Source organism: Oncorhynchus kisutch, linkage group LG3 (genome assembly GCF_002021735.2).
Source record: "Oncorhynchus kisutch isolate 150728-3 linkage group LG3, Okis_V2, whole genome shotgun sequence".
Lineage (NCBI taxonomy): Eukaryota > Metazoa > Chordata > Actinopteri > Salmoniformes > Salmonidae > Oncorhynchus > Oncorhynchus kisutch.
Genome location: NC_034176.2, coordinates 26,076,429 through 26,220,607, shown reverse-complemented (window position 1 = coordinate 26,220,607; position 144,179 = coordinate 26,076,429). Strand labels below are relative to the sequence as shown.

The 144,179-nt window shown below is 40.9% G+C and overlaps 1 protein-coding gene and 1 long non-coding RNA gene across 12 annotated transcripts; one reads left to right on the top strand and one right to left on the bottom strand.

Moving 5' to 3' along the window:
• The first annotated feature begins 49,253 nt into the window (after positions 1-49,253).
• pbx3b (pre-B-cell leukemia homeobox 3b) lies at positions 49,254-137,498 on the top strand. 11 transcript variants are annotated; one of them, XM_020471127.2, is made up of 11 exons: positions 49,254-50,251; positions 50,956-51,035; positions 114,938-115,179; positions 118,483-118,673; positions 119,937-120,072; positions 121,107-121,136; positions 126,897-127,062; positions 127,667-127,744; positions 128,193-128,305; positions 129,778-129,867; positions 135,302-137,498. In XM_020471127.2, the coding sequence occupies exons 1-11, from the start codon at positions 50,058-50,060 to the stop codon at positions 135,392-135,394; spliced, it is 1,413 nt and encodes a 470-aa protein (XP_020326716.1). In that variant the 5' UTR covers positions 49,254-50,057; the 3' UTR covers positions 135,395-137,498. The 11 variants fall into 11 exon arrangements, with proteins under 11 accessions (XP_020326716.1, XP_020326728.1, XP_020326756.1 ...); XM_020471134.2 differs by having other exon boundaries at positions 49,257-50,251; positions 50,962-51,035; XM_020471139.2 differs by lacking the exon at positions 121,107-121,136 and having other exon boundaries at positions 49,255-50,251.
• LOC109879008 (uncharacterized) lies at positions 130,066-133,382 on the bottom strand. Its single transcript, XR_002253460.2, has 3 exons — positions 133,248-133,382; positions 130,759-130,830; positions 130,066-130,324 (listed from the first exon to the last, which is right to left on the bottom strand). It is a non-coding gene; the product is annotated as an uncharacterized LOC109879008 (long non-coding RNA).
• Positions 137,499-144,179: the final 6,681 nt, after the last annotated feature.

Genomic DNA, 144,179 nt, shown 5'->3' with positions numbered 1-144,179 from the left:
CAACGCAACGTTAACTATTCATGAAAATCGCAAATGAAATGAAATAAATATATTGGCTCTCAAGCTTAGCCTTTTGTTAACAACACTGTCATCTCGGAATTTCAAAATATGCTTTTCAACCATAGCTAAACAAGCATTTGTGTAAGAGTATTGATAGCTAGCATAGCATTAAGCCTAGCATTCAGCAGGCAACATTTTCACAAAAACAAGAAAAGCATTCAAATAAAATAATTTACCTTTGAAGAACTTCAGATGTTTTCAATAAGGAGACTCTCAGTTAGATAGCAAATGTTCAGTTTTTCCAAAATATAATTTTATCGACAGAAACATGGCAAACGTTGTTTAGAATCAATCCTCAAGGTGTTTTTCACATATCTATTCGATGATATATCATTCGTGGAAGTTTGGTTTCTCCTCTGAACCACATGGAAAAATGCATGCAGCTGGAGATTACGCAATAATTTCGACGGGGGACACCAAGCGGACACCTGGTAAATGTAGTCTCTTATGGTCAATCTTCCAATGATATGCCTACAAATACGTCACAATGCTGCAGACACCTTGGGGAAACGACAGAAAGTGTAGGCTCATTCCTTGCGCATTCACAGCCATATAAGGAGACATTGGAACAAAGCGCATTCAAAATCTGGGGCATTTCCTGTTTGAAATTTCATCTTGGTTTCGCCTGTAGCATCAGTTCTGTGACACTCACAGATAATATCTTTGCAGATTTGGAAACGTCAGAGTGTTTTCTTTCCAAAGCTGTCAATTATATGCATAGTCGAGCATCTTTTCGTGACAAAATATATTTTTAAAAACGGGAACGTTTTTCATCCAAAAATGTTAATAGCGCCCCCTAATGCATAATTGGTTCGGTCCGGTCCGCAAATAGAATAGTTTTAAAACAGCCCGCGATATGCTTTTTTGAATGTAAAATGCCAGTATTATGGGTCATATCTTTTGAATGGCAATCTCTCCAAGCAGTTCTCTCGGAGGAATAAGAGAGACTTGGCTACAGAACCTGACTATGAAATGCAGTGGGGAACGTGGGAGGGTTGAGTGAGACTACAAATACAAGACAGGCTACTTTTCTATAAGGAAGAGAAAAATATAGCTAGACTGTTGCTTTACTATTAAACTCAATGCTGCTATTGCCTTTAATTTAGTAAAGCAACTTGTGTTTCATAACCAGGCAAAGGGTAGCTAACTAGAAGGCTGGTGGTGACTGGTTGGCTACAGGAAAGCAAGAGAGTCGCCTGCGCGATGTGTATAATCGCAGACGTAGCCTGTCTGCCCACACTCATGCTTGCACCCCCGCAGCTCACAGGCTGATGCAGAGTGTGGCACATCCTTTCCATAGCTGAACAGAACTGCCTTGCGTATCTGTGCAGCTAATATTATTTGTGTTTATCACTGAAAAGCTCTAAATCGCTCCAAAAACGATTGTCCAGTTCACTTAGTCAGATTTTAGTCAAAAATATAAACTGAAATGAAGAAAAAAAATAGTATATTTAGTCAGTTACTACTGAAAAATAGGTCTGACAAATGTTTGTAACTACTTTTATTGATAGAATTAACACTGCCTAGTTGATTATTGTAAGTAATCTTGCCCTTACTGTATCTTTGAGTTCATAATGGTGTAATTGGTTGCTTAACATTTTACACACATACTGTACCTTAAGTTGTAAAAGCTTCAATACCCTCCAACTGTTCGGTCTGCTGTATAGTAGTTTACTCAAGACATGGTGAGTCTGCTAGTACACTATCTGTTGCTAGTGCACGGTGTCTCCTACATCAGTGTCATTCATAAGTCTTGTAAGTTTGGGCTTTCGTTTTGATTTCCTCTGAGATACTTCTAATTTTGGTGAGCACCCTCCCTCAGAGTATTTTCTATTTCTTCCCCATTCCCCTCTTCCAACAGTCTATCCGATTGTTTTCAGCAACACAACAGCATCTCCAAGCAACACTCAACTAAAGTAACAAACAAGAGAGAAAACTAACACAAGACCCCCCCCCCCCCCCCCCCCCCCCCCCCCCCCCCCCATCCCCCCCCCCTCTCAAGCCTCTTTCTCATATAACTTTGCCAGTCCTTGGAACTTGCCAAATCCAGTCATGCCTGCTTAGCTTGCTGGACTGATTGTGCCAGAAAATAAAATAAGACACAGATGTATACAAAGTCTTGGTGGTGCCAGTGTAGAGACAGCTAATGGCTTCATCTCGACCCTCCCATTGCAGCTGGGCACAGGTGGGGATAATTAGAGATCTCTCCCCGCTCAAAGTCAATTCTTTACCAGTTGTGACAACCGAAAGGATGCTTGCATGCTGTGCCCACCCCCTCCAGAACCCCAACCCATCAACCCTCCAGAAAACAACCATGTGAGCCCATTCCCACTTGATACCACTGGGTACTGCTTACCATCCTAGGTGGGTAACAATTTGTGTTGGCAACGACGGTAGCAATGCAAAGTTTCCCAAACAGACACTCCCCTCACATACGTCCTGCTGAAAACATAGTCCCAAACCAGACCTTCCACTGTCGGGCCAGGCTGCCTTGACTAGTTGGAAGAGAGCAGCCAAAGCATGAGGCAGAGAGATTGGGAGGTTATTACAAAATATGGCAGATCATACCAGTCAGGTTGGATCACAGCAGGCAATACTGGCAGATAATGCTCACAAAGAGAATACAAAACATATACTGTAGTGTATTTCACAGCAAGGCAGTTGTGGGTTGCATTAAAATCAGAGCTGATGCACCATAACCACAAAGATAACAAAGGAAACAACTGTAATTGAAAGGGCTCGTAGGTGAGAATTTCACGGTAAAGTTTGCGCCTTTTCTATTTGGTGTATGTGAGAAATAAAATTGGATTTGAAGTACATGAAAAATACCAAGTTCTGCATTATGTTTTACCTCCGTATCTCCCCGGTGAAACCAAAAGTTGTCAGAAACAAATATATCGTAAATCACAATATTTCAGTCTCATAATTCTGTTTCATTTATTTATTTTGTCTTGTGGAACTGCATTTAGCAGATTCTCTTATCCAGAGCAACTTGCGTGCATACCTTTTCACACATTTTCATACTTTCTTGAATGAGCTCCAAAGAGAGAACTGTGACCCCAGCCCTCATTCTAGAAACATGAAATAATCCTGCAGGACCAATTCCTAATGTATAGTGCATTACTATCATAAAAGGAGAGTGCCTTACAAGACTTGAAAGCCTTTTCAAGCCTTTTTTCCCCCTTTGTGTTAGCCTGAGTGACAGCAGAAAGACATGTGTCTTCATATGAGAAGAGGCAAGTCTCATTACAGCGTATTTGGTTAAAACTGAGTGATTCAAGTGCTTCTGGATAATTCAGACACACAGATATAAAACACGTCTTTCACAGCACTTTACCTGACACTGTTCATCTACACATATCTATTATCCCTGATGGTCCTGTTTTTGTCACTATTTAAAGTCTCAAATTAAATCAAGTTTCTGGGGAGGATGTGGGAGGTATTACAAAACCCTGAAGACACCCAGAACCTTTCCAAAAAGGATACAAATTCAGAATGTAGAATTTGAAAAGAATCAAACAGCCTATTAATTTAATTTTCACAGACTTAAATAATAATATTTGTAAAGTTATCAACACCTTATTTTACAGTCCTTTCAGCTGATATTTGCCTGGTATTTACTGAGAAACTATGTGGTGACAATGGATACTTTCCAAATCTTGAACTCTGAAGAATTTAAGAATTAAACTTGTTCCATGTAATGGGGGTAGTTATTAACCACACCATAATCTTTCTGCAATGGATACTCATTAGACAGGAGGACCAGGGGAAGACTGGGACATATGGTCATACACAGAGGTCTACCATGGCTAAGCACAGAAACAAAGTGACACACTGAGTTGACCTGATAGAGCCTTTAGAAATGGAACGGAGTGGGTCCATCTGTGACAATGGAAGCTTGCTGGCATAACATGAATAACAATGGGGGGAAACTCTTCCCACCTACACTACAATAATGTCTCCAACTTAGTAGTAAACACAAAAAGAGATTACATGCAATGATGTAAGAGGAAATTAAAGAGGAAAATGTGTAAGCACATATTTGAAGCCAGCAAACAGTTAACATAACTTTCGACAAGGAACGTTCAACCTAAAACGTCTTAGTGCATGTACAAGTATGTTCATGCAGCTAGCATACAGTAAATAGTTGTTCAGTAATTCAAAAGAAGATACCCAGGTGGGCAACTTACATTCATTACCAGACTGAAAGAAAAGGGTTTCTCCAGAGCCAAAGCCAAATTGATACACAGGAGTCCATAGTCAGAAAGATTTTTAGTTCGTCTTGACTTTCTCTTCTCCAGCACCAGGGCAGTTGTCCCCATTCCTGCTGCAAAGGCAAAGAGAAACATGTGAATGAAGGAACAGGGAGTAGGGAGAGGGCAGGTGGGTAGGAGGGGAGAGGGCAGGTGGGTAGAGAGCATGCCAAGCCCAGTGGTCAGTGGGTATCAGGGAGAGGTCGGCTGTCACCTCCCGCTGACTGAGCTAAGACAAATCAGGCAATCAGCACCTCAAGGACTGGTCAGCGCCAGAGCAGAGCACAACCTGGATTCATCACCACTGCCTCACATATGGCAGACTGATACTGTATGTCAACATACCTATTGGACCTTTAACTTCCACTCAGTGTCTAATTAGTTGAAATATATTACATTATTTCATTATCATTACAAAACAACTTGTTTTTATGACATTCAGTGATCTATATCAGATCTATTATTATATGATTTTGACACTAGCTTTTCATCTACTGTATATATGATCTTTCAAATGTATGTGTACATGTAAAACTGCTTGGAGCAATGTACTGCTTATCAAATTAACTTGAGTGTGTTTTAACCAAGGTCCTATTTTTTTTTTACATCCCATCAGAAGAAAGTGTAAGAGAGAGAGAGAGAGAGAGAGAGAGAGAGAGAGAGAGAGAGAGAGAGAGAGAGAGAGAGAGAGAGAGAGAGAGAGAGAGAGTGTGTGAGTGTGTGAGTGTGCTTGTCAAATTTCTCCTTAGCTCCCTCTCCTCTGAAACCAGGGGATATATGGTGAACCCCAGTCCTGCCTCCCAACCTCTCTCCTAATTGCATTGCTTTTTAGCACAGTAAATCTAGCTGTGTCACAAGCTGCACTCAATGACATGACGTACAGCCTCGATGACAGCCTGCCTGGCTGCCTGTTCCCAAACTTGCTGGCTTTGGTTTGAACTGTAATGGTGTGATTAATGGTTAAATTAATTAATTGCTGAATGTATGCTAATTGTTTAATTGGTCGCTTGATCTACATAAGATCATTTATAAATTAAATGAGTTGATTTACAAAGTTTATTGATTGAAGGTGACAATGAGTTATTTGGCTGACTACCTGATTTGCAATTCCCCCAATTAATTCACAAAGCTCTTTAAAGAGTGGTTTTGCAAAGTGCGCCCTATCCAGGTGATCTATACCAGACCTGACACAACTGCACTTATTTATGAAACCAGACAGGTGATAATGATGCATTAATATTAATGCCAACTGTAAATTCTCATAAGGCCTGGCTTCATGGAAACGCAGAGCATTTGTCATTGTAAATCCATTTAAATTTCACATTTCAAGTGCAGATTAATGTGGAGGTCTTTGGTAAGGTCAAGTATCTGATGAGAATAAAGTTTGTCTGTCTTCGAGCCACAGGTAAGGTCTTCCTTTCTATAAAATGAGAAGCTTCATGTCTAGGCAAGTGCATTTTGCATGAATACTTCTAATTGTTAAGGTCCTCTTCCATAAACCCCTACAATTTCTTAAGATACAGCAGTCCTTTTTAAATGAGGAAAATGCTGCTTTTTATTGCTCACTCTCCAGAATGACCAAAGAGACAAAAAGCTCAGCAAAAAGAATGACAAACTGTTCCAAAACCATTTAAAGGCTTATAACTCGGTATGCATTAAGGCATATTTCAATATTTGTTTACAAGGCTCTAAGCCGATAAATCTAACAAGATTTTATTCCGTTGCACTTTCCCTGGCACTGATTTACTGCAGGGTTTTAAGACGCTGTGCGGATAAGCACTGAAAGCAGTTGGCCCCTCGCAGAAAAATAACCCATGATGGAACAGAAGGTGGGAAATAGGGCCCAGAAGGCCCCTTCCATACACTGTACTAACATGGCAAAGTCCCAGCACAAACCAGCAGCACCTATGTCCAGCCCTGGCACCACACATCTGCCCCCTGCCTGGGAGACACAGGCTGCCATTTCCGTCATGCCCTCCCCGCAGGCATCCCTCACCAGCCAAAGACCGGCCTGGATCAGTCAGCAGTGCAATAATGTTGGCAAAGTAAGGCACCATTGCCCCCATACAACTCCTCCCCAGAGAGAGCTCACCAAGTGCCGGTGCCAGGGAGAGTGTGGAGCTATGATGAAGTGTAGGGACTAATGACTAGCTGTGTCTGGGCTCAAGGCTTCCCAGCACTTTGATCACAGACAGGTCCTGTGTGTGTTCTGAACTGCTGATCCGTTTCACTATGGTGTCGCTCCTCTAAACTCAGAATGTCTTCCCGGAAATTAAACTATTTCAACAGTATCAAATGCGTGCATCTCCACACCTCACTTAATTGAGATACAATGATACTGGAGAATGGAGACATTCCTCTCGCTGATAAGGATATTAAGAGTGGACCTCGTCACTCCCTTCTAACGTAATGGGTGAGAACTCCGTTTTTTATCACCAGGACAGAAGCTGTGAGGAGCGCCATTGTTCACTGCATGTACCTGCCTTGTCTTCATGACAGTACACAAAAGCAGATGTTTGAGGATAAAGAAAAAGAGACAGGATCTCACAGGAACACCATAGGCCTACAGTATTTTCAATATGGCTGAGTGATTGGATAATATGTATAGTGTAGTTATGCTGTATTACAGCTATACCAGTAAGGGGAGAACCTTATGTATGCTGTCATACCTATCATAAAGTCTTTTTCAGTCTTTCAGTGAATAGATTATGAATCCCAGATTTAGTCCGAATTCTGAACTGCCAAGAATTCTACCGTCGGACACATTCATCTTCTTCTTTGTCTTGTCTCCCGCCGTCTGTTTATTCTGGCATTCATCAGCGCCATTACTGCCATGGCTGTCAGCTCTATTTGGCGAAAATTACAAACAGCAGTCATTTTAGGTGCAGGTTAAAGTTTGCTAATTTGTAGTGAGACCCATACATCCCCCCTGCAGAGGTGTCCCAGGGATCCCAAGACATCATCACACTGCTAGGCACTTCTGGTTGGTCCTGCCTCAACATCAATCCACCAGGCTTGTGTTTGTCTTATTGTTGATCTAGCTGGGTTTCCAAAATAAATCTAAGACTTGATATGTCACAGTTGAGTGAAGTACTGGTCTCTAAATCCTTCTCACAGCAATCTAAAAAAGGTATTCTGTGATTTGGGAAGACACATGGCAAAGGATTGAGACAGGCTTATCTGCCACTATGGTAGAGTAGCAAATAAATGGAATGCTAGGCTGGCAGAGAAATGCACTCAGTGTGGTGGTAGTGATGTTAGGGGTCACAGAGGTGGAGGTGCGGTTTTGGCTTGGCTATTTGTGTTTGTGTGAGGTAATGAATGGCGATGGGTAGTGCCAGTAGCTTATTCTGTGCTGCCAAGCATGATTTATGACAAGGGGGTACTCTCTGACTTCACCATTTGCCATTGGGCCTCCCACTCCTGTCGATAGTGTCTAAGAAGGGTTGGGGGGCATCTAATTGACAAAGTAACTGCACACATCTGACTAGATGTAGATCTACATACAGTAGTCTGCCATCTGAATCCCTCTCTGGTCATTAAGAGTACTACATGGAGGAGGTCAGAGACTTGGCAGTGTGGAGCCATGACAACAACCTCTCCCTCAACGTCAGTAAGACCAAGGAGCTGACCGTGGACTACAGGAGAATGAGTGAAGCTAAAGACCACCACCAAATCGATGAGGCTGTAACAGAGCAGGTTGAGAGCTTCAAGTTTCTTGGTGGTCCACACACACCCACACAGTCGTGAAGCGGGTACAACACCCCTCAGGAGGCTGAAGAGACTGCATGGGCCTTCAGATCCTCAAAAAGTTCTACAGCTGCACCATCGAGAGCATATCGACTGGCTGCATTACTGCTCCGTATGGCAAATACACCACCCTCGACTACAACGCTATACAGAGGGTGTTGCGGACAGCCCATTGCATCACTGCGGCCGCGCCACCCGGAGATCAATCAGGTACCGTCAGAGAAAGACCCAAAAAATGTACAAAGACTCCAGCCACCCAAGCCATTGACCGTTCACTCTGCTACTGTCCAGTAAACGGTACCGGAGTTTCTACTCTCGGACGAACAGGGTCCGAGACAGCTTCTACCCCCAAGACATAACAGTGCTAAATAGCCATAAGACTGCTACTCTGTTCTTTATTTTATTCGTATTATTATATATCCTGGTGCCTAGTCACTTTACTTTGCCTTTATATACAGTGCATTCGGAAAGTATTCAGACCCATTGACCTTTCCCCCCCAAAAGATTTACATTACAGCCTTATTCTAAAATATATGTTTTTCTATTATCCTCAGCAATCTACACACAATATCCCATAACGACAAAGCAAAAACAGGTTTCTAGAAATTTTTGCAAAAAAATTAATACCTTATTTACACAAATATTCAGACCCTTTGCTATGAGACTCAAAATTGTGCTCAAGTGCATCCTGTTTCTATTGATCATCCATGATATGTTTCTACAACTTGATTGGAGTCCACCTGGCTATAAAAAGACAAACACCTGGCTATATAATGTCCCACAGTTGACAGCGAATGTCAGAGCAAAAACGTGTCGCCACTTGGGTGTCAGAAGGAAGAGAAGTAGAAAAGTTGTTGAGTGTCATCCGCATAACAATGATAGACCATGTGAGTAAATGACGGAGCCAAGTTATTTGGTCTATTGAGAGAAGAGGGCCTAGAACCAAGCCCTGGGGCACACCAGTAGTGAGAGTACATGGTGCAGACACAGATCCTCTCCACTATCATCTGGTGAGACCCACCTGCCAGGTAGGATGCAATCCAAGAGTGTGCACAGCCTGAAATGCCCAGCCCTGAGAGGGAGGAGAGGAGGATCTGAGGGTTCACAGTGTAGAAGGAGGATGAGAACAGAGGAGAGAGAGTCAGCTTTGGCAGTGCGCAGAGCCTCCGTGACACAGAGAAGAGCAGTCTAGGTTGAGTGACCCATCTGGTTAGGGTCAAGAAGATTGTTCTGAGAGAGATAACAAGAAAGTTGATCAGAGACAGCACGCTCAAGTGTTTTGGAAAGAAAAGAAAGAAGGGATAGAGGTCTATAGTTTTTGATGTCAGATTAGTTGAGTGTTGGTTTCTTGAGGAGGGGAGCAACTCGGGCCATTTTGAAGCCAGAGGGGGTGCAGCCAGTGGTCAGAGATGAGGGAATTGAGGAATGGGAGAAGGTCTCCAGAGATGGTCTGGAGAAGGGAGGACGGGATGGGGTCGGGCGGGCGGACCTCACTAGCCGCAGGATATAATCTGGAGAGAAAGGGGAGAAAGAGGTCAAGGGTAGCATAGGGTAGTGACAGTGACAGCATGGAATTCAAATGAGGAGGTGGAAGGTGAGAGAGGGAGAAAAGTGAAAATATCCATTTAGGAGAAATGAGTAGCCCTGTGCTACCATTGCGACGACCCAATGCTCTCAGACTATGAGAGAAAACATAGTCAGATGAAGAAAGAGCAGCTGGAGTAGCAGTGTTCGCTGGGGTGATCCATGTCTCCGTCAGGGCCAAAATGTCAAGGGACTTAAGAGCAACATAGGCTGAGGTGAACTCAGCGTTATTGACTTCAGTTGGGCAGTTCCAAACGCTGCCAGAGACTCAGAATTCTACATGGGTTGTGCGTGCAGGGTACACTAAATTAGAAGGGTTGCAGCCAAGGGGTGGGGAGCATCTGTAAAGCCTACAGGGAGAGGTGTGAACAGGTATTGAAAACACACACATAGTTGACAAAGCTACAAAAGTGATAAATTAGATAATCTGTAAACAACTAGGTAAAATACTCAAGTGAGAGAGTGGTGTGGAGTCTTCCTCTCTTTCCTGTCTCGAACAACTCCGCAGAACTTTGTTTCGGCGACGGGCTTAGTTATGCCACAAAACCACCACTGACACAACCACTGCTTAAAGCTGCTGCTGAGAAACCAGGGGAGACTGAAGAACTACATTAATTGCCTAGCAGAGGTGGAGAGCACACCTCCCTGTAGTATTTGCTGACCATTGGTTGATTGAGCCTGTTGTCTGGGAAGCTAGGTGAAACCACTCCTCCTTCAATACAGCCTCTGATTACGAAAACAAGTCACAAATTGCCCTACCCCTTGATCGTTGTTGATTTGTCAACAACTACATGTGTCTGCAAATTATGAGCAGTCAGCAGTTCACACACCAAGTAGGTCACTTGGAAGATAGGCAACACTTAAAGTAGATGGCCCTAGCTAGCAAAAAGACAGTACTAGACCAAAACAAAAAATATATACTTATCACTCCTGGAGATATCAGGAGTCCTCTAGTTATAGAATGAATCACACTGAGATGGAGCTTGAGAAGCTGGTTATATACACTCAGAAAATAGATGAAACCACTCCCCCTCCAATACAGCCACTGATTACCAAAACAAGTCACAAATTGCCCCACCCCTTGATCCTGGTTGATGTGTCCACAACTATCTGTAAATTATGAGCAGTCCACACACCAAGTAGGCCACTGGGAAGACAGGCAGCACTTAAAGTAGATGGCCCTAGCTAGCAAAAAGACAGTACTAGACCACAACAGATAATGACACAAAAATATACCATTCACTCCTGGAGATATCAGGAGTACTCTAGCTATAGAATGTATTATTTTTTAACTCTGCATCGTTGGGAAGGGCTCGTAAGCAAGCATTCACGGTTAAGTCTACACTTGTGTTCGGCGCATGTGACAAAATGTTTGATTTACTGGGAAGTGGCTTGTGAGAGTCCTTAAAATAATTCTAGAACACGCTTGCAGATATTTTTGCCTAAAATAACCTTTCTCTAATGTCTAAAACTAAATCTAAGAATTAGTTAATTCATTTTTTTAGTTGAGAAGCGATATTTTATTTGAATGAGATCCCCCTCACAATCCGTTCTTCATACCAGATTGGCTTTACAATACTGTATGCTTCATAGATGAAAACTCATGAAATGTCTAGCAAAAATAAATGACCCTGCCAGTATTAATTGGCAATATTGACACTCATCGACTTGTTTGTTGGAAATGTAATTTTGTCTGGATAAACAGCCAAGTCTGGGTAGCTAGCCGGTTAGCTAAAGATAGCTATTGCTTACTGCCCAATGATGTACAGTTGAAGTTGGAAGTTTACATACACTTAGGTTGGAGTCATTAAAACTCATTTTTCAACCACTCCACAAATGTCTTATTAACAAACTATAGTTGTGGCAAGTCGGTTAGGACATCTACTTTGTGCATAACACAAGTCATTTTTCCAACAATTAATTACCGACAGATTATTTCACTTATAATTCACTGTATCACAATTCCAGTGGTTCAGAAGAATACATACTCTATGTTGATTGTGCCTTTAAACAGTTTAGAAAATTCCAGAAAATGATGGCTTTAGAAGCTTCTGATAGGTTAATTGACATAATTTGAGTCAATTGAAGGTATACCTTTGGATTTAATTCAAGGCCCACCTTCAAAAAAAGCCAGACTACGTTTGCAACTGCACATGGGGGCAAAAATCATACTTTTTGGAGAAATGTCCTCTGGTCTGATGAAACAAAAATAGAACTGTTTGGCCATAATGACCATCGTTATGTTTGGAGGAAAAAGGGGGAGGCTTGCGAGCCAGAGAGCACCATCCCAACCGTGAAGCACGGGGGTGGCAGCATCATGTTGTGGGGGTGCTTTGCTGCAGGAAGGACTGGTGCACTTCACAAAATAGATTGCATCATAAGGCAGGAAAATTATGTGGATATATTGAAGCAACATCTCAAGACATCAGTCAGGAAGTTAAGGCTTGGTCGCAAATGGGTCTTCCAAATGGACAATGACCCCAAGCACACTTCCAAAGTTGTGGCAAAATGGCTTAAGGACAACAAAGTCAAGGAATTGGAGTGGCCATCACAAAGCCCTGACCTCAATCCAATAGAAAATTTGTGGACAGAACTGAACAAGTGTGTGAAAGCAAGGAGGCCTACAAACCTGACTCAGTTACACCAGCTCTGTCAGGAGGAATGGGTCGAAATGTACCCAATTTATTGTGGGAAGCTTGTGGAAGGCTACCTGAAACGTTTGACCCAAGTTAAACAATTTAATCTCTCTGGGATAGAGGGCAGTATTCTCACATCCGGATGAAAGCGTCCCCAAAGTAAACTGTCTGTTACTCAAGCCCAGAAACTAGGATATGCATATAATATATAGTAGATGACAGAAAACTGATAGAATAATGTCTGTAAGTATAACAGAACTGATTTGGCAGGCGAAACCCCGAGCACAATCCCACTAGGGAAAACATTTTTTGAGGTCATTGTGTTTTCCAATCGTTTTCTATGTGAGACCTGATTTATTAGGGCACAGATTGCAGTTCCTATGGCTTCCACTAGATGTCAACAGTCTTTAGAAATTGTTCAACGTTCTTTTGAGAAATGAAGAAGTAGGGCTGTTTTTTGTAGGTGTCACTCTGAAGAGCTTTAGTCTTTTGTTGCGCGTGAACTGGAGTGCACTTCACATAGTTTTTTATCAGGTATTAGAAACAGTTTATTCCGTCTTAAATTGTATAATTTATTTACATTTTAGGATACTTGAGGTTGGATTAGGAACGTTGTTTGAAATGTTTGGACCAAGTTTACAGGTCATTTATTAGATACTTTGTAGTCATGTTGGAACCGGTGTATTTCTGAATCAAAAGCGGCAAATATAATGGACATTTTGTGAATATAAAGAAGGAATTTATTGATCAAAACGACCATTCATTGTGTCACTGAGACATTTGAGATTGCAAAAAGAAGAGCTTCAAAGATTAGGCATTTATTATATGGCTATTTCTGACTTTTGTGTCGCACCTGCCTGGTTGAAAAATTATTTTCATGTGTTTGTATGCGGGGCGCTGTCCTCAGATAATCGCATGGTCTGCTTTCTCCGCAAAGCCTTTTTGAAATGTGACACAGCGGCTGGATTAACAAGAAGCGAAGCTTTATTTTGATGTATTACACTTATATTTTCGTGAATGTTGAATGTTGATATTTCTGTAGTTTGCATTTGGCGTGCTGAAATTTCACTGGATGTTGTCAAATCAATCCCGCTAACGGGATTCGAGCGGGATTCACGATTAAGGGATCCCTAAGAGGTTTTAAAGGCAATGCTACCAAATACTACTTGAGTGTACGTAAACTTCTGACCCGCTGGGAATGTGATGGATGAAATAAAAGCTTAAATAAATAATTCGCTCTGCTATTATTCTGACACTACACATTCTTAAAATAAAGTGGTGATCCTAACTGACCTAAGACGGTGAATATTTTCTAGGATTAAATGTCAGGAATTGTGAGCTTAAATGTATTTGGCTTCGGTGCATGTAAACTTCTGACTTCAACTGTATATAATTCATTACTACTACCACTCACACTTCTCTCCATGGTCGAAGTTGTCTTTTCCATGTATGCAAAAACATTGCTGGACAGCAACAGATACAGGTTTTGGACTTGTCATTGCTTTATAGACATTTCTTTTTGCTGAAGGTTTGTTGCTAATTGTCTTGTGGGGTTATATCCTTCCTATTTGGCCCTGTCCGGGGGTGTCATCGGATGGGGCCACAGTGTCTCCTGACCCCTCCTGTCTCAGCCTCCAGTATTAATGCTGCAGTAGTTTATGTGTCTGTGGCTAGGGTCAGTTTGTTATATCTGGAGTACTTCTCCTGTCCTATCCGGTGTCCTGTGTGAATTTAAGTATGCTCTCTCTAATTCTCTCTTTCTCTCTTTCTTTCTCTCTCTCGGAGGACCTGAGCCCTAGGACCATGCCTCAGGACTACCTGACATGATGACTCCTTGCTGTCCCCAGTCCACCTGGCCGTGCTGCTGCTCCAGTTTCAACTGTTCTGCCTGTGATTATTATTATTTGACCATGCTGGTCATTTATGAACATTTGAACATCTTGGCCATGTTCTGTTATAATCTCCACCCGGCACAGCCAGAAGAGGATTGGCCACCCCACATAGCCTGGTTCCTCTCTAGGTTTCTTCCTAGGTTTTGGCTTTTCTAGGGAGTTTTTCCTGGCCACCGTGCTTCTACACCTGCATTGCTTGCTGTTTGGGGTTTTAGGCTGGGTTTCTGTACAGCACTTTGAGATATCAGCTGATGTACGAAGGGCTATATAAATACATTTGATTTGATTTGATCTTAGCATGGCTAATTTAGCCACATAGCTAATTTAGCCAAACAGCACAAACCATGTTCATCTGTAAACAAAAAAGGGTACAGTTGACTGTATTTGTTTTGTTACTCTCAGAGTCAATGATGGGGCATTGAGATGAAAAGTTTGAGGCGGGCTTGACTTGTAGACGGTGCTGTAGTAAAGTGGAGCTGTTTTGTTGAAAGTAAATTTGGTTCTATGCCGAATTGTAGTAATGAAGAGAGTTTAGAACATCTTTCATTGAACTGCTACAGAACAAAAAAATATGACAATCTTTCACAATGTTTTTGATACTCACATGGATGACAAGATCTATGGTAGACAATAATATGCATTGTGAACAATAAGATTTGGAAACAAATATGTATTACAATGTAAAACAACTTGTCCCCTCAAACACTATTTTTCATCAAAACGAAAGAATACGAAGATAAAAGCCGGACTCCAAAAAACAAGTTGACCTGCTAAAACTTCCATAGACAATATTAAATATGTAAATAATGTTAAGTTGCCTAATATTAAACTCATGTGAAAACAGATTTGAATTTATATTAATGAATCTATTATGTTGTAAAATGTGAAATGTGAAAAAGAAAACATTAAAGATAGATTAGATTATTAAAATAAAAATGAAAATGATTTATCAAAGGTGACTTACACTAGCTCCTGGTGCTGAACTTGATGTTGATGCAGCTGCAGATGTTGATGGGATAGAACACATAGAACAGTCACATAAGCCTCTGTGGTAGTTAGTTAGCAAGCTAGCTAATGGTTAGATATGGTCCGGTCCGGTAGGCTGTAGCTTAAGTAACTTAACGTAGCAGTTGGCTAATAACATTGATTTGTTTTGGAATGTCTAGCTAGCGTATTATGAAACTTAACTAGCTTGATTTTGGTTTACATATACAAATATACAGTGGGGAGAAAAAGTAATTGATACACTGCGGATTTTGCAGGTTTTCCAACTTACAAAGCATGTAGAGGTCTGTAATTTTTATCATAGGTACACTTCAACTGTGAGAGACGGAATCTAAAACAAAAATCCAGAAAATCACATTGTATGATTTTTAAGTAATTTGCATTTTATTGCATGACATAAGTATTTGATACATCAGAAAAGCAGAACTTAATATTTGGTACAGAAACTTTGTTTGCAATTACAGAGATCATACGTTTCCTGTAGTTCTTGACCAGGTTTGCACACACTGCAGCAGGGATTTTGGCCCACTCCTCCATACAGACCTTCTCCAGATCCTTCAGGTTTCAGGGCTGTCTCTGGGCAATACGGACTTTCAGCTCCCTCCAAAGATTTTCTATTGGGTTCAGGTCTGGAGACTGGCTAGGCCACTCCAGGACCTTGAGATGCTTCTTACGGAGCCACTCCTTAGTTGCCCTGGCTGTGTGTTTCGGGTCGTTGTCATGCTGGAAGACCCAGCCACGACCCATCTTCAATGCTCATACTGAGGGAAGGAGGTTGTTGGCCAAGATCTCGTGATACATGGCCCCATGCATCCTCCCCTCAATACGGTGCAGTTGTCCTGTCCCCTTTGCAGAAAAGCATCCCCAAAGAATTATGTTTCCACCTCCATGCTTCACGGTTGGGATGGTGTTCTTGGGGTTGTACTCATCCTTCTTCTTCCTCCAAACATGGCGAGTGGAGTTTAGACCAAAAAGCTCTATTTTTGTCTCATCAGACCATATGACATTCTCCCATTCCTCCTATGGATCATCCAGATGATCATTGGCAAACTTCAGACGGGCCTGGACATGCGCTGGCTTGAGCAGGGGGACCTTGCGTGCACTGCAGGATTTTAATCAATGACGGCGTAATGAGTTACTAATGGCTTTCTTTGAGACTGTGGTCCCAGCTCTCTTCAGGTCATTGACCAGGTCCTGCCATGTAGTTCTGGGCTGATCCCTCACCTTCCTCATGATCATTGATGCCCCACAAGGTGAGATCTTGCATGGAGCCCCAGACCGAGGGTGATTGACCATCATCTTGAACTTCTTCCATTTTCTAATAATTGCGCCAACAGTTGTTGCCTTCTCACCAAGCTGCTTGCCTATTGTCCTGTAGCCCATCCCAGCCTTGTGTAGGTCTACAATTTTATCCCTGATGTTACAGACCTCTACATGCTTTGTAAGTAGGAAAACCTGCAAAATCAGCAGTGTATGAAATACTTGTTCTCCCCAATGTAGTTTGCTAGAAAATTAGCTAAGTTAGTTACGTTACCTCTGCTCGGCTTCTTTTCTTCTGAACTGTTGGCTGATCAGATGCTTTTGTCTTTGAAGGGGAAAATCGATGGAATAGCTTCACTTTTCAAATTTTGCTGACCTGGCAACCCCTCATTTAAGACTTCAGGTCCGTTTCGATATCCTCTGGCATGAAAGTGTTGGCTACAAACAGGGACATTTGGACAATTCTCCATGGGAGTATTCACATCAAAGGCAGCGTTCTATATTGTCGCCAACCACTGTTGGCTGAGGAATATATCCATTAGGCAACAAATGAAATGTTACCCCAGATGGAGATGACAGGACGGGGAGAGCGGTGAAACCAATAGACAGCGTGAACATCATTGTGGATTCTATCTTGGCTAGAAGTGTGCTTGGTAGTTTGCAAAATTGTATAGGTCTCTGCAACTTAAAATGAATGGTTCTGCTCCCCCGCGTCTACATGCGCAGGCGTTGGATGGCATCAACCAATACGTCTCGGAAATCTCAGACCTAGAGCAACAGCACAACAGAATCATGTGAGATTTTATTGACCAATTCATGGAGGGTGCTTTTTAGACAAACAATTCTCCCAACAAATCACGAGTTTGGGTAGTCAGGGCATAAAAAAATCCACTTGGAAACATGAAAGAGGTGGACACAGATAACTACGCTAATTTTAGCCACACAGTCAGTGAACATACGCGTAATGTCAAGGCCCATGCAAACTACTTACCTGCGAAATACATTAATTGAAAATATCCTCCGCAAGCTCTATCTAGCTAGCTACTGCAAATGTTTATGGTAGAGCTCTGGACGGATTTCCCTGCGCCCAACTCCACCCTTTCCTCTCTTCCAAATCGAGGTGGTTTAAGGCACACAACCATTGTTTGATGTAATGCAATGCCTGCTCATCTCTGGGCAGGAACTAAACCTTTGATCCAGACAGAGGGAAACACACTCAAAGAATCCCTGTCAGTTATATTTATTATTTGTATAGCTAATACCATCAGTAGCAAGCCAGAATTGCTGGCTATTATTATTATTTTTATGGGGAATAACAGCTGACCGTGAACAGTGTTTGTATGGTCATGAAAATCCTGGAAAAGTCATGATATTGTAATGTTGTGTTTTCCAGGGCTGGAAAAGTTTTGGAAAACACGATTGCCTGGACTTGAGAAGTCACATAATTAGTTAGATTGCACACAGGTGGACTTTATTTAAGTGTCACATGATCTCTCGCATGATCTCAGTATATACACCTGTTCTGTAAGGCCCCAGAGTCTGCAACACCATTAAGCAAGGCGCACTAACAAGCAAGCAGCACCATGAAGAGCAAGGAGCTCTCCAAACAGGTCAGGGACAAAGTTGTGGAGTACAGATCAGAGTTGAGTTATAAAAAAATATCAGAAGCTTTAAACATCCCACAGAGCACCATTAAATCCATTATTAAAAAATGGAAATAATAAGGCACCACAACAAACCTGCCAAGAGAGGGCCGCCCACCAAAACTCACGGACCAGGCAAGGAGGGCATTAATCAGAGAGGCATCAAAGAGACCAAACATAATCCTGAAGGAGCTGCAAAGCTCCACAGCGGAGATTGGAGTATCTGTCCATAGGACCACTTTAAGCCATAAACTTCACACAGCTGAACTTTATGGAAGAGTGGCCAGAACAAAAGCCATTGCTTACATTTTTTTTTAAAGCAAACATGTTTGGTGTTTGCCAAAGGGCATGAGGGAGACTCCCCAAATATATGGAGCTTTTTGGTCATCAAGGAAAACACTATGTCTGGCACAAACTCAACACCTCTCATGACCCCGAGAATAACATCTCCACAGTGAAGCATGGTGGTGGCAGCATCATGCTGTGGGGATATTTTTCATCGGCAGGGACTGGGAACCTGGTAAGAATTGAAGGAAGGATGGATGGCGCTAAATACAGTGAAATCCTTGAGGGAAACCTGTTTCAGTCTTCCTGAGATTTGAGAATGGGACGGAGGTTCACCTTCCAGCATGACAATGACCCTAAGCATACTGCTAAATCAACACTCGAGTGGTTTAAGGGAAAGATTCAGATGTCTTGGAATGGCCTAGTCAAAGCCCAGACCTCAATCCAATTGAGAATCTGTGGTATGACTTAAAGATTACTGTACACCAGCGGAACCCATCCATTTTGAAGGAGCTGGAGCAGTTTTGCCTTGAAGAATGGGAAAAAAATCCCAATGGCTAGATGTGCCAAGCTTATAGAGACAAGATACTTGCAGCTGTAATTGCAGCAAAAGGGTGGCTCTACAAAGTATTGACTTTGGGGAGGTGAATAGTTATGGCCACTCAAGTTTTCTTGTTCGTGTCACCCCCAAAAAAATTTTGAATCTTCAAAGTGGTAGGCATGTTATGTAAATCAAATGATACACCCCCCCCCCCTCGATTTTAATTCCAGGTTGTAAGGCAACAAAATAGGAAAAATGCCAAGGGGCGTGAAAACTTTTTGCAAGCCTCTAAGCAAATTGCTTATTTTGGGCATAAACTAAAATGAAGTGAACAATTATACATTGTTCGCCTAATTTCAGTTTGTCATACAATAAGCAATGCATAGTATAGAGAATCTTTTTACCATCTAAATCGCTCTGAAATATCTTTACATTGACGAAAACATATTGTATTTTCTGTTTGAAGCTGCTGAACAAAACCTGAAAGTAAAATACTTTAAAAAGCCCAATTTAAGGAGTTTGCGAGGCTTTTAAGCTAAGTGTTGTTGCAATTTGCCTAGTTTCCACAAAGGGTTTTTGTTTTACATGTAGCTCATTTAAAGCTGGAATCCTTAATTGGTGGAACTGCCATGTCGGTTTGGGATATTACAACAACAATGAAGAACTGCAAACAATGATCACAGTTTTTTTCCCCTCGGGGATCACATTGTACACGCGAAAAAACTGCAGAATAGGTACTGATTTTACAATGCTTACCACGCTGCTCTCCTTTTGTTTCTCTTCCGTTACAACAAAACAAAAGCAATAACAAAGGCGCATGGGTGAACATTTTTACGAAATATCCAATTTTGACTTGGCTATATAGTGGAAACCACAAGTTGGGTAGCTCACTGACTTCCACTTGTTGCCATCTTGAAGTGCTGTGCATCCAGTGCAAATTATTTGGATTATATTATTGGGGTGTGCAATGTGTGATCAGGTACTTAGCCAAAAAGATAAGGTTGAGAGTTTGCAAGATAAGTTTGCAGTGTTGTTGCTAGCTTCCAGCGGCTACCACTATCGTTTATATGTGTCCTGTGCATGCTACTCCGTATTGCCTTTGCTATAGACCTAAGTAGGTTAAGCGCAATCATCCGCAGTGTATTTATATTGCTCACCCGCTAGCACAGCGATGTATAGGCTAGTGTTCCATGTTACTACTGTATTTGTAGGCTGCCATTGTATACATTCTGTTTCTAGAGGTTTCCAGTAGAAGCCAGTTTGTTCTTGTAGCTACCTCAGATCTAAACTCAGCAAAAAAAGAAACGTTCTCTCGCTGTCAACTGCGTTTATTTTCAGCAAACTTAACATGTGTAAATATTTGTATGAACAAAACAAGATTCAACAACTGAGACATAAACTGAACAAGCTCCACAGACATGTGACTAACAGAAATGGAATAATGTGTCCCTGAACAAAGGGGGGGTCAAAATCAAAAGTAACAGTCAGTATCTGATGTGGCATTAAGTACTGCAGTGCATCTCCTCCTCATGGACTGCACCAGATGTGACAGTTCTTGCTGTGAGATGTTACCCCACTCTTCCACCAAGGCACCTGCAAGTTCCCGGACATTTCTGTTGGGAATTGCTCTAGCCCTCACCCCCTGATCCAACAGGTCCCAGACGTGCTCAATGGGACTGAGATGCGGGCTCTTCGCTGGCCATGTCAGGAAATCACGCACAGAATGAGCAGTATGGCTGGTGGCATTGTCATGCTGGAGGGTCATGTCAGGATGAGCCTGCAGGAAGGGTACCACATGAGGGAGGAGGATGTCTTCCCTGTAATGCACAGTGTTGAGATTGCCTACAATGACAACAAGCTCAGCCTGATGATGCTGTGACACACCGCCCCAGACCATGACGGACCCTCCACCTCCAAATCGATCCCACTCCAGAGTACAGGCCTCGGTGTAACGTTCATTCCTTCTACGATAAACGCAAATCCAACCATCACCCCTGGTGAGACAAAATCGCGACTCGTCAGTGAAGAGCACTTTTTGCCAGTCCTGTCTGGTCCAGCGATGGTGGGTTTGTGCCAATAGAAGACATTGTTGCCGGTGATGTCTGGTGAGGACCTGCCTTACAACCATCCTACAAGCCCTCAGTCCAGCCTCTCTCAGCCTATTGCAGGCAGTCTGAGCACTGATGGAGGGATTGTGTGTTCCTGGTGTAGCTTGGGCAGTTGTTGTTGCCATCGTGTACCTGTCCCGCAGGTGTGATGTTCAGATGTACCGATCCTGTGCAGGTGCTGTTACACGTGGTCTGCCACTGCGAGGACGATCAGCTGTTCGTCCTGTCTCCCTGTAGCGCTGTCTTACGCGTCACACAGTATGGACATTGCAATTTATTGCCCTGGCCACATCTGCAGTCCTCATACCTCCTTGCAGCATGCCTAAGCCACGTTCATGCAGATGAGCAGGGACCCTGGGCATCTTTCTTTTGGTGTTTTTCAGAGTCAGTAGAAAGGCATCTTTAGTGTCCTAAGTTTTCATAACTGTAACCTTAATTGCCAACCATCTGTAAGCTGTTAGTGTCTAAACAACCGTTCCACAGGTGCATGTTCATTAATTGTTTATGGTTCATTGAACAAGCATAGGAAACAGTGTCTAAACCCTTTATAATGAAGATCTGTAAAGTTATTTGGATTTTTACGAATTATCTTTGAAAGACAGGGTCCTGAAAAAGGGACGTTTCTTTTTTTTGCTGAGTTTAGTTCTTGCCAAGCCAGGAAGGGGCCAGATCAATCCCATATCTTCTCTCTCTCTCTGGTGATGTTGTTGTTTTTACTATATGTGAATGTGATGTGATTGCATCCACTAATGTGTCCACTAATCCCTGGATTTAGAAATGTAATGTCATTGCAATGCATTCATTAGCATGTTTATGTGTTTACACATCTATTGAGGTGACATTCTCAAGTATTTTACCAACCAGTGTTTTAGTACATGCTTTATAACATAATGCAAGTCATGTACATAGGGGGTCTAAAGGGTTAACTCTTTATGCTAGCCATTGACATAAGACTTTGAGTGAATTATTAGTGACTTTGCAGCATCATATTCAAAATTAAAGAATGAAACTCTAAATGCTAAGTTGTACTTGTCACAAGTGATCAACTTGACAAGACATGGCTTAATGGCCTACATGTCAAGTTTAGTACTGTTTGAATTATCTGATGCTGAATTGTAAAACCTTCTACTGTTGTCAGATCAATCGTTTCCTCTGCAACATTTTCTCTAATTAAGCTCAAAATATTATTTTAGGGATTAACAAAACATTACTTCTGTGGTAATTATCAAGTTGCTGCTGTCAGAGAAGTTGATTATCTCTCCCTCTTTCAGAAAACATGACCCAAAGCTCAAAAGGCCAGTCATACTTATGATGTCCCCACAGGCTGTCATAATAGACTCACCTTCAAACTGCTACAGAGCTAAGCATTTCCATGTGTTTCTAATTTAAATGTTTTAATCTGCGTTTTTAAAATGTTCAATATTGGCAGCATGTGTCTGAACTTGCTAATTGATTTAATGGTCCCATTTATTGTAACCTTTAGGTAATACTAATGGCCACAAATAATTTGTTATTCAGTACTGATAAACCCAAGTGGGTCTTGATCTGTGATAACTTTAAGTGAACATTTCTTATCCGTACCCAATGTTCTGACCCTTCTGGAGAAAAAAGTGGACACAATCCAAGCAGACAAATTGTAGCTCGGAGTAAGCAGTTGCTGTCTGTGCGAACTCTGACAGATAAGATGTTGTTTCCCTAATGAAGGAGAGTTGTTAATTAAGAGCACCATACAGGGTTGTGGCATTGATGGCTGGCAGACACATCTGTGTCAGGACAGACTTGGCAGGAAGCAGCTGTACACAGGCAGCCTAAATAACAAACCAAATAAACAAACCAAGAAGGCTCTCAGATTGAAGTCAAAAGTGTGTATTTCATTTTACTGAAGACATCACATGTCCTGTTGGTACCCATAGGTTAATCTGCTTTATATGCTGAGATTGAGTGCACTGTATGTGCCAGCTATGTGCCCTTTGACCCCTGGCACATTCAAACAGGAGTGACAAATGTACTATAGTTTGTTTTTCAATCACCCATGAAGTACAGGCATCAAGAGACCATTGAGTTCATAAATAATTCACTCTGCAAGGTGATCTATATTGTTAATGCCAAATTCTATACTAATGATACAACATAAATGCCACTTGATTTCAGTTGAGCATTTTTATATTTCAGATGCACTTTTAAGGACCTCTGTCTCCTTAAATCATATTTGTATAATAAAATAAATGCAGTTAAAATGTTCCAGAAGGATTTCAACACCGTAAGGATAAATTACACATATGGAAACTCTATTAATTTCAGCGGTACATGGCGTCATATTTAGATTTAATACAACGTTTTTAATGAAGCAGATTGGAAAAGGGATCCTCTCCTCCATTATCGGATGATGGATAACTGGGAAAGGTTAGCAGCCACTCATTAACACTCTTAAATTACAAAAGTACTTGCAGCCTTAAATAAGATAAAATAATATTGCGGGGAGGGGCGTTGAATCTAGTCCAGGCATAATTAAATACACTGATGTTAAAGTGTTCTCTGGCAAGGCTGGTTGGAAATGAATCAAAATCAGGTGGCACACTTATCTATCAAACCATGTCAAAATCATGGAAGCTCAAAACTATTGGTGAATCTGTTGTAGTTAGTACAGGTGGCTGGCTAGCTGTTCAAGAGATTCAAATTCCAGTGTAATTTTTGTTGTTGTTATGAACAGCATTAAAGCTTACCCTGTTTTTTCCCTTTTCATACTTATTTAATATTTAATTAGAACAAAGCAATCCGAACATTACAAAATGGTTGGAATTTGACCATATCTCTCAAAATGTGTGTTTGTCTAGGAAGATTGAAAATGTCACAATGCCCTTTCCAAGTCAGCCATGCTAATCATCATACTAGGATGAAGTAATGCACACGGTATGTATACAAAAATATAGTAAATTTGTGGCTGGCCTTGTGTGTATATTTTTTCATTAATTATAGCCTGACAGCTACATACTGTACTTGCAAAGGGGTTAAGAACTTGAAAAAGAAAAGGGAGACAGGTAACAGAGCATCTGATAAAAATAGAGGTCATGGTAAGGTATTCTTCATTTTGCTGAGTGCTACAGAAATGGGCCCACTTGGGATGTTGCTATATAGGACATTCGCTGCTAAAACACTGGCGTACAACCCAATGATTACTACTTGATCCGTCCTCAGTTGAAGGATCATGCTTGTGGCAATCAACTTCCCTGAAGCTTACAGTGCTCAACCCTAGGCTTAAAAGGTAATGGCCTAAAATATAGATAGAGAGGAGACAGATGTTTACGTAGTGAGCCGGCATTAAGACAACATGGTGCCCCCCTCCACTGCAGAGGAGCCCGATTAGTAACGTTGGGAGGAACGAGGGTGAAATAAGAGGGCCTCTGGCTGTGTCTGCGAATAGATCATTAGCACACCTCTTTAGCTTCCCCGTGTGACGCTTTATTGCTCTCCTCTCCTGTCAGAGAATCATTAGGCCTGATCATTAGTGACATCGGCACATGCACATCACTCAAAGCGGTGCAATATTGGCAGATGAACTGCCCCTGGACCACAAATCTGAAGGAATGTTCATGTGGCATCACAATGACAGAGGAGTGATGCTGCCTGCCTCAGACCAGACGGACAGACTGTAGCTCTTATTTGACATGGTTGGGGTGTGCTGCTCCCCTCACTCAGCCAAAGGACATGTGGATTTATATCTTCTCAGAGTTTAGGTTGAATTAAATGTAAAGTAGGGAGATACATCTATGGAGAAACCGTTCATCACATTAGTAGTTAACACCTAGGCAAATTGTTTGTTCTATGACCAGGAAGTGGAAGACAAAATTGCTGCCCTACTGTACAGTCAGATCAAGCAGGTGAACTGTAGAACTTTGACCTCAATTGTTAGGCCAATGACTTGTGGTTGTTTACATATGTACCTCAAAACGGAATACAGAATTGAATCATTATGCGTGCCATATTAAGTAAAATCAAGTACAAATTCAAATGGAAAATTATTAACCAAAATACATCAAATTCCTTTGACTATCTTGCATTACATATATTGTTGGAGTTTTGAGTACTATCTGTAAATATATTTTCATTCTTTAGTGACTGGGAACAATTGTTGCCCCTTTTCTGTGATCCATAAACAATGATAATTCAATTGTCTCATGTGACTGGAACACCAAATAATGCAATTTTATCAATTACATTTTGTCTTAATTGTTGACTTCACTTAGCAGAAGTACCAACACAGCAGAGCACCATGCCATTTTTCAATTAAAAGGTCCAGATGTTTTTGGAGGCTTCAGTAGACACAAGCAGTTATGAGAAATGTGGTATCTGCATTGTAATAATCACTACAACATCAGCTCCAGGCTGCATTTACATACTCATGTTTTATTCCAGCCCTTTTTCTAATGTACCGTTTAATTATACTGAGCGCAACACAATGCCAGACTCCCATAGCCCAAAATGGATTATTTTACAGTTGTGTGGAGAGGCTACAATCAAGTCTGCTACTGAATCCACATGACAACATACACTACCACATACATTCGATACTGTATGCATATACATGCATCCTATACAGTACATCATATATACCATGCATGACATATACATGTATCCTATACAGTATTTCACATATACTATGCATGACTATTGTAATAGTGGCAGACAACTATGTGTTTTGCAACTAGCTACTATCTGATATTATAGTGGCAACACATGTTAAAAGTTAAAAGGAGACTGCCATTCTGAGTGCACAATGAATACATGGAAAAAACATTTGTCATACAAATAAGCAGACATCTATCATGTAAAGGTCACAAGTTCCGTTACGATGAGAAGGTGAGGAGTGAATACTGTGCAAAGCAAACAACCGGAACCAATTCAGTGTGCATTCTATTTCCCCCTCTGAAACAGCCAAGCATGAAAGGACCACTCCAATTCAGATGGAGGGTCTGTGAGAGGTATATAGAGATACAGTGTGGCACGCGTTGAGGTCTAATCCAAACACACTCCTCTACAGAAGGCAATCAAATCTGGCGTTCATGTGTAAAGACACTTATCTGCTTGGGGAGTATTTCAACATCATATTTTCCAAGGGAAGTAAGTATCAGTACTGACAGCAGTTTGCCACTGTGAATCATTCAGAGCATCTCAATAGGAATGCCACCTAGGAAAGAAGAAATAACAGTGACAATCCTGCAATCACAAAGACAACTAACATATTTGCTTCTTAGTATTTCATTTATCCATTTATTGAAGTCACGGTGGATGAGATCATAGGGAGATAATGATACAGATTTTAATCAGAAAATCTCATTTCGCTAACATGCTTTACCCTACTTTCCATGTTTGCTGCAGGCATGTTTTTGTCATTTGTTTGAAAACAATTTTGCTCTATCATCGCCACGCAGGTAATATATGGCACATTATACTGCTCGAAGGAAGGGAGACTTAATGCGTTTCTAAATTCAAAAACAAATAGCTCACTTTTGATATTGTTGTTCAGATGGTGTATATTTCTGTTAGTTCATGCCATGCACCCCACACTTACCTGTTTAGTCAACTTCCATAAACAGCACATCATTCATTCTCTACTGTCATTGGTCACTTTCAGTGTAGCATGACAAAAACCCTGCTGAAGAGAGAGACTGATGTTGACAAAAGAGCTGTAATATGTTCCTGCGAGTGTGGACTTACTTTCCCAACCTCCAGTGAAATGAGTTACTGTTTTAGAGAGGGGTGATAATCACGTTTTCCCACTCTTACTTTATATCTTTAGTTCATTGTCATGGCTAATGGAAACTCCCCCACAGACTGTCACTCCTTCCGTAAATTAGTGAACAAGTCCTCTTCCAAAACAATGACTAATACTGCACTTAATCTTGGAAACGCTCAACTTCCATGAAAAATCTTAGAGAAGCGGCTGGAATGACACTGATGCATCGGAGTATTGTCTGCCATTGCATTCATCATGTTCCTGACTTAATTAATCTTGATAGGCTAGATACTAAATTACTTTAGCTCACACATTGTTCATCAAAAGCGCTGAACAAATGTTTATTGTACATTTCTGGTACCTATGGTAATTATGGATGTGTGATAAGACATGTTACATAAAAATGAGCTGACAGTTGAGATTCACTAGTAGTTTTAAATGTTACACAGACACAGCAGAGACGAGTGCTATGCATTGTAGTTGGAAGTCTACAACTCGTCGTTTCACTGACCAGTACCTCGGTAGACGCATTACAGTAATGATACCATTAATAACATGAATTACCTTTCTCTCCACATACTCCCTGATTGTAGACATCCCCCATGTGTCGTCTCCATATTCACATGCTTTATTTTATTTCAACTTAATTGTCAGGTGGTAGATGATTGTTCACTAAAAGGCAACCAATCAGTTTATCATGTTAATACACTTTTTCATTGAAACAACGAACAAACAATTAATCAGAATACAAATTGTGGTAACACTTTACTTCACAATCCTGTTTCAGCTAATATTTTCCCGCTATTTATTAAGGAAGTTTGTGGTAACTATGGGTAACTTACCTGGTACCAAATGGTAGGTAATGGTGCTTGTTAGAATTAATAGAGAAACAAGGGAGTAAGTATAGGTCATTACTAAATTATTACATTTCTGAATACCAGGTAAATAACAGACTGTAAAAAAGAGCCTAGCGGAAACTTCATGAGGTATATGCAAATTAAGTCTCTCAATTATTTCCCTGAAAAAGCCCATGCAGAGAAAAACACCCCTGAGATGTACACATCTTTAGCTCTGACATAAGGAAACAGACATGCATAGCTCATGTTATTTATCTCCCAAATGAACTCATTTTTCATGACTAATTCATATATGTCGAGGGGACTCCTGGGCACACACTGGTTGAAATTACGTTGAACCAACGTGGAATAGATGTTGAATTGACGTCTTTTCCCAGTGGGGAAGAGGAACATTGAAGGAGGAAAGCATTCTTTGCAAATTGCATAGTCATTCATTTAGATGTATAATCGTCTTCTGTAACTTATAGAGAAATAAAAAGTGATGTTCTTAGAACAGAGCACACAGTCATCACTAATAGGTAGACCGAAGCATTTGTATTGTTTCGCTAATGCTGACACACCAAACGGATTGACAGTGCCTAAAAATATTGGGAAGTTTGCCAATCTTTCCAGGCGCCACATTTTAAAATACATCATCATGTCACATCTTTAATGTAACATCATCTATTAGGCACATGGCAAACTAAGAAGAATATTTTTAAATGATGGGTTTAATGGCTTTGTGTTGGTGATTAATTCAATAAAAAAAGGTGTTTCACAAATCATTCCTTTAATTAGTGGCGGTGCTACCTCTATCTGAGGCTGGTATGCGCGGGGGGGGGGGCGGCACAGCCAGATCTCCAGCAGGCATAGGGGAGCTGGAGGGGGGGGTCCTTCACCAGCTCCAGGCAGCCTGAGCTGCACACCCAGGTGCTGGTGTCAGCTGGAATACAGCTGCTCACACAGATTAATTTAATTATTTTGTTATTTCTGTCCTCTCCTTATTTTCCTTAATTCTTTGTCTACTTTCTGTCAGTCTTTCTTTTGCTCTCTCTTTCTATCTATTGTTTGACTACTTCGATACTTTCCCTGGGTCTTCAAAACACCTGTATCAAAATCACTGTAATGTATGGATAGTTACGGAATATTGTGCATGTTGTAGAACTGTAGTAATTACGGTGTTATAACTGGAGGTCGACCGATTATGATTTTTCAGTGCCGATACCGATACCGATTATTGGAGGACCCCCAAAAGGCCGATACCGATTAATCGGCCAATTATTATTATTATTTTTGTAATAATGACAATTACAACAATACTGAATGAACACTTATTTTACTTAATATAATACATAAATAAAATCAATTGAGCCTCAAATAAATAATGAAACATGTTCAATTTGGTTTAAATAATGCAAAAACAAAATGTTGGAGGGGAAAGTAAAAGTGCCATGTAAGAAAGCTAACGTTTCAGTTCCTTGTTCAGAACATGAGAACATATGAAAGCTGGTGGTTCCTTTTAACATGAGTCTTCAATATTCCCAGGTAAGAAGTTTTAGGTTGTAGTTATTATAGGAATTATAGGACTATTTCTCTCTATACCATTTGTATTTCATTAACCTTTGACTATTGGATGTTCTTATAGGCACTTTAGTACTGCCAGTGTAACAGTATAGCTTCCGTCCCTCTCCTCGCTCCTCCCTGGGCTCAAACCAGGAACACAACGACAACAGCCACCCTCGAAGCCACATTACCCATGCAGAGCAAGGGGAACAACCACAGGCTCAGAGCGAGTGACGTTTGAAACGCTATTAGCACGCACTAACTAGCTAGCCATTTCACTTCGGTTACACCAGCCTCATCTCTGGAGTTGATAGACTTGAAGTCATAAACAGTGCAATGCTTCACGCACAATGAAGAGCTGCTGGCAAAATGCACGAAAGTGCTGTTTGAATGAATGTTTACACGCCTGCTTCTGCCTACCACCGCTCAGTCAGATACTTAGATACTTGTATGCTTGTATGCTCAGTCAGATTATTTGCAACGCAGGACACGCTAGATAATATCTAGTAATATCATCAACCATGTGTAGTTAACTAGTGATTATGATTGATTGATTGTTTTTATAAGATAGGTTTAATGCTAGCTAGCAACTTACCTAGGTTTACTGCATTTGCGTAACAGGCAGTCTCCTTGTGGAGTGCACAAGTGTCACGCCCTGGTCTAAGTATTTTGTGTTTTTCTTCATGTATTGGGTCAGGCCAGGGTGTGGCATGGAGTTTTTGTATTGTGGTGTGTTTTGTCTTGGGGTTTTGGTGTGTATGTATTTGGGATTGTAGCTAGTGGGGTTATCTAGCAAAGTCTATGGCTGTCTGGAGTGGTTCTCAATCAGAGGCAGGTGCTTATCATTGTCTCTGATTGGGAACCATATTTAGGCAGCCATATTCTTTGAGTTTGTCGTGGGTGATTGTCCTTAGTGTCTTTGTTCCTGTCGCTGTGTTAGTTGACAAGTATAGGCTGTTTCGGTTTTCACATTACGTTTATTGTTTTGTAGTGTTTGTGTTATTTCGTGTTTACTTTTGTTTGATTAAAAATGGATCGCAATCTACACGCTGCGTTTTGGTCCGACTCTCCTTCACCACACTTAGAAATACCGTTACAACAAGGACTAGTTAACTGTAAGGTTGCAAGATTGGATCCCCTGAGCCGACAAGGTGAAAATCTGTCATTCTGCCCCTAAAAGAGGCAGTTAACCCACCGTTCCTAGGCCGCCATTGAAAATAAGAATGTGTTCTTAACTGACTTGCCAAGTTAAATAAAGATTAAATAAAGGTGTAAATAATAATAATAATAATAATCGGCAAAATCGGTGTCCAAAAATACAGATTTCCGATTGGTATGAAAACTTGAAATCGGCCCTAATTAATCGGCCATTCCGATTAATCGGTCGACCTCTAGTTATAACACAGGTATAGATCAACTGAATGTAAAGTGTAACCAAACAGTCAGCATGTCAATGCATACAGTATGTATTGTCTTTATCATAATGTATTTAAAGTGTGTATCCCTATACCTTTATACATGTTACATTTGCTAAGTATGCAGTAATACAACAATATTGTACAATGCTATACAAAATGTAAATGTTTTCATTGTTCAATCCAGATTTGAATAAATAGTTTATAGAATTAACCATGCACATTGACTGTATAGATTTCCTCTAGAATAAATCATAGCAGCAAATGACATACAGTATGTGTGATAGCCAAGATCTAATTCACCTTCCTTAAACCTTAATGGGAAACCCTTTGACGCACTTGCTTAATCCACTTCTCTTTATCTGGAAAATATTCCGAATAATGAAAGAGATTCATTTTATAATGATACCATTTACATAAGTACTGTATTGTGACAGTCCATGTAACTACTGAAAGAGATTTCTGTTAAACTACTAGTTCTATGTCATGTGAGTTGTGTTATCAGTCCTCGGCCATTTCCATGTAGATTCATCCTCAATCACGGTTAATGTTAACTTCATGTACACATAAGAGGGCTGATAAAGAATCATTAGTCTCCTTAATGAAATCATGGGTTCTATCCCTCCATCCTTTTCTATTGAAAACTGCTCTTCGCTTCAAAGTTGTTCTGCTTTATTAAAGCTCATTACCATTTCACTTTTAATAAATGCTCTTTAGAGTCATTACCTGCAGTAGAGTTAAAGGCTCAGCTATTAAAAGGTTACTTTAGTGTGAATAATGGCCTCCTGATATACTCAAGTTAATTACTATTGGAAACTGGTACTATTCTAATTTAATGCTGAAAGCCTAGTGAAGGATATGCCAGAGTAACAAAATTGTAAAAAAAAAACTATTCATGGTCAACAATCTATTTTCACAAGGATAATGTCCTCCTCTAACACTAAAGAAACTAATCCTGAAGGAATTCAGTTACCCCCCCCCCAACCAATATAAAAAATGGGAAATGAGGAACATTATTTTTAAAGAATGGAATTGAGTCTCAGATGTTCTGTCTGAATCAGTCGAAGCCTACTTCATAAACGACACTCCCCATAAATGAGAAAGAGAAAAAATGGTACAAATGTCCCTCATTCTTTTACTTCCTATCTTTAAAAACCTCAAAGTCAATTATGTAGATATAATTTAAATTCAATAGCATTCATCATTATATCCTTTCTGAAGAAGATTATTTAAAGCTATGAATGAGTGCCGTCAGCCTGTTCAACAAAGTCGTGGGCAACTTTAAATAGTAATGGTCAAATTGGGCAGCAGGTAGCCTAGTGGTTAGAGCGTTGGGCTAGTAACCAAAAGGTTTCTGGTTTGAATACCGGAGGTAAAAAAATCTGTTAATGTGCCCTTGAGCAAGGCACTTAAACCTAATTTTCTTCAGGGGCGCCATACTACTACGGCTGACCCTATAAAACAACACATTTCACTACACCTATCTGGTGCATGTGACAATAAAATGTATTGTTATTGATTTTCTACAGAGATTCAATAATTCCTAGTACAATAATTCCTAGTTCCAGTACAGTTACGACCTGTGCCCCAGGTCTCTATACCACATATGCAGCACATGCATTAGTATGTGGAGCACTGATATTACAGGGGGCACCCATCAAACTGTTATCAGGCTGCTTGATTCAACTCTCCAAAGTATTTATCTGGTCAATATGTCAGTGTATTATGTCTGTTTGTAACAGTGAAAATGTGAACGTATTATACATTTTATTTTTATTTTCAAGGACTCTTGGAAGATTAGTCCAAATTATGACTAAAAAGAGATAATAATAATAATAATAACTTATTATTATTATTATTATTATTTTCCTAATAAAATAAAATCAATCCAATGACCATTACTGTAATCACCATACTACTGTATTATCCTTCTGTTGAACTCTATGTTATCTTCTTCTCACAGACTTTAAGAGCACTTAAAGCTGGCCTCTTCATCTCCGGCACTATTTCAAGAGGTAAAAGCCTAATTCCAAGAATGACTGTATAAAAGGCCAGCACAAGGGCTTTTACATCACATTGGTATTCAAGGTTTGCTTGACAACAAATCAAATGTTCGTGTTTTTTAACAAGAAGCTGCAGAACACTTTACATGTTCTTATGGAATGTGTTATGGATTACTTTGACTTTAGGGACAGAGAGGCTAAAAACACCCACTAGAACCGATGGTAAAACCAGCAAGTGATATACAGTAGTGGTGGCTAAGAGTCACTTCCTGGTTTTACTGAGGAGTGGGTTTGACAGGAAGGGGAGAAGCCATTTAGGGAATTTGATTAAGCTGGCCCAGGGTGCCTGGGTTTGGTGGAACCGGGCTGCGTTCCGGGCGTGAGCCAGGCGCCCCGTTCTGTCTGACGTCGAATTCGGCTTAAAACAAAAGTGACGTTAAGTACATGGAGTAATGCGTAGGATTCTATGTTTTTATATCCAAAAATGATTGAAATAAAACCTAGTTTGAAAATGTGAACACATATTTTACGGAAAGAGATGTATGCATCATGCTGCCTTGTTGACAAAATGACAGAGCGGTTCAGATTACTGTTTGATTTGAGCAGGGCGTGCCTCCCTCACCGGCTTTGCCCGGGCCAGTTTATTCGAATCCCCTCATTTTGACTGCCATATTGTGGTCAGAAATGTTTGGTAACTAGGAAACTGTTCATAGTTTAAGAGCCTAGTTTTCTCACTCTAGTGAGAACTTTCTCAGTCTTGTAAGATATATTAATACCAGGTCTGCCCAGAGTTGCCACAGGCCAGATCAGCAAATAGATGCCTAACTCGCTCCATTGTGAAGGAAGAACACCAATGTCTGCAACTTCCAACCACACCACCCCCTATTCCATCCCTAGTCCAACTTTACTCCCTCCACCCCTCCGTTTCCTCCAGAGACTGACAGCTGGGCTTAGTTACATTTAAAGATGCTCTCACTGGCAGACCACAAAGCTTTCAAATAATCCATTTTCTCTCAATCACATAATACAGGAAGAAAAATAATAATAGCATGATGATATCACCACCTAACAAATTACACATATTCCACAAGCTAATGGGAAAATTACCTTAATGTTCAAGATATAGTGAAAAGAATCAATCTAAACTTCCATTTTTATTTGTCTACTTAAAACATGTACTGTAATTGCCTTATTAATTAATCTAGGCAGAATGCACTATGTGAACTTTTTTTCTAGCAATCTGTTTCGCTCGCTCTCAAGGTTGTGTGACTTTAACTCTACGCCTAAGTAAGACTTATGGGTGTCATTATGAACCCTTTCATAAATCCCCTGGCCCTTTTTGCTGGACACTAATAAGTACAGGTCAGGAGATCATCTGATCACTTTTTCACACAAGATTGCATTAAAACAAAGTCAACGATTAACCAGGTGACAGAGCATGCAGGAGGAATAGGGAGAGGCAAGTTGAAAATGTAGTCATGATGAAAATCTGAATTAATTTTGCCAACAGTAGACAGGTCGTTGATGTTTTGGATAAATCGTGTGATCATTGCCAGTCTCCATGATAGACAGATTATTTGCTGAACAATGTGTCTTTGAAGCCCACAGGTCAGCCACTGTCAGCCGAGCAGATACTGCACATTATATATGAAAGAATGGGCAGCCGCCTTCCATCAAAGACATGATGAAGAGACGTTATGCAGACATTTTTCTTGATCAAGAAAATGCAAACCGCTATTGAGCAATGGCATTGTTTCACAATAAATTCTTTCATTTTTTCAAAAAAACTATTGCATGGGCTGAATTGCTTTAGAGTAGCACTACTATTGTTCACGTTTCACATTAATGAGTAGCCAACAGAGAAACCAGTCACAATGATGATACTAACAGACATGCTCAACAAAGGAGTTTGAAGTATAGAAACAATAGAAAGCATTTTCTGTTGATGAGAACAAAAAATAAGGGGATTGCTGTTAACATGTATGATACTGTAAGTGTACCTGAATGCACAGACACCTCATTCAGACAAGCTGTTTCTTTTTCAGTCACTGTTACCTTTCTATTGCCTGCCTTTCTGCTTTTTATGTCTTTGAGCTTTTAGACGAGGACACAAAAGAAAGACTTGAAACCAAACGTGACTATCACACAGTGCTGTCCAACATTAATCAACTATTTTCCATCAATTGTGAAATATAAAGTGTGCTTTTGTGGCATCTGTGGCATTTCTCATGAAAGATGACTGGTGATATGGGTAAAATGAAGTGAATCTGTCTACTGCTTAACAGTGCCAGTCCAGCGAGAGAAACAGTCTTACAATAACAACCAAATCCAAGTCCTAGACCTAGAGTATACAGTATAGTAAAAGTCCTGAAGAATACGTTAGAAGTGATGATTCGGCACATAGCATAATAAAGACAGCAGGGAAAAATAGGTAATCTAATTTGTCTTTATACGCTGAAGTATTAAAAAAAGACAAATTACAATTAACATAAATACAGGTTTCTTGTATTCCTCTGTTCTACTGAACCTATTTTTTTGAAAAAAATGAAATATGAAAAATATGATTACAAAATTTTGCCAATCCGGCCAAGAAGATCTGTAAAGAGCACCACAGTATGGGTCATAATACCCATAAAACCTAGCGTTCAAATAAGGAAATGGTTCCAATCGTTTTTCCACCATTCATTTTTCCCACAGGGGATTTTAGAAACACTTAAAATAAGGGCTGTGTTTTGTGTAGGCTTACCCTGGCGTGACGTTATGATAACTGTGTAAATCTCATGTATTTACCCCCCATAACTAAAATGCTAATTAACTGCTAATGTGGCTATCATTAAGAACTACAAATGCCATGATGATCTGGACGAGACTGCCGAATCGAAGCAAAGGTAAGAATGTATACTATCTAATGTAAGCAAAATGTTGTAATTAATAAATTGCCTACATTGCTTTAAATTGACAATTCTGTGAACTGTCTTGTGCAAGTTTTAAATTGACACAATACCTGTTAGCAAAGGTGTCAACTAGAGATGACGTGCAGGAGTTGCAGGGATTTGTAGTCTTGCATGATATCTACTTTGAGGTTAATTAGCATTTTAGAATCTGAGAGTAAATAGAGCCGAATATATTGATAAAAGTCACCTTGTCCGAGGGAGATTAACATGCTTATCCAAACGTCAAGCCAGGGTAAGCCTACACGAGACACAGACCTTATTTTAAGTGTTTCTAATATTCCCTATGGGAAAAGTTAATGGTAGAAAAATGATTGGAACCATTTCCTTGTTTGACCGCTAGGTTTTATGGGTATTATGACACCTCCACTGTGGGGCTTTATGTCCACTGGACAGGAAAGTTGTCTCTATCCCACCCAAACAAGTGCTTGCATTACACTGATGAATGGAGCACCCTGCCAGATTACTTGATTTGATAAGCAGTACAAATCATCAGTAACATAATACATCACAAATTGTTTTGTCATAAATTTATGGTACAATTTATCAAATGACCATCGCAGTGGGCTGAGTTATGGTGTCATATCTGGCATGATGTCAATACTCAAGTAGAGTTGAGGGCAGCCTGGCTACAGTGATTTAGACACACTGTGCTATGACCTTTGCACAATGTTTAATTCATGTAGCAGGAAAAAAAATGCTGTAGCATTTTAAATCAAATCGTATTTGTCACACGTCCCGAATACAACAGGTGTAGGTAGACCTTATAGTGAAATGCTTACTTACAAACCCTAACCAGCAATGCAATTACTTTTTTTAGACTAAAATAAATACCTACAAAAAATAAGAATAAGAAATAAAAGTAACAAATAATTAAAGAGCAGCAGTAAAATAACAATAGCAAGGCTATATACAGGGGGTACCAGTAACAGAGTAAATGTGCGGGGGCAGCGGTTAGTTGAGGTAATAAGTACATGTAGGTAGAGTTATTAAAATGACAATGCATAGATAATAACAAAGAGCCGCAGCAGCGTAAAAGAGGCAGTGATCCCACCAGGATGCTCTCAATGGTGTAGCTGTAGATCCTTTTGAGGATCTGAGGACCCATGCCAAATCTTTTCAGTCTCCTGAGCAGGAATAGATTTTGTTGTGCCCTCTTCATGTCTGTGTTGGTGTGCTTGGACCAGTTTGTTGGTGATGTGGTCACCAAGGAACTTGAAGCTCTCAACCTGTTCCAGTACAGTCCCGTTGATGAGAATGGGGGCATGCTCGGTCCTCCTTTTTCTGTAGTCCACAATCATCTCCTTTGTCTTGACGTTTTGGGAGAGATTGTTGTCCTTGCTTCACATCACATGTTGTTACCTACCCTTACCACCTGGGGGCGACCCGTCAGGAAGTCCGGGATCCAGTTGCGGAGGGAGGTGTTTAGTCCCAGGGTCCTTAGTTTAGTGATGAGCTTTGAGTGCAGTATGGTGTTGAATGCTGAGCTGTAGTCAATGAATAGCATTCTCACATAGGTGTTCCTTTTGTCCAGGTGGGAAAGGGTAGTGTGGAGTGCAATAGAGATTGCATCATCTGTGGATCTGTTAGGGCGGTACGCAAATTGGAGTGGGTCTAGGGTTTCTGGGATAATGGTGTTGATGTGAGCCATGACCAGCCTTTCAAAGCACTTCATGGCTATAGACGTGAGTGCTACTGGTCGGTAGTCATTGAGGCAGGTTACCTTAGTGTTCTTGGGCACAGGGACTATGGTGGTCTGCTTGAAACATGTTGGTATTACAGACTCAGAAAGGGAGAGGTTGAAAATGTCAGTGAAGACACTTGCCAGTTGGTCAGCGCATGCTCAGAGTACACGTCCTGGTAATCCGTCTGGCCCTGCATCCTTGTGAATGTTGACCTGTTTAAAGGTCTTACTCACATCAGCTGCGGAGAGCGTGATCACACTTTTGATATGAATTGTGGGTGTATCATTCAGGTAACACAATTGCTTTATTTCTCATAGTCATCCAAATGTTCTAATCTTTTAGATATCTGTCTGATGATATTTGAATAAGATGATGGATATTCAAAGTTTACGTTCCAAGCTGTTAACAGAGTATATTGAATAATACACTGTTATCAGAATGTTTCACATAATTATAGGCTACAGCACATCACTGACAAGGCAAACAACTTTTATTCTTGATGGGAAGATACTTTAGTCCTAATCAAAAATCTATCATATCACCCTAACACACATACCAAACAATTAAAACAACTGAATAACTAGAAATCACACCCTTCTCACGATTATCATTATTGCTAGTTAGCATCCTCACAGCTTCTTCTATGATAAATACACAACAATGATCTCACAAAACTTGCTTGTGAATCATATCTGGCATATTGATTACTCATTGATTTATAATGCATTGTTTGATGGGAAAATACTGTCATGTTAGGCTAATTCTATGCATAATTACTTCATCAACAATGCAGTGCAATTTCCTCCAATATTTCATGATCGGTTTTACGATGCCAGACATTTTTTATTTGCTCTCCAGTGCAGCCTTGAAATAAAGGCCTGAGTCCAATGTAGTCATAAGATAATCAAGGAAACTGCAGTAAACAGTCAGCGAATGGCAATTAAAGGGAAAGACCTTCAAATGGTTCCTCAAGTCAAACCTTGATCCTGTATTGGACGGGAAATATTGCCTGTGTCCATCCCACCACTGGCCAGTCTTAAAGCTTACTGCGACGACTACATGGACTCCTCACTCTCAGGGTTTATGGTCTGTGTAATCATTTTAAGCAAAGAAACCAGTGCATTCAGTGGAGACGGTGTAACAGCTGGAGTCTAGGGAGGACAAGTAGAGTATGATTGATCATTGGGAGCAGTATAGCTGTGTACCTCTCACCTTCCCCTCGTGCTTATTGCCTGGTTCTGATCTCTCACATCTGTCTTGACTTCCAAAAGAAACAGTCCCCCAGGATACCTCTCACAGTTACATTCCTAACTCTGTTTTTATGGGTGAGAGGAACTTTGGGGTTAGAGACAAGACATTCAAACCATAGTTTTGTGATTTCCAGTATTTTAAATTGTACATGTTGTTGTATTGTTTAGCATTAGTTTTAGGGTTACAGTAGGTTAAGGTAAGGATTAGGGTCAGGGTCAGGTTCAGGGTTAGGGTTAGGGTTAGCGATATGGTAACCGGTTCACAAGAGTTTGCCCAAAAACGGAAAACATAAAATTGTACCTCAAACTGAATGTTCAAATTCTCAAGCTTCATTTTGTATTGACTACAATTCTCCTTTTTGCTTCAATTGTAAAACCTGTCATAAACCCCAGCAACCATGTCAAATCACAAAAACCATACCGCCCTCATCTTATTATTTTACAATTATAGTGGTTGCCAATATACAGTATCAGGGCCTTTAGAGGAGTCTACGGAGGAGCGGTGTAAACAGCCATGGTCTACAAAGCAGGAATGACCAAAGATAAAGAAATGAGGGGTGAAATGCACATGCTCGAACCCAAATCTATTGGGTAGTTACTCATTTCTAATGACCCATTAAATCAGGGCACATCTTGAGACCTCTTTTTCAAACAGAATGCAAACTAGATGGTGTTTAGAAAAGGGTCTGCAAATTCCCTCTCAAAAATTACTGCTGTCTTATGAACATGTCGTATAAATGTCGGTATGCTAATTGTGCATTTATAACATTCTTAATGGTTTGTTAATTTACCTCCTACACTAAGATTGCACTTGAAATGAGTTAATGACTACAGTGGGAGTTAACAACAAGCAATGGCAGATGCAGTACTCTAAACATATTTACCTACCTTTGCAAAGAGCATACATGGACTTGTAGATAATCAACATTAAAGTAGGCAGTTTAACCCTTTACATGAATAAGACCATTTCATAGATTCATTTTGGATTTCAATACACAATCCCATATTAAATGTTTAATTTCATAAAAATGTACAGGTAACTGCCAAAATAAAGGAAACATCAACATAAAGTGTCCAGAACTGCATGGCCAGGCATGACTCCAACACCATCATTAAGTTTGCAGACAACACAACAGTGGTAGGTAGGCCTGATCAATGACAACGACGAGACAGGGAGGAGGTCTATAGGGAGGAGGTCAAAAACCTAGAAGGGTGGTGCCAGAATAAGAACCCATCCCTCAACGTAACCAAGACTAAGGAGATGATTGTGGACTACAGGAAAAGGAGGACCGAGCACGCCCACATTCTCATCGACGGGGCTGTAGTGGAGCAGGTTGAGAGCTTTAAGTTCCTTGGTGTCTACATCAACAACAAATTAGAATGGTCCAAACACACCAAGACAGTCGTGAAGAGGGCACAACAAAGCCTATTCCCCCTCAGGAAACTAAAAAGATTTGGCATGGGTCCTGAGATCCTCAAAAGGTTCTACAGCTGCAACATCGAGAGCATCCTGGTTGCATCACTGCCTGGTACGGCAATTGCTCGGCCTCTGACTTAAGGCACTACAGAGGGTAGTGCGTACGGCCCAGTACATAAGTGGGGCTAAGCTGCCTGCCATCCAGGACCTCTACACCAGGCGGTGTCAGAGGGAGGCCCTAAAAATTGTCAAAGACCCCAGCCACCCCAGTCATAGACTGTTCTCTCTACTACCACATGGCAAATGGTACCGGAGTGCTACGTCAACAGGTAATAAAATGGCTACCTGGACTATTTGCATTGTGTGCCACCCCCAACCCCTCTTTTCACGCTGCTGCTACTCTCTGTTTATCATATATGCATAGTCACTTTAACTATACATTCATGTACATACTACCTCAATAGTACCCAATTGTACATACTATTTCAATAGGAACCAATATACACCGGCAGTTAGGAAAGCTATGGCTAGCCTTTTCAAGCAGACATTTTCATCCTGTAGCACAAACTAAAAAAAGTTCTGGGAAACTGTAAAGTCCATGGAGAATAAGAGCACCTCCTCCCAGCTGCCCACTGCACTGAGACTAGGAAACACTATCACCACATATAAATCCACTATAATTGAGAATTTCAATAAGCATTTCTACGGCTGGCCATGCTTTCGACCTAGCTATCCCTACCCCGATCAACATTCCTGCACCCCCCAAGCTCGCCCAAGCCTCCCCCATTTCTCCTTCACCCAAATCCAGATAGCTGATGTTCTGAAAGAGATGCAAAATCTGGACCCCTGCAAATCAGCCGAGCTAGACAATCTGGACCCTCTCTTTCTAAAATGATCTGCCGAAATTGTTGCAACCTCTATTACCAACCTGTTCAACCTCTCCTTCATATCGTCTGAGATTCCAAAAGATTGGAAAGCTGTCGCGGTCATCCCCCTCTTCAAAGGGGGAGACAATCTAGACCCAATCTGCTATAGACCTATATCTATCCTACCCTGCCTTTCTAAGGTTTTCGATAGCCAAGTTAACAAACAGATTACCGACCATTTTGAATCCCACTGTACCTTCTCCGCTATGAAATCTGGTTTCAGAGCTGGTCATGGGTGCACCTCAGCCACGCTCAAGGTTCTAAACGATATCTTAACCGCCATCGATAAGAGACATTACTGTGCAGCCGTATTCACCGACCTGGCCAAGGCTTTTGACTTTGTCAATTACCGAATTCTTATCGGCAGACTCAAAAGCCTTATTTTCTTAAATGATTGCCTCGCCTGGTTCACCAACTACTCTGATAGAGTTCAGTGTGTCAAATCTGAGGGCCTGTTGTCCGGACCTCTGGCAGTCTCTATGGGGGTGCCATAGGGTTCAATTCTCGGGCCGACTCTCTTCTCTGTATACATCAATGATGTCTCTCTTGCTGCTGGTGATTCTCTGATCCACCTCTACGCAGACGACACCAGTCTGTATACCTCTGGCCCTTCTTTGGACACTGTGTTAACTAACCTCCAGACGAGCTTCACTGCCATACAACTCTCCTTCCGTGGCCTCCAACTGCTCTTAAATGCAAGTAAAACTAAATGCATGCTATTCAACCGATCGCTGCCCGCACCTCCCTGCCCGTCCAGCATCACTACTCTGGACGGTTCTGACTTAGAATATGTGGACAATTACAAATACTTAGATGTCTGGTTAGACTGTAAACTCTCCTTCCAGACTCACATTAAGCATCTCCAATCCAAAATTAAATCTAGAATTGGCTTCCTATTTCGCAACAAAGCATCCTTCACTCATGTTGCCAAACATACCCTCGTAAAACTGACCATCCTACCGATCCTCGACTTTGGCGATGACATTTACAAAATAACCTCCAACACTCTACTCAACAAATTGGATGCAGTCTATCACAGTGCCATCCGTTTTGTCACCAAAGCTCCATATACTACCCACTACTGCGACCTGTATGCTCTCGTTGGCTGGCCCTCGCTTCATACTCGCCTCCAAACCCACTGGCTCCAGGTCATCTACAAGTCTCAGGTAAAGCCCCGCCTTATCTCAGTTCACTGGTCACCATAGCAGCACCCACCTGTAGCACTCGCTTCAGCAGGTATATATCTCTGGTCACCCCCAATTCTTTCTTTGGCCGCCTTTCCTTCCAGTTCTCTGCTTCCAATGACTGGAACAAACTGCAAAAATCACTGATGCTGGAGACTCATATCTCCCTCACTAGCTTTAAGCACCAGCTGTCAGAACAGCTCACAGATCACTGCACCTGAACATAGCCCATCTGTAAATATCCCATCCAACTACCTCATCCCCATACTGTGTTTATTTATTTATCTTGCTCCTTTGCACCCCAGTATACCTACTTGCACATTCATCTTCTGCACATCTACCATTTTTCAAACAAGAAATAAGACAATAAATGGAAGACTTGAGCGTACATTCATCTTCTGCACATCTACCATTTTTCAAACAAGAAATAAGACAATAAATACCCCCCCAAAGTCAAAACTTTGTAGAGCCACCTTATGCAGCAATTACAGCTGCAAGTCTCTTGTGGGTATGTCTCTATAAGCTTGGCACATCTAGCCAGTGGGATTTTTGCCCATTCTTCAATGCAAAACTGCTCCAGCTCCTTCAAGTTCTTTAAGTCATACCACAGATTCTCAATTGGATTGAGGTCTGGGCTTTGACTAGGCCATTCTAAGACATGTTTCCCCTTAAACCACTCGAGTGTTGCTTTAGCAGTGTGTTTAGGGTCATTTTCCTGCTGGAAGGTGAACCTCCATCCCAGTCTCAAATCTCTGGAAGACTGAAACAGGTTTCCCTCAAGAATTTCCCTGTATTTAGCACCATCCATCATTTCTTCAATTCTGTATAGTTTCCCAGTCCCTCCCGATGAAACACATGATGATGTTCTCGGGGGGATGGGAAGTGTTGGGTTTGCACAAGACATAGCATTTTACTTGATGGCCAAAAAGCAACATTTTATTCTCATCTGACCAGAGTACCTTCTTCCATATGAGTCTCCCTCATGCCTTTTGGCGAACACCAAACATGTTTGTTTCTTTTTTTTAATGCAATGTTTTTTTTTCTGACCACTCTTCTGTAAAGCCCAGCTCTGTGGCGTGTACAGCTTAAAGTGGTTCTATGGACAGATACTCCAATCCCCGCTGTGGAGCTTTGCAGCTCCTTCAGGGGTATCTTTGGTCTCTTTGTTGCCTCTCTGATTAATACCCTCCTTGCCTGGTCCATGAGTTTTGGTGGGCGGCCCTCTCTTGGCAGGTTTGTTGTGGTGCCATATTCTTTCCATTTTTTAATAATGGATTTAATGGTGCTCTGTGGGATGTTCAACGTTTCGCATATTTTTTTTATAACCCAACCCTGATCTGTACTTCTCCACAACTTTGTCCCCGACCTGGTTGGAGAGCTCCTTGGTCTTCATAGTGCCGCTTGCTTGGTGGTGCCTCTTGCTTAGTGGTGTTGCAGACTCTGGGGCCTTTCAGAACAGGTGTATATACAGAGATCATGCGAGAGATCATTTGACACTTAGATTGCACACCGCTGGACTTTATTTAACCAATTGTCTGACTTCTGAAAGTTGCATTAGTTGCATCGGATCTTATTTAGGGGCTTCATAGCAATGTGGGTGAATACATATGCACACACCACTTTTTTTGGTTTTTTTGTTTTGTTAATTTTTTTTGTAGTTATTTTTTACATTTCACTTAATTTCATGAAATCCAAATAAAAAATAAATTTTAATTACAGGTTGTAATGCAACAAAATAGGAAAAACGCCATGGGGGATGAATACTTTTGCAAGGCACTGTAGTGTGTTTACACAGACAGTGGTGCAACAGCGCCTCTTCAGCCACCCGCGCCACGGCCTCTAGAAAGCGGAGACAGTACAGGTGCATCAAAGCTGGGACCAAGAGACTGATAAACAGCTTCTATCTCCAGGCCATCAGACTGTTAAACAGTCACCACTAGCCAGGCTCCACCCAGTACACTGCCCTGAACTTTAGCTAATGTTACTAGCAGGCTACAACCCGGTACTTAGAGACTGCTGCCCTATGTACATAGAATCATTGAACACTGGTCACTTTAATAATGTTTACATACTTCTTTACCCACTTTATTTGTATACTGAACAAAAGTATCAACACAACATGTAAAGTGTTGGTCCCATTGTTCATGAGCAGAAATTAAAGATCCCAGAAATGTTCTTCTACAATTTTGTGCACAAATGTGTTTACATCCCTGTCAATGAGCATTTCTCATTTGCCGAGCAGTATTTCTGTTTGTAATAAAGCTCTTTTGTGGGGAAAAACTTATTCTGATTGGCTGGGCCTAGCTCTCCAGTGGGATAAATACCATGAAATAAATGAACAACGTACACAAACCAAAGAAAATACTGTTCGTAATTTCTCTGGTCATTTGGTCATTTACTCAAATCTCCCTCAGCAAGGGGATCACAGAGCCACCACCAGGATCCACCTCACAGTCTCCTATCAACCATCGGTAAAAGAGGTTGACACATCACCAGTAGTTCTAGTTCCTTTTGAATCTAAAAAGATTGAGTCATAATAACAAATTATACATTGTTAATTCCTATCATTTTGACATATTAAAGCACAAACATTTAAATATTCAATTAATTTGGAAATGTTATTGAATTCATTTGTTTTGTGTTCAACAAGATTTACAGAATTGTCATGTTTTTTGAACAACTCTTTAGTATTCCCTGACCCCTTGCAGACACCAGGCTTCTAAAATCATACACCCATAACATCCTCACTTAAACGTTATCCTCCCATCACAACAAAGCAAGCCATTATATCAGTGCATGCTAATCTCCTAATTAACAAGCTAATTAGGCAATTACAGCTTTGCTGAAGGATGCTTAAATGAAATATGTCAACACAGTCACTGCTTTCTATGGCACCTGTGGGTCTTTTCACATGTCACATTGGAAAGCATAATATACATTTGAACAGATGAAGCATAATATCAATTTAAACAGATGACGAAGTGTTGTATATGCACACTCATGTGTAGTTCAAACAGACTAGCATTCTCTGTGTAAAAGTCCTCATTTCATTACTAGTGATGAGTTCATTTGGCTCAGTAATTGAAAGTCCTTAAACATTTTTTACCACACATCCTTTTCAACTATACCATGCCCATTCCCAACAAAATCCACAGAAGGTAAATCATAGATCATCAGAATATTTCATTATGCAATGTGATGGGTAGATGTCTTGCCCTGGACTCAAGTGGTGTAGCTGTAACAGCAGTAATTTATTTCAAATGTTAATATGTTCTTTATAGAAGTGGGGCTTGTTTCAATGAATCCAGATCAACCAAAAGCAGGTATACAGTATAATGAACTTTCAGTTATGACGAACTCCTCTTTAAACCAACTGAGGTGGAATTACAAATGCATTAAAAGGTGCTTTTTTGTATCCCTCAGAAACAGTGGTTTCCTACTGCAGATGATTAGGGTTAATTAGGGTTAAGTTAATAGAAGAAGAAGAAATTATTCATTTTAGATTAGTAATATGGTTTCAGAATTGAAATCATAGTTTTATGACAATAATGCGCTCCTGGTTATGTAAACTGTGCTGTGAACGTACAATGCTACTGTGTCGTTTTGCAGGGGGCTGTCATAGTACGGAAATGAATTATGTTGACATATGGCTGAGAACAATGGTGAAAAGTCATGCTATGCAATGCAATGAAGAATCATGCACTGCAACAGAGGAGAGGAGCTCGAGCTGTACCTTTGAGCCCTCCTTGACAGGTATGCAGTCTGACTTGACAGCTCAGTATTTCAATGATAAATGCAGTAGTCCTGGGACTCCCTATTCACTAAACTCAAGAGTGTGTTGAGCTGATACTTCAAGGTCAAGTGAATAAGAAAGAGCGGAACCACACAGTTCGCTAAAGAAGAGAATCTCATTTGCTTTTTGACTTAGTAGAAGCTGCTTGCCACGATCTCAACCTTCAGACCTTTTAGGTTCTTGACTGAGTCTAGAACCAAATCTCTCTTAAATGTATTTCATGATTTCTTTCAAAAAAGAAATGTAAAAAAAAAAAAAAAGTACCTGCACGATGTTCAATGAAGTGATGCAAAAATAGTTGGTGTTCCATTCTGATAGCACTAAACCCCTTTTGTCCATGTCCAATGATGGTTGTTTGATCCAAGAACATTTTGTAACTTATCTCAAGAGTTTTGAATGCACTGGGAATGCTCTTGAGTCAAAAGGTGTGCCCTTCAGTTTTCATTAAAGAGTCTGTAAATTTAGTTACTGTTTTACCTCAAAACAGTAAATCAATTTCTTAACTAATGAAACCATACAATCTTGTCTTTTAGGCTAACAGGGCTTTTGCTCATTGGCATGGATGAGCCCCTTTCTGTCTAATGAGGTCATTTCTGGTGAATATCTGTCCATTTATGGGACCCCTTTTGGCTCAAGAGCACCCCCAGAGGCAAAATTTCTGTATGGCCTCTTTAATTCAGTCTTACAATTAATTAAGATAATATAACATGTTACGTGATGGTTCGTATGGTGCCACCAGGACAGAGTTTGTGTGAACTTCACTATCACCAACATGTTGAGCTCTCTGTCTAGTTTACACCAAGGTAGGGTGTGGTCCTTTGTAGTTCAGAATGGTGCTTGTAACACCAGGGTAGTGGGTTCGATTCTCGTATGGGACCACCCATACGTAAAATCTATGCATGCATGACTGTAAGTCGCTTTGGATAAAAGTGTCTGCTAATGGCATACAGTGCATTTGTAAAATATTCTGACCCCTTGACTTTTGTTACATTACAGCCTTATTCTAAAATGGATGAGATTGTTTTTTCCCCTCATCAATCTACACTCAATACCCCATAATGACAAAGCTAAAACAGGTTTTTATAAATGTTTGCAAATGTATAAAAAATGAAATACTGAAATATCACATTTACATATGTATTGGTAGTGTTTTTTTAAATTAGGATCCCCATTAGTTGTTGCAAGAGCAGCAGCTACTCTTCCTGGGGTCCACACAAAACATGAAACATAATACAGAATGACATAATACAGAACATCAATAGACAAGAACAGCTCAAGGACAGAACTACATACATTTTTTAAAAAGGCGCACGTAGCCTACATATCAATGCATACACACAAACTATCTAGGTCAAATAGGGGAGAGGCGTTGTGCCGTGAGGTGTTGCTTTATCTGTTTTTTAAAACCAGGTTTGCTATTTATTTGAGCAATATGAGATGGAAGGAAGTTCCATGCAATAAGGGCTCTATATAATACTGTACGCTTTCTTGAATTTGTTCTGGATTTGGGGACTGTGAAAAGACCCCTGGTGGCACGTCTGGTGGGATAAGTGTGTGTGTCAGAGCTGTGTGTAAGTTGACTCTGCAAACAATTTGGGATTTGAGACATTAAAGTTTCTTATAAAAAGAAGTGATGCAGTTAGTCTCTCCTCAACTCTTAGCCAAGAGAGACTGGCATGCATAGTATTTATATCAGCCCTCTGATGACTCTTTACTCAGTACTTTGTTGAAACACCTTTGGTAGCGATTACAGCCTCAAGTCTTCTTGGTTATGACTCTACAAGCTTGGCACACCTGTATTTGGGGGATTTCTCCCATTCTTCTCTGCAGATCCCCTCTAGCTCTGTCAGGTTGGATGGGGAGCGTAGCTGCAGAGCTATTTTCAGGTCTCTCCAGAGATGTTCGATTGGGTTCAAGTTCGGGCTCTGGCTGTGCCACTCAAGGACATTCAACGACTTGTCCCAAAGCCACTCCTGCGTTGTCTTGGCTTTGTGCTTAGGGTCGGTGTCCTGTTGGAAGGTGAACCTTCGTTCCAGCGCTCTGGAACAGGTTTTCATCAAAGATCACTCTGTACTTTGCTCTGTTCATCTTTCCCTCGATCCTGACTAGTCTCCCAGTCCCTACTGCTGAAAAACATCCCCACACCATGATTCTGCCACCACCATGCTTCACCGTAGGGATGGTGACAGGTTTCTTGGCATTCAGGCCAAAGAGTTCCATCTTGGTTTCATCAGACCAGAGAATCTTGAACATAGGCCACTGTGTTATTGGGGACCTTCAATGCTGCAGACATTTTTTGGTACCCTTCCTCAGATCTGTGCCTCGACACAATCTTGTCTCGGAGCTCTACGAACAATTCCTTTGACCTCATGGCTTGGTTTTTGCTCTGACCTGCACTGTCAACTGTGGGACCTTATATAGACAGGTGTGTGCCTTTCCAAATCATGTCCAATCAATTGATTTTACCGCAGGTAGACTCCAATAAAGTTGATCAATGGAAATAGTACGCACCTGAGCTCAATTAGGAGTCTCATAGCAAAGGGTCAGAATACTTATTTTTTTTATACATTTGCAAACATTTCTAAAAACCTGTTTTCGCTTTGTCGTTATGGGGTATTGTGTGCAGATTGATGAGGAAAGAAATTATGTATTCCATTTTAGAATTAGGCTGTAACGTAACAAACTGTGGAAAAGGTCAAGGGGTCTGAATATTTTCCATATGCACTGTATATTATATACTCATCCCACACTTGCTATTCTGGGGTGTTTGCATGATTTCAATGAAACAGTCTTATATGAATGGTGTGTAGGTATATGACGCTTAAATGTTGTAGCCATGCATCCAGCTCAACAACTTGTCTGCTGCCATAGCAACTGCAGGGGAGCGCTGAGCAGCGCTGCCTGCCTGTGCAATGCATGTCACCCATAGCAACGACCAATCAGAAGTTTCTATCCTTTTGTTCAAGCACAGTGAAGATAGAGGATATGATGGGTGGGATTTCAGGACCATGCATCTGCCAGCAATAGGAGACTCTGGTCGTCAGTCGCATTCAAACACAACATTGATTGGTCGAAGTGGTTTATTTCAAATATTATAAACATTTTTACTGCTTGCCTATCCTATGAGCCTCGGCTTGGTAGAGATGACTATACCATAGCCCTGAAAAGGAAAAAGTCTGTGCAATTCATTATCAGTTCTGTATTAAACTATATAACGATCTGATTAGGCCTATGCATTTAATGGAATGACAGTATTTTGGTGCACGTGCACTTGTGAGGCATACGACAAGTGGAACTACACCGTTATTTCGTCATTATAATCACCATCTCAAGCAATGCACTAGAATTTTAGCTTTCGGGGTTCCAGAGAAGTGACAAGAATATAGACCCCTCCTCTGATGGGCGGAGCGTGCATTTGTATTTCGATGTTGTCTTTTTTTTCTCCAGCTCTTGTTCTGACACGTTTGCACTGAGTGAGTGGCATTGGCACACTTTCAATCGCTCACTACCTCTGCCATCAAACAACATAAAGCACACAGAGGCAGAGGCTCGCGCTCATAAATTTCAGCAGGCAGATATTTTTGCGCATCGCTTTACAGCGTGTAGCCTAATTAATTTCTCGCTGTTCTTTTTTTCTATAATTTTTCCACTAATGCAAAACATTTAAAAAAATAATTGCAATAAATTTACAGGTAGCAGGTAGGCCTACTAATTTACTGCCTAAGTGTTGTATTTTTTATATTTTCATTCACATGTTTATTGTTAATTTTCACTGGATATTTTGTTTCCTGCTGACAATAATGGGGATTTGAACATTTTCAAGAGGAATTGTACGAGGAAACATAATCAAAAGAAGACGACTAATAAATGACAGATCAGCAAGGAGCAATCATACACAACTCGTCAACTCAAAAGAGAAAGACGAATTGACAAGAGGACTCCTGCAGGATACGAGGGTCAGCGGCTGTCATTTTGACAAATAAGTTTGAACAATTATAGCTTATGTATTTTCGGACAAAAACATTTATAGATACTCACACTTCGGACCGTGCATAAAGAAGGAAGATTGCAAGAAAGTGATTACTTGGACACGCGATATTGATACCATTACTGGTACTCAGCTAACGTTAGCCTATTTATTTTTTCTTATAGGCTACGCGTAAACGCAATATCACCAATATACAGCTCTCTAACGCAACACATGTTGTAGTTGTTTTTTTATATGTGAGTTTTTCAAGCCAAGTTTCCATTTGTGTGGCTTCGTGATTCTGTTTCGGCTGACTATGGACGAACAAGCCCGGATCATGCAGGCTCTCGGCGGTGTCAGCTTGGCTGGCCACTCGATACAAGGAGGCATGGCACTGCCGCCTCCACATGGACACGATGGGATAGATGATGGGAGAAAACAAGATATCGGTGACATTCTGCATCAAATAATGACCATTACTGACCAAAGTCTGGACGAGGCGCAAGCAAAGTTGGTTCATTTATATGTTTTCTTTACAAAACACTTTACGCACCATTACTCACTATAGCTAATTAACATTAACATCCATGTAATAAAATGCTGATCCATATGGCAATCCCATGGTCAAAGTTATTTGCAGGGGCCAATGTAGATTAAAAAGGTAACACCTGTCATCCAATAATTGTAATAGTTTTGAAACGTGCTTCTGGCTGGGGGGAGGCAAAAAAAACTTGTATGCGCAAAGTGCAGACTTTACATTGCATTTACACATAATGTTGCGAATTGGTAGGTTGGGGCTCCTGTAAACATTGATGCGTATTTGTAAAGTACTGTTTTACAGTAACTTCTGATATTTAAAAATAACGTTGGCTAATGTCCAAATTTAATTCCATGTTAAGTTATTTACCAATAACAACAATTTTGAATGTAGGCCTACACTCTTAGTTTCAATTGTGCATTTTCTACTAATAAACTTTTTTTTAAACAAACTTTGAAGTCTTACATAATAGCATTTCAACAAACAATGCATCCATCGTCATTCGTGTTGACAAATCACTGTTTATGCTACAACTTTGCGATGCATGTCAACATGTGCAAAATGAGCAAGACCTCGAAGTTATTGTAAAGAACAAAGACACATTATTATCTCAAAAGTTTTAACAACTGAGGTGTTATAGTGACTATATTTCAATGTTGGTTCTTGTCTCAAACTGAAACAGGAAACATGGACTGAACTGCCACAGAATGAAACCTGCACTCTTCAGCGTCCTCTGCGAGATCAAAGAGAAAACAGGTAAGACTTCACATTAATTCAAGTGGAAGATGTAACAACAGGACTGTATCAATAGGCAACATTGCTGAGCCCCAACGCATTTGCACACCGCCATCTTTTCTCTCCCCGTTGGCAGCTTTATCCGAAGTTATCAAGCGGGAGACAGAATCAGCTCCCGTCCGTTATGACATTTTAAATGGGAAAATTCCGGTTATGGTTAACGTTACAGCCTTTGATTAGCATCTGCAGATCTCCGAAAAAAGGAATCGGTGCTCTCATGTAGAAATTGATATAGGGTTGTTGTCCGATGGTTACATAGGGGTGGAATGGACAATGAGGTGCGTAACATTCCTCCATATTTTATCATAAATAAAGGAAATTCACTTGCTTTGGTTTTATTAGGCTACACCACACCATGTGCATTATATGAGCCGTTTCAGCGCCATGCATCTCGTTTTTTATTAAAATGGAAAGTATAGCCAACAGTGATGGTAATTATTAATCCTATATTTAGTCAGTTAGATTGTAATCTCGTGCTTAATGAGGTTTGCTGTCCAAAGGATGGATCACTATTGGCATTATTGGCACGAGTCTAACCATTGTTGCCTTCTGTAACGCACATAAAGCATTCAGACGATCAATAGAGCCAGCCGTTTCTAACGTGACAAGCTAAGTGCAATGATACTGTGGAAAGTATATATAAGAGCATTGTGTAGCCTAATAGAAACCATAATATTCAAATATCTGCCCAGCATGTGGGGACACAGATTTTAGAACCAGTCTCTTGCCCACATTAATATTAATTTCCTAATACAAATGGGTAGCCTACAAAGGAGTAACTGTATGAGGGTTAATATATTGTTAGAAAATAGGACATGATTTAAGATTAGTATATTTTTTTAAACAGGAAATTGGTTTGCTCGTCCTTAGTAGCATTCTACAAGGTGATGCGTTAAACTCAAAAAGTTAAATAGGCTTCCCCCAAACAACACTATTGTGTGTGTGTACAGGCTGTATGAGTGAGTTTGTGCATGCCAGTCTGCGCGAGCGCATGAGTGAACAATTGTGGGCCCATGCTACTTTAAGATAACCATTTTCAAATTCTAACCATGATAAATCCACAAGCTACTAAGGTTAGCATACTAATTGTGCAACCTGTCTTATGAATCGTTCTTGTGCGTCGCAATGCCATGCAATCCTGACATCACAGCAATCAAACACCATACATCGATAGAACACTATTTTATTATAATGCACATTTTCACTTCTGTTTTTTTGCCCTAAGTCTTTCTAGTGGGCCTGAGGGTTTTGCCGAAAGGAGATTGCTCATAAGAAGACACGAACAACATGCTACAGTCAGTGATGTGACGGTGTGCATCTTGAATACGCTTTTGTTAGGGTAGGTAGCCTAGACCAGTCGTTGCAAGGCCAGATGCATATCATATGGTCCGAATAAATATAATATCACTTTTGGATATGACAACAAATACTATGATTTTACGCCCACGCTATTGGAGAAGGTGTTTTTTGTGGATAGGATACTTCTGAAAATGTTGATGAGCCAAAAGGAGGTTAGTGCTAGTCAACTTCTCACATATAAACCTATTACAAAGATGTGTTTGTACCGCAATGCAATATACAAAATTAACATTTTCACTATTGTAAGTGTCTATTTGTAATATTTATTTGAACCTTTATTTAACTATGCAAGTCAGTTAAGAACAAATTCTTATTTACAATGACGGCCTATATGAAAACATATAAAAAATATTGCTGTTGAGTCATTGCTAAAGGGTGTGTGGCTGATTTTCTGGGGGATACTTTATACAGTGTAAAAGGCAGAGGCTCTTCATTTTTATCCACAATATTTACTCAATATTTGTTGTTCAAAGTCACTCACACATAGATACCATAGAATGTATGATCCTGTGTATGGTTCCACACACAGAGAGACAGGGAGAGCGCTCAGTATCTGGATCTTATCCTTGTCCCAGTTCGTCTGTAGTTGACATCACAGGGGCCAACAGAGACATTTATATTGCCCTTAAAATATTTGACATGACTTGAAGTGTAGCTAGGCCATCAGTAAAATGTCACAGGAACACAAGTTTAAGATTATTATTTATTTTATGCATTTAACATTTAAATAATTTCAAGTTATTGAAATGTTTTATTCTATATCAAGCTGTTGCAGAAGCATTATAAGCTGTCCACTTTACTCTCGCTAGTGAACTGTGATCTTCGATACCAATGGTGAATCATATTATGTCAAGTTCCAGTCGTTTATGACTACAGAAGACAGTATTACAACAGTGGTGCAAGCATTTGGCATTTTCCCCTACATGTTAGTCAAGGCCACGTTTGGTATTTTGGTATCCTTTAAAAGAGTGTGAGAGAGAGAGGGATGACAGTTGTCAAATACCGGTAAACTCTTAAACTCAGTTGAAAGTTGCCTATCATACAGAAACCCCTTAAATGACATTCATTTGCTACTGCTTTTAAATAGTGACGAGGTGTCAGATTCATGGCCTCTGTGTGGCTTATAAGCAGAAGTGACTTGGGTGAGATCATAAAACTTAATGAACTTCTCGGCCACAGGAGGTGTCTGCAGGGGCAGGAGAAGGGCCCTCGTGGCTGCCTAGCCTACTTGATGTATTCTTTATGCCTGTCGAGAAGAAAGTGGGAAAGTGAGAGAGTGATTGTGTAAGAAAAAGGGGGAACATGATCACTGGATGTTTTAGCTCTATGTAACGATGTGTGAGCAACTGTGAGTATACTGTATGTTTTATACTGTATGAGTGTGCATCATAGATTAATCCATGCATTAGTATCAACACACACGATATTCATGTATCCCTACACGCTTTCAGATCTAAACCCCACCTGTAGGACTTATCTCCGTGGGCACATGTTGGATTACTTTTGACATTTTATATGACATTAAATATCTAATTAATTATGCATGAGAAATAGAGTCTCTAAGTATGCTAATTATTTAAATGAGCTTGTTTACTATTCCAGTTGTTGTAATCATCTTTAATCCCTTTGATGGTCTTTGTTTCAATGTCATTTTCCACAAGAACTAAACCAGTAAATAATATACTGTACTTCTGTGCTACTTTGTTTGAGCACTCAATTTGGAAAAGCCTGTGTGTAGCAATGCTTCTGGTTGTACATTTTCTCTATCCCAGTCCCCCTGATCAGTATGTGTTTTGTGTGCTGTGTGAAGTATGGGGTAGCTGTAAAGTCTTTGTTATTACTATTGGGAATTTAAATCCAGTTTTAGTTTGGAATTGAGATGTGTGTGTGTGTGTTTTGACATATGGACATTATTGATCTCATTTTAATCAGATAATCCAGTGCTTTATTTAATTATACTGTATCAATAGATACATAATAAAACTGTATCAGTAGTTTCATAATACAATTACATGCAATTAGTACAATGTACATGTAAGGAGAGAGAAATCTTTGAAAATATAAAATGCTTATTATTATTCTTGGATCACATTGTACCAGCTGTAAGTAGAAACAGGCTAAATCAAACCTGAAGTGTTTGTATTGTAGCCATGTAAACAATGACAGCAAACATACTTGCATTTACAACTGTTTGAAGAGGTAATGGATGATGTGTGTGTCTGTCTGTGTGTGTGTATGTGCATATATCTCTGTGTGTGAGAGAGTGTGTCTGTGTGTGAGAGAGTGTGTGTGTATCTGTGTGAGTGTGTGTGTGGTTATTCTGCGGTTTGGAGTCACAGCCTTCCCCCTCTTAGCCATTGACAGAGCTCAGCTGGTCTGGTGGCCTTCTTAACCAAACTGTTTTTCTCTCCTACTGTGGGTCATTCACATGCCCCCGTGGCATCATACAGAGGGATTGTTTGCTTCTTTCATGTCTGTTCACTGGCACATAATCTCAATGTCATTTAGCCACCCAATGATCCCATCCGGGGGAAACCATATCCAGCCATGAATTTGACAGCAGTGCAGCAAACAAATATGGCTGTAACTACTTTATGTTTACAGAATATGCTTCAATACTGTGCAGAACATTCTTTTTTTTTACATTCATATATATGTTAGAAGTAAGAAGGCTATTTTAACTCACCTAGAATCTCAGAAACTCACTAGGGAACTTGGTGCATGGCGGTGGGGGGAGGCTCAGTAGCCCGTGTTGTGTGGTTGGGAAAGAAAGTGGGATGCACTTGACTGGTGAACAGACTATTTGTAGTGTTCAGAGGAATTTTGGCACTCTTCTTACTCTTATTGTAGACCCAGAGCAGATTTCCTCATCGCTAATGCCCTAGAAATATTAATTCACTTTGATATGCTAATTAGGGGGCATTATGCAAGAAATTAGATTAAGTGGCAGCATGAAGTCATTTGCCTGTCAGTAAATTGAGTGTTTTTAGCAGGAGGGGTTTGTTTTTTCACTTTCTCTTGTTTTTGCATTTCAATGAGCTGAATGTGAGATATTGCTGAAACTGCTACAATTCTTTACCTTTTTATTGTCCATTGTTTATTTTCTCTCTCACTCATCATGTTTGATACCAGCAATCTGCAAATGATGACACGTGTTTGTTCTTCGACACATTCCTTTTGTCCACACCTCTTCTGAATTGTGCCCAGCATGTCAGAGGTAGATAAAGAAAGGAAACTCTAAAAAGATACATTTGCAGATATTTCTTTTTTTTTACTGTAGCTTGAGGAAGACATACAGTGCATTGGGCATGAGATCTCAGTGCTAATCAGATGGGTTTTGCAGTAGTTTCTCTGTGCTGGGTTTGTATCCTCTCCTCTCCTCTCTCTCTTGCCCTGGAAGCGAGGCTCGCATCAGCAGCGGGAGCAGCAAGAATAACAAAGGTGAAAGATTACCTCCATATGGTATTTCTGACCAGGAAAAGGAACGGTTCTGCAAAAGCACTCCTCTTTGATGTGAGGTTTAATCAATAGAAAGAGATTACAGAAAACTATTACAGGCTAAATCACAGCGCGCCACAGAGGCTTAGTCCTCTCCACAGCTCTCTCAGCTGCACTGCACTCCTCCTGGCTGTGTATTGACTTGTTGTTTTCCTGACCTTTGACTCATCAAGTTCAGAAATGGGAGGTCTGGTCTGGAGAGGTAGGAGATTGCAGGAGGCTCAGGCTGATAAATGCCCAGATCCAGTGTGTAGAGCAGTGGATTAGAAAGACTAGTTACAGTATCTGACTAGGGGGGTAGGGTTAGCCGACATGTTAGCCTCCTCATACTGCTGATAGCACTGCTGAACATGCCACAGTATTTGTCTGTTAGTTCATCTATGTGCATGCTGTGGTTATGAACAGTGGACTGGCTGAGTAACTTTCAGATTGAGGTTGTAATTAACCACGTGCAAGGCTGACTAAAAGCATTACCTTGAGTAAATATAGTTAGGATTGAGGGTGTAAACGTTTGTCAAACCTTTAGGGAACATTCATTTTAAAGCTCCCTGACAAAGAGTTAATGAGACCCCTAAATCTAGTTTGTTGTTAATTTGACATGCCATTATGATTATTATGAATATTATGATTATAGTTATATTAAATTGAGAAAACAATGAAGTTAACAGTGTTACAATCCTTACCATGGCCCAAGATCAAAAGTCAATATTTGTGAAGACTGCCTTGTTCTTTACCCTTTGCTTTTTATAGTGTTGATTTGTGCAAAATACCACAGTCAATGTATGCCGTGGAACAGAAATCCATTCAACAGACAGACAATTGACTTTTGGATGCTTTTTGTTCGAGAGTGCCTCAGTGATGCGGCTGCAGCGACTAGATAGCGCTCGGCAGAATGGCTCGCTCACAGCTGGGTTCCTGGCCGTCTCAATGGCAGGGCTACTTGTGCTTCCCCTGCAGCGGGTAGGGGATTGGGAAGATGGGGAGGTTATCTAAGCAGCTCCCAAATCCCATGCTTTCTCCTAACAGCAGAGAAAAAAAGCATATGATAAAGAGAGAAAATAGAAAAAGTGGGGTGCGTATCAGTATCGATGGGGAAGGAAATCTGGAATGTCATATGTTCACATTCTCCCAGTATTTGTCATATTTTGTTTTCCTGACTGCAACAGTATAACAGCACCTGAATCTGATTCTGATCTGAATGAGGTGCTTTGATACGATAACCTGCTGGTGCTGATGACCCTCCGTCTGTACTCACACAGACCCCATCTTATGCTTGCCTCTCTCGCTACCTCTTCTATAGCTGGAAGCATTTTCTGTGGGCTCCTGTGCGAACAGCAGCCCACAATTGTATTTTTGCCCGTACAGTCTTTATGGCAACTCGCATAAAAATGTGCATCCTCCAACAATATTTTAGTAGGTTAATTGCAACATTTCTCAATTGTACAGTTGGTGAAATAGTTATCTTCAGGCGGTGGCAGCCAGGAGAGGCTGCTTGGGATGCAAAAGGGAAAGCTTGATTGAAACGTTTGACATCGGTAAAGCTTGGAGCAGCATGGCCCTTGCTTGCTTTCTGTGCACTCCATTATCCTCAGTGTTCTGGTCCCTCTCTCAGCTAACCAAACAGAGTATCCCACCTGAACCAACATGCTGCTGAAGCGTGATGAATAATAGAAAAGAAAATTAGAATAAATCTCTCAGATCCTCCTCAGCATTGTTCGGCCTCATCCATCAGGAAGAAAGGCTCCTCCCACATTGACCCAGTCTGGGTATCAATGACATTGTCTTATATTTGCTCATCTCATTTAATAAATGTGGTCCCTGCACCCCCACCCCCAACTCTGGAGATGAGCTCATGTTTCATTTAATTACTTTCTACCTCAGATCGTTCGGTTTGCTCCATTCTTTGTTATTCAAGAAAATACAGTGAATATGAACATGTAGAATATTACCTCATAGACAGAATTCTGTTATTGGAATTTCATTGGACTTTGTTAATTCAGTTGGCTTCAAAACTTTTTTTTTTGTCAATGGGAATAAGTTTGTCTGTCGTGTTAGTTAATTCAAGATGTTCAACCCCTGTATAACTGATCATAATCTATTTTTTTAACACACTTATTTCCCTGTGATCATTGCATATAGCTAGGCCCTCCTCTCCAGTGGTCAGATGTCATAATGTTTCCCCCATGGGCCACCTGGTGCTTTATGTTCATGTTGGAGACATTTTTTGCAACATGGAGGTAGCTTGTTCCCCATCAGGACCCTGGCATCTGTTAGCGAGGCGTCTCCTCTAATATATTACTGGAGTTGTGCGCCCTTCAGACCAGAAAGAGACCGGCTGATGAATTCGATATCACCTTTGACTTGTCAGCTATTCTTTGCAGGTTAAGTATGAAACATTACATTTTCATTCAATGAAGTGAATGTTAAGCCAGCCACAGCTGTTTTCAATATTTGATGCTTTTCCCCTGACATGTATATGACATAAGTACAATTTGTGATGTGTTGTCATCAATAATTTTGTCAGAAAGCATAAAAGCTTGAAAAGCCATCCAACCACAGCAAAATATAAAATGACCATTTACCCATTTACCCATGCTCACCTCGCTGGACGGTTCCTGTCAGATATAGATTGAACAGCGAGTAATTCTGTTAAATCAATTAGTTTTATGTTTATTTATTGATGTTGTCATAAGTATACATTAGTATGCCAGATTTGTGTTGGTACTATTCAGTTCAAGCCCATTGAGGAATAGTCTGAATGTATCTTATGGAGCGATAAGTGATATTGATTGAGTAAGAGCTAATCACAGATCAGGTCAGGTAACAGAGACACTGGACCAATGCAATGGGCAGACTGTTACACAGTAATACGAATGATACAACTAGAAACAGAGCAAAGGTTTGGTTACCGGATGTTTCCTATAGAGTTTCTTTATCTGAGTCCAATCCTGGTCTTAATGTTTTAACGCAGTATCATTAGATGGTGGAACAATATTTCCATAGAGTGTTATTAGTATAAAGAGTGTCAGATAGAGAGACTGGTACAAAGCAAGTCCTCTCTTGGTAATGATACTGCTATTTATAGGTCCCCATTTCATTAGCTCCAGTGTTTCAGAGAAGATATTTTCTCATGGGGCAATAGATGCCTGATGTTCATTTACTCCCCATACACATTAAATGTGGACAACCAACATGCCAGAATGTTTTTTAGTAAAGAGGGGCCCCTCTGCTATTACAGGAAATATATTTGGATGTTATTTGTTTTGGTGTTGATCTATTCTATGATTGACTGACTCATCTTTAGAGGTTTGATGATACATATCATATTATCCTTGTAATACAGTAACAGGGTATAGTGAATGGAACTCTTACAGGTGATCATTTTTCCTTCAGAGAAGCATTTTCAATTTCATCTAGATTATTAGATTTACCGATTTTATTTGAACAGTTCTAACATTTGAACATTGCAAGGCTTCAAATCATTATCCGTGTTATCACACACATACTGTACAATGATGAATAACGTTATGTAGCTATTATAGAAAACAGAACAATGTGTTATTGTTGTCTATTTCTGCCCTCATCACATGTATTGTTTTCACAAAAGGTGTTTTCTAAAGTTCTCTCCTTATTTGTTCATCTGTAATTGAATCCCTTCTTCTATTGTTCCACAAGCCATTGTTCTACACGGTTCATACATTAGAATGATATATTGAAGGCAGAAATGGGAAAAAGACTGCAATGCAATGAAAATTTAATCAGCGTCTTCTGCTGCTTTAATAAGGCAAATAATTCTTATTGGCTGCTGTGTTAAGATTTCTAATATTTAATTCATACCAAACCTTGCATTATTCTGCCCCTGCCCTGACAAGCCCCACTCTGCTGCCTGCCAAAAGGCAACATTAAAAACTTAAAAGCAGATGTAAATGTCTGAAGGCATCTGGATGGCCAGTTTTGAAGTCATCACTAAATGGTACTACCTTGCATTATGAACTATTATTAGGGACAGAGATTGTTTATCAATTGATAGTCTTTTTTACTTAACATTAAAATGAGAACAGAACATTTTGAATGTTTGCCAGGTCAGATGGAACATAGCATCAATCATTTCACTGAAACTCCTTGATGGCCTCGTATTTGTGTTTTTAAAGGCAACTTATTGGCTCCTGGTGTTGAACACAGAGAAACCTTATATTATTGAGTGATTCAGAATGACTATCTTTACTCCTAAAACAATATACAAGGGACTGAAAAGCCCTTCCACTTCTATCGTCATATTTTCTTATTGGTTGGTGAATGTATAAGACTACTCTAAATGTACCTTTCCTTTTCTTCCTAGAAGTTCGTTTTTGTGGGCTGAAGCAACGGAAAGGTGGCAAGTGGCCAAAGGCTAGGTGATGGCTCATGTTAAAGTGAAACGGCAGGTCCTGTTTTCCTCTCTTGGTGAAATGGCTTAATTGGTGTCAGAGCCCCAGGGATAAAGGCATCTTGCTCTGAACATAGCCACACCGTCATAGTCTTCCCTCAGCCAGGACAAGCGGGTAACGTCTGGTGGTGAATGAGGACTAAGCCGTGCCATAACAATATGCAGTGATGTTTGGGATGACAGAAATTAATACGCGCTTGCTCCCAGAAAGTCATGATTAATGACGGCGAGTAGGGGAACGCTGTCCCTCCTCTTACTCCACTTTGATGGGGATTGAAAAGCGAAAGAGTCTGGTTTCTCTTCTCTTTAGAAAGTGGATGTCACCCAGAGTACATTACTGCTGTTTTTCTTTCCCGTTTTCCCTCAAGAGGAATGCGGTGGGATTGGAAGGTCCCTCCTAATGAATTTAGGATGACTCCGCTACCCTGATTTGGGAGTTGACCCATCCTGTCCAGTAGCAAGCTGGTGGGAGTACTCAGTCTTCCTTGGAGTTATCGCTGTTAGGAACTACATGGAAAAGCACCTACTAATATTACAACATTATTGTTATTGACAAATGTATGTTTCATTTGATTATCAGATTCTCTTACTAACATCTTTACTACATGTCTATAGATATTATAAACCAGTTAATGACATGCTGGCAACCTATATACATATATCAAAATTATTTATGGTGTCTGTGCACTTGGAAAAAGAACAGAAAACTAATATAAGATATAGTCAATGTTGTGAAAAAAGAACGATGACAATGTGCTTTTTCATAGTATCTGTGTTTTTTAAATTACCAGCCATTTTTATCTCAAATAATTTCTGGGTAACAATTGTGTATCTTACTGTGATTGTTTTCAATTAAAATGGTTTTTAAAAATAGCTTCTTAGCAAAGAACATTTTCTCAAACAAGAATGTAGTCATGGATAGGTCTGAGTGGGTAGGTAAAAACAGAAAACTAGCTGTTATTGGCAAAGAGTACGAACTAAAGGTCGACCGATTAATCTGAATGGCCAATTAATTAGGGACGATTTCAAGTTTTCATAACAATCGGAAATCGGTATTTTTGGACACCGATTTTTGGCAGATGTTTTTTTTTTCTTTCTTTTCTTTATTTAACTAGGCAAGTCAGTTAAGAACACATTCTTATTTTCAATGACGACCTAGGAACGGTGGGATAACTGCCTTGTTCAGGGGCAGAACGACAGATTTTTACCTTGTGAGCTTGGGGATTCATTCTTGCAACCTTACAGTTAACTAGTCCAATGCTCTAACCACCTGCCTCTCATTGCACTCCACGAGGAGCCTGCCTGTTACGCGAATGCAGTAAGAAGCCAAAGTAATTTGCTATCTAGCATTAAACTTTTCTTATAAAAAACAATTAATCAATCAATCATAATCACTAGTTAACTACACATGGTTGATGATATTACTAGTTTATCTAGCGTGTCCTGCGTTGCATATAATCGATGTGGTGCACTTTCGCGAAAAAGGACTGTCTTTGCTCCAACATGTACCTAACCATAAACATCAATGCCTTTCTTAAAATCAATACACAAGTATATATTTTTAAAAATGCATATTTAATTAATATTGCCTGCTAACATGAATTTCTTTTAACTAGGTAAATTGTGTCACTTCTCTTGCAACAGAGTCAGGGTATATGTAGCAGTTTGGGCCGCCTGCCTCGTTGCGAACTAATTTCCCAGAATTTTACGTAATTATGACATAACATTGAAGGTTGTACAATGTAACAGCAATATTTAGACTTCGGGATGCCACCCGTTAGATAAAATACAGAACAGTTCCGTATTTCACTGAAATAATAAATGTTTTGTTTTCGAAATGATAGTTTCCGGATTCGACCACATTAATGACCAAAGGCTCGTATTTCTGTGTGTTATTATGTTTTAATTAAGTCTATGATTTGATAGAGCAGTCTGACTGAGCGGTGGTAGGTAGCAGCAGGCTCATAAGCATTCATTCAAACAGCAATTTAGTGTGTTTTGCCAGCAGCTCTTCGCTGTGCTTCAAGCATTGAGCTGTTTATGACTTCAAGCCTATCAACTCCCGAGATTAGGCTGGTGTAACCGATGTGAAATGGCTAGCTAGTTAGCAGGGTGCGAGCTAATAGCGTTTCAAACGTCACTCGCTCTGAGACTTGGAGTAGTTGTTCCCCTTGCTGTGCAAGGGCCGCAGATTTTGTGGAGCGATGGGGTAACGATGCTTCCAGAGTGGCTGTTGTCGATGTGTTCCTGGTTCGAGCCCAGGTAGGGTCGAGGAGAGGGACGGAAGCTATACTGTTACACTGGCAATACTAAAGTGCCTATAAGAACATCCAATAGTCAAAGGTATATGAAATACAAATGGTATAGAGAGAAATAGTCCTATAAATACTATATTAACTACAACCCAAAACCTCTTACCTTTGAATATTGAAGTCTCATGTTAAAAGGAACCACCAGCTTTCATATGTTCTCGTGTTCTGAGCAAGGAACTTAAACGTTAGCTTTTTTACCTGGTACATATTGCATTTTACTTTCTTCTCCAACACTTTGTTTTTGCATTATTTAAACCAAATTGAACATGTTTCATTATTTATTTGAGGCTAAATGGATTTTATTGATGTATTATATTAAGTTAAAATAAGTGTTCATTCAGTATTGTTGTAATTATCATTATTACAACAAAACAAAAAAATTGTCTGATTAATCGATATCGGCTTTTTTTGGTCCTCCAATAATCGGTATCGGTGTTGAAAAAATCATAATCGGTCGACCTCTAGTACGAACTGTCTGTTACGGTTTTCTAGGTGTGAAGGATAGTCGGACCAAAATGCAGCGTGTAGATTGCGATCCATGTTTAATGAACAACGTGAAACACGAATAAACACAAAACACTACAAAACCAAGAACGTAACGAAAACCGAAACAGCCTATACTTGTGTAAATTAACAAAGAGCTAGGAACAACGACACTAAGGACAATCACCCACGACAAACTCAAAGAATATGGCTGCCTAAATATGGTTCCCAATCAGAGACAACGATAAACACCTGCCTCTGATTGAGAACCACTCCAGACAGCCATAGACTTTGCTAGATAACCCCACTAGCTACAATCCCAATACATACACACCACAATACAAAAACTCCATGCCACACCCTGGCCTGACCCAATACATGAAGAAAAACACAAAATACTTAGACCAGGGCGTGACACTGTCTTTCTTGTTGGTCTATTCACTTTTTTACTGCCAAAACTCCATCCCACCAAAACAGGTTGAAATTTCAAGCGGTCCTTTCAAACAGCTCATGCACTAAAATGCCATTATCAACACTTTCACAATTGGACAGTATCATTCCAACCTCATAGTGTGGAAATATATATAAAACACAGGAAATCACGTTTTTGACTGCACTGGGCCTTTAACATCTTCAACATTGAGGCTTTTCTGAAAGTGAACGATTCAGGGCCCAATGTGTGAACACAATGAACTGATGTGCAGTAGCCATGATATGAGTATCTGTTGTGTCCTAGCAGGAGACACATGTAGCCTTTTGTAGCCTTTTTCCCCTCGTACTACTGTGGAAGGTAGGAGTTTATGCAAGCAGCAGAAATATCAACGTTTTAAACAGTCAATCACTAAGCCTCATAACGGTCTGTCTCTGCTCTCAGATGGGTGTGTAGGAAGACAATGTCAGCTTTTATTTTGGTTCTCAGTTATCTGAACAGTTACTGTCTCGCCATTCATCATTTCATTTGTTTCCTGTTGATGATTTGTACTGCAGTGTACTAAGACTCAAAGCCCACATTAACAAGATCTCATAAAGTCAATGAATGAGCATAGTTGCAGGGGTTTGTTGACTATTTCAACCTTAGCACAGTAACTGAAAGGTAGTTGGATTGAATCCCCGAGCAGACAAGGAAAAAATCTGTTGTTCTGCCCCTGAGCAAGGCAGTTAACCCAGTGTTCCCCGGGCGCCGAAGATGTGGATGTCGATTAAGGCAGCCCCCCCGCACCTCTCTGATTCAGAGGGGTTGAGTTAAATGCGGAAGACACATTTCAGTTGAATGCATTCAAGTTGTACAACTTACTAGGTATCCCCCTTTACCTTTCTATATAGTAAGTTGCTGCACATGTCAGTCTGTATTTTGTACTGTAATGTCCTCAATTTGCTTTTGGACTTTGAAGATAATTATGTAAATTGAGAGGCCTCCCATGCAAGGGTAAACATAGCTGTGTTAGGACAGAAGGCGTGGTTCCCCTCTTTCTCTAAATACTGAAAAATAGACCCTAACATCATGTGTGCGTGTGTGCGTGTATGTGCGCAAGTCAGCCAGCCTGTCAGGTCCCGTTGTGAAGGCTTGGTTCGAGGGCACTTGGTGCCTCTGTCTGTAAGTATGCCGAGCATTGCCTGGCCTCCCGGGTGCTGAAGGAGAGCATGGAGTGGCAGAGTTAATTTATTTAATGACTGAGCGTCTTATATCTCCCGAGCCCTGATTAGAATCCTTGCTTGATGAGAGAAGCGATAGAGTGGTGTGCACCAGCCTCATGCACGTAGACCCACAGGCTCCGATTCCTCCATCCTCCATCCTCTCTCCTCCCCACCCCCACTCTATCTGTCTCCACCGCTTTCCCCAAACCTTCAGATCAGAAACAAGGCTTAGGGAAAAAACATAGAGTGAGGTGTAGAGTGAGGTGCCATAGAGTGAGGTGTTTTACAATTCTTGGCTGTACACCTGTGCTAATTTTGTAGTGTACCTCATCTATAATTTAGTATGGTGAGCTAAAACGAGCGATGCTGGGAAATCCGAGTGAGGAGTAATTGTGATTAGTTGTGTGATCAAGATGAAGATCTGTATGAACGTGGGAAAGCCAAACAGTGTGTGTCACTTTGGCAGCAGTGGCTGTCAGCAGTGGGGGAGCTGCGGTTGTAAAAACCATGCCCTCGCTCTCTGCCAGCATGTCTCTTGTGGAGCCAAAGCACTGCCCTGTAGATCTGGACTGGCTGTGGGAGGGAATGCAAAAACACTGAGGACTGTGGAAATAAGTGCTTAGAGCCCTAATTGTGAACGGGTTGAAGTAATGACATACTTCTCCGAGCTATCATGACTAAAGAGGTGAGAGAGAGTGGGAGAGAGGTGAGAGAGAGGGGGAGAGAAGTGGCGTAGAGGGAGAAAATACTCCCTGCTTCTAACATTTCCATAAGCCATCATCAGTAATGCAGCAGCAGCCTCACAAACCAGAAATGATTTCTTCAGACATTGCTGTCAAGTCTTGTTCAAATAGCAGCCTCACATTTGAATAACAGCCGACATTTTGAATTAATTAATCAGACAAGATAGTCTAGGCCTTTTCTCATTACTCTACGGGTCAGGCTGGGGAAGATATATGCGGTGGTGATGATATACTTGTCTTTAATAGTGATTTATGGAGATTTTGGATTGTACTCGATTTATCAAAGGGCCTGGTAGCAGAAAAAAATAGGGCAGTACATATTTCATTACCTAATCTTTGATTGATTCCATGATGCTAAAATATATAATCTTGTTGTTTAGGTGCATGGAAACCCCCTGTTAAGGCTGCAGCCTGGCATCAAGAGCAGAAATACACACGCATGCACACTTGCACACACACACACACACACACCATTTTAATCTCCTCATAGACCTTTCCCATTTTACTTTTCCTATGCAATTAAGCAAGGGCTGTAAATTACAACTGCGCAGTACTTTAATTATCACAGTGTTAACATTTTGAGAGGTCTTTGAGAGGATTTCATTAACTTACTGACTATCCTGTGTGTGCTCATTTTTTATTCCATAATAATAAGATTAATTTGATTTACATGATGTAGTTGTAGGTACATGTATGTAATGACACAGCCAGCCTTTGACACAGGGCTATTCTGGCAAGTGAAAGATAAGCACCTATCCTAAAATAGAGACAACATATTCATGTCAGCTTCCAAAGTCAACAACGATCTTGACATTTGCTGACAGTCTTGTGTTAAACTATTTTGGCTTTCAAGTTGTAATGTAAAGTAAGTTAAATATTTCATTTAGGTGTGAATCCAATACATAATATAGTTTTATGACATGCATCCTTTCTTGTTTTTTACTAGCCACAACAACTTCATCTCCACATATATTTTTTCTAATTCTTGAAAATTATCATTCTTTTCTATTTACATAAAGCCACCGTGTTTGACCAGGCTGTAAGCCAAGAACAGTTCACACAGTGGAATGAAATGCCTATTACATTCAACCTCCTCTGTTTATTGCTCTTAGAGACTTGAGTTTGTGGTTTCAGATTGATGTACAGCAATGTTCAAGCTGGCTGTATATGTCTGGTGTGTGTGTGCATGTGTGTGCCAGCTACCTTGCTTTGGGCATGTGTTGTTAAGAGTGTGTGAGGGTGAGACTGCAGTATGTTCTGTTTATAATTCACTACATGGGTATGACTTTACAGACGTGTAATTGAGCATGCGCCTATACTTATGAGGGTAAAGGTGTTTGTACAACCCAGAGGTGCAGAGAGACTGATGATCTTCACCTGCTAGAGCTGCTCAACAATGACTGAGGCTATATAACACACAAACATTCTTGTGTTGATTATTGTCTCTAAGCCTTACATTGGTGGAACATGTCAATGTGTCTTTGACTTAATATATTTAGCACAAATCTGTCATTTTTGTGGTTTTGATGGTTGGATATAAGACATACCGGGGTGTGGGTTGTGGATAAGTCATTAAAAACTGTGTCACCTCCTCACTGGCCATTTGGCTCATTTGACAGGACTTGTGAGAGCACTACAGTGTACGTGTGTGTGTGCGTGTGTGTGTGTGTGTGTGTGTGTGTGTGGTGCACACGGGCATGTGTGTGTCAGAATGGTATGAGCTGTTGCCATTCTAGTGTGCAGGCAGCCCATCACAAAATGCACCACCGACCATTGTGACAAAACATTCAAATAAATTGCTGTCAGGCTGCCGAAACACCAAGTGCAGCGATTTTTATCTGACATGTAGAAGACCCAGACATGCAGTCGTGACAAGTAATGCTGGTGCACCTGTGAGAGACTGACGATAAAAATCAGGATATGCCTGATCCTCGGCATAACAATACCTATCATTACTTGATATTATTACTCTTCCTGAAGAGAGAGCTCAAGATGGAGAGATATGTGAAATGTGGCAGCGTTTTTAAAGCCTGGCTAATGAATGCACTGCAGTTTTTTTTACTGCACAATTCATTATACAGTAAAATGGCGGACTACTGATATTGAGCTGTCAATTCTTTTTGCATTATAAATATATGTAATTAGTTTCAACTCCCCTTTCTTTGAATAGCAAAATTGGAAACAATGGGTTTACTTTTTGGACAATTCTGATAGTGATTTATAAACATTATGATTTACTCATAGGTCTCCAGTCCTTTAAATTTACACTATAACATTTTAGTTAACCTTAGAATGAGAAAAAGCTCTCCAGAAAAACAGAGATGGAGGACACATTGTTGAATCTGACATCCATCCTACTCAGCATTGTTATGTTCTACCTTATATGTTGTTAATGAGGAATAGGCCCTCATTATGATTTTAAGGATGAGAGAGGAAAGCTTTTAATTAATGATATGTAAATGGTTCTGAAATGATTATGTTAGAATATCAAGAGAGATGAGTAGAAGCTGTGGTGTAATATATTTTAATTAAGAATTAATTAAAAATGATGGCAATTTTAAAGAGCCTCACAGAAAATAGTGGAATTTACTCTCTGTCAGAAGTAAATTAGCCTTTGATTAAATAAACGAGCACATACTGTATTTATAGAAGAGTTATTTTTAAACTTTGCCAGGAAGAATTACACCGATTTCAAAAAGAATTACCATCCAGTGGTGGACCAGTAACTGAGTTTGCCATGGGTTAATTGTGATTTATCCCAATTATAATTGATGAGATTTCCTTGATTTGTGTCAGTTTATAGATCAATAAAACTGTATTTCATTTCATGTATTCAGTGCCTGAAATTACATTGTGCATAATAAAAGCAATTATAGTGCATACAATGGCATCACACTAAAACATTGTATATGTATTACATACTGTATATACACATGATTATCATATATAACAAGTAAATTATAAACCCAAAAAATAAATCACTTTTGGGGGGGGGGGGGGGGGGGGGGTCATACAATTTCTGTAAAAAGATTAGTTGTGACTAGTGTGAAAACATAGATAACCTCTTTAATAGTCATCTGCTTTCTTTTATTCTTTGGAGAAGAGATAAACATTTGAGAACTTAGATGCACTTATCGTGTGCAGTAGTTTAACAAGGCAGCACAGGCCTTTGTTCTCTGCTAATACTAGCATGGGAGGGATGGGAGGGGGGTCCCTGGTGGTTCATTTTGATTGGAGCACAGAGTTTTGTGTTGAAAGGCCAGGGAGAGACAGGCTGTTGGAACCAAATCCCCCTGGATCAGTTAGAGCTTTGCAACAAAAACACCTTGATATTCCGAGAGAACATTTTGCTAAGGAAAAGAATGAAATTAAATGAGCTATCTGAAAATAGAAAACAGAAACAATGAAATGGATTTAAACGACTTGTGAATGTTTGTGTGTTTACACTGTATGAATGTGTGTGCTGTGTAGTGTATGGTGTGGAATGAGTTTGACACCTGTGGTGTATAGCCTCTACGGTGAGGCTATATTGCTTTTTGCAACAGTCCTGAAGTATTTATTTGTCATTCTCACTTTTCAGTATTCAAAAGGCAAATATATGGATATTGAGGTGAAATAGGCTGTTAGCTGAGTAGTGCTGTTAACAAGCATAGTGAGACAGCAGGTAACAGTACAGTATCTTTCCACAGAGAGAGAGCATAGGAGAGAGGGGTTTGTGATGGGAGGAGAGGAGGGCTGTGATGGGAGGAGAGGAGGGCTGTGATGGGGTAATGAACCAGTTATGGGAGGCAGTGTGTACATGGTGGCTAAGAGGGGAGGGGATGGTAAATAGGGTATCAGTCCTACTCCACCATAACCCCCTCTACACACACACACACACACACACACACACACACACACACACACACACACACACACACACACACACACACACACACACACACACACACACACACACACTCAGCCAATGGCTGGCAAAGCCTCTCTCTTCTTTTTGACACCTGCAACCAGTTGCAATACATCACTGTCAGGATCGCTTTCACCACCCATCTGCATTTGCACGTTAGTTACCCATGGAGGCCCTCGTCAAAAAAGTTGAGCAGTCCTGACACAAGCTCCCTGGTGGGAACATGAAAGGTGATGCGATGTTGGGAGGTGTCATGGCGGGTGTCACTGCTGGCTGCACTCTCTCCCAACACAAACCTGATTAATACTGAAGGCATAAATGGATTGTTAGCTCATTGGCTGTTAATGCACAAATACCACACTATTCACCTTCTATGTTTAATACTGAACGTATCGCATGAATATCTGGGCTTTGTTTCTTGATTTCCATCTTCAATATAGCTGATATAGGCACAGATGTAACGTTGTACCCCTGCACATCGACTCGGTACTGATACACCGTGTATATTGCCAAGTTATCGTTACTCATTGTGTATTTATTATTACTTTTGTTATACTTTTCTATTATTTCTCCATGCTCTTTATCTCTGCATTGTTGGGTGGGGCCATCAGTAAGCATTTCGCTGTCTACACCTGTTGTTTACGAAGCATGTTGACAAATACAATTTGATTTGATTTGAAAAGAGATTACATCACACTTCCATAGCATATTTCCATCGGCAGGTATCATAAATGGAGTATAATACTGAAATAGTTCATGAGTATGAGGTAGTCTAAGTTGAAGTTCAGATTCATTGGCCCTGTATTAGTGGCTCCTGTATTGTCTGCAAGGTTGTGAAATTGGCTGTGAGTCTGGTCATTGAGGAGGAAGTGACTGCATGGCGCCTCCAGTGTGAGTGAGCTCACTGTGGCATGGTGGGGGTAGTAGTAGTCGTCTGACAGTGCCACTGTTAGCTAGCGGTCGGTGAGTGGAGCGGCGGCTCCGGCCCCGATGGAGGGGGGTCAGCGGCTGAACTCGCTGATGGGAGCCAGAACATGAAACAATGCCTGGGTAACGTCTGGTGGGTGAGCTGCACAGAATTACAAGCGAGGGAGCAGGCCTGCTGAGGCAATTACAGCCTAATGGGGTCATTTGGAAGGCAATTGCCAGGGGTTAATGTAGTATGGAGAGATGAGGTGAGATTGAAGTGAAATTTGGGGCTAGATAATGTGTTCAAATGAAAAGGGAGCGATCAGACAAGTTGTGCATCGACGAGGTGGGAGGTTGAATTGGGGAACGAGAGCACGGGCACTCGCAGCAACACAGATGGACACAGGGCTCTATCTTTCTCTCACTAATGCACACACACACATCGTATGCCCTGGAAGCACTACCTCTCTCCCTACTGGAGGTCTTCTTCTGTTTCTCCTCTGTCTCTTCTGTCTGCCCCTTTGCTCTCTCCATGGCCTCTCCTTGTTGGCTGCTTTCTGAACAAGGGCTGCTATGTTTCACCCCTGCTGATGAACAGTCTACAAGGAAGTGTTATTTTACAGATGCTCACGCTGGACAATGTTTGTGTTTCAGCACTTGTGATGTAATTCTGTGTATCATATGTGAGAATACCAGTTAAGATGATCATAGTGATGATCATACTGTGTAATACAGCATAGAGAAGTCCTCAGTTAGAGACATGTCAAGCCCTCCTAGTATCAGTTGTGATAGAGTGGTAAGCGTGTTGGAAGAAGTAGGAGAGGCACCGCAATGGATCGGGATAAAGAGGATCATTATGCGCTCTTACGTTATCCAGTTCATTACCTTAATTGCCAAACATAATCCTGTTTTGGAAGGGTGCACTGGAGCTTTGGGAACAGATCTTAGTCCAGGCTTCATCCCCTGATCCCCTGGCCGGATTTGCAGGAGGCAGCCCAATCATGCTAACGCTAAACTTTGATCAAAGCCAAACTTCCTTAAGGTCAGCCATGTGAATTCCCCTGGAGCTACTGTGTGCGCTGAAGCGAACTGCAGTATAGGAGGTTGTAGAGCACTGTGTGCCTTGCTGCTGCTGCCTGTGACCGTGCTGGATCACCGGCCAGCAATAGCATTATCATCACCTTTCAAGTCTTCAGCGTTTTTACACGATTATGCTCAACACTGGAACTTAACATCATCCATGGGTGAAGATTCTTAGAACAGTCTCTCGCCCTCTCTCTCTTCCACTCTCTCTCTCTCTCTCTTTATTTCTCTCTCTCTCCCTCTCTCGATCCCCAGTCCCCCTTTTTTCTCTCACACAACCCTGCCATCTCTGTGAAGTCTGCTCCTCCTCTCCCCTTCCATTCTACACAGTGTTTTGGCCTGGAGCCGGCCACTTCACTGAGGCCTATTTTCCCAGACTCCCTGAAGGCTATTTTACCAGGATTCCCATTAGGTCTTAACCCATTACCAATGTTCCAAATAATTTACGGAATCATCTATTTATATGGTAATTAATTCATTTGACATGGCTTGCTCAATGCTCATGAAAGTCAGCATTTCATACCTATATCACCCATTTCTTCTGTATGTACTTCATGCTTTTCTGTAAAATGTTATGACATTTGGAAAATCAAAAGAAATCAGCCAAGACCTCAGAAAAAAATTGTAGACCTCCACAAGTCTGGTTAGAAACGCCTGAAGGTACCACGTTCATCTGTACAAACAATAGTACGCAAGTATAAACACCATGTAACTACGTAGCCGGTATACCGCTCAGGAAGGAGCCGCGTTCTGTCTCCTAGAGATGAACGTACTTTGGTGCGAAAAGTGCAAATCAATCCCAGAACAACAGCAAAGGACCTTGTGAAGATGCTGGAGGAAACAGGTACAAAAGTATCTATTCCCACAGTGTAACGAGTCCTATATTGACAGCAAGAAGGAAGCCACTGCTCCAAAACCGCCATAAAAAAGCCAGACCAACGGTTTGCAACTGCACATGGGGACAAAGATTGTACTTTTTGGAGAGATGTCCTCTGGTGTGATGAAACAAAAATAGAACTGTTTGGCCATAATGACCATCGTTATGTTTGGAGGAAAAGGGGGGGCGGGGGCTTGCAGCACCATGTTGTGTGGGGTGCTTTGCTGCAGTAGGGACTGCTGCACTTCACAAAATAGATGGCATCTTGAGAAAGGACAATTATGTGGATATATTTTTTATTATTATTATTATTATTATTTGTATTTTTTTTACCCCTTTTTCGTGGTGTCCAATTGTTGTAGTAGCTACTATCTTGTCTCATCGCTACAACTCCCGTACGGGCTCGGGAGAGACGAAGGTTGAAAGTCATGCGTCCTCCAATACACAACCCAACCTAGCCGCACTGCTTCTTAACATAGCGCGCATCCAACCCGGAAGCCAGCCGCACCAATGTGTCGGAGGAAACACCGTGCACCTGGCAACCTTGGTTAGCGCGCACTGCGCCCGGCCCGCCACAGGAGTCGCTGGTGCGCGATGAGACAAGGACATCCCTACCGACCAAGCCCTCCCTAACCCGGACGACGCTAGGCCAATTGTGCGTCGACCCATGGACCTCCCGGTCGCGGCCGGTTACGACAGAGCCTGGGCGCGAACCCAGAGTCTTGAATGGCACAGCTGGCGCTGCAGTACAGCGCCCTTATGTGGATATATTGAAGCAACATCTCAAGACATCAGTCAGGAAGTTAAAGCTTGGTCACAAATGGTTCTTCCTAATGGACAATGACCCCAAGCATACTTCCAAGGTTGTGGCAAAATGGCTTAAGGACAACAAAGTCAAGGTATTGGAGTGGCCATCACAAAGGCCTGACCTCAATCCCATAGAAAATTTGTGGGCAGAACTGAATAAGCATGTGCGAGCAAGGAGGCCTACAAACCTGACTGTTACACCAACTCTGTCAGGAGGAATGGGCCAAAATTCACCCAACTTATTGTGGGAAGCTTGTGGAAGACTACCCGAAACATTTGCCCCAAGTTAAACAATTTAAAGGCAATACTACCAAATCCTAATTGAGTGTATTTAAACTTCTGACCCACTGGGAATGTGATGAAATAAATAAATGTTGAAATAAATAAATCTCTCTACTATTATTCTGACATTTCACATTCTTAAAATAAAGTAGTGATCCTAACTGACCTAAGACAGAGCATTATTACTAGGATTTAATGTCAGGAATTGTGAAAAACGGAGTTTAACTGTATTTGGCTAAGGTGTATGTAAACTTCCGACTTCAACTGTATGGAATCATTTAGTATCCAAAAAGTGTTAAACAAATCAAAACATATTTTATATTTGAGATTCTTTAAAGTAGGCACCCTTTTGCATTCTTTCAACCAGCTTCATGAGGCAGTCACCTGGAATGCATTTCAATTAACAGGTGTGCCTTGTTAAAAGTTAATTTCTGGAATTTCTTTCCTTAATGTGTTTGAGCCAATCTGTTGTGTTGTGACTTGGTAGTATGCAGAAGATAGCCTTTTTGGTGAAATACCAAGTCCATATTATGGCAAGAACAGCCCAAATAAGCAATGAGAAACCACAGTCCATCATTACTTTAAGACATGAAGGTCAAGAACTTTGAAGTGCAGTTGCAAAAACCATCAAGCGCTATGATGAAACTGGCTCTCATGAAGACTGCCATAGGAAAGGAAGACCCAGTTACCTCTGCTGCAGAAGAGAAGTTAATTGGCGTTAGCATCCTCAGAAATTGGCTATTAATTGCACCTCAGATTGCTGCCCAAATAAGTGCTTCACGGAGTTTGAGTAACAGACACATCTCAACATCAACTGTTCAGAGGAGACTGCGTGAATCAGGCTTTCATGGTTGAATTGTGCAAAGAAACCACTCTTAAAGGACACCACTAAGAAGAAGAGACTTGCTTGGGCTAAGAAACACGAGCAATGGACATTAGACCAATGGAAATCTGGTCTAATTTGCGTTTTTTGGTATCCAACCGCCATGTCTTTGTGAGACGCAAAGTAGGTGAACAGATGATCTCCACATGTGCAGTTCCCACCGTGAAGCATGGAGGTGGAGGTGTAATGGTGTGGAGGTGCTTTGCTGGTGACGCTGTCTGGGATTTATTTAGAATTCACGGCAAACCAGCATGGCTACCATTTACATTCTGTAATGATACGCCATCCCATCTGGTTTGCACTTAGTGGGACTATCATTTGTTTTTCAACAGGAAAATTACTCAGAACACACCTCCAGGCTGTGTAAGGGCGATTTGACCAAGAAGAATAGTGATGGCATGCTGCATCAGATGAGCTGGCCTCTACAATCACCCGACTTCAACCCACCAAACCGCAGAGTGAAACAAAAGCAGCCAATAAGTGCTCAGCATATGTGGGAACTCCTTCAAGACTATTGGAAAAGCATTCCTCATGAAGCTGGTTGAGAGAATGCCAACAGTGTGCAAAGCTGTCATCAAGGAAAGGGTGGCTACTTTGAAGAATATAAAATATATTTTGATTTGTTTAACACTGTTTTGGTTACTACATGATTCCATATGTGTTATTTAATTGTTTTGATCTCTTCACTATTATTCTACAATGTAGAAAATAGTAAATATAAAGAAAAATCCTTTAATGAGTAAGTGTGTCCAAACTTTTGTCTGGTACTGTACATTTACATTATGTATGACAGAAGATTCAGTCATTCATAATTTGCACTCAAATGCCTGCAGCAGCCTGCAGCCTTTATTTGTTTAGTTCTTATTGGAATACATTAGGCTCTCTTGTCTGGTCTGTTCACAGTGTAGCCTCTCATCCATAGCACAGACCCATGTTGAGGAGGGATTGTGTCAGCGCCATGGGGAGTACTAGTATGATGCAGCTATGTTGTCATTTCATAGTGACAAATACTCACTGGCAGACAATCAGGATGGGGAGAGGATGGAATGGTGCCACTGACAAAGTGCCCTGACCTCTAGGGCCCCTGGCCTCCAGAGAACCAGGCACAGATTCACCTCAGGTCAGCAGTGGTGTGAACACGGTGCTCCCTCATGGAAAGCAGCTCATCCCATCGCAGGCAGACTCTGCTGGTGGAGAAGGTAGCCATCAAACCATTTGCCTATAGAGTAGGACAGAAATTGGGTATAGATTTTGTTTGAGATTTTCAATTGGTAAACGTGTAACCGTTCTGTACCTTTATGATTACCACCCTGTTGCATTTTAAAATACCATCACTGGTCCCCATGAAACCTTTGTACCTAGTTTGTGAACAGGCCATGAAGTAAAGCCTTTACAAGTGCAACAGAAAAGGAGATGTAGAAAGCCCATGTCAACAAAGCATCCCATCAAAGCCAGGCTCTTTCCTGTTGTAAGGTAGGGAAAAATCAATGCTGCAATCTTTTTATTTTTGCCTTCTCCAATCCGTAATTGAAATGGAAAATCAAATGATAATTGTTTTATCAATATTCCCTTCCTGCCCTACAAGGGTCATCGCAGAATGATCATGAGTCGGGGATATGACGAGGACAAAATGTGAAATTGAATAGCTAGGAGGCAATAAATCAGCTTTGACAACTAAGAGTGACCAGCATGTATCTGGAGCAGGCAGCTCTCCCCTCAGAATTTGTCCTAATGCTGTCCACGCTAAATAGGGAATATTCATCTCATTATGGCTGCAGTTAATATTGTTATCAAATAGTACTCTTAGAATTCATGCTGGAAGTCAAGGTCAGTTTTGGTATTATTGTTGTCATTTTGACTCTGGTATCAATACTAGAATAGAGGACAAAGCAATATGGCATACGCTGAGACGAGGGAGAAAAACTGAAGATGAAAAACAATTCCTACAATGTAAAGCATACAACATGAGTGCATTCTAGTCACAATACAAGTATTTATTACCTTCAGCTAGTTAGTTAATTAGCATTTTGGTTCAAAACTAGGACTATTTGGTTTTTAAATTATTAAATAAAATTGTAGGTTTTTTTCATGCTCCACGTACACAAATAATGTATCTCTTGTCTCATAGAATTAACATGTTTTTATTACCTTTTTCCATGAACCATTTCTTTAGACAGGTGGTTTAGAGGACTATGGGTAGCTTGTGGCAAACGACAGCACATTTTTCCTCCTCTCTATTATATGTCCTTAAATGAACACGTAGTGCCAGCTTTATAAGTCTTGTAAAAACTGCAGATAAAACTGTTGCAGAAAATCGAAATGCTAAATCATGTGAAGTCCCTTTCCATTGGGCTCATCCTCTTGCAAGGCATTGACAAAAATATGAAATTGATTTGGTTGAAGGGTGTTAAAGAGGCGACAGGAGAATGTCACAAACAATGAATGGTCGCAGCTTGGAGGAAAATCAATGGAGGAGGTTGAAGCCGGTCTTGAGAGCAACTTGGCAGGCGCACACTGTTCCAAGAACAGATCTGTCTTCTGGCCTTGGTTGCATGATCAAAGGGAACACTTGATAGGTTTAATGAAGGGAGATACTATTCAATTGACAACAGAAATATAGATATTGCAGCACAGTGCATTTCTACTTCTGTGCAAGCCCCAGCAAAGCAGTAGGCCGGATTGATAATACGTCTTAATTGGCTGCTTAGGGGAAGTTAAGAGACAGCTTTTGCTCCGCGTACACATACAGTACTGTAGCTTGTCAGTGCAGGGGCTCACAAGGCAACAGCCATCACTGCAATATTGAGGTATTATACTTTTCTATATAGTTTTTATCTATCAAAGGATTTATTTTACTGATACATTGTGACAAGTTGTATTACATGGTAGGATGGGTAACATGGATACTTCCCCACTTGTGCCAGTTGTAATCTATTAACCATATGGTGCCATGGTGCATTATAGCGCTTATGTTGCAGTATTACGCTCTTGTGATGTATATTGACATGATCTTTATGGGTTTTATTATCCCAGATTCAAATCAGGACACAAAAAAGATCCTCAGTACCTGTACATTCCCATTAGTCAGGTTAATCTCTTGACAGTGTTGATGATAACCTGTGCAATTAAAAAAATGGTATTGGCTGAATATCATTCAAGTGGACGTTGTGACCCCCCCGTCGTCGTCACCACACACACACACACACACACACACACACACACTTAGATGGAATTGCAGTTGTAAGCCTGATGCCATATGCTACTTTCCTCTTTAGCTGGGATTATGCCATCATTATTGCTGATAAAAGCTGTTTACTGCCTTGGCTCTAAATCGATGCTCGGGGCACTCTGAAACTGGCATTCCCTCTCCAGAATAGTTCATTTCATGCCAGCTGCTCAGGATTCAACCCTTTTGTTCAAGATTTCGCAGGTTTTAACAATGTTTATTTTCTGATTTGATTTTTTTTCTTCTAACAATATACATGCTTTCTCTTCCAATTGGACAGATGTTTTGACAATATTCCCTTTCCATTTCTGTTTAAGCTATATTTAAGGGGGCAATACTGTATGTTTAGTTCTGGCAGTTTGCCATCAAGCAGACTGAATAAACATTTGTTTTCAATATAAAAAAAAAAAATTTAGACCAAAATGTCTGGCATTTACATTTCATACCCAGAAGCGCTGCACAGCCCTGTGTTATCAATCAGTGTCATATCAGTCAATGCAGGTTGACAACTGTGTTAAGATAACAACCCGTTCCCAGGACTATCAGGCCCCAATGACCTTGTGTGTCTCAAATTAATAATGAAATACCAACATGAAATCACAACCCACTGGTTCCCAGGCAGTGATGCATGCCCTATACCTGACCAGCTAAAGCCCCTCCACTCTCTTTCAGACAAGAAAAACAGGCAACTCAAACAGAATTGCAATGATTGATTTCTAAAACAGGATCACATGCTTTGATCTAGTGCAAATAATGGCATATTCCTCTCCACAGTTTAGAAGGAAGAAGTAAATAGCTTTTCCTATTGCATCCATTAGATGTTGAGCTAGAGACAGTGTAGCCAACAGTCCCGTTGCCTGTTGCAAATTCACAACACATACAGCACATATAGTATGAGGCAATTATGCTTGTCATCTGTCGTCTTGTTGACAGGAGTGTTGGGATGTATAAATCGTCTGCACAAACATCTCCTCTACTACTCTACGTTTTGGCTCCATGTCCCTTAAATAATGTATCTCACTCGCTCTGCCTGGCTCTGGCTCCTGAGGTACCCAGGGAAATCACGTTGATCAATATTGACTATTTGAGAGGAATTGCGGCAAACATTAAAGGAGAGTAGGATTTACAGTAGCCTTCTACTAGGCTCTAATCTAACCATAATTTAAATCCATTGAGCGAATGGTTAGAATTCTAATTCAAATGTGATATAACACAAGTCCTTAGGAAGGTTTATTTTAACATCTCAGTCCTTTGTTTTCCTTCTTATGAACTTATAACAATTGTAGTGTGTTATAACGAGGCTTTTGGAGCAAAGTGTTTGTTTGTGTTTGTATACATGCATAGGCATGTGTTCACAGGGCATAAATCAGGACATGCAATCCAGTATTTCTTTATTGGTCAAGGGCCATTGAGCAAAATGGCTTAATGCTCTCTTAACCATTTCAGCGCTGGCAGCAACTAGAGGAACTGCTGCTTATTGCTGGCCAGCTGGCACTTGAACCAAGGAACAGTACACACACTGTGACTCTCAGTGTGTTCATCTACAGTATGCAATCTCAAAAGCATAGCAACTCTCCTTTGGGCTAGTCGTACTGCTTCCTCCCTTCCATAGGCCTCTGTGTTAGCTAGCTAACTCTGGTTAATAGATTTGTCAGGAATGTGTGAAACCCATATTGCTGTGAAGTAATGCCATTAAGTATCTGTACATTTGACAATGCTTTCTTATTTAACATCAGATAATGTCTTCTGGCTGTTATTATGTACAGTGGGGCAAAAAAGTATTTAGTCAGCCACCAATTGTGCAAGTTCTCCCACTTAAAAAGATGAGAGAGGACTGTAATTTTCATCATAGGTACACTTCAACTATGACAGACAAAATGTGATTTTAAAAAATCCAGAAAATCACATTGTAGGATTTTTAATAAATTTATTTGCAAATTATGGTGGAAAATAAGTATTTGGTCACCTACAAACAAGCAAGATTTCTGGCTCTCACAGAGCTGTAACTTCTTCTTTAAGAGGCTCCTCTGTCCTCCACTCTTTACCTGTATTAATGGCACCTGTTTGAACTTGTTATCAGTATAAAAGACACCTGTCCACAACCTCAAACAGTCACACTCCAAACTCCACTATGGCCAAGACCAAAGAGCTGTCAAAGGACACCAGAAACAAAATTGTAGACCTGCACCAGACTGGGAAGACTGAATCTGCAATAGGTTAGCAGCTTGGTTTGAAGAAATCAACTGTGGGAGCAATTATTAGGAAATGGAAGACATACAAGACCACTGATAATCTCCCTCGATCTGGGGCTCCACGCAAGATCTCACCCCGTGGGGTCAAAATGATCACAAGAACGGTGAGCAAAAATCCCAGAACCACACGGGGGGACCTAGTGAATGACCTGCAGAGAGCTGGGACCAAAGTAAAGTACCATCAGTAACACACTACGCCGCCAGGGACTCAAATCCTGCAGTGCCAGACGTGTCCCCCTGCTGAAGCCAGTACATGTCCAGGCCCGTCTGAAGTTTGCTAGAGAGCATTTGGATGATCCAGAAGAAGATTGGGAGAATGTCATATGGTCAGATTAAACCAAAATAGAACTTTTTGGTCGAAACTCAACTCGTCGTGTTTGGCGGACAAAGAATGCTGAGTTACATCCAAAGAACACCATACCTACTGTGAAGCATGGGGGTGGAAACATCATGCTTTGGGGCTGTTTTTCTGCAAAGGGACCAGGACGACTGATCCGTGTAAAGGAAAGAATGAATGGGGCAATGAATCGTGAGATTTTGAGTGAAAACCTCCTTCCATCAGCAAGGGCGTTGAAGATGAAACGTGGCTGGGTCTTTCAGCATGACAATGATCCCAAACACACCACCCGGGCAACGAAGGAGTGGCTTCGTAAGAAGCATTTCAAAGTCCTGGAGTGGCCTAGCCAGTCTCCAGATCTCAACCCCATAGAAAATCTTTGGAGGGAGTTGAAAGTCCGTGTTGCCCAGCAACAGCCCCAAAACATCACTGCTCTAGAGGAGATCTGCATGGAGGAATGGGCCAAAATACCAGCAACAGTGTGTGACAACCTTGTGAAGACTTACAGAAAACGTTTGACCTCTGTCATTGCCAACAAAGGGTATATAACAAAGTATTGAGATAAACTTTTGTTATTGACCAAATATTTATTTTCTACCATAATTTGCAAATCAATTCATAAAAAATCCTACAATGTGATTTTCTGGATTTTCTTTTCTCATTTTTTCTGTCATAGTTGAAGTGTACCTATGTTGAAAATTACAGGCCTCTCTCATTTTTTTAAGTGGGAGAACTTGCACAATTGGTGGCTGACTAAATACTTTTTTACCCCACTGTATGTGTTTTTGAATCATAGGGTTAAATGTCTTGCTATGGTGTCCTGGCTCACTGAAGATCCCCTAATGTCGAGGATATTCTTTTCATAGCTCTTGGGTATTGTGTAGCACTTTCTCACTCATGCATGAATGTCTGCACACCAAATCACACTTTAACCTCATCCAGGAAACCCCATCCCAAGGGTCCTGCAAGCTCCAGCAAGATCTGTGTGAGTGAGTCATTGCCAGGATTAAGGTATGCTGCACTCATAGAAAAAGGGTTCCAAAAGGGTTGTTCAGCTGTCCCCATAGGAGAACCCTTTTTGGTTTCAGGTAGAACCATTTTTGGTTCCAGGTAGGACCCTTTTGAGTTTCATGTAGAAATCTCTGTGGAAACCAAAAAGTGTTCTTCAAAGTGCTCTCCTATGGGGACAGCCGAAGAACCCTTTTAGGTTCTGGATAGCACCTTTTTTTCTAAGAGTGTAGTCATAACCATGCTCACTATGACATAGAACATAACTTTGCCCTATTGTATTCTTGCTCAACAATGAAGGCCAGGGCACTAGTTTTCATACTGGCATACTGGCACAGGAGAGCTTGAGCTGCAGTTGGGAATGTCAGAATCAGGGGACACAGGACTGATGTTGAGAGTTTTGGAGAGGGCCTGTAGGTTGGGTATGGAGTAAGAGGGACATACATCTGCTTTCATAAGACTCCATTATAGACGTTGAGAATTGGAGCTGGGGTTGGGGCTGGGTGGCAGGACTTTGATAGTGAGGGGATTACAGCGTGCACTCAGCCTGCTCCCTATGGCAGGTGGTGACAGGGCATGTGTGGTCCCCGACACAGGTGTGTGCAATTAGCCTGACAGCTAATCCTGAACAGCCATGAAATAGGACCTATTCTAGAATGCTTGTGTGTGCATGCATGTGCACATGCAATAAACATCTGGCTTTTGATAAACTATACAAATTATAGATAATATTACACAATATGAGCTATTTATTCTTAAGAACTAATGTACTTACCATAGCATTTCAGGAGGGTATTCATACCCTGTTTCCTTCCACTATGTTGGAAAATGCGTATGCCATTTATTCAGCTCGTAGTAATGGGGAATGGACTTGGCAGGGAAGAGAAGGTAATGTATTGGAAAATATTGCATTACTTGTCATAGGTCAGGTTTAAAATGCAGCTTGATACAGTTATTACCTGTAATCCGGGCATAAACACAAATCCTCAAGCACCAGCCCAATTAATAATTTGCATAATTAACATGCATTTTTAACAGAGGCTGGCCCTGTGGTTGCCAAGGCAGGACTGTGGGTAATTAGGGCTAACGAAGCAGTGCCTTGGGCCTTTACCCGCGGACGTACTGCACTCATTCTCAGTACAGGGATTGACAACTGCAAGAAAAGCTCTTCCAGTTTAGAGCGAAACAGCATTTGACAGAATTAATAGTTGACAAACTGCTCCTAAAGCGCTGGCATTGTTTCTGTCAGTTGTTTGGTTTGATGTCACTGTTAGACATTATAAATCAATAGTGTCAGGATTTGGTCATGTTTATAGCAAGACAAGGTTTATTATTTAATGTGACTGTCATGGACAAATAGTATTTATCATAGCTGTCTATAAACTACTGGAGACAGACTGTTGGTTTACCCAAACCCACTCCACTCTTGCAGGGGTAATTCCAATGTCCACTTACATATTTAAAGTAATTTATTTTCTCAGCCCTGGGCCTACGTTAACTGTGTGCTTTCTCATTCTCCTGTGGGACTCTGTCTCTTTGTTAATTACCAGGGTGCTGCTGCCACATTATCACATACCAAAAGATGATCAAAGCTATGATCAAAGCTAGTTGAGACCCTGTCAAATTTATTTCAGACGCTCACTATCTAGATTTTTTGAGACGGCCTGTTGTGAAGATGGAGAAATACTGGTGTAATCCTCCTCCTTTAACAGTAAATATGCTTTTATGTTTTTCTTGATAACATTGTCTGTCTGAGTGATCTGAGAAAGGGGTTGCAAACTTCTCAAGGAAATGCCAAACTGACTAAGGTCAGGGAGTGGTCATCGTCATGTCAGAACAAAGCGTAGCCTACCAGGTCAGATGCTGAGGAACATCTACTCCCCTTCCATCAGTAAAGCACAAATGTATGTGTCAAATTCCAACATACTGTAGCACATCAGCCACTCTGGGCTGAGCCCAAAGAAAGGGCCTTAACCTTTGTTTCCGAGCTGCACTAATCAAAGCAATTAGAGCCATCACTTTTAATAAGATGATAAATTACTCATCTCAGACTACAACTTTGTCAATGCAGTACATAAATTGTTGCTGTATTCGGTGATTGATGTCTTGTACTCTATTAGCCATGCTATCTAATTTGTATTCATTATTACAGGAAAATAAACCCACAACACGATCATTATTTACAAGTTAATGGCGAGCTAATTACAGAAAAATTGCTTACGGTTGTGAGTATGACTAAATAAAAGCAGGGCATTCTACTGGAGAATTGTAAAACTTGGACACTGTCTTGTTGGCCTAGCGTTATATCCTAATTTGACTTTGGTGCAGGTCATGTTGGTGTTTGTGTTACCATCTCTGGTAAACACATACTATATCAAATCAAATCTAAGTTTATTTGTCACATGCACAGGATACAGAAGGTGTACAGTGAAATCCTTACAGTAGAGTGAATTGGTTATTTGCATAATGGAGTCTTTTGTTTAGACATGTAGCTAGCAATTAACCATAATCCCTACTCATAACGTTACTACCCTGCATGAATCTACATGTAGCTAAAGCTAACCAAGTAGGTTCAATGTTAGCTAGCTAGATACTATTAGGTTATAACTAGCAATGCAAATGGCTCCAACATACGAATAATATTACTACACAGATCATACATGTAACATTATCTAGCGAGCCAGCCAGCTAACGTTAGCTAGTTAGCTAACAGTATGCTTTAACTTGCAATGAAAACAACATTCTGACAAAATTAGAAACATATCACGGATGCCATGGTTGCCCTTAGTTTGAAGATATAATCCGGAGACAGGTATTTTATACAACAGCCTGTGTTCTCTTTGCAGTCAAACACTTGAATTTTCTCAATCTCCTTAGCTATCATACTCTGCTTCCACTGGGCATTCCACTGATTTCAAAACTCGTCCTTCCAGAAAGTAGAGAGCCTTAGCAACACTTTTGCAGTTCTTCATGATATCTTTCAAAAATGGCGTGGTAGAAAGCACTATCAACACATACTGAGCAGCTCACATTACAGACAGAAGCATGCTACATGGCAGACCAATTCAAACTCATCTCCTGGCATGTCCAACCCATCCATTATCTCAGCCAATCATGGCTAGCGGGAAGGTTCCTGACTTTTTCCGTAGCTAAACCAACTAGGCTCGTAATTTAACAATTTCATTTGTATTTACGGATGGAATAAAAGTTTGATTAAAGCACATGAATATTCACATTCCAGAAGGCATTTCTTCCAAAAAACGCATTTTGATAAAAAAAAAAAACATTTTTACGTTCAAATGCCTCTCCTGTGAAAGGACATACGCTTTCCTGAAACAAGTCACAAATAGTTTCTATAGTTTTCTTGATTACACAGCCCTGATCATCTTCAATTTCTCTCCCTCTTGTTTCATGCTTATGACTCTCATGATAACAAAGGATTTTATCTTTGTATTGAAGATGCATCTACTGTGTCTTATGAGCCTGGGAAATCAACAAAAATATTTAAACAAAAAACAGAGAGCTGAGGATTGGGTATTGATCAGCAGTGCCATTGACTATCAGTTCCACTTTCAGCATGGAGGTTATCAGTTAGCCCAGTGCGCTAATTCATCCCTGAATTGCAGTGCATCCGTTAGAATGCTAATTCTCTACTATGATCTGACAGCTGGGCCAGAGAAAGGATCAGAAAGGAGGTGTAGGATTTTGGTGTGGTTCTGGTGTAAGAGGAGGACTGTGGTATATGGGATGTGTCTAGGTAAGGGGTGCACAACTGTCCCCTCCTGTCTTTGCCCCATAGCACTAATGATGTAAATGAAATATGACATTTGGTGTCTACATTTAACTTGCATTTGCAGTCCACTTGAGAGGGCCAGTATGCATGACCTACCTTGATTAAGCCCAGGGCTGCCTTGGACTGTACCCTTTAAACTGCAAGAAAAAGTGAGAGTGCAGAGGAGAAAGCTGAGCCTGTATAATTGGGCCAAGTAGAGCGGTGGGAGGCAGCTAGTCTCCACTTTTGTATATTCATGACCCCCCCGACTTGATTGATGGAGGGATAGCATTTGGTGACACTGTCATTTGCAAGTTGAAAGGTAGTGCAGTGGCTGGAGTGGTGCTGTGGCTGTGCCTTAGAGGGGGCAGTAAAGAGGAGCCTCATTCCTATGCTGAATATATCCAGCCCCTTCTCATTTTCTTTGTCTCCGTTAGAAGAACATCTGCTGACAACACAGAGTTTAAAATGAACCAAGTTGAGAATGAAAAGGGGGTGAAAAGAAACATCCACCTGTATGTTTGCATGTGAAAAGCACAGGCATGGGCCACATTACTTGGGCCACCTTTGTAGCAGGTTAGTGTTTTTTGTCATTAATCGATTTCTGGAGGGAGCTCTGCAGTGGTCACTAGCTGGCACTGCCACAAAGTCATAAAATCTGATTTTAAACCTAACCCTAACCTTAACCCTAACCTTAACCACACTGCTAACCCCAATGCATAACCCTGACCTTAAATTAAGACCAAATGTTTTGTTTTCATTCTTTTTTACAACATAGCCCATTTTTAAGGGGAAATCGCTCAGTTCTGCCTCCAGGACAAGACTCAAGACAATTATGGTCAACCTGCACGTTGGTAATCAGCTCCAAGTTGTGTGATTGATCTGTATATTATGTCTGATCATGTTATTATATATATTTTTCTTATTTAATTGATAGCTTTCAAACATTTTATGGTGTTTGCATTTCCCATTTTTGTTATTTGTTCAAATCAAATCAAATCAAATGTATTTGTCACATACAGATGGTTAGCAGATGTTAATGCGAGTGTAGCGAAATGCTTGTGCTTCTAGTTCCGACAATGCAGTAATAACCAACGAGTAATCTAACCTAACAATTCCAAAACTACTACCTTATACACACAAGTGTAAAGGGATAAATAATATGTACATAAAGATATATGAATGAGTGATGGTACAGAACGGCATAGGCAAGATGCAGTAGATGGTATCGAGTACAGTATATACATATGAGATGAGTAATGTAGGGTATGTAAACAAAGTGGCATAGTTTAAAGTGGCTAGTGATACATGTATTACATAAAGATGCAGTAGATGTTATATGGTACAGTATATACATATACATATGAGATGAGTAATGTAGGGTATGTAAACATTATATTAAGTAGCATTGTTTAAAGTGGCTAGTGATATATTGTCCATCAATTCCCATTGTTGTATTTGCTTCTCTGCTGATCATTGTCCATTTTCTTGTACAGAAATACAAAAAAATCGTATATTACATTTACAATATATGATGATTTTATGAAGAAGGTAATGTAGATATTAATCCCCACTCACCATGTGTTCATACGTATGGATTGTTGGAAACACTTTGTGACAATCACATCATCAAGTTTGTTGCTGCAGTTGGAAGGAGAAGATCTAAAACATGCGACAGAAATCTCACTCTGTTCCTTTGTAAACACTTCTGCTGTCCCTCCAAAAAGACAGCCCACACTTATCAGAGCCACAATTTATAGCTGGCAATGTGAAATGTTCGCCTGCTGCAACTCCCATCTTTGTATTTACATCAATTAACACATAAACTCTAATTACCCAGATCACGGCAGTTGGGAGTCCATAAATGCAAAGCGGCATGGAGAACCTAGCCAGCTGACAAAGAAGGAAGGTGACGATAAATAGGGAACTATCAATTAAGTAGAGGCAGTGACAGTGATGCATGTGCGTGCTGGGAGGTGTCATGCATGGGGTGGAGGTAGGAGTGAGGAGTGTTCTGTGCGGGGGCAGAGGGGTCTACAATTAGCTAGCTATAGACAGAGGCTGTGGTGTTCCTCCAGCTCACACATTGACATACTCTGTGGTGGTGATGACACACTGGCTGCATATCCCTTTGCTGCTTTAACAGCACGTTACCCCAGACACTTTTTTTAAGGTGTTGTTTTAGGTGATTGTGTCTGTGTGTGTAAGGATTAGCACCCGATTCACTTTTTATTACGATTATCTTGGATTTATTTTATTTGTTCAAAATGTACAGTATTAGCCTTACGGGGAGGTTTTCATAGTGGCTTGACAGACGACCTGACCGTTTATGTTTCTATATAATAACTGTGCTTTCCAGACTCAATCATAGAGAGGAAAAAATAGTGGCTTCTTATAATGATTTTGAATGGATCACAGACCAAGCTTGAACCGCAGGTTAATCCCAATAAATTGAACTTGATCAAAGACCACAGCAGTAAAAAAGTATGGCTCTGTACATTAATCTAGCAAACACATGAAACAGGCCCGGGTCCGCTCTATAAATTAAACACTGGCTGCAATAATGCTGATCTTATAAAATTCTGCAAGTGTTGGCTCCAGTCAGCTCTGTTAGGACGTCTTATTATCCACGTTTCTCAATCTCAAATGCTGTTCTATCTGCTCTCTTTTCTCTACAATACCCGGGTTTAGCAGGATAGCATGGAAAGGATGGCTAAATGATGGATCTGCTAAGGAGTTGTTTACAAGAGTGTGTAAAGCATTAAAGAGCTGCCAGAAGGCCATTAACATAAATGTTTAAATCAGACAAACAAACTTATATACCCAAATGAAAATGTTCCCTGCATTAATCTGGCACAGACGGCACCAGCCTAACAATTAGTGCCCCCTCTGCCACCCCTCCCACACTCACCCCACCCAGTGCTCATTCAGTAGTACCAGTAGTGTTTATGTAAAACAGGAATGGGCTACTTTGATGGGGGTGGGGGCCATAGAAAATATGTACTCATCATGAGGGGCTGCAGTGGCTCGCGGAACTGCGTACCTACATCCATACCCACATAGCCCTAACCTTTTGGGGGCCCTAAGTGAAATGTGGTCCCCCCCACCTTGTGATCAAAACATTTTAGAGTTCATTTCCTGCAATTCTACATATTTTGTGGTAGGTTGAGGAGAAATGTTTGCAGATTTTAAAACGATATCTGAGTGAGACTAACTAACAAAATCAATGGGGCCCCCCCGGTCGATAAATTGACCATGATTAGATAGCTGGCTAGACTAATTTACCTATCTGAAACATTTCAGCTGACATGGGCTAATTGAGTGAATGTCAGTGACTTGACAAAACAAGAGAAAAACTGCTGATGCAATACCAAATTTCAAAATTGCACCTTGTGTTTTTTTTTTTTTTTACCTTTATTTAACTAGGCAAGTCAGTTAAGAACAAATTCTTATTTTCAATGATGGCCTAGGAACAGTGGGTTAACTGCCTGTTCAGGGGCAGAACGACAGATTTGTACCTTGTCAGCTCGGGGATTTGAACTTGCAGCCTTCCGGTTACTAGTCCAACGCTCTAACTACTAGGCTACCCTGCCGTGTGTTCTACTATTCTAACTCACAACAGGAAGTTGATACCCTGACTGAGTCCCCCCAGAAAAAAACAACAACAAAAGGAGGTGGTCTCCTGATGTAGAAACTACCTGGGACAGCAGATTTGGAGTGCCATGTCACTGCTGAAGCAGCATCTTTGCCAGACACCACTCCAGGAATCTGAAAATAATTGTCAGACTTGTATATTATGACTGAGTTTGTCAAGTTGCTGTGAGGTTGTGCAGAGCTGCTGTAAAGGACTAGAGAGTTTATCTTTATATCTCTCTCTCAACACACAGAAGGCTCGCCACATAGCTAGTTGGGCCAAACTGGAACGACTGATTTAAGTGCTAGTAAAAGTGTCTGATTTTAAATACTGTTTGCATGCCACCCCCTGGAAGACATTTCATATTCAGCAGATTTACATTATGGCCATTATTATGATTTTATGAAGCATGAGCATTTAAAACTATTGCTTTAAAAGTGCATGGGGATATCTCAGGCTCCGCACAGACCGGTGTAAATCTTTGTCTATGTCTGTGTAGCTCTGACCAAAGCCAAACAGACACCCCACTGAAGAGGAGCTCATGACTAAAAGCCATCTCAGTAAAAGAGTGAGAGAGGTTGTTGCTGCATGACCCCCCATCTCTTTCTCCTAGCGGACTCCCTGAAACCTCCGTGAAAAAATGAAACTGATTTAATTCTCCCCATGTGCCACACAAAGATAAATTCTGCCAGTTTTCAGGGAATAACCTTGAACATGACAGAATGGTGTAAATTCTCCCAGTGTTTCATGCATCTCTCTTTTTTTGATAGCCGTGAATAAACCATCCTCATGCTGTTGACCTGGAGGGAGAGGATGAGGAGCAGAGTTTGAAGCTAAATTAGCCCTTTCATATGCTCATGTTTATTCTCACACATGGACTTTATTTCTCTCCTCTTGGTTCCTCTAGTCTGTGCTTTCGGCCGACGTAGCTTTCCTGTGTTTAGTACCATCGTGCATCATCTCTGACCACGACTCACTAGTTAACCAAAACCTTGTTACACCATCGTTTACGGTTGTGTTGAAGTAACACTTTCTGGAACATATATCTGTTGGATGTTTTAGATGTTTGGATGCACCATTGGAAATAAATGAATTGAAACAGAGACAAATAAAGCATTTGGATTGATTCCTCCATTACCTGGATAGGCTGTTGACTTTGGGGAGAGTTATCGCTGTTTTCTTAAGTGTGGCGTGGATATTTGCTGGAGGGCTGAGTGATCGAGTCAGAAGCCTGGAGCATCCTAGTGTGTTTATACATTGCTTGTATGGCAGCTTTCATAAGACATTTACCCCATGATTTGCGATGAGCTTATGTGTGAATAATTAATGGCAATTAATCCTTAATTACAGTAATTAGGCAAGTCACAGGAAATTAAGCTGCAGCTGGAGAAGCCTGTGCCTTGGAAAAGGGTGGACTGGGGCTGAGCGAACGTGCCATTTAGTGACAGTGGAGCTGTGGCACATTGAGCTTGCACCAGTGTGCCTGTTTGGCAGCAGGGGCAGGGCGTGTGGAGACACAGATGCTCCTAGGCAGTGGGCCTCTGTCACCGTGCAGCCAGTCCTGCTCTGCAAGCACAAGTAAAGGGCTCATTGGCTGTGTGTGTCTATGTGTGTGTGTATGTCCACCACCACACTCACCCCATGAAACCCACCTACCTACAAAACACCCTGGAACACCACATAGCATTTTCAGTTTTTACAAAATGATATCCTATTTGGAGGGAGAGATGCTGAGAGCTGCTCCAATCAGGATCAGACAGTCATTAGATTAATTTACTCCCTTTTATCTTATTTAAAAAAATTAAAAAAATGAATTTACAACTTGGTGGAGCACCTGAGCTATAAAACATGAATGCCAAATTTGCTATTAAGATCCAGTTTAATCTCAGTTGATGTGGCTTGAAGGACCAAGGGTTCTGAAATAATTCACCAATATTTGCTGCAAAACCATTAACTCTCCAGGGAAGGAAACAACTAAACAAGACCGGTTTCTGGTTGCTGATTTAATTGTTTGGTAAGCATTGGAGATAGTAGGTGATTTTATTATTGGCAAAGACTGAGTAGGGGAGTGGAGGAGCGTCTCTCTCCGTTTTGTTCAGAACCCATTTGTGCTGTTCCGTGCTTGCCTTGATGAATTTCCGCTTCTTTCTGCTCCTGTTGCTTCCAATTACACTCTTATTCAGAATCCTAATTGATATGCCAGTCCCACTAGATGGACCATGGCTTTTTTACACTCCATTTTTCCATTGGCTACTTTGTTTAACTTCCTCCTATGACCAAAATTGGGATTATGAATTTCTCAGTTAGTGAAGAATAAAGCTAGAACTGTAGTGTATATGTAAATGTGATTCTTTTTTACAAGCTGTTTTACCAACCTCAGTATTATTACATGCGTTGTACAGTTGTCTTTTCATATAATGTTTGTTACAATCGATTGTGCATTGTTTCTCCCTTATCTCCTCCCTATATGTCTACTCTCTGAAGTAGCCTAGACAATGTTACTGCTCTAGTTTTCTGTGCATAGAAGGACTGTTTTACTAATAGGGAGTTTAAGTGGCATGGGGAGGCATCCAACTGTGATATTACATTAACCCATATTACTTGGCTGTGTCTGTCAGTGACTGCCTTCAAAAATGCTATTTGAAATAATAAGGATGTATAGGGCGCTAAGAGATGCTCTCCTTGATCCTGACTTACAGCCACACATCCTCCTCTCTCCATAAGGCTCATTGGTATCATTTTAAAGCACCTTTAATACTAATGTAATGTATGCTTAGGTTCTCTTATACTCAGCATATGTATAAGGAAATATTTATCTTCTTTCAAAACCAGATATCCCCCATTATGTCCTAGTCATCTGATATAATGATAAGACCAACATGTTATCTTACTATACAACAAGGCTAGTTATGCCTAACCCTACAACAGACATCTTTTCTTCTGTTACACAAAAACCCTGTCTCTTTTTTGTTGTGTTGTGATGGACCAGAGGGAGGATGGGTAGCAGTACCTTAGCACCAACAGCCTTCTGCAGCCTAGGGAGATAGCCAGCCTACCCCCAGAACGACAAGGTCAGCATGTTCTACAGAACATGCCCAGGGTCCTCTCTATAAATCAAATAAATTAGGCTGGGTTAGCCGTAAACTCACAGCGTGTCGCCCGTAAGCTACAGGGTAACTGCACAGGAGCAATGCTTCCAAATCTCCTCCTGAGCAGGTCAGGCTATGCAGGGGTCCTGAGAAAAGCTTTGTGAATCAGAGATGGCCCTCACGGCCTTAACTGCATTTCTCTGTGCTGGCATGTTTTCACCCATAAGCTTTGCCACAGAGCCCATCATGAGCAATGTAAAGGCCCTAAAACAAGCAAGCTAAATAGCGTACCTAAATTGCTTACCACAATATATAGTGGGGCAAAAAAGTATTTAGTCAGCCACCAATTGTGCAAGTTCTCCCACTTAAAAAGATGAGAGAGGCCTGTAATTTTCATCATAGGTACACTTCAACTATGACAGACGAAATGAGAAAAAAAATTCCAGAAAATCACATTGTAGGATTTTTAATGAATTGATTTGCAAATTATGGTGGAAAATAAGTATTTGGTCAATAACAAAAGTTTATCTAAATACTTTGTTTTATACCCTTTGTTCACAATGACAGAGGTCAAACGTTTTCTGTAAGTCTTCACAAGGTTTTCACACACTGTTGCTGGTATTTTGGCCCATTCCTCCATACCGATCTCCTCTAGAGCAGTGATGTTTTGGGGCTGTTGCTGGGCAACACGGACTTTCAACTCCCTCCAAAGATTTTCTATGGGGGTGAGATCTGGAGACTGGCTAGGCCACTCCAGGACCTTGAAATGCTTCTTACGAAGCCACTCCTTCGTTGCCCGGGCGGTGTGTTTGGGATCATTGTCATGCTGAAAGACCCAGCCACATTTCATCTTCAATGCCCTTGCTGATGGAAGGAGGTTTTCACTCAAAATCTCACGATACATGGCCCCATTCATTCTTTCCTTTACACGGATCAGTCGTCCTGGTCCCTTTGCAGAAAAAGAGCCCCAACGCGTGATGTTTCCACCCCCATGCTTCACAGTAGGTATGGTGTTCTTTGGATGCAACTCAGCATTCTTTGTCCTCCAAACACGACGAGTTGAGTTATTACCGAAATGTTCTAATTTGGTTTCATCTGACCATATGACATTCTCCCAATCTTCTTCTGGATCATCCAAATGCTCTCTAGCAAACTTCAGACGGGCCTGGACATGTACTGGCTTAAGCAGTGGGACACGTCTGGCACTGCAGGATTTGAGTCCCTGGCGGCGTAGTGTGTTACTGATGGTAGGCTTTGTTACTTTGGTCCCAGCTCTCTGCAGGCCATTCACTAGGTCCCCCCGTGTGGTTCTGGCATTTTTGCTCACCGTTCTTGTGATCATTTTGACCCCACGGGGTGATATCTTGCTTGGAGTCCCAGATCGAGGGAGATTATCAGTGGTCTTGTATGTCTTCCATTTCCTAATAATTGCTCCCACAGTTGATTTCTTCAAACCAAGCTGCTTACCTATTGCAGATTCAGTCTTCCCAGCCTGGTGCAGGTCTACAATTTGTTTCTGGTGTCCTTTGACAGCTCTTTGGTCTTGGCCATAGTGGAGTTTGGAGTGTGACTGTTTGAGGTTGTGGACAGGTGTCTTTTATACTGATAACAAGTTCAAACAGGTGCCATTAATACAGGTAAAGAGTGGAGGTCAGAGGAGCCTCTTAAAGAAGAAGTTACAGGTCTGTGAGAGCCAGAAATCTTGCTTGTTTGTAGGTGACCAAATACTTATTTTCCACCATAATTTGCATATAAATTCATAAAAAATCCTACAATGTGATTTTCTGGATTTTTTTTCTAATTTTGTCTGTCATAGTTGAAGTCTACCTATGATGAAAATTACAGGCCTCTTACAGGAGAACTTGCACAATTGGTGGCTGACTAAATAATTTTTTGCCCCACTGTATGTCAAATTTGCTTGGTACAATTAGTCTGTACACAGTATCTTTGCAACATTGGCATGTATGCACAGGCATAACCAAATTTGTTGAGTCTATCGCTTTAAGAGGGTGCGTGCATGCCCACAGGTTTGTGTGTGTGTGTGTGGCTAGGGGCATTCTTGTATCTACAGTTGTGTTTACTCACATTGCCAATCAAATACGAATTCAGTAACAGTGAGAGGTTACAGCGATATGGTGCTCAGGCTTTCCAAGAGCCGTCTATGAATGAACAGTCAACACAGTGAGAGCTTCAAAGAATCTCTCTGAAGCGTTTGAGCCTCTCATGGAGAAAAAAGCTTATTATGGTTGAAATGTTTTTCTAGGAGGCCCAGATATTCTTTGTGAACGTTATTACCCAGAAATATAGGGTATTTCTACGTGTTTATATCAAGAAGCACTTACAAAGAACCAGTTAGCAGCCTAGTGAGTTTGAGTTGTGCAGTTCAAAAATAAGAACTCAATTGAAAAATATTGCAATATTTCATTGTTTACTTTTCAAAACTATGTCATTTCAATTACTAAAGTATTATCTCCAAAGGTATGCTTCTTAAATACAACAGATAAAGCTACACACGTGTTACAGAATAAACAACTATTGTGTGGATCTAATTCATTTCCTCTACAATCTGTGTGATCATGTGTGTGAGCACGCTGAAGTTATGGTTGTAATGATAATGAGTGTTGTTGAATGGTAGCCTGTAAGAGGCCTACTTCCTGCCCTGCCGGTAGAGCCGTGCAGATGACACCTCTGCTGATCTGCTAATGGACCAGGATCTGTAAGGCTATCCCCTGGCCTCGCTCTGACCCCTTTGTGCAACTGAATTCCTCAGATGTTTGCAGGATCAAGTCACTTAATCTGTAGCACAGGCCAGGGCCAGAAACAGAGGACAAGGGAGAGAAAGAGAAAGAGAGAGGGCAAGAGAGAGTGAGAGAAAGGGGGAGGCAGGAGCAGACGAGCACGGCACTCTGCTGAAGGTCGGAAGGAGCAGCCCAATGTGCAGACTAGAGAACTGCAAATGTCTGGCTCTCAGCTATCTTTCCTAACCAGTTTTAAGCTGCTACATGTTTACATGGACATAAGAATATACTGAATCTCAATACTGGTAATTGCATAAATGAAAACAATGTATACCTCATTACAAACAGGCTTGAATACAATATTCCTCCAACATTGTTCTGTGAGATGGAACTCGGTTTGTGTCCCTGACTGCATCCCTGTCGCTCACCAATCATGAGAGACTTCCCATCAAGCCCCAACTGCTCCCACATGAAAGCAGCAATTCATAATTCCAGGTCTGTGTCACACACAAAAAGCAGGCTGTCTGTGCCTAATGATTTGGCGGGCCTGATGTGAAAAGAATATAGCTTAAATAGGATGAAACCTGGAGAACTATTTGACAATCAGACAGTGATGTATTCTGAAGGTGGAGAGGCTAGGGTGGGCCAGTGTAATGTATGTGCTGAGGCTCCTAAACATAAGCTGGAATTTGCTTCAGTACTTTTTTGTTCTCAATCTCCTTGATGAAACAATCCTGAAGGAGCCTCTTGAATGGCTGCTTGAATGAGACCCCTGACAAGCTGATTTTCCACCCCTGGCGCCAGACTGCTTTCTCTAGTTAATATTCCTAGATAAAGTGTTGCACAGAAGTAAACCAGAAGAACCTCCACTCCTGACACAAGTGACAGCATTTGCATCAATTATGTAGTCTGTGGCGGCAGAGAGGAAAGAGAGAGGAAAGGAGAAGAGGGATAGGAAAAGGGTCTGTGACAGAATGAAGAGGCAAAATGAGCATTTCTACTAAAAAAGCATTCCTAAAAAATAGCATTCAAGATCATTTACATGAAAGCAGCAGAGGCATTACAATTGGTAAAGGAGCGAGTGAGTCTATGCAGCATTTACTGTAGACACTGAACCCCAGGCAAAAGAGAGGGGAGCGGGTGTTTCTTTGTCTGCTTTTCATTGACTGTAAGTTGAATATCTTGTGGCAGAAGCAGGGCAATGGAGAGAGAGAAAGAAAATCCCTGCTCTGAGTGAACCTCCAGCCCTCTGATTGCTTTGTCAAACAGAGCAGGCCTCAGCTGCTCCATAGACTCACCAAAGAGACCGTCTCTCACAGCTCAGCGTAAGAAGCCAAATAAACTGCATTAATGAGGAGTGCACTAGGAAAGCTGCACTTTGTTCACAGGCTTACTGAAAGTGATGGGGCATTCTGTGCATTACAGTAACAGTAAAGTAACGTTGCCTTCTCCAATAGATGTCTTATGTTATAAATGTGATAGAGTTTCAATTATATTACCATGTGTTTACACAATGCACTTCCTTCATCGGAGTGTGTGAGCAGTAGCTCTAGTCCAGCATCATCAGAGGTGTTGTGGTTGCCTAAGAGACGGTGCCAGTGGTACCTGGGTCCTGCCACCTGTGTGGGGGGAGATGCCCAACTGCTGTACTGAGCCAGTGGCAGTGGCGTGACCAAGCTGCACTGGCAGAACTGTGGCCACACTCCCTGGCAGAGGTGCTAATTTTAAACCATGTCCCAGATTTAATATACCCCAGTGCAGCACTTCTTTACTGTGTGTCCAACCTCATCTCATGTGCCACTGAAAAACACACTCAAAGCTGTTGGGCCATGGTCCACACACACACACACACACAATCACACACACACACACACACACACACACACACACACACACACACACACACACACACACACACACACACACACACACACACACACACACACACACACACACACACACATAAATGCAGTGTACACATAAACTCACACACACACAATCACACACACAGCACCTGTCACTGCCTTTTATTCAACGTCAACCTTCAACTGTCTCACATATCCGTAGTGACACTGGCAAAGTGCTTGACTGCTTTTTGCCAACAGACTGCAACACTTTAACTGTAGTTAGTCATGCATCATTATGGCAGATTCAAAGCAGTGTTTCTGGGAATGCCTGCAGATGGTGGAGGCAGAGCCATTTGGAAGGGAAGGAACTGTGACAATGATGCTTATTGCATGAGGAAGTATGTATGGAAATGAGAGTGAGTATGAGTAACAGTTACTGAAAGGAAAAGCTTGTGATAGACAAAACAAACAAATAACAACTAAAGATGACCATAGGTCAGAAGAAGACAGTATTGTGCTACTGTTGAGTATTGTGCTACAGTGGAGAGTTACAGAGTTACAGTGGAGAGTTACAGAGTTACAGAGGAGAGTTACAGAGTTACAGTGGAGAGTTACAGAGTTACAGTGGGTATAGTATGTGCTATTGCAGTATGCTTGTGGAATGAGTCTTACCTTATTTATCCAGAACTATCTGTTTTTGAGATATGATACTGTACATGAAATCTGCATGCAGGTCTTTGTTAGGAGGAGGCTTGTATGTGGTTATTGATCAGGCATTGTTTCCTAGAATCAATGATGTTGGTTGTGTAACATAGGACCACCCTGCTGTCTATATAAAGCCTTAACCCTCTTGCATCCAGGCTTTGTACTTCTACATAAACCCATCTCTCGAAAATTGCCATACCATAACTGTCACTTGTCAGTTACTCTTTTGTTAAATTTATAAGAAACCTGTTACATTTTCAACTGAATATCCCTGTTGAAAAATAAAATGCTTTTAACCACTTTCAATAGAAGCTGATTCAAGGTTCATAAAAAGGACTGGTTTCTTTATTCTTAAAGGGAATAATGAACCCATTAACAAAATACTCACTCATGGAGAAAAAAAATCTTATCTTTATTCCACATGATCATACAGTGACATATTCCTTTTGACATCATTGAAAGCAATTTCTCTCCCATATTAATTCTGCTCGGCGACATTAGCACATCTATAGACTCCCAGTCCTTTATTACAAAGTAGGTGGCCTGGAGGAAAATATATGTATTCGTTCCCTATGGCATAAAATATATCTATATATATTTTGACATGGCCTATTGATTAACGAGACACATTATTTATCTTATTATTAGTATTATTTTGTGCTACAATTGAAACATATAATAATTATTATTTTATTACATTGTTGTTTCTCAATGGGCCACTAGGCTATAAATAGGAGCTAAGTGAAAATGTCAAATCAAATTTTATTGGTCACATACACGTGTTTAGCAGATGTTAATGCGGGTGTAGTGAAATGCTTGTGTTTCTAGCTCCAACAGTGCAGTAATATCTAACAAGTAATATCTAACAATTTCATAACATATACCCAATACACAACATATACCCAATGGGCAGGTCACTCTGAGGAAGATGTCAGCTTGACCTCAAAATGTCAGTCACCTATTCTTATCCTATACAAAGAATTAAAGTGAGCTAAAATAAATCATTCTCTGCTTTTTTGTTGAGTGGCCCAACTGCTTTCTGCCTTGAATTAGTCCTTTTGGAAGTTTTTCTTGGTAAGCCCTTCTAATGATTTTTGTCATTGTTGAGCATCCCTCATTTCCTCAGTGTGCTCTAAGGACAGCCTGGTAGAGAGGATCACAGGAAATCAAAGTAATGGAGTTCATAGGACTACTGTACTCGGCATCTATTAGCCCACTGCACTTCTGCCCTAACCTACAGTTTTTCCACACATTCCTTATTGTTTCCTTTCTTTTCCCTACTTTGACACAAATGCTATTGGTTTGCAATTTTAGCAAAGAACATGCTAGCTACTAATGTCATGTACATGGCAGTCTAGTCACTGATGTGACATTTGTGGTATTTTCTACTATGCCCCTTTTTGTTATGAACCCCCTTTATAGACAGCGTCTGTTTCAAAAATGGCTTTAAAGTATTCCGATCTGAGTTGTAGTCAACATAGCAGATGCCATGTCTCCAATATGAGCTTTTAGTAGGAAATACTTTGCATTTGTTAGAGTGAACTTGTTGCCAAGGATCTGACTGAATCTGAAGATTTCTGTGCTTGTTTCCTTAAAACAAGTTGTACAGTTGACTTACGAGATACTCAAAAGTCATTCAACTATCAGGGAGAGTCACAGAACAATGACAATTACTGTCTGTCTTTTCTTAACCGTTCTGATCTTTAGTGATCACAGATTGTCCATCAAGCTAGAGAAATAATGACCCTAAATGTCTTGTGAACAGACTGGGAGCAGATGCTCAAATAGCACCACTGTTTCTACCAAGGTGAATGTGTTTGCAATTTCCTCCTGTATCCCTGCTTAGTGAGATGGCCAGACGATAAATAATGAAAAACTCAAATGAATGTAGTACCACTGGTCCAGATGAATGGGCTTGGTGCCCCCACCTCCCACCTAGCCCCCACCTCCTCCCTGTTCAGCCTTATTACAGCCCTATTACCACAAGGCCTCTCTACCAATCTGGCTATGTTGGGCCCCCACTGTGGAGCAGCATGGCACTGGGAGTTGTGGAACAGTCCCCCCATAGCCCCAGGCTGCCTCTACCTTTGGTATGCTGCTCAAGGTTAAAAGGATCCCAGTTGGGTGTTTAACACTGCACACGGCTTGGACCCGGGACAACACTAATACTAGCTATCTTGAACAAGAAGAGCAATGCTGCCGGGTGCTGGACCTTGAGGAATATCTCCCTCCTATTTCCGGGTGAACTGTTTGTCTTTGGGTCTGAATTAGATGGTTTTTATGGTGCTTTTCAACCATCAATATGGGAGCTAGAAAAGAGCAAACAACATCATTACTGCCATTTCCAGCGCAAACAGGGAGGTTACAGCTACTGCTCTAGAGTCACTACCATTGGAATCTATAATAGTTACCCTGTAACATCCTACTAAGTCAATGTACCCTGTCTGTAAGACAGCAACTCCTGGACTGAGATGCATGATTTATAGGCTTCTCCTGATTGTCATACACTTGCTGCTTTTGCTGGTGTTCAGTTTAATAGCTGACAGAGCACTTCTGACTTTGAGTAACAGAGCTCAGAGAAACTGCGTGCTGGGCTCTATAGTGAGTCTACCTCTGACCCAAAGCGAGGGAGGCTAGATTTATGAAATCCACATGTTTAATACATTTCATTTTGTCCAGGGGATTTGTATCGCTTACCGCAGGATTGTAGGCTTGCAACATTTGGTGTATAGTACCGGTGGTGGTATTGTCTGAGGGGGAAAAAATGCCTAATATTTGTTCCTGTAGATTTGTCTTATGGCATCTCCCACTCCATACATTTCCATAGAGATATATCTACTACTGTATGTTGCATTGTTGTGCAGACGTGTGCAGTACATGCAGTCATGATACTTCATACATAATCCCCCCTAAAAACCTGCAAAAGAAATGGAAATGGGTAAACACATACAGCGATTGAATATCAGGTGGGTTTTTGAAGGACTGAGGTTGGCCTCAATGTCATATACGACCTGTGTGTATTCATACATAAAGTCAGAAATATGAAACATACAGTCCTGTAGCCTTTTGTAGCGGAACTCTTCCCATTGGTAAACATATCCTCTGTGGTCTGCAGCTATGGAGACAAGGGAAAGAACACCAAATGGACTGGACCTAAGAATATTTGCTTTTCTGAAGTGTTGGCATAATGTAAAAAATAGAAAGCCATGGTTTGTTCTCACCTGTAATTAGGTAACCGTTTTTATAGTTAGTGTTTGCCTTCGTAATGGTGTTTCGATTTCGGTGAGTCTGTGTCATACCCCTCCTAGTTGGAGAGCAAACAGGAAGGGAACTATACCTTCCTACCTGTACTGCCTCATGCTGCTGGGCCTTATGAGAGAATAAATGAAAAAGGGTAGGGAGAGAGGGATGGATGGAGAGAAAGTTCACGTCCTGGGTCAGTAACTAGGCAGCGTCACTGCCCAACACAACCAGCTGTGGACTGACAGTCCTCTCTGTGGAAGTGGATGCTTTGTTTACTCCTAGGATGCAGGCTAGTGTACTGTTGACAGATACAGTACCAGACAAAAGTTTGGACACAACTATTCATTCAAGGGTTTTTATTTATTTGTACTATTGTCTACATTGTAGAATAATAGTTAAGACATCAAAACTATGAAATAACATATATGGAATCATGCAGTAACCAAAACACTTCACCTGGAATTATTTTCCAACAGTCTTGAAGGAGTTCCCACATATGCTGAGCACTTGTTGGCTGCTTTTCCTTCACTCTGCAGTCCAACTCATTACAAACCATCTCAATTTGGTTGAGGTCGGGTGATTGTGGAGGCCAGGTCATCAGATGCAGCACTCCATCACTCTCCTTATTGGTCGAATAGACCTTACACAGCCTGGATGTGTGTTGGGTCATTGTCCTGTTGAAAAACAAATGATAGTCCCACTAAGCGCAAACCAGATTGGATGGCGTATCACTGCAGAAAGCTGTGGTAGCCATGCTGATTGAGTGTGCCTTGAATTCTAAATAAATCACTGACAGTGTCACCAGCAAAGCACCCCCACAGCATCACACCTCCTCCTCCATGCTTCACTGTGGGAACCACACATGCAGAGATCATCCGTTCACCTACTTTGTGTCTCACAAAGACACGGCGGTTGGAACCAAACATCTCAAATTTGGAGTCATCAGACCAAAGGACAGATTTCTACCAGTCTAATGTCCATTGCTCGTATTTCTTGACCCAAGCAAGTCTCTTCTTCTTATTGGTGTCCTTTAGTAGTGGTTTCTTTGCAGCAATTCGACCATGAGGGCCTAAAACACACAGTCTCCTCTGAACAGTTGATGTTGAGATGTGTCTGTTACTTGAACACTGTGAAGCATTTATTTGGGCTGCAATCTTGGGTGCAGTTAACTATAATGAACTTATCCTCTACAGCCAAACTAACTCTGGGTCTACCTTTCCTGTGGTGGTCCTCATGAGATCCAGTTTCATCATAGCGCTTGATGGTTTTTGCGACTGCATTTGAAGAAACGTTCAAAGTTCTTGACATTTTCTGAGAGACCTTCATGTCTTAAAGTAATGATGGACTGTCGTTTCTCTTTGCTTATTTGAGCGGTTCTTGCCGTAATATGGACTTGGTCTTAAGCCAAACAGGGCTATCTTCTATATACCACCCTTACCTTGTCACAACACAACTGATTGGCTCAAACACATTAAGAAGAAAATAAATCCAGAAATGAACTTTTAAGAAGTTAATTGAAATGCATTCCAGGTGACTACCTCATGAAGCTGGTTGAGAGAATGCAAAGCTGTCATCAAGGCAAAGGTTGGCTACTTTGAAGAATTTGTTTTACACATTTTTGGTTACTACATGATTCCATATGTGTTATTTCATAGTTTTGATGTCTTCAATATTATTCTATAATGTAGAAAATAGTGCAAATCAACAAAAAAAACTTTAATGAGTAGGTGTGTCCAAACCTTTGACTGGTACTGTATGTGTAGCTAGTGGCGAGTGATAGTCAGAATGTATGAGGGCTCATAATACTGATGTCATCCAGTGGTGCCATGTTGAAATTAAGCAGTTCACCTGTTTTCGTTCAGGAGAGTCGCAGCAGACAGCTCGGGCTTCCTGTATTTATTGACTTGTTTTACTAGCCTTAAATAGGGCGCTTTTTTACGGGCCTGCTCAGTCTTAAGACTCTCTAGACGTTTACATTATTCCTGGCTGAGTTACACACACATATACAAGGGCACGTCCGCAGGCCAGAGCAGGTGTGCGTACTTCACACATGTATGGGAGCCCGGCACATATTCTCAGAAGCACTTTATCATATCGCCATGCACTGTGCAGTGTGTTACAGGCTACACATTAACCATACAGAAATGCTACATAGCTACATATTCTACACTACTATAGCAGTTTGTAGTTTCTTTAATGATTTTATATTTATTTTAATCAATGATTTTGCCCATGCATTAAATATGCACAAATAAGGAAAGATTTGAAGCCCTTTACATTCTTTTCTATAGGATTGTACATTGTAGTTGAATATATATTATTTGCACATGCGTCTGAGTAATAGAAGTAAAGATTTGGAAAAGCTCTAAACATCATCTCTCCCTGGCTAATCTGCAGAACTAAGATGTCTAGTATGTTGGGCAATTAATGATAATGAATATGAACTCCAGTCACAGTGGAAGTGATGATCCCTATCCCAGCCTAAACCCTCAGACAGTATTTACATTATTTTTTATTTCTGAATAAACCCCTTTTATTTCCCGCTGTGAGGATATTAAAACCTTTTGTAGTGGGGTAATATTTGATATGTGTATATTATACTGTATATACCTCACATGCGACCCGTAATAAGACTATATGCCTATTAAATGAATTATTTGACTCCATAAAGATAATTTAGCAATATGGAGAGACAATAGTTGAGTTACAGGAATTGGAAGGTCGAGAAAGGTCTAAGAATTGTCTATATCAAAGGCCGATATTGAATTACATTGTAAAATGGATGGAATCACATACAAGCCATTAAGCTTAAGTTACATGGCAAGACTAGCATCACAAGGCATTCACAATCTAGGCATGAAGATCAGAGTTACAAAGCAAAGCATAAAAAACATTACAGGCCTACAAGAGAAAAATGTTCATACAACCTTTCTGCAGAGTGGATAACAAGAGGCAGAACAAAGGCATTTCGTTCCATTTATAACATCTGAATGTGTGACTCTTTAAAACCGAAACCAACCACCATTGACCAATCAAACTAAACCAAGTTACAGTAACCTAATCAGTCAATCTCCACAAGATGTCACAGCATCTAAAGGCTTGTGTGGGGGGAGTGAGCACAGTGCAGATAAGGCAGAATTCCTAAAGACACTAAAACCCCTTTGCATAGAGTGGTTTAGAATTACCCTGTACAGTTACAAGTTACCACAGAGATCATACATCCATGTCGATAGCGTCAGAGTTCTCCTCAGGGGACAAGTTTCAGATATGCGGTGCATTCGGAAAGTATTCAGACCCCTTTACTTTTTCCACATTTTGTTATGTTACTGTCTCATTCTAAAATGTATTAAATAAAACATTTTCCTCATCAATCAATCAATCAGATGTATTTATAAAGCTCTTTTTATATCAGCCGATGTCACAAAGTGCTTATACAGAAACCCAGCCTAAAACTCCAAACAGCAAGCAATGCAGATGTAGAAGCACGGTGGCTAGGAAAAACTCCCTAGAAAGGCAGGAACCTAGGAAGAAACCTAGAGAGGAAACAGGCTCTGAGGGGTGGCCAGTCCTCTTCTGGCTGTCCCGGGTGGAGATTATAACAGTACATGGACAAGATGTTCAAACGTTCATAGACCAGCAGGGTCAAATAATAATAATCACAGTGGTTGTAGAGGGTGCAACATGTCAGCACCTCCAGAGTAAATGTCAGTTGGCTTTTCATAGCCGATCATTCAGAGTTAGAGACAGCAGGTGCGGTAGAGAGAGAGAGTCGAAAACAGCAGGTCCGGGGCAAAGTAGCACGTCCGGTAAACAGGTCAGGGTTCCATAGCCGCAGGCAGAACAGTTGAAACTGGAGCAGCAGCAGGTGGACTGGGGTGGACTGGGGACAGCAGGTGGACTGGGGACAGCAAGGAGTCATCAGGCCAGGTAGTCTTGAGGCATGGTCCTAGGGCTCAGGTCCTCCGAGAGAAGAGAGAAAAGAGAGAAAGAGAGTTAGAGTTAGAGGGAGCATACTTAAATTCACACAGGACACCGGATAAGACAGGAGAAATATAACAGACGGATCCTAGCCCCCGACAAACTATTGCAGCATAAATACTGGAGGCTGAGACAGGAAGGGTGTGTTAAAAATAAAAACAGAAATACCTTACTTACATAAGTTTTCAGACTGCTATGAGACTCAAAATTGAGCTCAGGTGCATCCTGTTTCTATTGATCATCCTTGAGATGTTTCTAAAACTTGATTGGAGTCCACCTGTGGTAAATATAATTGATTGGACATGATTTGGAAAGGCACACCCCTTACTATATAAGGTTCCACAGTTGACAGTGCATGCCAGAGCAAAAACCAAGCCAAAGGTTGAAGGAAATGTCCGTAGAGCTCAGAGACAGGATTGTGTCGAGCCATAGATCTGTGGAAGGTTACCAAAACATTTCTGCAGCATTGAACCTCCACAAGAACACAGTGGCCTCCATCATTTTTAAATGGAAGAAGAACCCAATTGTCACTCTGACAGAGCTCAAGAGTTGCTCTGTGGAGATGGGAGAAACTTACAGAAGGACAAACATCTCTACAGCACTCCACCAATCAGGCCTTTATGGTAGAGTGGCCAGACAGAAGCCACTCCCCAATAAAAGGCACGACAGCCCGCTTGGAGTTTGACAAAAGGCACCGAAAGACTCTCAGACCATGAGAAACAAGATTCTCTGATAAAACCAAGATTGAACTCTTTGGCCTGAATGCCAAGCGTCACATCTGTAGGAAATATGGCACCATCCTTTCAGTGAAGTATGGTGGTGGCAGCGTCATGCTGTGGGTATGTTTTTCAGTGGCAGGGACTGGGAGACTAGTCAGGATCGAGGGAAAGATGAACGGAGCTTAGTACAGAGAGATGCTTGATGAAAACCTGCTCCATAGCGCTCAGGACCTTAGACTGGGGCAAAGGTTCACCTTCCGAAAGGACAACGACCCAAAGCACATAGCCAAGACAACGCAGGAGTGGCTTCGAGACAAGTCTCTGAATGTCCTTGAGTGGCCCAGCCAGAGCCCAGACTTGAACACGATCGAACATCTCTGGAGAGATCTGAAAATAGCTGTGCAGCAACGCTCCCCATCCAACCTGACAGAGCTTGAGAGGATCTGCAGAGAACAATGGGAGAAACTCCCAAATACAGGTGTGCCAAGCTTGTAGTGTCATACCCAAGAAGACTGAAGGCTGTAATCATTGCCAAAGGTGCTTCAACAAAGTACTGAGTAAAGGGTTGGAATACTTATGTAAATGTGATATTTCCTTTAAAAAAATGTTTTTTTTAAATAAACTAGCAAAGAAATCTAAAAACCTGTTTTGGCTTTGTCATAATGGGGTATTGTGTGTCGATTGATGAGGGAGAAAAACTATGACATCCATTTTAGAATAAGGTTGTAAAAGTCAAGGAGCCTGAATACTTTCTGAATGCACTTTATATCAAACATGGATACATTAGCATCACTAACACACATTACAGTAGCCGATCCTCTGGATACTGTTGAGAGAGAAATCTATTTTGGCTCCTTGACGGTGGAAGGGCTGACTGGTCTTTGGACATTGTCTTGTGTTTTGTCTAGTCATTTTGCCATGTGGCCGGTGACAGAGAGCACATACATTAGGGCCGAGCCTACACTTTCACACAGATTCCATCTTAACCAAAGCTTATAGGTGCCCATTTGTCGAATATCACTAATTAGCCACCACAGGCAAGACAACAACACACTCCAAAATAGAAGGTGTGGAGCCGTTTGCCTGAGAAAGAGGATGTCTTAAGTTCTCTCTGTGGATTTATTGCCAATTAATCCTAATTAATGTAAAAGCAGTGCTTTTCAAAGGGGTATGGGATTTCACAAACACATTATGAAAGTCGATACCGTACCTTAACACTTGGGGTTTCTTTGTGCCCAGTTTCTTTGTTCTTGTGTGTGCATGGCAATATACTGTATTTGACCTGGAACCTCATGGTCTGCTTGATGTCTGTAGGGATTTGTACATAGAAAGCGGTGACATGGGGCAATACAGTCTGAAAAGGTCAGCTGGTTGCTTCAAGGAAATTGAGATTAAATGTATGTTTCCACACATCTGTTTTAAAATTCTAGGTTGTCTGGAGGTATTCAACGTTAGCCATTTTAAAAAGGCTCATAGCTACAACCCTTTGCCACTCCATCACTACATTCAACTCAGAGGCCGAGGTGAGTAATGGGCTATATTTTCCACACAAGTGGGCAACAAAAAACACAAAAACAAAATCATTAATTGCCCACATACAGTAACCAAATGCCATCAAGGGCCCATGCTCTCATTAACCTGGCACCTAATTATCTGCCTCCAGTCTGAGTCGTGACAAGCCCCGGCGTCTGAACCCAACGCTTGTTGTGTCAGCAGTGGGATGCAGCGCTACTGCAGCCAGCCAGCCATCAAGCCAGGACTCCATTAGGTGTGTACCAGACAAAAGCCCCGTGCCGCAAAGGTTCCCTCTGTACGCGCCGCTGCAATGTTCCTTCCGTTAATGCCTTCCCTTCCAATTAAATCTGCAACTGTTAATTACTGTAATTATGGGAGCGAGCCCCTCGCTTTGTCCCCCCCACCTCCCTCTCTCCCGGTACGGCGAGACAAAATGGCACGGTAGCTGTTGTGCTGCTTCAGTTGTGCGTCTTCTCTGCTCCGGTGAAGCCCTTTGTAGGGAATTGAGTGGGGATAGGGACTTGATTCACTTGATGGGGGTGATGTGGTGGAGACTGCACAGTTCATCATGGATAACTGGGGAAGGAAGTCACAGCCCATGGCCATGTCTCCAGACGAACTAATTAAATGGTGTGTAAAATACACTCCTAGAATAATTGGAAACAAATCATATTTTTTTACCTTTTCCATTGGATACTAGACGAGGAGTAGCACCATCATAACACAAACCTTTTTCCCGATAGCAATTTTTTGTTGAAATTATTATTTCAAACGGTTATTTCATTGTGAATCGCTATTATAATAGTCTGTATTAAACCACAGTACCACTTTAGTACTGTCACAGTTCTTGCGATGGATATGATGTGATGCGTTGAGTAGAAGTGGAGCTCATTGAAGAGTAGATTGGCAGCCTTCCTGGTAAGTCTCTGTTCTAATGTCCATCCTCTCTGTCCTGCATCTGTCACATGGTGTTGTTGGCACTGTACATCGATCTCACTAGCTCCTCCTCACTGTCACACTACAGACCACCGCAACCTGCAGCATCAGGCACAACAATACGCCAGCAGCCATGATGCTCCTTTTCAGGTACATGAGACTTTGGCTGAACATTCTGTCCCTCCAAATCACAGCCACTATTTACCTTAGGTTATAAACACTGTAAAAAACAAACGTATATGTGTTCTCATTGGTGAGCATCTCAACATGTCTCACCACTCAGCAGTATGATGGCTGTCAAAGACACCCATTTCCAACAGTACAGCCTCTGCCTCCACCTGCAATTGGGGCTATATATGTTAGCTCGTCTGGGAAGAGAATGTTAATCTATAATTTGGAGTCATATTCTTCCCTATAAAATGCACTCTTCAGAGGGAAACAGCTCCCTCTTTTTCAGGCAGTGCAGTCTCTCCCGTGGATTCACTGAAACAAATCTAAATGATGGACTGTCATCTCTCGTGTAGAAATGCCATTGCAAAGAATATTGTGTCTGGCACTGGATCATGGTCTGCTGTATGTTCCCAATGCTGCTTTATGGTTCATGAGCACACACACACACACACACACACACGCATTCATGCGTGGACTCATGCACACAAACACACACAAATGCCTCAAGCCGAAACCATTTATTTGGAAGAATACAGTAAAAACATGGGATTAATGACAGAAGTAGTATTATTTGTTTCACCCTTAGCCTTTAGAGTAATGTATGCATGGCTTCATGCGCATTATATTTAGATGAAGTGGTATCTATATGTGCCGGCTTGTCTGTGTGTACAGGACCTACTGTGTGACCTGGTTTCGTGCAATCTCCATCTTCTAATTAGGGAGCTGCAGAGAAGGCTGCAAAGGAAGGAGCGATTAGTTGCCTTTGGGTATTTCATAACTGGCTTTCAGTGCCACATTTGCATTATGTGCTTGGGGTCTGAATAAAGAATTAGGGTACATTTGCAGTAAATTGAGGCTAGTAGCTAAAAAACAAAAGTACATCAGATATGAAATGAAATAAGAGAGGAAAAAGCAGCAAATGCTGTTAGTTATCTTTAAATGCTATAATACTACTTTACTGTAAATCTCATTTCCTTTGTTACTAAATAATTACACGAAGGTACCATTTAAAAAAAAAAGAAGGTATTTTTGTATTCTAGGTTTATGTGAGTATTGATGGTAAATGCTTTAACAGGCAGTTACCGATTGGTGCTGATTCTGGGCTGCTAGTGCATCCCTGTGCTTGAGCCCCATGCTGTATGTGTTCTGTAGGGTCAGTCAGTGTGATGATCTGTAGAGGAGGTCTTGTCCACTCATTTGGCCAGTCTCCCTGACCACTGCGTGCGGCCGCCACAGCCAGGCCTGGTCAGCCATCACTGCGCCACTTGGCCACCTGCCCACTCATAGTCTGAGAGGGCAACATCCAGAGTGGACACACACACACACACACACACACACAGCAAGTGACAGTAGGCCTTGTTTACCCAGTGTCCCTCCCTCAGTTGTCTCCCATCCTCTCCCCGTGGTCTGTCATGCCATGTGTCACTTTCCACAAATGTTAGTGCCACAATGGGACAGTGATTAATTTTGGTGTGTTTGGCAAAATGTCTACAAGATGTTTGTTTGGGTTATCTTTTCCCACCCCTAACCCATCCCCTCTCCCATCTCTCTGATTCGGTGAAGCCCGACCCCCCCCCCATTCCCTTGTCAAGGACTTTGGGAGAGGACAGCATCATCATCGAAGGACAAAGGCTACCTGAACTGACAAGGATCTTCTTATTTGACCGGAGCCACTTTTTGTCACGTTTTCTTCCCCGCCCCCTGTGCTGTCCGTTTAGAGTGTGCTGGTGGTGTATGATGGGAGAAGTCTTGACCCAGCACCGGGGGGCTGTAACACTTCACTGTCAATGGGCCTTATCACTCACCGCACTGGGAGGAAATACATCATCATGCTAGACAGGGATTCCCCAGTTTAGGGTCCCTTCCCTGCCCTCTATTACTCTGTATTTAATCTATCTGCATGCTCACTTGTTCATCCCCACAGTATCTCTGCCTGCCTCAACTCTAAAGTCAAACCCTCTGCGGTCTACAGTGGATTCAACAAGAACTCACATGCTTTGAAGTCTCTTTTATAGAGATGGAATAGTAATGTAAGGTGTGTATCTTTTCCTATTGATGCAGTTTGAAAGAGGGAGCGTGAGCGCGCATTGACAGATGTGCAGGGAACTGTCAAATTCATCGTTTCTGTCTGTGGGGAAATATAATGATTTAGCCCCTGAATTAGACAGGATCCTTTTCAGCTTTTTAATCATAAGAAAGAAAGTGAAACCAAATGTGGCTAATGCGTGCTAGCTTTCCCTCAGTGTGGTATCAGGTATGGTAATTACCCTACCATTAACATTGGGAATAGCTAATGTGTATTAATGTGTTAATTACTGTACATGCTTGAGAGAGCCCGAAGGCATTCTCCCAGATTCTCTGTGCCATGTGGATGTAGGCCAAGCTTAAAAAAGACTTTAAGGACATCAATGAAATAGAATCTTTATGTTTTATTGGCCAGAACAAAAGATTTCCAATGGTAATTTGATGCACTTCTCTGCTTCTAAAGCGAGAGCCACTAATCTGGAGGCTTTGAAAACGAGATGATATTAAGTCAAAAGAGACATGGAAACAAGTCTGTAGTGACACAGTGTTCTTTGTGTTCTGTTGTCTCTGTGTGTTGCTTTGGCATTGTGTTCTAATCACATGGTGGGTTAAGATTCAGGGATCCTCACTAATACTCACCCAGAGTGGGGCCACCTCGGTGGGATCTGTTCAGCAGGCTGAGAGGAGAGCCACGGCCTGCCTGTCTCTGTATTGCTTGGGATTGTATCCTGCTCTAAGAGAGATGACCTTTGAAATATTGACAGAAAATAAATTTGGTTTCGATTAGTTAGCTTTAGGAGACCTTTGTGGATCAATGCAATTAGATGCACAGTGTGTCGATATTCGCTGGGCCTTTTCACTGGACGCATTGAGTAGGAAAGGAACTGCATGGGGTCAGGGTTAGGTGTATCGAACAGGATATTTTGAAAGCAGTGGAAGTAACAGAGATACAATGTGTTCTTTAAAATACAACAAGGCACACAGTTCACAATCAATTTGCAACACACTATTGTGCAGTTTGTATTTGTTCATGTTTTTATCCCTCTATATAACCAAATGCGGTAGAGAGAAAATAATTAGGTATATAATTAAATATGTGGAACAAATATTCAAACAAAGTAAATGTAAAAAGGGAAAATCATCTCACAAAATACAAATATCTCTCTCTTTTCCTCTGTGATGTACTGAGGTGTTATGGTCTTCTCTCTGTGACAGTGTAGTACTGCAGTATGATCTGGTGGATAACCCTCCTCCAGCCCCTGATCCTGCTCCTCTCCTCAGCAGCTCACATTAACCCAGCAGGGCTCTGCCTTTATGACTCTCCTGCTCACACTTCAGTGATGAGAGTAAACAAACGCTGGGCCAAAGGTCAGCATAGCCCCCGGAATAAAAGAAGGCACAGGGGGAAAGAGGTGGGAGAAAAGGAGAGTGGCCAGAGGCATTGCTCAAATCACTGTCAGAACATCAAGCAGGGGTGATAAACGAGACAATGGCACTAAACCGGAAATGATTCTAAACAGTGGAGGGGAGAGAAAGGCCTGCTTTGTCTTCATCTGTCAGTGTTATTTCATCGGATCAGATATGACATTGAAACATGTAAAAATAATAAGTAAAACTACACCTCACTGATATGAATGTATTAATCACAATGTTGACTTCCTTTCAACCTTAGAGTAGAAATTAGGTAAACAATATGAACACAGATTTCAATGAGAGAAAAACAGAAATCCAAGGAGAGAGAAATCCAGTAGAAGATGGAAATTCACAGCACTTGGTGTTTTGGCTGGGAGCTGCTCCCTGCTGTATGTTGAGGCAGGTGGAGGGGGGGAAGTGTTTCCAAACCCGTTTGTTATGGATGGGCCTTGATAGCTGCTCTGGCACAAACACACGCTAGTGGGCTGCTGGAGGGGCGGAACAATCTCAGACCAGTGGAGTAATCATTTTTATCCCGCTGATTTCCCAAATAGAAATGGACATGTATGATAAAAATGTCATGGCCACTCCACACGTTAGCTTCCTAATAGGATTGCACGTCACTTCCTAATGTCTCGCTCTGTTTGCCCATGCTCTGAATGGACACATTATAGCTCACAGGAACTTTACTGTAATATATGCTGAGACAAGTAGCTCTTTATGGCCTGTGATTATTTGGTTTGAAAGAAACCCTGTAAATTCCCCCAGCTGTGCTTCCCCTGGATAAAGAGTGAGTGGAGTAAAAGTGACAACATGGGTTTGGTGTGGAAATGTGCACTGCTGCTCTCAGAATTCTAGTTAATGTACCTGACATGAAAAACATGCCTAACTACTTACTATCACCTCCATCACAAAGGAAAGTGCGGACTTGAGCTTGTGTCTGCAGCAAAGGGTAGGCAAAGGTCTGCACTGAGCTAGATATGATGATGATGGGTTAAAGATATGATGGTGATGGGTTAAAGATATGATGGTGATTGGGTTAAAGATATGATGGTGATGGGTTAAAGATACGATGGTGATGGGTTAAAGATATGATGGTGATTGGGTTAAAGATATGATGGTGATGGGTTAAAGATACGATGGTGATGGGTTAAAGATATGATGGTGATTGGGTTAAACATATGATGGTGATTGGGTTAAAGATATGATGGTGATGGGTTAAAGATATGATGGTGATGGGTTAAAGATATGATGGTGATTGGGTTAAAGATATGATGGTGATTGGGTTAAAGATATGATGGTGATGGGTTAAAGATATGATGGTGATGGGTTAAAGATATGATGGTGATGGGTTAAAGATATGATGGTGATTGGGTTAAAGATATGATGGTGATTGGGTTAAAAATATGATGGTGATGGTTAAAGATATGATGGTGATGGGTTAAAGATATGATGGTGATGGGTTAAAGATATGATGATGATTGGGTTAAAGATATGATGGTGATTGGGTTAAAGATATGATGGTGATGGTTAAAGATATGATGGTGATGGGTTAAAGATATGATGGTGATGGGTTAAAGATACGATGGTGATGGGTTAAAGATATGATGGTGATTGGGTTAAAGATATGATGGTGATGGGTTAAAGATACGATGGTGATGGGTTAAAGATATGATGGTGATTGGGTTAAACATATGATGGTGATTGGGTTAAAGATATGATGGTGATGGGTTAAAGATATGATGGTGATGGGTTAAAGATATGATGGTGATTGGGTTAAAGATATGATGGTGATTGGGTTAAAGATATGATGGTGATGGGTTAAAGATATGATGGTGATGGGTTAAAGATATGATGGTGATGGGTTAAAGATATGATGGTGATTGGGTTAAAGATATGATGGTGATTGGGTTAAAAATATGATGGTGATGGTTAAAGATATGATGGTGATGGGTTAAAGATATGATGGTGATGGGTTAAAGATATGATGATGATTGGGTTAAAGATATGATGGTGATTGGGTTAAAGATATGATGGTGATGGTTAAAGATATGATGGTGATGGGTTAAAGATATGATGGTGATGGGTTAAAGATATGATGGTGATGGGGTTAAAGATATGATGGTGATGGGGTTAAAGATATGATGGTGATGGGTTAAAGATATGATGGTGATGGGTTAAAGATATGATGGTGATGGGTTAAAGATATGATGGTGATGGGTTAAAGATATGATGGTGATGGGGTTAAAGATATGAGGGTGATGGGTTAAAGATATGAGGGTGATGGGTTAAAGATATGATGGTGATGGGTTAAAGATATTATGGTGATGGGGTTAAAGATATGATGGTGATGGGGTTAAAGATATTATGGTAATGGAATAAAGTTAGTGGAGTAATGGCATATTGTTCACATGGGGGATATGGCTTGGCATGCCTGATGCTACAACTCTTCCAGCATCAATGTCTCCAACACAAATGGCCACATGCATCCTTTAACACCAATACAACTACAAGACAAACATCCAGCCAATAGATCCACAGATAGACACAAATGTCTCTTGCAGTAGCATCTCCACATCTGAGACACACACCAATGTCGATGGGGATTGTTAATGGGGTATGTAATGAGAGAGGTGATAGTATGTTACTTTAAATATCCATATAGTATGGTGTGCTGGGTCACAGTCAGTGCCTGGTAGAGCCCCTCTCTGATTGCTAGGCTACTGCCTCACACAATAGAACGACTAATCTTCTTATTTAAAATTCAAGGGCTCACCATATCTTAATGAAGCCTTAAGAAACTGTTAAATCCCTACATCTCTGGCAGATTATTGAATAGAGATAACCCTGGTAATCATAACATCTAAGTGGGCACTCAGTGTTTACTGCAGATTGGGTGCCCTTTTTATTAATTTATTGGACTGAATAATGGAGATTTATTTGGCTGGTAATTCTGACTGGCTGCAGTCTTTTTTTCATTGTAGCCGTCATGACAACATTCTCTATGCATGCAGGTGTACTCCTATGCTGACTGATGGCTAATTAGGATTGAAATATATAGGAAAGAATGAAAAGAGAAAAGGAAACAGCAGGTCCCGATAACAATAGCGAAAGTCAGCGCTCAATGATTTGTTTGTGTGTGTGTATGTGCGCGCGGGCGCGCATGTTTGTGCGTGTGTGGTTGCTTGCGAGCCCTGAGGTATCTTAGAGTTGCACTAATCAAGTGCAGTAATCAAGTGCACAATTAGAAGAGAAAAATTGAAAATATTGTCTATGAGTAGTTGTAAATGAAGTAGAATAATGCTAAATATGGTAACGTTAAGAATGTGGAAGAACCCTGGCTCTGTTGTTAATCACAGAAAACCAACAGACAGTTGTGATTTCAGGCTTTGCATCATGCAGAAAAGGCAGACACATGCTTGAGGTTTATTCCTCTGTTTAGCATCCTTTCGGAGAATAGAAGTGCCACCTCGCAGTTGAGCATTTGTCAGTTTATGGATGTTGCTGTCATGTAAGCCTCCCTGTACACACAGTGTGCAGTGCAGTGTGTAGATAAAATAAGGCAGGCCCGGGCTTTAGGCGACAGGAACACAGCACGTACACAGGAGGTACCCAATCCATTCCCACAGGGGATTACCCGCACTGCACTTTGGCTATATGACAGACATCCAGGGAAAGGTACCTATAGAAAATAATTTTGGCTTTAGCGGCTTACTGCTCAGGATACTGTACAAGACAATACTTGTGAGGCTGGCACTGCATAATCTGGGCTGTTGTATGTTTTTTACCCTCATGGAAATCAGCCAGTCAGCCATGGAGGAGTCAGTTTAAGAGTGTGTCTAGGTGTGGTTCTTGGTGAGTCCATCAAACCCACCCTCTGGTATAGAATGAACACTAAACATATTACAAATTATTATTCAGTTACAATGGAGGTTCTGCTCTATCAAACAAAAGAACAGTATCAAAACTACTTTGTGTCTGTGTCATGTCTGGAGGTCTGGACGTCCTCATGTCTAACTGTCACTCTCTCTCTCTCTCTGATGTCTCTCAGGCCTCAGCATCCGTGGTGCCCAGGAGGAGGACCCTCCCGACCCCCAGCTCATGCGTCTGGACAACATGCTGCTGGCAGAGGGCGTGTCAGGACCAGAGAAAGGGGGTGGATCTGCCGCTGCCGCCGCTGCAGCCGCAGCTTCGGGAGGTGCCTCAGACAACTCCATTGAACACTCAGACTACAGAGCCAAACTCACCCAGATCAGACAGATCTACCACACAGAGCTGGAGAAATACGAACAGGTTGGTGTGAGTCACACCTTTAACCAGCTTCACATCACACCTTTAACCAGCTTCACATCACACCTTTAACCAGCTTCACATCACACCTTTAACCAGCTTCACATCACACCTTTAAGCTTCATAGACGTATTATTAGAGTACAAAACCAGGAACAAAATATTTGTTGTAATATTGGAAACGTATATATTTTGTGGTTCGTTAACTAAGTCTAAGTTAACTAAGTTTCAGGAGTAGTGTAGACTAAGTTAACGAAGTCTCGGGAGTTATGTGGTCTAAGTCTAAGTTAACTACGTCTGGGAAGTAGTGTCATCTAAGTCTACGTTAAGTCTGAGTTATGTAGTCTAAAAAGTCTGGGGTGTAGTGTCATCTAAGTCTACGTTAACTAACTCTGGGGAGTAGTCTTAGTAAGTTAACTAAAGTCTGGGGAATAGTGTCGAGGTAAAAAAATATATATATATATAATTTATCATATATATTTTTAACCTCTTTTTCATGGTATCCAATTGGTAGTTATAGTCTTGTCACATCACTGCAACTCCTGTACGGACTCGGGAGAGGCGAAGGTGAAGAGCAGTGTGTCCTCCAAAACACAACCCAACTGAGCCGCACTGCTTCTCGACATAATGCTCGCTTAACCTGGAAGCCAGCTGTACCAATGTGTTGGAGGAAACACCGTACACCTGGTGACCGTGTCAGCGTGCATTGCGCCCGTCCTGCCACAGGAGTAAATAGAGCACGATGGTACAAGAACATCCCTGCCAGCCAAACCCTCCCCTAACCCAGACGACGCTGGGCCAATTGTGCACCCATGGGTTTCCCGGTCGCGGCCTGCTACGACAGAGCCTGGACTCAAACCAGGATCTCTAGTGGCACAGCTAGCACTGCAATGCAGTGCCTCAGACCACTGCGTTACTCGGGAGGCCCAGTGTAGTCTAAGTTAACTATGTCTGGGGATTAGTGTCATCTACAGTGGGGCAAAAAAGTATTTAGTCAGCCACCAATTGTGCATGTTCTCCCACTTAAAAAGATGAGAGAGGCCTGTAATTTTCATCATAGGTACACTTCAACTATGACAGACAAAATGAGAAAAGATATCCAGAAAATCACATTGTAGGATTTTTTATGAATTTGTTTGCAAATTATGGTGGAAAATAAGTATTTGGTCACCTACAAAAGTTTATCTCAATACTTTGTTTTATACCCTTTGTTGGCAATGACAGAGGTCAAACGTTTTCTGTAGGTCTTCACAAGGTTTTCACACACTGTTACTGGTATTTTGGCCCATTCCTCCATGCAGATCTCCTCTGACTTTCAACTCCTTCCAAAGATTTTCTGTGGGGTTGAGATCTGGGGACCTTGAAATGCTTCTTACGAAGCCACTCCTTCGTTGCCCGGGCGGTGTGTTTGGGATCATTGTCATGCTGAAAGACCCAGCCACGTTTCATCTTCAATGCCCTTGCTGATGGAAGGAGGTTTTCACTCAAAATCTCACGATACATGGCCCCATTCATTCTTTCCTTTACACGGATCAGTCGTCCTGGTCCCTTTGCAGAAAAACAGCCCCAAAGCATGATGTTTCCACCCCCATGCTTCACAGTAGGTATGGTGTTCTTTGGATGCAACTCAGCATTCTTTGTCCTCCAAACACAACAAGTTGAGTTTTTACCAAAAAGTTATATTTTGGTTTCATCTGACCATATGACATTCTCCCAATCTTCTTCTGGATCATCCAAATGCTCTCTAGCAAACTTCAGACGGGCCTGGACATGTACTGGCTTAAGCAGGGGGACACGTCTGGCACTGCAGGATTTGAGTCCCTGGCGGCGTAGTGTGTTACTGATGGTAGGCTTTAATACTTTGGTCCCAGCTCTCTGCAGGTCATTCACTAGGTCCCCCCGTGTGGTTCTGGGATTTTTGCTCACCGTTCTTGTGATCATTTTGACCCCACGGAATGAGATCTTGCGTGGAGCCCCAGATCGAGGGAGATTATCAGTGGTCTTGTATGTCTTCCATTTCCTAATAATTGCTCCCACAGTTGATTTCTTCAAACCAAGCTGCTTACCTATTGCAGATTCAGTCTTCCCAGCCTGGTGCAGGTCTACAATTTTGTTTCTGGTGTCCTTTGACAGCTCTTTGGTCTTGGCCATAGTGGAGTTTGAAGTGTGACTGTTTGAGGTTGTGGACAGGTGTCTTTTATACTGATAACAAGTTCAAACAGGTTCCATTAATACAGGTAACGAGTGGAGGACAGAGGAGCCTCTTAAAGAAGAAGTTACAGGTCTGTGAGAGCCAGAAATCTTGCTTGTTTGTAGGTGACCAAATACTTATTTTCCACCATAATTTGCAAATAAATTAATTAAAAATCCTACAATGTGATTTTCTGGATTTTTTTCCCTCATTTTGTCTGTCAAAGTTGAAGTGTACCTACGATGAAAATTACAGGCCTCTCTCATCTTTTTAAGTGGGAGAACTTGCACAATTGCTGGCTGACTAAATACTTTTTTGCCCCACTGTAAGTCTAAGGTAACTAGGTTAACTAAGTCTGGGAAGTAGTGTAGTCTAAGTAATGTAGTCGTCTCAGTAAAATGAGAATATGATCAACTCATTCAGGTGCCATGTTGAGCTTCAGCAATAAAACAGACACATTATAAGAGAAAATGAAAGGTGGAACACTGATGCCTCAGCAGTGCAGCGAGGTGAATTAGACTAATTTACTCCCGGCACTCTGAGAGGAGAGGAGTGAGGGAGGAGAGGAGGGGAGGGGAGAGGAGAGGAGAGGAGAGGAGAGGAGAGGAGAGGAGAGGAGAGGAGAGGAGAGGAGAGGAGAGGAGAGAGGGGAGGAGAGGAGGGAGGGGAGAAGAGGACACACAACACTTTGCCTGGAGTGAATGCATCTTTCTTAGGGGTGTTTCCAGGTTTTAATTATCTAAATGTAAATACTTAACGAATTTTACTCAGAGTAATGAGCTAAAGTGTGCACTACGTAAATGAGTTATTCTAATTAATCATGTATGAACTACTGGTTTAACGAAAAGCTGTTTAAATTCTCTCTGTGCTGGGCCAAAGCCAAATTGCAAATCGGCATTTGCATTTATAGATGACTTCACCAACTAAGTAATTGAAGTGCTCAGCAGTCGTATAAATACTGGGCTGTGTTTTTCAAAAGCATGATCAGTGAAGATACTTTTAACTAAGGGAGAAGGCTAATAAACACATTCAGCTACTGAAAGTTGTTCCTAACCAAAGGATACTAGCCAGGAGGGTACTAACAGGGCTGGGTTGGGCTCTGTGATTTCTCTTCAGGCGTGTAACGAGTTCACCACCCATGTGATGAACCTGCTGAGGGAGCAGTCCCGCACGCGACCCATCTCTCCCAAAGAGATAGAACGCATGGTTGGCATCATCCACCGCAAATTCAGCTCCATCCAGATGCAGCTCAAGCAGAGCACCTGTGAGGCCGTCATGATCCTGCGCTCTAGATTCCTTGATGCCAGGTCAGTGTGTATATATGACGTGCATGTGTGTTACTGTGTGTCTCTGTGTTCCAAAACCTTTCTTAGACCGTGACCCACAAAACCAATGTTTCTAGACCCACAAAACCAATGTTTCTAGACCCACAAAACCAATGTTTCTAGACCCACAAAACCAATGTTTCTAGACCCACAAAACCAATGTTTCTAGACCCACAAAACCAATGTTTCTAATGTACTTCTATATCTGCGAAAAACGAATCAACAACATACAGCACCAAACAGTACACTGCAAATATTCATAGATGATCTTGCCATAAAGCGCACGTGTTATGTGTTATAGCCACCTTTCAAGATAATCATCCGCTATCACCTGAAAGCATTTTAGATTAAATGAAGTAGGAACAAAGTCATATGTAATCAGCAGGTGTTCTGGATTACTGTAATCACAAACCGTTTGTGGAGTGGAGCTCTAAGGAGAGTGGGAGGAAAGCAGAAACCAAGCAGAAGCACATTTGCTGCCCATTGCTTGTGTGAAGTGCAGTAAACAAGGCAAAATAAGCAGCAAATGCTAAATAACATGATAAGTAGTTCCCTGGGGGGTAGAAGGGGACCCAGATCTAGTTAGAGTTGGTTTGTTCCCACTGGAGTTCCCTGTTGTGGAGTGGAGCTCTAAGGAGAGTGCGAGGAAGCAGAAACCAAGCAGATGCACAGTTGCTGCCCATTTGCTTGTGTGAAGTGTATTAAACAAGGTAAAATAAGCAGCAAATACTCAATAACATGATAAGTAGTGCCCTGGGGGGGGGTGAAGAAGACCCAGATCTAGTTAGAGGGGATTTTTTTCCCACTGGAGTTCCCTGGGGCTGTGGCATTCCAGGAACAATGCTCAGCTGGGCATGTCTTGATTTCTATAATGTACCGAGATGCAACTGGGCCTAGCACTCCATCACCAAGCCTGTCCATCTGCTGTGCTAAACACTACACATTACATGCTTGGCCTGGAGATCAGAGACCAACAGACCAAATTAAGCAATGTATGTGTTTTTGTATTTCTGTGTGTGTTGTGTGTGTTTGCGGGTTTAGCGGTTGGAGGATGGCTTGGTGTGTGTTGATGAGGATGGTGCTAAAAGGAGGACACTATTCCGCTCCTGAGACCCCCATTCCTCATTATTTTCACCATTTATGTGTGAGATTGATTGTGCTATTTGTCCGATCCAAATGGATGAGTTAATGCTGGTTTCGCTAATGAGCTTCCTTGGCCTTTCTCTCATTTTGTTCACTATTCAGGCGGAAAAGGAGAAACTTCAGCAAGCAGGCAACGGAAATCTTGAACGAGTATTTCTACTCGCACCTCAGCAACCCATATCCCAGTGAAGAAGCCAAAGAGGAGTTGGCCAAAAAGTGCAGCATTACAGTATCCCAGGTGGGTGCAGCTTCCTTATCTCAGACGCAGTGGCTGGTGGGTATTCAGGGGAGAAAAGGCAGTATACGAGGCCCCTGGCTGCAACTCAAGACCATTCTGGAAGGGCGGCTAGGCCACACTATCAGAGAACAATGTCCTTATCTTACCTTGACATTGAGCCTAATGACACCCCAGCTAGGGCAGGTTCAGCCTATCACAGCAGTGGCCACGGGGAGGGGAGGTCAGCGTCCTAATATTGGCCGCAATCAGAGGCCTACAGTGGGTAAGCCCTCCATATATGTCCTCTCTGGGCCTGTTAGTCCTCCATATATGTCCTCTCTGGGCCTGTTAGTCCTCCATATATGTCCTCTCTGGGCCTGTTAGTCCTCCATAGATGTCCACTCTGGGCCTGTTAGTCCTCCATAGATGTCCACTCTGGGCCTGTTAGTCCTCCATAGATGTCCTCTCTGGGCCTGTTAGTCCTCCATAGATGTCCACTCTGGGCCTGTTAGTCCTCCATAGATGTCCACTCTGAGTCTCCTGCCATTTTCTTTGTCATTCTCTCTGTCTGCTCAATCAGTCCAGGTGGCTGGATGTCAACCTGTATAGGTTATCCAGTTAATCCATATGATGTTTAAGGTACATGTGAAGTCACAGTGCTCAGGCTTAGGCTTGTACATGCAGACGACACTGCTTCACCCAATAAACATTTTGTTTTTACAAACAATTTATGTGACTTTCCCACTTGACCTTTTATCTAATAGATGGGTTAACCTGAAGGCAATATAATCTCTCACACCCAACCCCCACACCCAAACCAATTCAGCATTGTTATCCTCCTTCACTCTGTTCTGCTACTATTGTTAAACTTTGGATAATTTAGATTTGTGTATTCTAGTTCTAGTTCAGATGTTAATCCATGGTTGTTCCAATTTGAGAATAAACACTGATTTGCAATGTTCTCTCTTGTCTGTGGGGAGGGGGTGTGGAGGGGTATATTGAGTGTAGTCATGCAGAGTCAGATACTGTAAAAGCCCATTCTTTTTTGCCTTCAGGGGGTGGGAAGCACCATCACAGTATCACAGGTATGTCATGACTTCTCCTGATCCACTGTTGTTGTTTTCATTCTTTTGTATATTTTCTTGGTTTCTGTATGTGCACCTTCACAGTCTGCCACTGCACACAGATCCCCCTTCCTCACACAAATGGACTGATATCCTGGCATTCAAAATCAGTCTGATGCTATTTTAATGTAGGCGTACCATGCTTACAGCTTTACTGTAAGTTTGGCACCAAGCAAGTTCCACTGTGATACATAGAATGTGTGTTATTTTGCTGTTGAATATCACACAATATTGGGTGAGCAAATCATATGCCAAGACTAGGTATCATACAACATTTTCATTGTATTTTCAGCGCACTTTTAATCATTCTTTATGATTGCTAAATACCATTTAAAGACAACAACCATACCACCACATTATATGTTGGTTTTGATGTCTCATGTCATATCATTTTACTTTTTTGTTATTTATACAACACAAATCATTTGTTTTCTACACAGTATGCATTTTTTGTTAGTTGTAGATCGTCTGCTAGTTATGTCCTTCTTGGTTTTAGAACATGCAGCATGTGTCTAATGTTCTGCTTTCTGCCAGTGTGGTTCATGTTAGTTGAAGGAGTGGGCATTGACCCTCACAAGTGGAACAGTTCTCTGTTCTGAGTGCTTGACTTATTAACAGGGCACTGTAGGAGTTCCCAGGAGGACAAATCAGTCCAGAAATAAGAGGCCTTTTAAGAATTCACTTGAACTCATCTCAAGCCCCATTAGCAGGGTTCTCCTTGACAACCCTAGTCCACTGCAGCCACTCCTATTGACTACTTTGTAGTGCTTTGGCTCAGTCTTAGTGAGTTAGACTATGTCAAGTCCTCTCTGAGTTTGTTGTCTTACCCAAGCATAGGAGAGCCTGGTGAAGTCAGAAGAGTTACTCCCGAGAATGGGCAGTAATGGTGTGTTTGGGTATTTCCAGATACTCTCAAACTCAATGGTGAGGTTTGTTCACTAAGGAAGGCATTATGTACAGTATTACAGTACCTTTGTATACTTCCTTATAGAACTTTCTTTCATATACACTACAGTGACTGTAGTATAAATATGTGAATCAATAAGCATTAGATATCAGTCTGATGGTTATCACAGATGTCTAGGGGGAATCTACTGCTTTGATTTATGGATTGACTAAGTAGGTTTAGGTGGACATTACACAATGCCAATATTGTTCTTTGACTAGAGGGAACTGAGTGTGTGTTTCATTGCATGAGCATATACTGAACAAAACTATAAATGCAACATATAAAGTGTTGGTCCCATGTTTCATGAGCTGAAATAATAGATCCCAGAAATGTTCCATACTCACAAAAAGGTTATTGCTCAAAGATGTTGTGCTCAAATGTGTTTACATCCCTGTTAGTGAGCCTTTCTACTTTGTCAAGATAATCCATCTACCTGACAGGTGTAGCATATCAAGAAGCTGATTAAACAGAGTGATCATTATACAGATGCATCTTGACAGTACGTGTTCCATTTGTATTTTTGTTCAGTATAATTTGAGCCAGTTTGCTACAGCAGGAAAATAATCCTGCATCAACAGGAAATGTGAATTATTATTTGTATTATAATTCATGGACATTTTTTGTAGTGGTTGATAAATCTTTCCTTCGGGAAAATCAAGTCTGACATTTTAAAGTGGATATTACAAACTTTAGAAGCATTTTAAAACCTTGAATACTCGACAAGTTTGCATTTCCTGATCTGCAGGAAAATCCTCAGCACCAAAAGAGTGTTAAAGTTAAGATCCTACATCTGTAATTCTGTTGTTCAAGATATTACCTCACTTCATGTAGCAATGGCCCTCTAAATTCAGGATGCAGTCTTACTGTATTATTTCAGTCTGTCAGTATGCATGTGTGACAATAAAGCTGTGGGATTGGATAGCAGTGGTTTCTGTCAGTGTTTATGGATGTGTCAGGGGCCATAATTGATATAATCTCCAGGCAATGCTGCTGTGAGGGGGCACTCTGCTCCCAGGGCACAGACAGGGACAGGCAGCCCTCTAAACGGACAAAAGAGAGAGAGAAAGCTCAGAACACAGGGCCGATTCAGCACCACAATCTGTGTTTACCAATTTCAGAGCTCACAGTCTTCACACTTATCAATATTTCAGGTCATTATATATTTAGGCGAGGGATGCCTTGGGTTAAGGTGTTAAGTATTCATGTTCTCTGTTCTATTATTGATCATATTAGCAGCAGGATGGCCACTGAAACCACCTTCGTCTGTATAATTAAGACCCATGTTTTAGGTTTTGTTAAAGAGTCTCCCGAAGAAGACCTTATGAATCCAGTGGTATTGAGATCTTGGAAAGATCATCTATTCCCTTTCAATGACAAGAGCAGTGTATTGACCCGGAGTGGGGTAGAAATGTTAGTGAATTATTAACTACTGTTACATGCCCCCTCTAGTGGGTCACTGAGAACAAACCCGGTGTCGTGTTCTTGCAAGGAGTCTGCATGACCATTATACAATCGCTCCTTTTGATGCAGCTGCTGAGGTCAGGTAATTCAGTCTTTCAACTTGGCTCCCACTACACAGGGAAGTCAATTGAATGCACGGTCTGTCACAAGATAAAAGGGAATTAGTTCTGTGGATTGGGTTGTGGTCCCTACCTTACGGTGCCTGCATTTACACAATGTTTAGCTCAACTGTGAATCACCAAAGCCAGAGTTGAGTGGGCAGGAGAAAAATGTGTGTGACCAGGGGAAGTGGTCCCTTAATACCCAGGGTAGAGGATGCTAACACTGCTGAGGCTGTGCAATCTAACAACACCGTACAGTGGTTAAACACAGTCATAACAACTTGTCCTGAATAATAGAATAACACTGACCAGGTCTTCACAAACTGATATATTCAATAGAATTTCCCCATGATCTGTCAAAAGCAATTCTGTTTTTGAATTGATTGTAATACTTTTATATTTCAAGCATTCATGTAACACAATGTTGAATACTGGAGAGTTCATTATTTCTATCAATAATCAGAAGCAAATATATTTGAGAACTACTGTTTCCAGTAGAACTATAGTCCCAGTAGAACTATAACCACAGTAGAACTATAACCCCAGTAGAACTATAACTCCAGTAGAACTATAGCCCCAGTAGAACTACAGCCCCAGTAGAACTATAGCCCCAGTAGAACTACAGCCCCAGTAGAACTATAGCCCCAGTAGAACTATAACCCCAGTAGAACAATAGCCCCAGTAGAACTATAGCCCCAGTAGAACTATAGCCCCAATAGAACTATAACCCCAGTAGAACTACAGCCCCAGTAGAACTATAGCCCCAGTAGAACTACAGCCCCAGTAGAACTATAGCCCCAGTAGAACTATAGCCCCAGTAGAACTACAGCCCCAGTAGAACTATAGCCCCAGTAGAACTACAGCCCCAGTAGAACTACAGCCCCAGTAGAATTACAGCCCCAGTAGAACTATAACCCCAGTAGAACTATAGCCCCAGGAGGACTATAGCCCCAGTAGAACTATAGCCCCAGTAGAACTATAGCAAAACCAAAACCAGCGATAGTCACCATGGTGATTACCATTAAAACAATTTTTCAAAGGCCTCTCATATATTGCTAATCCAAGCTCATTGTCATTATCATTGTGTTTATTATGCACTATAATGCCATGTAGATGGGATTCATAAAAGTGTCTGGCTGTGGTGTGGCTAGGTAGTTTTCATTATGTTGTGGCCCTTGTGTTAAAACAGCGCTGCTGATAAGTGACTTCTTTATGATGCGCTGTGAGGCCCATAGATGCCATTGAAGCAGACAGGTACGGCCTCGGTCCTCCATGTGATTTCATAAAGAATCGATTAAAGGTTGCTACAGCCATTACCCAGCAGCACACACACACACATAGGCAGACAGACAGGCAGCTCAACTCAGTCGTTACTATTAGATGAAACAGGCCAGAGGCTTTAGAGGGCTGTCTGGAGGCTTCTTTTTACCTATGCTTTGTTTTAGCTCTCTTAAATGTTAGCCCAAGTACTGTACCGCAGAATCATTACTGATATTAAAGGCATTATAGTTCTACATTTTCTGAAATATAACAATGCCATTGTATTTGTCTTAAAGTGATTTCTCAAAGCATGGTAATGTGTTTTTATTTCCTGTTAAATATATACAGTAATATATATATATATATAAATAAATAAAGACATATATATATATAGATATATATATAAAAGTGCATAAAAACCTCTCTCTGAGTGGTATCATTATTGGGATATTACTGTGTGTGTGTATATATATATATGTGTGTATATATATATATATATATATATATATATATATATATATATATATATATATATTCACAGTAATATCCCAATAATGATACCACTCAGAGAGAGGTTTTTATGCTCTGCAGTGCTGTGATCTGGCTCAAAGGTTGAGACTGCCTGCATCCTCACTGCCCTTAACAGCCACTGTAAGCAGGTTAAGTAAAAAGGATGATGGCTAGGGCTTTCATTGCCTCCAATTAAACCTTTCTTGTTAGTTTAACCTCTAGGTAAACACATTAAACAATTGATGTCAAGGAAACCCTGCCAACAGTGGCTTCGCCTGAATGGTCATTCATTTTAATTGCCTAGATATTAAAGATTTAGAAGCACAGAGACATGCAGGATAGAAACGATCTGATGTCATGCAAATCCAGTTGGTTTGCGCATGCTGCAGCATTGGCGGGTTGCTGGAGATATTAAAAAGTAAGCGCAGGGGTGGAAATGAAATAAAGCTTCATTAGGGGCAGCTGCTCTTTGGCTGGTCCGGCAGAAGGCTGCAGGAGCTGAGGGGAGCCATAGCACGGCGACAGGCCACTAATTTATAGGCCTATTAAAACACAACCCTAATCTCTTTATTATTCCACTCTTATTGCAGAGCCAGCCCTCACAACCTGGGACATTTATTCATTTATTTTCTTTCTTTCTACCATGAGGTTGGAACGATTTATTTCTGCCACTGTGCTGTAATACTGTAGTATTAGCCATAATGATATAATACAAATATAAGCTTTTAGAAATAGTAATATAGAAACTGCACTTTTTAATTATAGAAGCTACACTTTTTACAGATTTGAATGTTAGCATGTATTGTTGATGATAGAGTTTCAATGAATAGAGACACAGCAAACATTTTGCCCTGAGATTGTATTTCATATGGACACAAAAGATCCTCATGAACGTTGCGTTGTTGGCCTCACTGTAACTCGTTGACCTCACCATAGCACCACAATGCCTGCGTCCTGTATTCTGCAGCCTGGCTGACTGAATGTGCAGTGGCCAGACATGGGTTTGATGCTCTGCACTGGTGGACTAAGAAATCATCTTCATGAATATTCATCTGTCTATCTGTTAAGCAACTTCTACCACCAGTGCAGTAGCAAACAGGTCTACACATAACATGTCCGAACTTATTTCCTTAGGCCTGGCAATGTAATACAATCTGAGAAATGTTCAGTGTGTTGTGGGAGAGAAGCAGCCCCTTGTGTGTTGGTTTTGTCAAGAGACAAACAGAGAGCATGTCATGCTCCTTTCTATGATAACGCACAAGTGATTCCTGATTATTGCTTAATTAGCCTGCATACCCAGTGGACATTACTGCAGGGGCTGGGAATTGAGTACTTGATGGACCCAAACGTGACATCTTGAAACAATCACACTGCTCAATGCACAGTGCCTTGGCTGCTTGACGTCTGACACCTCGGCTCTCCCTCTGCTCTCTCCCCCAGGTATCCAACTGGTTCGGCAACAAGAGAATCCGGTACAAGAAGAACATAGGCAAGTTCCAGGAAGAAGCTAACCTGTACGCTGCTAAGACTGCAGTAACAGCAGCGCATGCAGTGGCCGCCGCAGTGCAGAACAGCCAGACCAACTCCCCTACCACACCCAACTCCGGTAGGCACCCCTGTGCAGGCCCTAACTCTGCCATCCACCCCCAGCCCTCAGCCCCCAGCCCCCCATGCTCAACCCCCACTCACGCACCATTCACACAGGCAGGAGTGACAGGCACTGCTCCCAGCCTTGGGATCACAGAGTCTCCTGTCTTTGATACAGTCGATGCCAAATAAGACAAGCAAACTCATGCATAAAGAGTGCATTCTTGGTTTGTGAACCCGAGAACAGATGTGTATCTGACAAAAAGACAATTCAAAATGATGTCACTGAGGTTTTCTTTTCCCTTGACTTTTCCTCAGCCCCCACTCTAATTTGTCAAACTGTAGCTCCACTGTATGGTAGTGCATTTTATTCTAAGAGAGATTGAAAATAATAGCTGGGAGCAGTTAGAGTAGACTGTATAGGTTACACCAATGTGAAATAACAACAGCAATGCACACAATTGTTAATGAATAATGGGACTCACAAATGACAGTACAAAGACATCCAACACAATGTATAGTCCAGGAGAATGACTGTGATTTTGGACTTGGCTGACCTGACAAGGGGATGTCATCTGGTAAGCGATAGCTATTTGAAGTGGTCCCCTTTTTCTTGCACCCAGGATTCCAGATGAAAGATGAAGAATTTCAGCTGGACTCTGCAGAGAGCAAAAACACTCTTTTAACCAACATGTTTACTGGTACTGCTCTTTTCATAAGCTTCTTATTGTCCTTGTCATTGGTATATGATATTTCCCCACTAACAGTAGATAGGAAGTTAGGGATGTGGAAAAAATTGGGAGCTTAAAGCGATCAGCCACATGTTGGATCACTGTTTGTTTCATGTGATTTTTATTCAATTGGTTTTGCCTCCTTTTTTTGTGGACAATCTGAATACCATCCTCAGAATTATGACATGACCACTATCCTCTCCTTTATCATGTGTTTCCTTGCTTCCCTTCCTTTTGTAGTTGCTTGCTTTTTGGGAATCTAGTAACTGAGTGTAGTAGTGGGTGTTGTGTATGTACAGTAGAGTGTGTTTGTGTTTGTGTCTCTCTGTGTGCTTGTGTGTGTGTGTTTAGTTAGTATGTACTCTTTCCTCGTAGCCCTCTATATAGTTATTCAGCTACTTACATCTTCCCTTTCCAGGTTCTTCAGGTTCTTTTAACCTCCCAAACTCTGGGGACATGTTCTTGAGCATGCAGTCTCTGAATGGGGATTCTTACCAAGGGGCACAAGTCGGAGCCAATGTGCAGTCACAGGTAGGAGCCACAAACAGGGACAGGTCTTATGTGCAAATGCACAGAGCCGTCCCGGTTTTGCCTGTGTGCTGAGCCGTCCACAGTGCAGTCTTGAAGTACAGTAACTAAGACATGCTTCCCACATTGGGCCAGCTCAGATTCCCAGTGTCACAGTCTCTACTGTAAAAGTGACAATGTGGGCTCCATTGTCTATTTTCAGAACATTCATAGTGTTTACTGACTGTAATTTGCTTTGGATGGAATATTCTGGCTTACCTAAAAATATCCCACCCCATTGCTATCAACAATTATTTCTAAAATACTCCAGAAAATGTATTTATTTAATCTCTGTAATTGACTAGATTGAAGATTCCCATTTTGTGAATGCATTTGGCTTTGACTTGAGCTCATGGGTTGGTGTTGGGTTCTATTGTATTGTATTCTCCCTACAGTCCTGTCTTGTATTCTTTCCTGTCTTTGTCTCATTTTGGTTGTGTTGCATTTTGTTGCTGTTGTTGTCATCCATTATGTTATTTCTTCAGGTTCAGAGACAGACATAGAGAAACATTGCCAGAAGATACTGACCCTACCGTTACACTTGTTTACACTGAGCTGCATTGGGGTCGGAACACAATCATGGTTGCATTAAGACACCATGGAGCCGTTGTGAGATATGAGTTGGAAAACGTACCTCAATGCAGGGATGGGATATTCCACTGTACTAAAAATGTTACCTTTATCCACACTGCTCCATATAGAAGACTGGAATACTACCAGTTTTCCCGGAAACCTGCCCTTTTTGTTCTCATTCTAGCTAGCATTAGCCACATCAGCCATTATTGAATGGCATGTGACGTTGAACAAAAAAGGAGCTGATTGGCTGACACTGCCATTCCAAAATGCTAGCCAACATTGAGGATGAAAAGGGCAGTTTTCCCCGAAAAGTAGAAGCATTTCATTCTTGTCGGTGTATCAGTATGGGTAAAGATCAAATTTGGAGTACAGTTGAATATCCCATCCCTGCATTGAGGTACGTTTTCCGACCTGTATCTTGCGCCGGCTCCCTGGTGCCTTAATGTAACCATGATTGTCTTCCGACCCCAATGCAGCTCAGTGTAAACAAGTGTAATGGTAGGGTCAGTATCTTCTGGCAAAGAGAAACATATCCATAAACATGTCAGATGCCCCCATCAGAACTAGAGATGAATGGTTTTGGACATAGTCGCAGGAAGTAGGGGTGCTGAGGGTGCCCCCCCCTCCCAACAACAACACCACCAACCCATCTTCCAGCTGCCATGGTTTCATAAAGTGCACACACCAATCATAACATCATGGAGAGATTAGTCGGGTTAACGTGTTGTCTGTGTCTCATAGTCCCTTCCCACATGGAGTAAGTTTTGTATGTTTTGAAACATGGCATTGAGCATGTGTGTTAATGTAAAACCCCATGCCATAGTGAGTTGACAGCCATGCCACCCTCTCTCTCCCATCAGGTGGATACCCTGCGCCATGTTATCAGTCAGACGGCAGGATACAGTGAAGCTCTAGGGGGGAACACTATGTACAGTCCACACGGCTTGGACGTAAGTGTCTCTGCTTCCTCTTTATGTAGGTACCATTCTGGAGACAGTGGTTATACCTTGAGCAGACCTTGTCCAAACTGGATCCATTCTACTGCAAACATTAGTCACAGTATGTTAGTAGTAAGCTCGGATACAGTTCACCTTGACTTGCTTCCAACTGTGTGATAAAAGTAAAAGCTTAGGCAAATTAATTGCACTCATTTATTTTCTTTCTTGACCTGTTATACACTTCCTTTTCTCAGAACAAAGTTTTGAATGTTACTAGAAAAGGTTTTATGGAAATCTAGGCTGTCAGGAACATAGTAAGAATAGATGGCTAATCTGAGCTCAGTGAGCCAGGGAAGTGAGAAACTCCATTCAGCAATGCCATAGCAAATGATTGAGCTTCTTAAAGGATGAAGCGAACATGTGACACAGGAGATCAGAGATTGTAGGTATGTTGGCACATTTTCATTGCCTGAGGATAAAAGCATAGTTTAATAAAGCACACATAGATCATAGTGCAGGTGGAATAAAATCCCCCTGTTTTTGCTTTTATAAACATCTTGTAATATCTTATGTGACTGAAACCAAAATGAAATGAGTAGGCTTTTAGTTGTGTATCTATGTTTGGTTTAGCTTTTTAGAAATGCTTTAGAGACATTGTCATATCCTTATCATGATGATAAAATATGAAAGTGAGATCGCCTGCAGCCTTTTACAGACGTGAATTCCATCTTCCTTGATGAGGCCTGATATGGTGCTTTTTTGTAATACAGTGCATAATCTGAAGCCATCAGAGTAAAGATTCATTTATTTGATGAGAAAGAGCAAGAAAAGAGAGAAGCAGAGGGAGGATGAGAAATGGCTACTGACATATTTCCCTTAGCAATATCAGAGAGAAAATATTACCATTTGTTGTCTTTATGTTGCCATGGTTGGTACAGTGAAGGCTCAGTTATCTTCAGCTTCCCATCATGACAGCTATTGTTATTGAGAGGCATTTGAATATCATGAGTTTATATGTACAGTCTATAATAATCATAATCATATACAATTATATAAAATACATTTTCAGTAATACAAAGAGATAAACCGAATACTTTCGACCTTATGAACCTTGGTCAACCGTTTCGATTATAATTTTTTTCTTCAAACTTGGCAATCACTCCAGTCCCAATTCATTGTATAAAAGCTGGATACATGCAGTTGAAGTCAGAAGTTTACATACACTTAGGTTGGAGTCAATAAAACTCGTTTTTCAACCACTCCACAAATTTCCTGTTAACAAACTATAGTTTTGGCAAGTTGGTTAGGACATCTACTTTGTGCATGGCACAAGTAATTTTTCCAAGAATTGTTTACAGACAGATTAATTCACTGCATCACAATTCCAGTGGGTCAGAAGTTTACATACACTAAGTTGACTGTGCCTTTAAACAGCTTGGAACATTTCAGAAAATGTCATGGCTTTAGAAGCTTCTGATAGGCTAATTGACATCATTTGGAGTCAATTGGAGGTGTACCTGTGGATGAATTTCAAGGCCTACCTAATTCAAAAGAAATCAGTCAAGACCTCAGAAAAAAATTGTAGACCTCCACAAATCTGGTTCATCCTTGGGAGCAATTTCCAAACGCCTGATGGTACCACGTTCATCTGTACAAACAATAGTACGCAAGTATAAACACCATGGGACCACGCAGCCGTCATACCGCTCAGGAAAGAGACGTTCTGTCTCCTAGAGTTGAACATATTTTGGTGCGAGAAGTGCAAATAAATACCAGAACAACAGCAAAGGACCCTGTGAAGATGCTGGAGGAAACAGGTACAAAAGTATATATATCCACAGTAAAACGAGTCCTATATCGACAGCAAGGAAGAAGCCACTGCTTCAAAACCACTATAAAAAAGCCAGACTACGGTTTGCAACTTGCACATGGGGACAAAGATCATACTTTTTGGAGAAATGTCCTTTGGTCTGATGAAACAAAAATAGAACTGTTTGGCCATAATGACCATCGTTATGTTTGGAGGGAAAAGGGGGAGGCTTGCAAGCCGAAGAACACCACCCCAACCGTGAGGCACGGGGTGGCAGCATCATGTTGTGGGGGTGCTTCGCTGCAGGAGGGACTGGTGCACTTCACAAAATAGATGGCATCATGAGGCAGGACAATTATGTGGATATATTGAAGCAACATCTCAAGACATCAGTCAGGAAGTTAAATCTTGGTTGCAAATGGTTTTCCAAATGAACAATGACCCCAAGCATACTTCCAAAGTTGTTACAAAATGGCTTAAGGACAACGCAGTCAAGTTATTGGAGTGGCCATCAGAAAGCCCTGACTTCAATCCCATAGAAAATGTGTGGGCAGAACTGAAAAGGCTTGTGCAAGCAAGGAGGCCTACAAACCTGACTCAGTTACACCAGCTCTGTCTGGAGGAAAGGGCCAAAATTCACCCAACTTATTGTGGGAAGCTTATGGAAGGCTACCCGAAACGTTTGACCCAAGTTAAAGTTAACAAGTTAACAATTTAAAGGACAATGCTACCAAATACTAATTGAGTGTATGTAAACTTCTGACCCACTGGGAATGTGATGAAAGAATTAAAAGCTGAAATGAATCATTCTCTCTGCTATTATTCTGACATTTCACATTCTTAAAATAAAGTGGTGATCCTAACTGACCTAAGACAGGGCATGTTTACTAGGATTAAATGTCAGGAATGGTGAAAAACTGAGTTTAAATGTATTTGGCTAAGGTGTATGTAAACTTCCCACTTCAACTGTATTTGGAAGAACATTAAATGAGCACACAGTTTTTTTTGTGGTGTTTACAATGTAAGCAAGCACTCTCTTGCTAAACTATAACACAGGCCTTCATTAGTGTTCTCAGACACAGCTTGCTGTCATTTTGGTTTTGTTGAGCACCCTTTAGCCTGCAGGCCTTTAGAAGAAGTGTCAACCTCTAGCAGGCTCAACTGAAGTGTTTCACACTCTCCCACAAGGTTTCTCACTTTCCTTCACTGTTTAAGCCAGAGCTCACTTAATCACCGCATGAGAATATGCTCTAAAATCCAACATTAATGACAACACATCCAACAAGGGCACCTGCGAAAAGAGGAAAAATATCCAGGCAACAAAAAAACATGCTTTGAATAATTAATTTCAAGAGATGGAGAGGCCTTCTCATCCAGCAATAATCTTATCTCAATACAGTACCGACATTGTGACAACACAGACCAGCTATAGCTATTTATTGACCTATTCCAGGCGATCTAAATCATCAAAATAGTAATTCCACCAATGAGCCACATGAGTACTAGAGCTCCCAGTTTACGCTAATGCAGACAAATTGTTTTGATAATGAAGTGCATCATAGGTAAATGAGCATACGCTAACCTTTTGTTTTGTTGATGTGACGGAGGTGATCCAGCAAAGGCTAGTCCCTGCCGCGAGCCAAGCCAAGTAAGGCTGGCTCAGACTGGCTCTCTTGGAAATGGCCTGCCCTGTCACTTCCACTCACTTCCACCTCACCCAGCCCCAGCCTTCCCTCTTCCTGACTGACAGAAGAATATGTAGCGACAAGCTGCTGAAATCTGATTGGACATTGATTTCAGAGTTCGACCCCATTGGCTGAGACATAAGGCCAATTTGTTTCAATGAGTCTCATTGCTAATCCTAATATAACGCAGAGAATGCCCATTTGCTTGGCAGTTATATTATATCAAAGGAGACTATGGATGGGAGATTAAGTCAATGAATTCTAATGCATCTTTTTGCGCAATATTCCAAATACCTGTATGGCAATAATCATTTTTTAAAATTATTTTTATGAACATTTATGTCCGCTTGTTCTCATAATGTATTTTTGGTCTTTTGCTCCTCTGTGCTGTGTGCACCTTCCGATTTACATCTGAGATCTGTATCTAATGACGAGATGCTCATGTTTCCACCCTAACAATGGGAGTTGTTGTGCCAAAGGCGGGAAGGCAGGTGACAAGCTTACGTCCAAAATAAGCACATAGAAACGCATTGGGCTTATTTTGGACAGATTTTAGTGAGAGTGAAACCTCTTGCTTCGCCTCTTCCTCTCTGTTTACACACACACCAAGCCACTCCCCCTGCCACTCACAACAACAAAGATGAGAGAGCACTTCTTCCTCTCTGACAAGCGGTTTCAACTCGCCATTTGCATTTGAGGTTTGGCCCAACAGAATATGGACACAGAAACACATTGAGACATTTTACTGTAACAGAAAAGTTAACCTTTCTAACGATACACTTTGTGTCTCAACTCCTCAAATTGTGCGCAGAGCAGATGCTACGAAAACAGGAGTATCAATTAACATGATTGTGGAAAATGTATGCTCAGTTTATCCCGCTAGCAGCAGTTATACTAGCGGTCTAGTTTGTTTTATAGATATGCAATTAACATATAAAGAATTGGCAACTCGTTCTCATTCTGAGAAATAAGGTAGGCCACTTGATTTCAACATCTGAACAAAGTGGACAGGCTAGCATGCTAACAACAATTCAGCTGTTCAAACTTGTTAACTAGCAAATAGATACAATTTTGCTCAACTTTAAATATCAAGATTATCTGGCTACTCACTGAAATGTAAGCTTGTGCTTGACTGATTGTTTATGAGACCTGTGTTCATTTTCTATCTGCAAGAAGTTAGACAAATCAAAATCAAATGAAATTGTATTTGTCACAAGCAACGAATTCAACTGGTGTTGACTTTACCGCGAAATGCTTTCTTACGAGGAATTCCAAACTGTGTTTAAAATAATAAAAATGAAAATATATGTAACACAAGTAATAGAAGTGCATTTTCATAAACAGACTTGAAAGCCAGATCACTGATTATTGCCCAAATTAAATCCCTGGTTAAACTATTTTGATGAAATAATACAATTATTACTGTCGCTTTTGGTTTTTGCAATGCTTATATTTAGTCTATTGTAGGTGTCATTTCACAAGCCCTGAATTCATTAGTTTATTGCTGACTGTTTAAAATGCAGTGTATTGACATTTAATTGTACAGCAGAGCTTATTTAGAAAATTGTTCATATATATCGTGAATCGCCCAAGTGTGTAAAAATGTAGCTATGATTTTTAAGCCATATCGTCCAGCCCTAAAGGTGACACCTATTTTTTATTAATAAATTAGTAAATGAGCATTGTACACACACATACTGTGTACACAATGAGAATGACTATTATACCTTATGTTTTGGTTATCTGTATTCTACTAAATATATTTTATTGTACAGAGATATCTTATTCTCCCTCACATGAAAATGTCTTGGGGAATAATAACTGGTCTTGATTACAAATAGAGGTTCCTTACAACTGCATTAGGTTGTTAACATGGACTTCTTCATTTGTAGTGATATATTATATTACTAAGTATTTAATTGTGATCCCTTCTCTTCTGCTTCCTTCCTAGGCTAATGGGGGATGGCACGATACAACTACTCCATCTGCTGTAATCTCCCCAACAGAAGGACCTGGAAGTGTGCACTCTGATACCTCAAATTGATCTGTTATCGATGCATCTGATCCCCAAGCTGTAGAGCCTGAACTTTCACTGACTGACCAACCAGAGAGGATAAACAAAACTTTTTTTTCAGAACTAATTGTCTGCTGCATCTACCAGAGTCCTCAACTCCCCTCGCAATGACTTTCTACAATGTGGACACCTGATGTTTTCTTGGTAGTTCAGTGAAGTTGTCACTCAAACGTCATCAGTCTCATGATTATAATTCACCATTGCTATAGTTATGTTTGTCATTTGAAGGGGTAAGCACGTACTGTACAAATCAAACAAGACCCAGCTCTTTATTGTGCAACATTCATTTCAATTGACAATTGATTTAAGAAATGATCTTTCCCAAGCTGAAATGATTCCCAGTGCTGAGTGTATGACATGATGTGTTGTCATAGGTATTCTAAAACGTTTTGGTTTTGAAATGCAATATATATACAGTACGAGTCAAATGTTTGGACACACCCACTCATTCCAGGGTTTTTCTTCCTTTTTACTATTTTCTACATTGTAGAATAATAGTGAAGACATGACAACTATGAAATAACACATATGGAATCATGTAGTAACAAAAAAGCGTTAAACAAATATATATTTTAAATTTGAGATTTTTCAAAGTAGCCACCCTTTGCCTTGATGACAGCTTTACCCACTCTTGGCATTCTCTCAACCAGCTTAATGAGGTAGTCACCTGGAATGCATTTCAATTAACAGGTGTACCTTGATTTGTGGAATTTATTTCCTTCTTAATGCTTTTGCGCCAATCAGTTGTGTTGTGTCCAAACTTTTGACTGGTACTGTATATATCTCCTATCCATTTTTTTTTTGTTGATCAATCAATTACCTTGTTTCTTGGTCTCTTTCCGTACATTGACCAACAACGTAGCGGTTCTATCACTGAATGCCAGGAGTGATGTTTGTCTGTAATGTTGTACAGCAACTAAATAAGGCTCCCATTGTAAACTCTATGGCAGCTTGGGAGAGTTACTTTCAATATTAGTTTTGCTTTACAACCACCAGTTTGAAATGCGTTAGAAGTAATTGGCAATAGAAGTTCATTGACAATGCTAATGGGATAACTCTGTATTTTACAAACTTGCAACATATTTGACAGTTATCAACAACAACAAAAAGCATAAAAAGACTGGGGTGATTGTCAAACATAGAAAAGCATGAAAGTCATGTGATATTTAAATATGTTTTTGTTTTTGCTATGGGTTGACATAGTCATGGGTCTAACCGTAAATCCAACCAGTTATATCACTTCCTTTTGGCATGTGACAAGATACCAGTCACACAAAATATGTTGTATATAATATAGCTTAAGAGTATTTATACATCCCACGAAATCAATACACAGCTTTATTACCTCATTCAAAATCATAGAAACCAATAGATTTTCAACATTTCTATAGCTTAGAGTGCTCACTTACTACCTCTAAACAATATCACCACCATAGTTTTTGACTTTTTATTTAAGATTTTTATTTAGTTGTTTTGATTATATCTTGTAATTAACTCTTTGTTTTTGTTCATGTAATCTAATGTATATTTTAATCTTTTAAGAAAACAAAGTTGCTTTGTTGCAACTGTAAAAAACAAAAACAAGAACATTGGTGATGTTAACAATAATATTAATACTAAGAATAGTGAAAAAATTCAATTACATAAAAATAAGAGGGAGAGGTGCAAAATTGTTGGTTGGTGGATTTTGAGGGAGGGTTGGGAGAATGTTGGTCATAAATTAACACCAAACAGTAAAACTGTTGTAAATACTGAAGAACATTTTGAATGTTTCTCATCTTGTTACTAATTCACGCAAAAAAAACATAAAAACTGTAATGCATAGAGGTTTCAGTATTCTGAACTGTACATTTCAAGCTCTGTTTGACAGGGTTCAAACTTTCTTTGTCTTTTTTGTATTGTATGTGATTCTGAAACAGAAAAGTCATGACAAATGATTTGTGGCAGTGATTCTAATGTATTACAAATGTTTAGTGTTTCTTTCTAACCAGACTACACCCTGGACTGAAAAGTCTTCCTTGTGGTAGTTGTGTAATTTCAAACATGAATAAACTTTTTGCTTTCAAGACAGAAATTCCTCTTATTATTATTATTTGTTCATTTATACATTACTACTAACAGTCTTTCCCCATGTACACTGAGTATAACAAACATTAGGAACACTAATATTGTTGCACCCCCAACTCCCACCCTCTGAATGGCACACATACTGTACACAATCCATGTCTCAGTTGTCTCAAGGCTTACAAATCCTTATTTATTCTGTCTCATCATCTACACTGATTGAGGTGGATTTAACAAGTGACATCATCAGTAAGGGATCATAGTGTTCACCTGGGTTCACCTGGTCAGTGTATGTCATGGAAAATTCTGTTCTTGATGTTTTGTACTCTTAAGGTAGATAATTTCAGTTTCTTTGACTTTGACATTGTCATGACCAGAATGCATTACATAAACTAATACAGTGAAAAGTAATAACATGACTGTATATGGCTCATTATACCCCTACAGTCATTGCCTAAATTATGACCAGTCTAGATACTTCATTCTATTGTGGCAAACGAAATAAATATCAACCAACCAATCATTTTTAACGGAATCCATCTTTATAAAAATGATCTCACGAAGAATTACTATGCTGAAATATCACACTTAGACCATGGTAGGATTTCTGAGTGAATTCAGCCCTTCCCTTAAAGAAAGCATGGTTTATCCACAGGAACAGGCCTGCGTCAAAGACTTTAAGACTGCAGGGCTCATTTCAGGCATTTGCTTTGATAGAAATATGAGGAACAGCTTGCTGTTACATGTGGTAGGCTGACATGTGACAAGATCATATTAATAGTGCTAATTGTTGCCTGAGCCCTCTGACAAATGCAACTAAATTAATTACCTCAAGTAATTAGGCTGTTTGGAGATCTGGGATTATTCCAAATCCTGGATTATCCTAAATAAACAACATGTAAACCATTGGACAATGAAGTAAGCTTTTCATGAAGGTCTGCATGGAAATGCATTTAGATGCAATGAGTTGGGTATTGTAGAGCCTGCCAATTATGAAGATTTGTGTGAAGATTAGAGTGAATAAATAGACAAAATCACCTGTCTAATAGAACATCAGAAAATTGATGATCAGAGACAGAATTGAGTGTATAAAATCCAATGACCCAATGTGGTTTTCCTACAGGAACTTGTCTCAAAAGACTGCTACCAAATATCATATAGTACACCTCTTATTTCTTAGGACTGTTTAAGTGGCCTCTCATTTGAAACTGTGGCTGGAAGGGGAAGACTTCATTGAACCTGGTTCTGAGGTTACTGCTTAGCCAGCATGCTTTCTGAAATTAACTGAAATGTCAGGCACTTCTAATTCCAGTTATTCTTTCTGTCTGTGGTAGAAAGGCTGTCTCAATGGGTCCTTGGTTACCAATATAAAATGGAAATTGACACCCATGTATTCCAATTTTCGTAGCAGACTCCTTGAAAATGAACCATGCATTCACTGTGACTGAAAAGGGAAGCATGCAGCTATGTTTATAGTATGAACCCCTGAAGCAATTGGTTCCATTTTAGTAACACTAGCTAAGAGCTAACTGTTGTATGCTACTCCTTTAACGCCCAAGCACCTTACATGTTATGTTCAGAGGTAAACTGTCTCTGGCAGCCAAACCAGCCAAATACTCAATTGCGAACATAATAATTTTACAAATTACAAATTTACACTTACTGTACATGGTTTTAACACAGTTGCAGCCAACAGTATTTGTCATTTACAACAGTTTTCTCGTGTCCTTCTTCTCTTATACACAGGTGGAGACACTAGATTGCTAATTAGAACAGGTGGTTGCCTCTCTCTTCCGTAAACAAGCGGAAACATGGAAATATGGCCGTGGGGGGGGGGGGGGGGGGGGGGGGGGGGGTAGTAATTGTACCTTTTGTTTTATGAAAAATCTTTCTCGATTATATGAAAGTAAAGTCCAAAGGTTTTCAAAACACGAGTGCCAGGACTGTTGTACACAGTTCCGCTCCGTCATCAATGCTTCAACTGAGAACCAAAGAGGGAGCCCTTAGATTTCTTGTTCACCAAGAAATCTATTTACTATGAAATCTCAGTTTCAGCGGTAATGGATGGATGAAATATCACAAATGTAAAACATATGGCATTATTTAATTTAGGCTAGCACCTGACAAGCTAGCTACTGTAGCCACACCTGCACTGTACATCAGGCAGTATGACCCAAGCGTGACAATAGATAATTTGCTACTGTTGTATTGGTATGATATAGCTCAATAATAATGTTACAAAACTCTGAATGAGTACTGCACATACCGTAGGAACCCTATGTGGTATGTAACATAAATAATTAACACACATTTAAGTCTGTCTTTATTGTTCAAATATTATTCATTGGGCTTTTGTATTAAAATAATCAAAAGGACCAAAACACCTTTAGAAATAATATTTGTCACAGAAATGCCTACTAGAGTTTTCTCTAAGGTTCATTAAAGACGACATTTTCCAAGTAAAATTTACAATGAAAATCATGCATCATTAAATATGGAAATCCTGAATTACACTAGCAATCGGCAAGATCTGAGATGGTGCCTATTAAATTAAAGAAAGATATCATTTATTTTATTAAGGTAGAGTTCATATTCTGTTAAATATAAATGTGAAATGCAATATTCTACTCTTTTTGATTTATTGCTGCTAGTACATTGTTCAAAGACCCATGTTACATTTCAATAGGGGACAATATTTATACGTTAAAATGTAAACTACTCTTGTATGCCTGGCTCTACTCACCAAATGAAATTGGTATGATTTAAAACATAAATTAATAAACACATTTGAAAGTGTGCAGAGAAAGGCAATCTTCCTATTTTTCATTAGGATCCTTTAATATTTCATTGAAGTACCACACTCCCATTACAACACAGGGTCTGCCTCTCCCTGCTTGGTGGGTGATGTATAGACAAATGCATTGCTTTTCCACCAAACCCCAAATGCTTTGCTTTTCTGTTTGGTTCTATGTATATGTAAATTACCTAGGTTGAGTATGTTAGCATTGTGTAGGCTTATTCTGTTGTTTAAAATTGCCACCTGTCACCAAATAATCTACAGTAGGCTTACCCACCACCCTTACAAGTAGGTAAAGACTTCTGAAAGAATTGTCATAATACTATTTGAAAAGCATGCATTTTGCAATATTCTTGCATTTTGATAATGGGATAATTATACAGTAGTCAGTTAATATTTATAGAGCAAATGTTGCCAGTCTGGATGTAGTCATCACTCATCACACAAAACTGCAGTTTGCCTTCAGTGGATATGGTTTTATTATAATACACTCCTCTTACTTTATCAGAACTTGTTTTGTCATACATAGCGCACAAGCTATAGACTAGTTTGATTTATTGAGTGTGAGCATAATGGGGCATGGACTCGTTATACTGAGTAGATCTGGAGTGCTGATTTCTATAAAGAGATGAGTCCTGAGTGGCCTTTGAGCTTTAAACAGTTCAGTTAATTAACATTTGATCCCACCTATCCTTGCATCTATGATGTTCATTCTCAATTCCATTTCAAAGCCTACTGAACCCATTCAACCATATTGCCCTCCTAGAGCTAGTACAACATATGCTGTTATATGAGGATTGCAACAAGGTTTCAAGTGGCCTCCTCCCGAAACTGATGGTGGCTTATCTTACCTTGTTGGGTAATGGCAGACCTGTGAAGGCTTGTGACAGGAGACAGATGTTCTCTTTACCTCTCAGCAGAGGCATGTCAGCAAGCACGGGATGCCTTTGTGCTGGTAAAGTACACTGACATCAAGTCCCAAAAATAGAAGAGGGAAAAAGGCACATTCTCTCTTTCTCCCCCCCACCACCACCATTACGAGCAGGTCATGGACTGTTCTCTTTAAATGCTCTATGTACCTAGAGCACAGTCAGATCAGTAGGTTATATTCTGTAATGGGAAGTCATTAGCTTTGGGTCTGTGTGCTGTGTGTTCTCAATCCCTTGCTATTACATTCATATTTTATATCTCATGTTTCACACAGTATTAACAGCTGCAGCTTGTTTTCACCATCTGTAGACAATTACTTTGAGTTTACTTGGCTTTGTTATAATAGCATGTTTTCATCTAGCATCTCTCTCAATAGGCACCATACCGCAATCTCTGACAGGTGCTGAGGAATTTGCTCAGGAGACACAGTGAGTTGAATTATTATTGCATTATTTAGTCTTGAAATAAACAAACAAGTTCCTTACAAACATTGTGTGCTACCAAGTCTGCATTGTGTAGCTATTACATTTCACGTGTTCAATTGTTCTGTGCAGCCAATTATTATTCATATCAACTAGCAAGTACCCCCCATTGCCCCTTAACTCCAACAGGCCACCGTTAATATGTAATACTTCCCCGACCGTACGCTCTCATTTGCTCCTCACTATCTCTTTGTTCTGTGACCTTTCTACATTCACCTTGCCTTGTTTCACCTATTTTCTATCACCAGAATAGCTCAGATTCCTCAGTCTAGTTTCAGTATAATAACTTGACACTTCACATTGCATTAGTCTTAGTCCCGACAACAAGGTTATGTGACCTATAGTGTCAGAGAGCATACTCCATACTTGCCTGGAGTAGCTATTTATCAAGACAGCTTTGGGCCACCTATGATTCATAGCAGAACAAATACAAATATGAGGCTGTGGCTAGTGGCAATGTTTGTGTGACAACAACACCTTTAGTGACCACCATAAAGGCTATACAGTAGCTCTCTCTAGAAAGGATAACCATGGCACAGGACTTGTGAAAATGCATAGTTTTATTTTATCTACCCTTTATTTTATCAAGGATTGATACCCTAGACCAAGGTCTATTTTACAGATGAGCCCTGAATTCCAGAAATAAATTCAGGAAGTCAGTTTGATTGTTTTTATTATCAATAAATATCTTCTACTCCTCGGTGTCTTCACGAGTCATGAACAATTGATGGTGTTTTTTCAAATTCTGAATGGTTATTTATTTCCGGTATTTACTTCCTGAATTGACTGCCTTCAATTCGATTTGACCCCATCCTTGAAGTCCAGGAGTTTTTTGTGACCTGACCGGGTAAAACTCAGGTGCCTAAATACATACATTATTCCCAAAAGTATGAGGTATCAGGAAAGATGTTATGCTATCACAAAGGCAGATCCACAGTATCAACTTTGACAAAGAGCGTAGAAGCTAGCCAAGCATTGTACTGGCCAGGGTGGGGTGGATAAGGGGAGACCCAGGGCCGGACAGAAGGAGGTTGTGTTGTGAACCCTGAGGAGGTTGTTAGGAGACCACTGGCATGACCACTGGCATGATGTCATACTTCACATGTCATCACTCATCCCGCTGGCACTAACAATGACGAGCATAGATACTGACCATTCATACTATCATGACAAACAAACGTGTTAATGTGAAATTCAGAAATGTTCCAAATGCATACAAATATTGTTTCTCTCAAATTTTTGTGCACAAATTTGTTTACATCCTTGTTAGTAAGCATTCCTTCTTTGCCAAGATAAGCCCTCCACCTGACAGGTGTGGCATATCAAGTGCAGCATGATCATTATACAGATGCACCTTGTGCTGGGGGCAACAAAAAGCCACTCTAAAATGTGCAGTTTTGTCACACAACACAATACCACAGATTTCTCATGTTTTGAGGGAGCGTGCAATTGGCATGCTAAAATGACCCCGGAGGAAATTGCAGCAACCAATTGTGCTATTATGTGTTTTTTTCGTGTTATTTGTAACCTATTTTGTACATAATGTTTCTGCAACCGTATCTTATGGCAGAAAAGAGCTTCTGGATATCAGGACAGCGATCACTCACCTCGGATTAGACTAAGATTTTTTCAACAACAAGCAAGACTCACATGATACCCTCCAAACATCCGGCAAGGCCGACATCTCAGTTATTCGCAAGAGGAAAGCGACGCAGGTACAGAGGATGAAGAGCCGGATGCCTCATCAGGACCCGCAGAAGGCGAGTAGGAAAGCTGCCGTTACCGTCAATATTATTCGCCAACATGCAACCATTGGACAGTGAATTAGATAATTAGATATCACGAATATCCTACCAACGGGACATCAAAAACTGTAATATTCTATGTTTCACGGAATCGTGGCTGAATGACGACATGGATAATCAGCTAGCGGGATATACGCTGCACCGGCAGGATAGAACAGCACACTCCGGTAAGACGAGGGGGGGGGGGGGGGTCTGTGCATATTTGTAAACAACAGCTGGTGCACGAAATCTAAGGAAGTCTCTAGATTTTGCTCGCCTGAAGTAGAGTATATTGTAAAAAAATTGCAGGTCACACTACTTGCCTAGAGTTTTCTCAGCTATACTTTTCGTGGCTGTTTATTTACCACCACAAACAGATGCTGGCACTAAGACCGCACTCAGCAAAAAGGAAACCACTCACCCAGAGGCGTCGCTCCTAGTGGCCGGAGACTTTATTAATGCAGGGAAACTTAAAAAAGTTCTACCAAATCTCTATCAACATGTTAAATGTGCAACCAGAGGGGAAACAATTCTAGATCACCAGTACTCCACACACAGAGATGCATACAAAGCGCTCTCTCACCCTTCATTTGATAAATCCGACCACAACTCTATCCTCCTCTATCCTTACAAGCAAAAATTGAAGCAGGAAGCACCAGTGACTCGGTCTATAAAAAAAGTGGTCAGATGAAGCAGAT

Coding starts and splice junctions, on each gene's coding strand:
- pbx3b (XM_020471127.2), top strand. CDS start 50,058: ATGGACGAACAAGCCCGGATCATGCAGGCTCTCGGCGGTGTCAGCTTG. Junction 51,036..114,937: donor CGAGATCAAAGAGAAAACAG/GTAAGACTTCAC, acceptor GATGTCTCTCAG/GCCTCAGCATCCGTGGTGCC. Junction 127,745..128,192: donor TTTAACCAACATGTTTACTG/GTACTGCTCTTT, acceptor TTCCCTTTCCAG/GTTCTTCAGGTTCTTTTAAC.